At 39.9% G+C, this 106607-nt stretch overlaps 5 protein-coding genes across 9 annotated transcripts; 4 read left to right on the plus strand and 1 right to left on the minus strand.

Moving 5' to 3' along the window:
- Positions 1–8057: 8057 nt before the first annotated feature.
- Positions 8058–29764, minus strand: rps6ka5 (ribosomal protein S6 kinase A5). Its single transcript, XM_084914676.1, has 17 exons — positions 29428–29764; positions 26309–26380; positions 25915–26133; positions 25579–25694; positions 25392–25493; positions 24975–25058; positions 24777–24880; positions 24532–24682; positions 24265–24426; positions 22863–22988; positions 21572–21705; positions 20730–20823; positions 19624–19794; positions 19114–19305; positions 16083–16242; positions 15350–15513; positions 8058–14891 (listed from the first exon to the last, which is right to left on the minus strand). The coding sequence occupies exons 1-17, from the start codon at positions 29495–29497 to the stop codon at positions 14586–14588; spliced, it is 2427 nt and encodes an 808-aa protein (XP_084770802.1). The 5' UTR covers positions 29498–29764; the 3' UTR covers positions 8058–14585.
- A 1560-nt stretch (positions 29765–31324) lies between these two features.
- Positions 31325–38924, plus strand: hadhab (hydroxyacyl-CoA dehydrogenase trifunctional multienzyme complex subunit alpha b). Its single transcript, XM_084914194.1, has 20 exons — positions 31325–31456; positions 33356–33397; positions 33493–33563; positions 33650–33783; positions 33894–34032; positions 34126–34245; positions 34595–34697; positions 34851–34973; positions 35064–35182; positions 35377–35433; positions 35525–35634; positions 36010–36144; positions 36303–36474; positions 36576–36662; positions 36851–36991; positions 37082–37150; positions 37268–37463; positions 37569–37683; positions 37882–38027; positions 38134–38924. Exons 1-20 carry the CDS (start codon positions 31390–31392, stop codon positions 38277–38279), a joined length of 2292 nt encoding a protein of 763 aa, XP_084770320.1. The 5' UTR covers positions 31325–31389; the 3' UTR covers positions 38280–38924.
- A 91-nt stretch (positions 38925–39015) lies between these two features.
- Positions 39016–45388, plus strand: LOC146365836 (kinesin-like protein KIF3B). The gene is made up of 8 exons (XM_084914193.1): positions 39016–40779; positions 40889–40990; positions 41074–41196; positions 41468–41586; positions 42115–42231; positions 42931–43045; positions 44096–44271; positions 44557–45388. The coding sequence occupies exons 1-8, from the start codon at positions 39382–39384 to the stop codon at positions 44708–44710; spliced, it is 2304 nt and encodes a 767-aa protein (XP_084770319.1). The 5' UTR covers positions 39016–39381; the 3' UTR covers positions 44711–45388.
- Positions 45389–45489: 101 nt separating this feature from the next.
- Positions 45490–61935, plus strand: asxl2 (ASXL transcriptional regulator 2). Its single transcript, XM_084914192.1, has 12 exons — positions 45490–45685; positions 47412–47494; positions 48747–48855; positions 49084–49225; positions 52286–52404; positions 53288–53408; positions 53696–53755; positions 54384–54544; positions 54815–54911; positions 55019–55124; positions 56450–57182; positions 57493–61935. Exons 1-12 carry the CDS (start codon positions 45629–45631, stop codon positions 59287–59289), a joined length of 3585 nt encoding a protein of 1194 aa, XP_084770318.1. The 5' UTR covers positions 45490–45628; the 3' UTR covers positions 59290–61935.
- Positions 61936–66921: 4986 nt separating this feature from the next.
- dtnbb (dystrobrevin, beta b) lies at positions 66922–105413 on the plus strand. Of its 5 annotated transcripts, none has more exons than XM_084914162.1 (20): positions 66922–67151; positions 69383–69428; positions 71380–71447; positions 71659–71739; positions 71858–72071; positions 76315–76400; positions 76659–76813; positions 77333–77435; positions 78052–78218; positions 81857–81981; positions 90541–90615; positions 95476–95566; positions 96553–96641; positions 97107–97220; positions 98682–98778; positions 99108–99128; positions 100316–100475; positions 100584–100673; positions 100856–100909; positions 101302–105413. In XM_084914162.1, the coding sequence occupies exons 3-20, from the start codon at positions 71381–71383 to the stop codon at positions 101325–101327; spliced, it is 1815 nt and encodes a 604-aa protein (XP_084770288.1). In that variant the 5' UTR covers positions 66922–67151; positions 69383–69428; position 71380; the 3' UTR covers positions 101328–105413. The 5 variants fall into 5 exon arrangements, with proteins under 5 accessions (XP_084770288.1, XP_084770287.1, XP_084770289.1 ...); XM_084914161.1 differs by having other exon boundaries at positions 66923–67151; positions 77330–77435; XM_084914163.1 differs by lacking the exon at positions 99108–99128 and having other exon boundaries at positions 66923–67151; positions 77330–77435.
- The last annotated feature ends 1194 nt before the right edge of the window (positions 105414–106607 follow it).

Genomic DNA, 106607 nt, shown 5'->3' on the forward strand with positions numbered 1-106607 from the left:
GTATTGTCATGGTAACCAGTAGGTACTTTAGACAGCACTTCATGTATCCTCATGACTAAGAACTGGAACGCACACATGAACATGAATGTATAAGCATAAATAAACCAGAGAGAAACATAAAGGTGGTGTTGTGAACGCTGCTAAAAAAGAAATAAATAAATACAAAACTAGAAGCATACTCTTTTTAAAATTTATCTGGATCCTTTTCAGCCCGAGCAGTTGGTTCTCTATGTTGCTCTTAATGAGCAGTAACTATGTGCCATATCTTGTGCATATTTTGCTTCCTAGGAGCCAAACTGTCTTGTTATTTTTTATCTTGAGCAATACTTCTCCAAGCTTTCTGAAGGTCTTTCAAAAAAAATTTTTTTAACATGGCTGCTTTTTCAATCATTTTCAGACCAGTCCGTGTTCCTGATCACTTTCAGACAAATGATCTATTGTTCACGAATAGTCTTAGTGGAAGGGCGGCTGTCAAGAAGCCATGTTTAAGTAAGAGAAAGAGAGAGAAAATGCTAAGGTATGCCAAATTACACAAAAAGTGGCCTGAAAATCAGTGTTGGAGTGATAAATAAAAAATTTGATTCAAATGATCAGTATGTGCAGGAGAGAGGTACAAAGGTGAGTGTTTACAGCCACTCATACTTGGTGGATGATCTGTCATGGTTTGGGGATGATCAAAATTGATGGAAATATGAAGACAGGAAAGTACGGTCAGATTTTGATCCACCATGCAATAGTATCTAATAGAATATGAAATTAATGAAACTGATGACTGCTAGTATATATAATTATGCTAATTTATATCTAAATGATATCTATCATTATAGATTATAGTGCTAAAGGGAACTGGGAATAAGGATGAATATGGTAAGTCTGACTGTGGGGTAGGGATTAATGCGTAATAAGTAAGTACATACTTCGTCTTATTCCATTTTGGACTTGATGATCAAGTGGTTATTCCAAGTCACCGAGACTTTGTTTATTTTGTTTGAACAAATATGTGTACGTATGTGTACATGTATATGCACGTATCTGTGTATATGTGTATGTGTGTATATACTGGTCTGTTTGCTTTATATGTCCAAAATAAGAGTTTATCATCTGGAAACCATCTTATTGGTAACGACACTGGCAAGACAAACTGGCAATGCAGTAAAAGCATACCTGGATAGAAAAACACACAATGGAACACCATGAGTCAAGGATTGGCCTCCCCAGAGCCAGACGTCAACATTAATAATGGATTGCATTTATATAGCACTTTTCAGGGCCCTCAAAGTGCTGTACAATTCCACTATTCATTCAGTCTCACATTCACACACTGGTGGAGGCAGCTACAGTTGTAGCCACACTGTCACACTGACAGAAGCGAGGCTGCCATATCGCGCCATCGGCCCCTCTGGCCATCACCAGAAGGCAGTAGGTGAAGTGTCTTGCCTAAGGACACAACGACCGAGACTGTCCGGGGCTCGAACCGGCAATCTTCTGGTTACAAGACGAACTGCCAACTCTTTGAGCCACGATCATGAAGAAGCGACATTGAAATTTTACATAAGATGAACAAGCTTATCATAGCAGAAGTCTCCCCTTGTGCAGAATTCACCTACACTGTGCTGTGTGCAGAGTTTTCATATTCATCTATTCTCACCTTGACCTGGCAGTTTTTACACATGTACAAGCAAGGCTTTTGTGTATGGTAGTTGTTTAAAAAGCAGATCTTAGCCCAGGAAGGCCAAAGGTCTTATTGTGTGAGTGGGTCCCCAACTTTTTTGCCTTGTTGGCACTCTCCCAAAAAGTAATATTTAATTGGATTCCTTGTCAAGTTTCAGATGTCTTGATCGGCTTCATTTAGATACTATAACAGGTCAATCCCAAAAGAGGTAAAGTAACAAAATATTTTACAGAAAAAGTCAACCCCAAAACCCCATGGACTCTTAGAATACACACTTTCAGAACCGTTTATGCTTTTGCTGCATTCTCCTCTACCTAAGTAAGAATTTAATTTCAGGGCTTGTAGTTTCACCCTGCCATACAGGAACTCACCTCACTAAATGTATGTCTTCCATCACTGTTAATAAGAGTCACCTGAGAAAGATCATCTTCTTAAGGCCCCTCAGAATACATGGGTCCAAAGAGAGGCACAGAGGAAGGACAAGCATACTGCCTGAATCCTTTACAAACCTTGAGTGGCCATCCTCCTACTGCCAGTCCTCACACAGGGCCACAATTAAATTCTTCGCCCACTTATTCTTCTCCTCTTTTTTTGTCTCTTGAGAAGACACCTCACTTGAAAAACCACTGAGGCTGCTTTTTAAAGGTCCCTGTGTGGCAGGGTGACAGAGGACACCACTCTCTGCCTTTTCTCTAATTTGGAAAGACCGGGTGAAATTGAAAAGGGGGTTCTCAGCTCCCTCCCCAAAGACCCTCTCTACTCCTGCCCCCACCCCATCACTACCCCCCGCATCCCCAGCGTGGCCTGGGTGGACTCCCCTGGTCGGTTCTCAGACCTCCCCTGTCTGTGTGATACCAGTGGTATTGTGAGAGGCTGACAAAGAACAGGAAGCCCAGGGGTCAGTGGGGCAGGCCTGAAGGTCAGCTCAATCAGTCTCTACATGATGGATGCAGCATGGAGGCCAGGTCACCTGAAAATTTACCAAGCAAGATGTCTACATGCGCGCTCGTCTCCGCTCATTTTACCCATCCAACTTTCTATCTTTCTACAAGAAGTGTGGGAAACATCTGTGTTTTCTGCACATTTGCAGAGCAAGATATATTTTTTTAATAAAGAAATGAACATTTTAGGGACATTTTAGGTCTAACAAATTTTTGTGCAGAAACTTTTGTTTAAATTAAAGCATAAAAGTGATAATAAAGGCACTTTCTATCTACAAAGCAAATTCTACACTTTATTAATAACATATAAATATTTTTAAAGCAGTGTCACAAAGTTTTTGGACTTTACACAACAGTGTTGATGTAACACAAACCAAATAATGTACTAAAAGGGTCATTAATATTTGTCATTTACTAAACATCATCATGCATGCATCATGCATCTTAGATTGTGTTTTAAGGCGTCAGCTCATCCAAAAGCAGCAAATGTATTTTTACATTTTAATGCATACAAAATGAAGTGTGTGTGAGTGAGTCAGTGCGTGTGTGAGTGAGTGGGGTCCACAGTCGTCATGGAGACCTCTGGCTGTGGGAAGCAGTCCAAACATGACAGAGCTGAGTTTACTGACTCAAGGTGACTGGGCCGAGGGTGCAACAGCACACAACGGGGGGACAATGGCTGCTCCATTAGTGCTAATGGGGGACACATGTAACAGGATTAGGATGAGGACACCTGGGGGGAGACCACATGGGGAGATGGTTCATCCCCATCCCAGCCCCCTCACCACCCCCCACCCCAAACAACCCCTCCCTGTCCTGTCCCACTCCATCAAACTTGCACAAACCCACAAGTCATATGCAGAAGGGTCTTTGTTTGACATCGATGTTTGACATTTTTCAGCACCTTAGCGTCAACAGAAAACTATGTCACTATACTCAAATTCATCTAATTATTATTTTTTTAAAAAGCCTAAAGGCAACGCCAAACAAATCTTTATGGTGAATGATGCTGAACATCATGTATTTAACCAATAGCCACTGGGGAAGAAGGGACAAATAACCAAAGTGAACTGCATTAACAGGAAGTAGTATTGTCATCCTGTATTTGGAGCTGCTTTATAAAACTAATGTAATATTGAATGAAATAAAGTCAGGCTAAACTTGAAATAAAATGTGCAGGAAAGTAGAAGTACACTAGGATTAAATGAAAACAGATGTGTCAATTTTTTTGAGAAGAAAAATGTGTTATTTTGGTCCAAATAAACTAAAATTAGTGTATTATACATCCCAGAAGTACTATCTATGTTGTGAAATTAGGTTGGACTCTGAGACTTTTTGAAAAATATCTAATTGCAGCCAAATTGGAAAGTTTTAATATTGCAGAACTTAAAAGTTATTGACTTAAAAGTCATTTTAAAAAATAGTTTCTGTGTTACTGCAGTGCAGCCACCTCCGCATTGCCTCCTATCTTGTCCTCCTCGCCGCAGTGTAAATCAAACGGACATAAATCTGAAACAGAGGTCAATGAATCTCTGCTGGTGGACTGTGAATCTTCCTCAGTCATCCCGCCCCTCCATCGATCCCCCTTCTGCAAATTCCTGCACTCTGCCCAAGACGCCCAGTCAATTAATAAGACATTGTCTCCTCCCCTTGGAGCCTGTGCACATGAGGCCACCCAGGAGCCAGCGGGCCTTCCCTCTAAAAGCTGCTTCACTGGTGGCCCCCAGGAATGCCAGTCGCTTTGGGAACAGGCAGAGCAGGGTAGGGTGGGGGTGAGGTGGAGGGAGGGGTCTGGGAAGTTGGATAATAGGAACAGCCCCATCATGCTCATGTGCTGGGGCAAGCCAGTCAAAAATTGGAGGGCAACAAAAGGAAATGCGTTCCACTCCCAGGGATCGAAGGCACTTCACCTCTCTGGAGTCCAGCTTAAACCTCACCCTGTGGAGTACAAACACACACATGGTGAAACACACACATTACTTTGCCCATACCAGAGAGACAACAATGCCTCGGTTTATATTTACTTCCTTCTAAACTTCAACTTATTAAGATTTTTAGATCTAAAGCAGTGAATCATGACATCATAACAGAGCTACACAAAAAGATTCTGCCATGATTCGCCACGCTCACTCCCCAACACCATCTAATTTATTGCAACATCCTCCAGTTTGAGAAAGTTCTCAGTTCTCTGAAAAACGTTAATAAAAAAGTGTTGGTCCTGTAAAAGTATCTCACACATACACATCAAAACCACACTCCAAGTTCAACCTCCTCCCTTGCCCTCTGTCCCATTTTGCATTCATCTCTCAAACGCTGCTCTCCTCTTTGAGGACACGCATGGGAGGAGCTGCAACTAAATCAGAGGCTGTGCAAAACCTTTGAGATTTGTTGGTATATTTGCTTTTTGGTTTAAAATATTCACTTAAAGCATTTTTGACATATATAGAGTGTAGCTAGATTACTGGTTTAGCATGTGTTCTATATTTAATAACACTGTGTGTTATTGCTTTTAAAAGCAGCTTTTCATCCATAACAGAAAGCATTTGTTATTTCTTTATAATGATTATCTTTAATTAGTCTGATTAGGTCTACTGCAAAATATATGAAAAAATATTCAATACTAGTACTACTGGGACAGTAGAGCCCAAGCAAGGGATGTGAAAAAATAATTTGCTAAAAATTTAAAAACTATGATGTAATTTTATAAAGATAAAATCTAAACCACCATTAAGAATGACAAAATAATAATTATATGTCCAAATTTCCCACTTATGTTATATTTAGGAACTAGAAATTCTAGGATAAACATGATGCATCATGTCACATCCAAAGTATTTAGATTTAAAAAAAGTTGAGTAAACAAATTATTCTCATGGCATCTTAAAATTCTAGTAAAATTATTGGTTATTGTTTATTTAAGAGGGGGGCCTTTGAACATTTGGATCATTTGGAATATTTTCTCCAGGTCCTTGGCTCCATCAAGTTTAAAACTGTTTCTATTAAGAAAAAACAAGTAGGAGTAAAACAACAAATTTTCTCAAAAATGAAGGCCTGGAACGATTAAATACTTGGTATATCTCTTAAATTGTAACCTTCTTTATAGACTGACAAATTATAGCAATATCATATATAAATTATTGCACATTTAGTCTTGTTTTAATTGTAATTGGCATTTTAAGCAGGTTTTGTTTCTAATCTGAGACATTATTTCAGCGTGGCAATGCATAAAATAAGCCATGTGCCTAACTGCATGAATTATCTTTGAGAAATGTCTGTAATCATTTTTAACATTTTGCGTAGTGCTGAGTAGTGGCAGATGAGGAGAGACGAAATGCGGACACAAACAAAAGTAACATTGTTTCAGGTTGTGCTCTTTGAAGGTGAACAAAAAAGGCTTTGCATAAATTGTGCTGTATCATACAAAGGTCTACATTGTTTTCACTTTACTACAGTTAGCTGAATTTCTGGTGCTTTGCATTTTAATCACTGTGCCACTACATGTCTACCATAAACCATATCTTACACTCAGGCACCCTTGTGATTATGCAGCAAATGATTATAAGATGTTCTGCTTTCTGTGTTTATTTTTGTCTTTTTTGGTGTATTGGCAAATAGTTCTCAGTTATGGGTTTTAGAGCACAGACCTTCCATCTGAATACTTACCTACTGTATACCACACATTGTTTAGTAATGGCTAGCATGTTAGTGGAGAGAAAGATTTCAAAGAAAAGAGATATCATGTCCATGTCCACACACAGACACGCACACACTGTATAATGAGTTTCTCCTGCAGAGCGTCCATGTTGCAAAATTAGCCAGGCAAAAGTGCTCTGTAAGTGCACCATCTGTATTGTTGCATATAGTAGCAAGTGGGGTGAAACCACAATAAGTGGATTGAAAGCCATGAATAGGAAAAATCTGCTTTGTTTTTTTAAATATTATGCAGGAGTACTGTATCAGTCTGTGTCCTGCAGAAGCCAGCTTACACTCAAAAACATGACCTGCCTACTGGCTTGTATTAAAATGGCATTTGATTTGATGGTGGAAAAAGGAAAGTATAAAGGGAACAGTATCTTTTTGAACACCCTGCAAAGTAAACATTTGCATGAATAAATGCTGTTTTCCTGTAGAATTTCTGATGCCATGTCCTTCAAAAAACAACCCTATAGCTACAAAATACAACATGTTTACATTAAATATTTGTCATAACTTTTATGACGAATATTTAATGTAAACATGTTGTATTTTGTTATAAACAATACTGATGCAAAAGAAACTGTGACTGGTGTTGTACATTCTTTTGCCTAAATATGTAAAACTCCGTCTCCTTCACTTTTCTGGGACTTTTTCAGAAGATGTAGATGAATTATACTGGACATAGAGTCCTCTTCGGTGAGAGGTGTAGAGCATCCTCTCCTGGTAGCATATGATATTACACAGTAACTTCCAGCTAAGTAAACTGGCAGAAAGCTATTTCAAAAACTATATTCATACTTCACCGATTCTGAATTGTGGCACGTATACTATGATTAATAACTTAATCGACAAATGAGTAAAAAATCCTAATGATTTACAAATAATTTACAATTTAGTGGAAAAGACATTTAATATGTTGGTATTGAGGAAAACAGATAAAGCTGGTTTAATAAACATCATTCTAACACTAAACACAAACAGTAATAATTTTGCTTTTAAATATTCTGAGAACCCTTTTTTCACATATTTCCAGATGATTAAATTATTACATTTGTCTTATATCTATAAATACTGCCCTGTATGCAACTAAGTAAATCAAAACATAAAAATGATATAACAGGAGACTGGCATATTTATGGAGACAAACATTCTTAGGGTGCTTAACAAATGTAAAAGACAAACTGTAATAAATGCAAGAAAACACAATTATTACTATTTTAAATCCATCAAATGTGTTTTTAAAAGTAAAAACTATATTGTTATTTATGAGGCAAATAAATTGAATTCTTGTTTTTATGCCTAAATCTGAAATGAATCAATCTTAATATTCAACCCCTTCAAAAAAAATATTATTACTATTACTACTAATACTATTTTTATGTTTTTGATAAACAAGAAATTTGAAAATTCACTTCATATTAAGAGCTTAACTGGTGAATTAACCATTAAAGAAATATACAAAATTATTTTGGTAATTATCAATAATGTTAATTTAGGGCACCCATGGCATAAACCTTACATCTGGTGGTGATTTAAACAACCTTGAAGACACAATTTATTGTAGCAATGTTTAAGATAATATATGCTAAACATAATTTTCTACTTGTTTCTAAAGGCTTATTGAACAGTAAACTGCTCTTCTGGTTAAACTTTATTAAACACTGCCATCTGGTGGCTGCCGTCTGACATACTTTTAAAACCCTTGTCAACATGACATGTTCACACCTAATTTAATAAAATCAAAATCATCAAGTGAACAGGAAATCGTACGTTTATTGTCTTTTTGACAACTCATACACACAAATCCTGGTATCACAAAATATCTTCATTAATGACGTAAACACTTAAAAATACAATGAAGCAGAGGATCTATTAAAAGACTCATTACTGGTATCAGATTATCAAACGTACACATGTATTCAGCTAGCACGTAAAGCATTTATTGAAGCAAATCGAGGGTTTTTTCCCCTCATACTATCGACGGTGTGCCCAAAAGTCCTGAAGGATGATTTTCACAGTGCCTTAAGAAGCAGGTACGCACATGGTGTCTCCTCGCCGTATCTAAAAAGTACTACTGCTGAGGTTTATTTTATCTTAGAATTATCTGACAACAACCATCAAGAGAAACAGAAAGATGAGAAACATTTGAACCTGCACAAAAGAGGACATTTTTCCTGCAACATATGCGTGACTAAATCAACATGTAAGTGCAAAGTTTTGCCCTTAAAGCTTGATGTTGTGTTTTAAACCAGTTTAGTGACCAATCTCAAAGGGATTCACTGCTACAGTACGTTTGGACAAGTTTTGATAAGAACAGAAAGATTGACAGGAATCAAGCAACATCAGCACATGCATGATGGCTGCACTGGTGACGAAAATGATGATGATCACGATGATGAGGATGATGCCTTTACATCCCTTACAACCCATGGATGTGGAAGCATTAATATCTGTTACCAACTTTACATAGAGCAACACTCGCTGAGTCAAATAAATTAACGCAAGAGAACACGTCCTCATGCAGGTAAGTGTAGCTCAGCAAGGCCACTTTGTAGCTGACCACTTGCTTCTAAAAGGCTGAACTGTAAGGGGGGTATATATACATATGGCTGTCACTGCCCCAGAGATATCAGTGTAGTTGTAGTTGGATACTTTTAATCAAAGTAACTGTTAGTATATAGTCCCAAATTAAAACAAAAAAAGTTCACATATTTCATGTCCTGGCTGAAATGATTCTGGATATTATTTAACATTATTAATTACATTATTTGTATCCAAAGTGGAGCATATTAGGTCCTTTTTATCTCAGTAGTGCCATTTGTGGACACTACCAGGGTGCCTTTGCATGACTCACCTTTCAAATTAATCTCTTTTTTATAATATACTGAGCTTTTCTCCCTTTCCGCTCACTTCAAGCCAACTTTCTGTTGATTGGCTGCCCATATCTGGGATATCTGCTCTTACTGACATCATAAAATGTCAGGTTCAAAGACCAATAGACCCAAAAAAAAACCCCAAAAAACAAGAATTTAGAGCGGCCTGAAGTCTGAGCTTTTGCCACGCAGAGATTACATGTTCAGACATTGATTGAAGTATTTTAGACTTTGATATAAACATCTACAACATAGAAGCACAGCAAAGCTGGACATTTTATCCATTCACTCTTTCTTTTCTCGCTCTTGATCAAAGCTGCTACACCTGACTCATGACTGATGAAAGCTCTACCTTACTTGGAAGTGCTCTAAATTGTATCAATAAATATACTTATTATTCGCCATAGCGGGAGATTTTGTTTGTTTTGAAGCACTTTGTCTGTGGATTAGTTGAGCCACTTAACAATCATGTACGCCTGGTCATTTTAAAGGATCGCACTATTACACTTCCCTCAAACAACTGATAGTTTGAGCACTTCAGCACCTTGGACAGCTCCATACATAAGGCAGTGACCAATCAAAATGTCTTGAGTCACCCATCACTTCTTTGTATTTTGCTTCCAAGGAAACATACTTTCTGTTAACTTTTTTAACATTTTCTAGAGCAAAAGTTCTGTAATCTTTCTAAAAGTTGGTCTGTGGACACTGGCTGCTTTTTCATTCATTTTTTAGACAAGAAAAAAGAAAAATGCAACAAAGACCTAACGCAGGACCTGAGATAGACATCTGGTCCTTCAGTTGATCATTAGAAATGATCTCAAATGAATAGTGACTAAAGGAACCACTCTTAAAGGAGGGAAACTGGGAGAAAAGACTGAGGTGTGTCAACTATACAAGTACTGGCCTAAAAATAAGTGGGAAGGTCTTATGGAGTGATGAATCCAAATTTTAACATTTTGGAAGTCAGGAGAGAGGTACAACAGTCTTTACAGCCATCTGTAAAACACAGTGAAGGTTCAGTCATTGTTTTGGGTTTGATTTCAGCAAGTGGTGTTGGCGATCTTTTCGAAACTGATGGAATCATGAATGCAGAAAAGTAGCATCAGATTTTATCCACCATGCAAAAACAAAAAGCATCTTATCGGCACTGGTTTCAAGTTTCAGCATGGCAATGAATCCCAAACACACTGTTAATGTGGTAAGATCATCCAAGAAAGATCATACAATGAAACATTTTGTACCAACTCTGATTTTGCTTATATACAGTATTTCCAAGTTAGTTTCTATGTGTCTGATAATTCACTGCACATATTTCCAATTTTCCTGGCAAAATATAGAGAAATGAAGCTTGGCTCAAGACTCTTGCACAGTACTGTACACGTCCTTAATGTTGACAAAAAAGAACCACACTAGCTGCAAGGTGTATCCAAAATGTTCGACGTTCACAAACAACACATGCACAAGAGCACCATACTGAGAATCAGTACAGGATGTCACTCAACGCTGCCCTTAGTATCTTAATCCCATGCGTGACCTCATGGACCGGAGCACTAAAAACACACCGCAACATCCCAAGCCAATTTCTCTGACTAAAATGTACAACAGCAGTCGTTGGTTTTCACAAAGCAATTCAAACTACCAGCCCTCTAATTAAGTGTTGGAAAAATGATAAAAAGGTTTAGTATCATTAGGTGTGACGCTTTCAGGCTTAGAAACGAGGAAGCACTGTAGGCAGAAAAGGAACTTTCGTTAAAATTTCAGGGAACTGACAAAATAATGTATCAAAGGCAACAAGGCCTAAAATAAGAACCGGCCTCCCTCTGTCTCTCTTCCTCGTGGTGGCACAATGAACAAGATGTTCATCAAAAGAAGGAAAGCCTAGTTTGGAAATCTGCCCCAAGAGACATTGATACTAAACCAACCCTTTCCTGTGATGCACTGTTATTTTCCCTACAAAGAAAGTGAGCTGGGTCCCACAGAGGCAGTGAGTAGAGTACGGTATTTTCTTTGGAACAAACAGCACTGCAGCACATCAGCTAATAGAGCCTGGCTCCCAGAGGGGAGCTCAATATAGGACACTCTTCCTCTTCCTCCACTTGAGCTATTAATACACCCAAACAAAAGAAAAGAGGCTTAATGAGGCAGCAACGGGGGAACTCATGCGAACTAAGTTAGACGAGAGCTTTGTAGTGTTTAGCTTCAAGGATTCCAGCTTTTTCATACTGGGAATCTTTTCCATCTGTTCCATTTCTACAGTGGCTGACGTTATGGGAGTAAAAGTACAGTAAACACTGATCAGCCAAAACATTAAAAACACTCTCTGCAATGTTCTGCTGAGAAACCTTGGATTGCGCCATTCGTGTGGATGTTCCTTCACCATACGTTTCCCACCGAAATAACTGCTTTTCCCACCAGGACAGTGCACCTTGCCACACCACAAAAATTAGCCCAAGGTCTTAAACTGGTCTCCAAACTGACTGACAGCAGTCCATCTGCCCTGTCCCAGAAACTAACAGCATCTCACGTCTGTTCTCCAACATGTCAGAGCTGTTTCTTCTGGCACAAGGTGGACATTACACAATATTTGGTGTTGTAGACAATCAGCGTATAGAAATTTTGTTACACCTTTTTAAGCACTCTGCTTAAACCCATTCGATGAGGTCTTTGCAAAATGGCAAAACAAGCAACACAAAAGTGTAAAAGAGATGCATAGATTTAAGCATGATAATGTGCTGGGTATTGATATTATTGATTCCATAAAGAATCTCTGAAGAAAACACATTGTGTGCTGTTAAAAAAAAAAAAAAAAAAATCATCTGTACTAAAAAAATATCGTTCATTGAATGGACCAAGAAAAAGAAACCGGAACAAACAGAAAATGTGATAGATGAAGCATTTCTTTGCATATTTGCATGAAAGGTCATGTCTCATGCAGCTTAAAGCAGCTACCTTGAAGTTAATGCTTTGGTTCTGATTCAGAGTAAAAATGGAAGAGGATGACAGCGTGTGTTTAAATGCACACAGTAGTCCAACTGAAAATCTGTATCCTGGCTGAGCAGGAGGATCTGATTCTAGGTAGCTTCACATACGGATCACCAAGTACCCCACACAACAGCAAAATACAGTATTTCAATTATTACAATGAAAACAGACAAAGACGTAATTAAAAAAAAAAAAAAAACAGTTAACAGAGCATGGCATTTTTTCCCCTAACTATCCCAACTAACACCAGAATTGTAACACTGGGATATTACAATATTTAGGCTATTGTAACAAGGGGTTTTGGTACACCCATCACAATTTTAAACAGGAAAAGTCCCGAATTGAAAATCGGTTAAGCAAGTAAACAAACTCACATTAAATCAAGTAAGAATCTGCCCCCCCAAAAAAAGCCCACAAAGGCAAATAAAGGAAGTGGTTGATGTTTCGGGTCACATCATGCACTGGGGACCTAATACTAACAAGATATCTGCCTCAAAGTGCGAGCTGTCACACAGTGCAAAGATCACCTTTTCAGTCATGCAGTACAACATGGTAAATAGAGCAAGGACGGCATCAATAGTAAAACGAAGCATGTGGTAGGGATGCACTGATTGTTAACTTCTGGGCCGACTGGCAAATTCTGATGTACTTATTCCACCTTCTGTTCCAGGGAAACAAAGAAATCTTCACTATAAATAAGCATAACTGAACTTGAAGTCTTTCAACGCTTCATCACACTATCCTTGAACAATAAGCCAGTTAAACACTGATATGATTCGCACATCAGACATTTTTAATTGCTGAAATGAGTCAACAAGGCCCACAACAGCCAGATACCAACATTTGGCTAATATAATCAATCAGTGCATCCCTAATTTGCACTCAACAACTTGTAATCATCAACGTTTTGCATTTTGCAGTAGTTTTATGACTGAAGACAAAACGGGGCTACTTTTGCTCTACATTGTCTCCAAATGTCCTAGTGTCTGACCGTCTTTAAACGCAAACATTACCATTCAAATGCAGTTTGGCACATAAGCCTTCCTTTAATTAATATTTTTTAATCTAAAAGAAAAAAAAAGAGGTCACTTGAAACTGCCCTCAGGCATCTTGGTTCCAAGAAGGCTCAAATCTCAAACTACTTGATGCATTCAACCCTTACGCTAAGCTGATCTTCATTTTCCATTTGGGACATTCTGCTCAATCCAATTGGTTGTAGTGATAATGAGACAATTAGGTCTCTACTGCTGGGCTAAATACTGACTTCAGGATCAGACCACATGGAACAGCAGCAATGCCAAGTCCGGCAGTAGCCATACTCCCACATAAGAGACAAAAAAAAGTCTAAATATAGCTGTTCTAGTCAGGATGCACTGCCTCAGGCAGCAGTACTCGCCATACAATGATAAAATCACAGATTTGGCTGAACATACTACATCCACATTTGGTTCTTACAAAAAGATGTGCACACATTTTCATCTTTTATATGAATCAGGAAATGTATATTTTTTTTAAGCCACTAAACAAATATCAATCTTAAAATTCACCTTAAATAATTAGCAGTACCTATAAAGAACTCTGGTTTCATGACTTTGACTCTTACGATGTATACAAAACAAACTAAAACTGACCTACTAGACTCTTTGATGTGTCTAACTAGAAAGATATATGAAAGACCATTTGACTATATGGAAAGTTTTTTGAGCTGATAGGAAAACACACACACACATACACAAAATATCTTCTTTTTTTTAGTCTCACTGTATCCATTATTTCTTTTCAGATCATAATGAACCATAAATAAGTTAATAATATAGCTTATCATAAATAAATTTCAGTCTGAAAAATTCACATATAAATAAGCTGCTCCGTATAGCAGAGACGTAAGATTATCCTCTGGCATGTGGCCTTTTGTTTCTCTCTCCTTTTGACAGAAATTACAAAGCATCCGTGGTGTAAACGCTGACTTTCCCTTTAAATCTCTAAAAACTCGGACAAAGACAGAAAAGGAGAGGACAGATGTTGTGATTTAATGACGAGACTGAAGATGTCTCTCCATTCTCTGGACCGGGGGCAGTAGGGCAGCCCTTTTCTTTTAGGACACTGGTGACACTTCTTCCTGGTCCAGTCCCTGATTGATAGTCTGTGTGAGAAAGTCAGAGCAAAAGATAGGATAGGATAGGCTATTGCTAGTGATGATTGATTGATTGATTGATTGATTGATTGATTGATTGATATAGAGGTGACAGTGCTGCTCCTGCTGCATGCTTGGTTTTAGAGACGTGCTGACATCCATGCAATTGAGCCAGAGACAGAGAGAAAGAAGAAGGATGTCTCTATACTAGTCCAAGCCAAACTTCTTCTTCTTCTTCTTCTTTTTTCAGACCCAACTGTCTGAACCTGGATTCTCCTCAGGCTGTCTTACTGTCCTTCTGAGAAGGGAAAGGCTGGAGGTGCTGGCTGGTGCCCAGAATCTGTTCCAGAGGGCACCGGTGTGTTGACAGGGGTGATGACAGGAGTGATGTTAGAGTGCTGTCGATTTGGGTCTCCTTCTTGAAAAGTCTTCTCCTGTGACTGGGAGGAGGAAGAGGAGGAATGGGTACTCTCGCTGGAACTGCTGCGGGTCTCTGTGCTGGTACTTGTTTTTTTCATCTTCCTCCTCTTGGCTAGAGGCGCCTTGTCCACCGTCTGGAGGCGGAACCCTTCCCGCTTACATTTGTTAAATGCCTGCGAGTACAAAACAGATGTTTGGTTAGACTTTCTATAAATTTTAGTTTCCAAGAAATGCACTGCTCTCATCTCTTTTCAAGGGATCTTACGTTTCAGATCCCATCAATATTTGGCCAAAACCCAGGTCACATAATTATATCATTAGTCGCATTAATATCCATTCAGCATTTTGATGAATCGCAATAACAACACAAATCCAACCTCAAGTAAGACAAAAAGTAGCATCTGCGCTTTGTTGCAGTATCAAAGTGCCTTTTGATGCATTTTAAATTACTAATATCTTTAGCATTTGTTTGAATTAATCTCCCCACAATACGGTTAATATAATGTGGTCTCCATCTCTATTAATAACAGCCGGTTGACACTTAACAGAAGCTACACAATCCAAATTTTACATTAGGTTGGAACGTTCTGACCTACTATCTAACATTAGCACCCTTCTGAACATTTCATACATTAAAAGTAGCTTTGACACAAGTGTGGACAGAGGCAGTGGAGGATCCGAGAATGTCTGGGGTCATAAGTGGGTTGGAGGACAACTGGCTGTCGTCCTGGAGCCAGGCGTTGTAACGGAGGCCACACATCTTAATCCTCTTGTTAGGGTCGACCGTCAGCAGCTCTGCAGGAACAAGACGCAGATAATTACCTTTAACGCTCTTAATCCAGGTGAGAAAAGGTGAGACACAGGCAGGAAGTTATTTCCTCTTTAGGAAACCTGATCTCTGAAAGCTGCTTTGTGAGTAGAAAGTTAATCCAAAACACGTCATCACTTACTGACATTGCACTAATGGAGCACTACTTGTCCATTTCTTCTTCCAGACTCTACCAGCACCATCAAAATCTGCCCTAAACACGACTCAAAGCTTTTGCATAAACCTCATTTTATTTATTTAACTAATTTACAATTTCACAAAAACAGTTCATACCTCCTGCTCTGGACTACTTTATTTTGAAAGTCGATATTTTATTCTGAAAAAATGAACCTGGAACAAAGAATCTAACGATAACAGAAGTCTTGGAGCTGCAAGCTAACACTACTCACTTTCATAACCATATCCTAAAATTTGTAGTACTATTTAAGTGGAATTTTATAAATTTAGTACACTATGTTTCTATGTTTTTAATGGGAAAAAAAGAAACCGAAGCTCAAGTTATTCAAAAGAAAATAAGCCAGTTTTTTCCCCTCACCTTGTATGAGGTCCTTAGCTTGCTGGGACACGTTTCTCCAGGCCTCTCCTTGAAAAGAGAAGTCTCCCTGTTTGATTTTGCGCATAATCTCTTCAGCACTGGTGTGGGTCAGGCTCTTCTCCTGGCACTGAAAAGGCACCTGGCCGGACAGCATGGTGTACTGCAAACAAAGGAAGACCATGCAATCTGCTATGAACATAAACATATTTAAAAAAAAGATGATTTAGAGATCTCAATGCAATTTTTACAATACAGCCACATTTAGACTGGCTTACCAGTTTATAATAGCTCTCTCTTAGCTTTTCAGTTATAGACTTTAAAGAGAGAGCGACGTTTATTTAGGTTTTTGTTACATTGTTGAGAAAAGTCTTGGAGTCTGTGTCAAAACTTGAACAGTAGTGTGTAGCTAAGCAGTGTTTTTGTGAAAAGCTTTACTGCAAAGTTAATAACGACTCCATTATTTTCTGTTTTCAGTACAACACACTGTGCAACCTTGATTTCCAGGAACTGGAATGCTGTGTAAAATGTATATCACCAAAATATCACAATAATCCAATGATTTTGAAGATTATATAAGGCCAAAATAAAACTGAAAGGACAATATAATCTTGAAAGAGACATTGAACTGTCACTAAACTCATTTTTTCACAGTAAATATGAAAAATCTGAACATCTCTTTGAGACTCATGGATGCTGCACTCTGCAAACTATATAGAATTAGCTACATAGACATGTGTAAAGGCACCATTAATGCTGATTATGTATACAGGTTTGGTAGCGACAAATGCTCTCATCAGGAAAACCTCTTTTTCGGGGAAGATCTTGGCTATTCTAGCAACACAACATCAAACCCCATTCTGCACAGATCAGTGTGGCTCTGTAGTAAAACATTCAAGGATCCTAACTGGCCTTTTAAACATGCTGTCATTAAATTTGAAATGAACAGATATTTTAAGCGGTTTGACATTTTTCTTTTATCTCTATATGTGCTTTTGATGTTTTGTGAATAACTGTATTGTATTTTTTTTTTTTAATTTACATCTTTTAAAACATCCCAACTATCTTTTTTCTCCACTGAAATCTCTAATGCCTTTGTCCTCAGAAATCAGGTATCTCTAGTGAAAATCTAATTTATACACTTTATACAACAGCTGCGGATGAAAAAACACTACGTGCTCGTTTTTGTCAGTGCCACACTAACTAGACGCAAGTGTTTAAACACATTTACTGTTAAAATAACATGTTTTAAAAGCGCCCTTGACCGATCACGACTGTCCACATTTTTCCATTGTTATGCTGCAAGTTGTTGACCATGGCTGAACTAGCACTCAAGAGAAGAGCGGTTTGTGCTCAGCTGAAAGAACAGGATTCTCTCACCTTGGCCTGAATGCATCTGCCCTCATATTTCTCATTAAAATGACAGTAGTTGGGAACAACCCTTTTGGCAGCAAAGGCTCTGTTGTGCTGTGATCTCTCTCTCCCTCCCTCTATATCTCAACTCAGTTGGCTTCCAGGGCATTGTGCACAAAGCATGTCAGTAGCCATTTCATCAAAACTCCAAGAGGCACAGTACACCCATATCCCCCCAGGGGGCGACGGTGGGAAGCAGCACTTAAACATAGAGCCATGGCTCTGTACGGATGACTGGCCAACTACAGAAATCTTTCTCTCAACTATGTGTCCTTTCCTTATCCTGTCTACCTCTCCTTTTAATTTTTCTCTTCCATGCAAAAAAAAGTTGAATGAGGATGACATATCCGCATAGCCTTTACCAGGTCTAAGAGTGGGGCAGGTTTTGCTTCTTATTGTGGTGAGTGTAAACTGTGTCAGCTCACCACAGGATGCTGAAGTTTGTACCGCTGAACAAGAGGAGATGAATATCATCCAAAACAGATTAGCCTAAACTACCACCAAAATCAGTTAAAATAACAGCTGATTGCTTAATCAAAGTGGCCTGCGTCAAATGTTTAATCCTCAAACTGGATAAGATGTACAAATCAAGAGTATATGAAGCTTCTGATTAAACATTTATTTGGTTATAGAAACACTTCAGTCAAAAGCATTTTTAGACAAGCTTTAAAGTGGGAATTGGGGTTCTGAAAAGATTTGTGTAAATTATACATTTATATAATCAGGTCACTTTCCTGGAGCATTGTGGAAAGTGATGGCGTTAAGTCACAAAGAAGGATGCTCCTGAATAGGGCTAATCAATGATCAGTTATTTAGTTCTATTACAACCTGTGAGAGCCATGAGTTTCATCAAAAATCTACCTTTCATGTACAGAGCAATACTTTCATAAGGTCTTTGAGTTGACAGCTACATGAAATTTTACTTGCCAAGAATATAGCATTTCAACAAGCAAAATAACTTAACACACTAATATACCCTGGAATTTATATTCTGCCTTTTTTACGAAAAAGCACCACACCTATGAACAGCCAACCATTCTTTGGATAACAGATACTACTAAGGAGGTTTGGTATGGATCTTCTTAAGTGGAGCTGCATGAGGAACTGAACCATGTTAGTGCATTACCCTACTACACAGTGGTCGGCATGCAATGCGCTGCTCTGAACATGGCCATTAAAATGTACTGATCTATAAAAAAAGAAGGCCTACTAATCTATTAATTATATAATCATAAAAAAGCTTAATTATATAATCAGCTATAACTGTAATTAACAATTGTACCTAAAAATATTAATAATAGAACAGGTTAATGGAATTCAAATTAAAGCCTTAAGTCAGGATTTAAAGTAACTTAAAGATCCAATACCCTTCCATTTCCAGCCAACTCAACCCTACCAACAATGCAACAGGCCTAGGCTCACCACATGAACGTCAATAAATGCACTACAATCTATCATTCATATAGTGTAAATGGTAACGTTAGCATAAACAGCTTGTTCACCATTCAAAAACTCAGATAACGGTTTGCTCGTTGTTCTCTCCCCGATTGCTGAACAATCAATGATCCTCGGTCAAATTAATAGTGCTTTGATTTAACCTGAGCGTGGCTGCTCCACTCACCAGGATGACCCCTAGACTCCACAGGTCACAGGACTCATCATAGCCATCATATTTGAGTATCTCTGGTGCAGCATACTGCAGGGTGAAGCAGGGAGTCTTTAGGAGCTGATTGTCTGGTGGTTTCAGTCGAGCGAAGCCAAAGTCTATGATTTTTATCTCAGAGTTCTCACTCTCATCTGTGAAGAGCAGGTTCTACAAAGCAATTTGAGACACGCACAGCAATCATTTTTCTCAGCTCAACAGAACTGGTTCACTCAAGTAGTAAATTGTACATCATGACTGACCAGGTACTTGTGACCCACATTGGGGTCAAACAATTTTACTCTTGTTTTGTAAAAAATAGCAGAGTGAGAACGACAGAAGGACAGATCATACAAAGTTCAGAAAAACACAGTAATTCTCTTTCAGAAACGTACGATCCAGCCAGCCTGCATTCATCACAAAGACACAAACTGTGCTTGGACAGAAAGAAATCTCTGGCAATAGCTCGGCTGAGAAGCTCTCCAATACCTCCGGTTTAAGATCCCTGTGCACAACTCCTACGTCATGCATGTGACTGACAGCAGACACCAGTTTGCGCATGATCCGGCTGGCCTCCGTTTCGCTGAAATGTTGTTTCCGGCGGATTCTCTCCAGCAACTCCCCTCCACCAAGCAGCTCCAGAACCAGGTATGTGTGAAGCTACAGCAAACACATACAGGATAAGGTTACATCTGTTACACCCACTCTTAACCTATATTCTTTAACAACCCTTGAATTAGCTCGGTATGCACAAACACTCTTGTGTTTGGCAATTAAATAAATATTGGAAAGTTTGTCTTTCCTAAAATATCATCAATCTTGCTTTCAAAGCTTGAACACCACATTGAAAACATCTGAAAAGTGATGTGTGAAACATTAAACTGTAATTTTTCTATTGCGTAACAAACAGAAACAAACACACAAAAAAAACCATCCTTGATCTCATGATGGTGACATTAAACCACATTGGTATTAAGTAAAAATGAAAGGGGCCAAACAAAGTGGCAGGAGAATGATGTGCCAGAGCAGCGGGGTTGAGCTTCTCATTAGTGCAGGATCTAGGGAACAAAGACAGGACTCAGCTGAGGCGGGTGAGGCAGCGCTGCTTTGATCTGGGTCACAGACCTGTGAGGTACAGTAATAACCCCACTGAGCTCATCAGGACTAAAGTGGTGCTCCTGGGCATGAAGGACCGAGGCTAATGAAGCTGTACACAGTCACACACACGGTCACACCTTCCATATACCGGGGGTAAGCTACATTTAGAACATATGCGCGCTTAGTTTGGGTTAAGTGTGCAGCTCGATTAGCAAAACAAGTGAATCTAGGTTGTTACTATTCAGTGGCGAAAAATGGATGTTTGTGCAGCTGCAGTTTAGAAATAAATCTGAGGCGAAATATTGAGCACAGTGTGAGATGTTCATGAAACAATATGCAAAGAGATAAAGAAACACCCAGAGGGCTACCAGCATCCCCATTAATCTGCCTTGTTCCATTTCCTCGACTTAATAAGGCTGCAGTCCCCACAGACTAGGCAGAGAGCTATGGAAAACAGAATTTATGGAGGCAAATGTAACGGACGCAATTATCTTTACCTGATCGTGGTAAATTTCATGTAACTTGACAATGTTAGGGTGACCGTCGCAGAGCTTCAGGGCTGCTATTTCCCGCTGAGTCTGGGCCTCCATCCTACAGCAAAGGCAGTCACACATACACACACAGGAGAAGTGGAACATTTTCCTACTTTTGCATTACGTGTTTAGGAGCACAATATGCTAAGATTTTCTTTTTTTAAAGAAGACAAAACATTTACACACATTACAACACTATTAGTTGTACCGCGTTAACGTTTTGTTATAACACGCACAACACAGTATAAAAAAAAAAAAGATCCTTTTATAACCCAGAACACACTGGAAAATATCACCACAAATCACTAACAGACTGTGTTGAATTAGGTTTCTTTTATTTATTTTGTTTACTTTAGGGGAATTTCCAAAATATTTTAGGGCAGTTTTGCTCTAACCAACAAAGAGCTAGAAAATACTGGACATGGGTTTGTTTGCCTTGCATCAGTCCTAATGTCAACTATAATCAGAACTATAATACTGGGTACCAAACTGTGGAGGAGTGTATTATAAGCATACATGGGATTTTATAGGACGTGGCAGTAAAAACAACCAAGTGATCTACTTATATAACCTGGATTTTTGATAGGGAAAAAAATCAGGAAAATATGTAATCAGGTCGAATTATGACATTATTTGGCCTTTGTTAGTTTAACATTTATTAGTCTTCTCAGACTGGCTTCAGACTTGGCTGAGCAGGGGAGTGGAGGAGGGTGGCGGTCCAACTGATCCAGTAAATCTATAAACAAAAGACAGAGCCAAAAGCATCTGAGTTGACAAACACATGTGTGCACCCAGTGAACTCGTACCTCTTGCTGACAATCTTGACTGCATATTTCTGCCCAGTCTTCTTGTGTGTGCACCGTCTGCAGATCGAGAAGCTACCCTCCCCCAGAGCACTTTCCTTCAGGTCCATCTCATAACTCATATAGAAAGGAGAGTCCTGCAAATACGCATAAAAATAATCACAAAAAGTAAGAATTATGTGTATATTTTATTATCACGCAAATAAAATTCACATTAAATATTATAGCCTGATATAGGATGTTTGTTCGTAGAATTAAAGTAGAGATTTTGCAAGTTCCTACATTACTTATGACCAAATTAATTTGCCAATTATCTGAGTATTATCTCAGGGCCTTAGTTGCTTTCAGTTTTCTACAGAGAATACTTGGTACACTTGACATTCTTCATTCTTTCTATTCCCTTTCTTTTAGTCAAGTCTTTTCTGGAGGTTGTATGCAGAATTTATATTAAAAATCCTGATTCAATTACAGCTAGAATCCCCAAAGCTATCCCTCTTTTCACCCATAATAATGTTCATAATAATTCTTCTCTCATTCTAGTTTTATGCTACACAAAGGGTTGTTTTTAAGTATATCACCACACCAACCCTGTACACTTCACATGCAAAATCGAAAAGAAGAAATACAAATGTGACGAGGACTTTAAAAAAATAGCACTGAAAGTCTCGACTTTAGATCTGAACTAAAAGAGTTAAGATCGTCACATGATAAGACAGAAATACCGTTAATAAGCTTCCTGTTTGCTAACCGGAATCTGGTTTAAAACCTATAATGTGCACCCAGTGGAAACTTTAGAAAAGAAAAGCCAGCTAGTTAAACCACTAATTTCCTTCATTGTTTAGATACAATTTAAAAGCCCAATTTCTTGTTTTTCCCTTCGCTTTCTTGGATTATTGAAGCAGCAAACTGAAAAGGACTAAGATAAATAATTACAATACCTTTCACCATTATGACTAATCTCATAATAAATAGAAAATGCTAAGGTTTGCAAAACAGCTCAGTTTCCCAGGATGTTGGTGAGAAAGCTTTAAGCTAACTGAGCGCACAAAAAGTAAAGCACTGCTACCTTTTCAAAAAGCATTATGCTGCAAAGACAAGCAAGTGTATTCACGAACAAACGGCATTAAATAAACAGGATTAAGCCTGAAACTGAACGTGAGTGCAGTAAAACTAGCACAGAAGAAAAATAAAGTTCAAGTGGAATGGAAAGGAAGGAAAAATTCTCATCTGTCTGTGACAGCATCCATTAGCTTAAGTGTGTTTGTGCTCAGAGAACCAAGTCCATTCATTTTACCTTCATCATGGCGCTGCGGGCCACCGCAGCTGAGCCTGGCTTTTCAGAACCCCCACACAGCTGGACAGGGTCATCCATCACCACATTCCTCTTGAAGAGGATGGAGGGGGCCATAAAAGAGTAACCCTGCAAATAAAAACACAAGAGCCCTAGGTGTTTACATTTTACTAAGACATAAAGCGAGAGATGGACTAGGGCAGGAGAAAAGGAAACTTCCTCCACTGCCACAGAAAAATAGAGTCCCTTAAAATAAAAAAAAAATTGCGTAGTTTTCTTTAAATCTATCAAAACCAGCCTGTCAGCTCAACAATAAGCCCAATTCTGTTCATGTGTGACTGACAGTGGCTGTCCAGCTGTTCCTATTGTTAGGCCTGTCATTGTGGAGCGCTGCCTGCTTAATTCCAGCTGTGGGGAGCACAGAGCTTTGAGCTGGCATTAAGCTCTCCCTCTCTCTTTTACACCGGCACACACACAGCTGTGTGATATGTAGTGACAGCAATGGATGGACGGAAGGATGGGTGTTGAATGAATGAGATGCCCTAAATTGCCGGGCTTGAATATTTGATTGCTCTGCTGTGAAATTACATCTTGGCACTCTTAATGCAATTTTAATTTTGTTTTGTGCGACACGGCGGGGGAGCAAGTGCACGGTTTAAAACTGGGATTGCTGTCGTTATCGCAGAGATTGCTAGGCTTGCAAATTATAAAGACCACAAAATTTCAGACTACATGAATGGCAGCTGAGAGTGAAAAAAGCCAAGATGAAGTTGGCAATCAAAGACTGAAGGCGTAACCGAGACAGACGTGGTGATGCTCTCAAAGTGTAACCTTTTATTCCATGAGAGAAGCCCGTTAATGGATCTATTGATCTAGCATGCTCAAGGATCCAGAAGGCAATCAGAGTTGAAATTTCATGCAATACATCAGACAGCCATCAGCTGGCATGGAGTTGTGGGCCATATTATGGTTCAAAGCTACATCAAAAATAGTCATTCACATCTGTTACTTCAATAAGAGCTGCATATGGCAGCAATTACTTCAATAAAAGACCCTTTAGTCAATTTGAATACCAATGCACACAGACAGACTCATGTTGACTTACAGCAACCTTTTGAGGACATTCAAAACTTCACTTGATTACTTCAATTGCTGTGAAGTATGTCAAATATAGTCACAGACAAAAGCGGATAATGTATAATGCGATTTTTCATCCGTGTCAACATTTCACACTGCCTGTTACCAAAGCCCAGACAAACACGGGCTCTAAACAAATGCCGATAAACGGTGTCCTGCGCGATGACCTGCAAGGAGCACAAAGAAATATTCCTGTCTGCAAACAACAGCAGCATGAGTCACAACAAAACACAGTCTGCTTGTCTAAGATGTCTTCCTTCCCTCCCACCTGGAAGATGCGGTCACAGTTCTGAGGCAGAGCTGCGGGAGAGTAGGTGGGGTCCATCTCTGTGAACTCGTCTGCAAAGTTGCTGACGTCCAGCTCATCCCGAATCACTGGCTTGAACGGCGCAGGCACCTTCTTGGCTGCCAAGTCCTCCCAGTTAATTTTCTAATGCGAAAACCATGTAGAAATACTCAGTACAAAACAATGACATCTCAGTCCATTACTTATATTAAATATCGTGACCATTACAAGACAGGCAATGAAATCCACCTGGTAAAATGGGTGTTTCTTTACATTCTCCGCTCCATTAGGCCCCGACCCTAATCTCTTCTTTGGATCTTTAACGAGGAGTCGCTGGATTAGGTCTTTGGCCAGTGGTCCCATGTCTTTAGGGAAAGGAGGATCTTTTTTGGCAATCCTCCTGTGATGTGCGAGAGATATACAGCAGCATTATAGACTGATTATAACTGAAATATAGCTGCAAGCTGAGGCTGATGATCAAGGAGAATTCATACTTGGCAATGTCCGTGTGCGAGTTCTCATCTCCATCAACAGTGAAGGGCGACCCACCAGTCAAAAGCTCATACATCAGCACGCCGAGGCTCCACCAGTCCACCGCCTGGAATGCATGAAAGCACCTAACCGTGACTTCTCACTGGAGAGTGTGCAACATGATTTGATCAAACAGGCAATGACATGAAACTAGAATTTACCTTGTCATGCCCAGACTCTCCTCCTTCCACAATTTCTGGAGCCATATATTCAATGGTGCCACAGACAGAGAAAGCTCTTTCAGCCTATTTTTAAAAACAAAACCAAACATTTCGTAAGACAAACATGACATAGAATAGAGATAAAATACTCTATCCTAACAGACGCTGCATCCTAATATTTCTCTGCATTTGTAATGAGGAAGTGAGAATTGGTTATTTCTCTATACTGATGAAAAAATATCTCTAATGTGAAATACCCAAACCCACACTATTTAAAGTAAAAATCTGGCTTCACAGTTGGGTTTTTGAGGGCATTAAAGAAAAAGCAAAATGTCTTTTTTGGGGTTTTATTAGCTAAAACGTATTTTGAGAATAGAAAAGGTTTGAGAGGTTTAAACACATAAAGGCAAACTGTACCTGATCAAATTCTTTACTAAGGCCGAAATCTGTGAGAACTATGTGACCGTTTGAATCTAGTAGAATATTCTCAAGTTTAAGGTCCCGATAGACAATCCCAAGCTGGAACAAGAAAATGAAACACAGGTTAAGCATAAAGGACGGAAGAAGCGCTACTGTTTACTGTTGAGCTAAATCTGAAGGTCACCTCGTGTAGATGTTCTAGTGCCAAGACAATCTCTCCGCTATACAGGGCAACTTCTTGCTCCTTAAACCGCACCCTTTGCACCAAGTGCGTGAAGAGCTCCCCACCATTTACATAATCTATAATGGAAAACATCATGTTTGTTATGTAAGTTGGTTAATGTCCCTACAAGGAAAGACAATTTTTATTCTCTGCGTACATCAATATATTTAGCTGTTAAAAATGTGGGGGGTTTTCCACTGGGTTCAGACAGTTGCCATAGGCCTTAAATCTTTGATGTAACAATTTAAAATCTGAATTTGTCTTAAAATTTTAAAAATTATTATCAAATATCCTCACCAAGAATGAGGTGCAGCTTGGTTTCTGTTTGGAAGGCATAGTGAAGTGTGACAAGGAATGGAGACTGGCGAATGTGCTCCAACACCTGCCGCTCTGTCCGCGTGTGTTCTGCAGTCTTGGCCTTCTGTACAATAGTGGCCTTCTTCAAAACCTTCATGGCATAAAGCTTTCCTGCATCATGGCCACTGACTTTTCTCACGAGGAACACCTTTCCATATGCTGGCAGGAAAATAATCACAGACAGTGCAAAGTTCAATGAGGGTGGGTAAACAGAAAAGACTCGTTCGACACGCTTAGCATTCCAAAAACACACTTTTGTTGGATGACAGAATGGCATGCAAACTAATTTCTGAATGTTCAAGTTTACATTAAGGGAAAGTAACACTGCACTTACCTCCAGTACCCAGCACCTTTAATAGCTCAAAGTTTTCTATCCCCACCCTCTCTACATGGCCCGTCAGGTTGGCTGAAGTCAAAATAAAAATAAAAATATTAATATATTTGTAGTGAATACTTGAAATAATAAAGATGGCTTGATTGTCAATATACACAGACACTTTAAAATATATTCATACTGTATATTTGGCATTAAAAGTAAAAATGTCAGTGAAATTATATTTTTAAGATTTCTCCAAAGCAATTAAATCACATGAAAAATCACTTAACGCTTACTACAAGAAAAACTTTATATTTAGGGATGCTCTGAAATTCTGGATATGACTATTTTTCATTTTTCATTTGGTTTTTGTTGTTTTTTTATTCCCCCTTTTGTTCTAGGGAAACAGGCAGGCCAGTGCAAAACGGATATAACACATAAATATTGGCCACTGACATTTGCAAATGCGATTTTGTTTAGCAATATCCCAGTACCAGTTAATCAGGCTAATATAGGCTAATACCAATGTTCAGCAAATGTCTCAGTGCTTCCCATAGTGCATCCCTGTTTATACTCACAGCGTGACTGTATGCAGTCGCACTATGAAGCTCCCACCTGGCATTTTTCAGTACCTGGAAATAACTATTAATGGCTAAAGATTAGATACTAAAGTCAAGATACCTAAGATTCAAAGAAGCACAAACTGTGGATACACATTGTAATAGAAAACTGAAGGGTCTAATTTCTGGTCCGATCTTTGCCCCACAGCTCTATAATATATCTGTTTCCAGTCTTAAATAATAAGGATTAAAGATGGTTTGTTAACTACCATGCTCGTGTGCTCTATTGGGGATGAAATAAAGGACTATGAGTAAAAAAAATTCTCCTCTTATCTACTATTAATCAACAAATCAAATCTTAATTTGTTTTTAACTACTGTTGAGTTATCAACACTGCATGTCTACCAGTAGACATTTTTTGGTACACTTGTTTTTAGATTGGGGTCAAGTTTTGAATTCTGATGCACTTTACTATGTGACTTAACTGAGACTTAATGAAAAGGTTTAAAAGCTGGAGAATTGGGCTTTCAAATGAAGAACCGTCAAATTAAAACAAGAGACAACAAAACACCAACAACAGCAGACTGGTAGCATTGTTATGGTGATTTCACTTCACCATTACGTTAAAAAAAACATGACCGCAAATAACACATGCATGATTACCAAACTTCCTCCATGTAAACAAGTGTTACAAAAACACATTTGCTCTTCCTGTCTCCTAAATATGCAGCACTACAAAATAATCCTCCCTTCCACTGCAAGCAAACTCGCTAAATTAACCAGCAAAAGGTCATTATCTTCCATTAAAGATCTTCACTGAATTCAGCACACACTGTCTGTGACTCCCTGTGTCTCACTAAATCATGGTCTCCCAGTACAGCTGACTGAGCATGGCACACTCTTAGACATGCATGTCCATTGTAGTGAACACATTCCTTCTGTCTCACACTCTGGAAATAGGGTACTGAGCAATTAAAGCGGCTGATTTAATCTTTTCCTCTGCTTCTCCAGTTACACACAAGACAAAATGCTGCAACTGTTAGGCAATTTGAGCGCACACTGTATCATTTCAGAACAACAAAGCTGTCCTTCAAATTTAAGGTCAGAGATTCAGGTTGCATAACACCCTTGTCAAGCTTACCCTGCCAAGGCCCAGTTTGATTTTGGTGTTTATTAATAGCCTAACAGAGGAGTCCTAGGAATCCCTTTGCTTTATTGGAGGGGAATTATGCTTCCTTTAAAAAAAATTAATAAATTAAAAACTTAAAAAAAACAAAAAACAGATCTGTTAAACTTTGTGCTTGGTTGGTTTCCTGAGCGATTGTTGTTAAAGACCCAACATCTAATACAAGCCCCGGACAAGAAAGAATATTCTTTTATTGTGCAACTGCCAGCACAAGCATGATTACTCATTTTATGATAACATAGCCACATTTAGTACAGCTCTGCCTTGATCTCCAACAGGAAGACAGGGAGGTGCAATGACAACTGATATTGACATATTTTTATATTGACATATGAGCTTGGAGAACTGTGTGGTTGTTCTGGACTAAAACATCTCCACAGACAAAATGGTACAGCATGGATGCAAAGTAGCCATAAGTTTCACTGTGTTAAATGAAACACACAGGGAAAAAAGTGACAACTAGACAGACTGCATTTTTAGGGCAGGGCAATAATCGGGGTGCAGCATAGTCATGTTGGAGACTGAACAGGAGCGCTGTATCATTATAACCTAGTTGTCCACTGTCCAACTTCACTAAGCAGTCTTCTTCACTTCTTCACAGAAACCCTCTTTCGAACACTAACATTAAAATCTCTGTTTATTTGTGAATCCTGCCTAGATTTACTGTAAATTCTTAGTGAACTCACACTATACTGTCCTTCAGTAGATTACCCTTTTAGGGATGAGGCTTAGTAGTATAAAGTTAACCAGGCTGCTTAGGAGATTAATATGTCATTGCATGCACTGTTAGAAGCAACAGCTGTAGCTAAGGTTACAGGTGATCTTAACTATTGTGTAATATGCAGAATGAAACTATAGGCTAACATTAGCGTGTTGGACTTGACATCACTGCAGCTGGCTCTGCCTTTTTTGACTGAGGAGAAGTTAGCTGTGACAGCAAAAACAGTCACACACAGGCAACAGCAGGAAAACCCAGCAAAATAAGTTAAGGCGTTGACAATGGCATTAACTTAGTGAAATCTTCATCGATGCTCTGTTTTTAACCTAGTTACACGCTGACAACTAGCTTAAGCTAATGTTATTTCCCTGGTTGAGTTCGGTTTATAACAAACGCTAGCTCGCCGTAATAATATGGTCAGATAACGTTAGTTTGTGTGAGTTCGCGGTAACGTTATAAGTAGTAATGACAGTCGGATGTTAGCTTTCCTCTGCCATGTTTGAACTTGTGTAACGTTGATGTTAGTGCTTACTACAAACGATCACTGACAGTGACAGTTGCCTCCCCTAAGCTAGCCCAGCTAACATTTTTCTCGCTCCGACACGTGTCTCCAAAACATAAATATCGAATGAAATTCACAGCATTGAGTTTTACCGGCTCCCAGCTAACTTACCATTTTTCAGCTCGTGTTTCACAGTAAACAGGTCACCTTCTCTGGAAGATCCCTCCATCGGGGATGGCATCGTAATTTCGTGTCCCTATTATATTCAAATATGCTTTCAGACAGATTTAGATTCACCTGCCAAGCTAGATTGCAAAATTAGCATGCAGAAATCAAATACTGCATAACAAAGGGATCAAACGCCGATAAGTTCGGCGCCTAACCTGACAGATAGACGAGTAAAAGGTTGTTACTAAACCTTGCAGCTAACAAGCCTAGAGGAAACACTTGCTTCTTCCAGTACACCACCACGACCACTACCTTCGCAACCAGCCAGTCCCTATTCGCTGATTGGGGTTACTATGTGAAAAGCTGGCCTCTGGTTGGATTCTTTCGTCGTAACGACACATAATCCCGCCTTCTCCAATATATTGGTGTCCATGTTAACACGCTGTGCCAAAGGTCAGAATGTAAGTATAATAAATACTTCTTATCAGTTTAGACAGCATATACATATGAATACAAACAACACGCATGTCCTAATGTAATAAATTAATGCAGGCCTACAGTGTTAGGTGCAGATCTCACTTCAGATTTTCCACTTCAGTTTTCTGATGAAACCTCTTCAGTCCTATCCTACTTACTGTCAATAAGATGATAAAGTTAGAATGAAGAAAAATGTATCAGATTTAACATATAACCATAATACGGAATATGGTGCATTTAAGAGGTTCAAGAGATAATCCAACAATATAGAGCTGGTATGACTTTTGCCTAAGGATAGTAATATTTTATTGTTTCACTATTATGCACATGTCTAAAAGGAATTATAGTTACTTTTCTTTTAGATTTTCTTTTATCCCCTCATCTGGTCTTGCCACAAACAGCATATCATGAAAGTGATCAGTTCCTGTTAGTAAGGTAGAGCAGTTCCTCAGAAACACAAACCACCTTATCCAAAACGATCGCACTTCTGAAAGGAAATCTCTCAAAAACGGATTCAACACAAATGTGAACATTATAACATTAATAAATATTGAATTAACTGCAAAACTGTTAGGCTAGTATGTTAACTTCAAGTGCATGGTTGTAACGTAAACTGTCAATCTAATGCAATTCAGTTAACTGCCCACGGGGTGTCGCCCTTGTGCTGTTACTGTGGAGAACAAACACGTAGACAGTGATTGTAAATATTTTTTCCTTTTTTTTGTTCAATAAATTGTATTTGTAATATCTCCTGTGTAAATATTTCTTAATGAAAAAAACAAATTTTTCTTAGAGCAAATCTGCACTGATCATTCATGCAGACTACCACAAAATTGTTGGCTACCTGAAGAAATGTGCTTCCTTTATCTATGCAGAAGACTGTAGCTTTAGGCAAATAAATAAAAAAAAAGACGCAGTTCTTCCTGCGTGTCTTTATTAAAAGGCGCCACTTGTCTGAAATCTGTAGCTAAAGGACATTTTAGTCATAAATACATATACATGGGTAAATATCTCTGCTATTTAAAGAACTCAGTGCAAATATTCTGGTTATGTTTGTATTCACTGATTTCTGCCTCTACCTTGTGGTAGCATGCTGCGATTGCATCATGAATACGGTGTGATTGTTAACTTTAAAATTGAACATTTTCGCTATACACAAAATAGTAATAACAATAGTAGTAATTGCTTGAAATTTTTATTCAAAAAAAAATGTATAAGGACAGCGTGGATGAAACCCAGCCGGCAGTACGTTTGGTTCATTTTTAACAGTTTAGTTAAGAGGCGTTTTGTAGTCTTTGGGCGTCCAATTAGGTGCGAGTTCCTGAGATTTGACCAATGCTGTGGGGGTTTGTTGAAAGACAGCCAATAAGTACCTTGTCCGATTGACCGCTTTCAGGAAGTAGTACAAGTCTTGTTCTTCTTTTCTAAAGCACCTCCTAGTTAGCTAGCTTCACTTCACGCCACCGCAGACTGACCTACGCTCCCAAGATGGCCGGTGTACGAGCTGTTGGTGTTCTCTCCAGACTCACATTAAGGAGATATAACGTTTTCACAGGTAGACTATACACTTGTTTCATGCAGACATTTTAAGCAAAGTCGGAAGAGAGAATGACAGCGAGAGTCCAAATGTATTTAAGTGTCGTAAATGTATAATTAGCTTGCGACTGGCTCTTATCGCCAATGAATGCCCTGCATAAACGTGTGGTAGTGCAAGTTAAATAACGCTAATTTTGAGTCAGTAAACGTATATCTCAATTAAAGTTTAACCAGAATTTCAAAGTGCGCGACACTCCTAAACCTTTATCTGTGCAGCGAGAACACTTTTAAGCGCTAGCTAGCCTACTGCTACGGAATCCCATAAGTTAAAGTGGGAGTGGATCAAAGCTGTAAATCGATTTGCTTCACCTTTAAGCCTTACATTGTCTTGATTAAGACAGTTCAGACTGAGATTTAAAGGCTTGTGTACAGTATTCTCAATTGTGATGACCGCGGTTTCTGTCCTACTGGTGAGGGGAGAATGTAGGTGAAAGGTCGCTGTGCACTGAGGTCACGGAAATGTTGTGTGAACGTCTCATATACATCAGATGTATTTAATGCACGAGGACATTCGGTTTAAGTTCCTTTTAAATATGACATTGAATCTTAAATCTGTACGCAAAAGATATTGTTTAAAATATTTCAAAAATGTTTTAAAAACTGGTTAAAACAGGGTTATTCCATCTCAGATCATGACATTTTTTTCTGTTAGATCATTTCTTATTTGTCTTTTGTGCCCCAAGATTTGAACATACATAATGCTTGTTGTGAAAGTTTAGCTTCACGCAGGTATGTGTATATGTAGAAAGAGAGATTTTTGTTATAGAAGGCCTGCCCATCCAGTTTCAGGCTTTTTTTTTCGCACATTGAAATCTGACGCCATTGAACATTAATATCTCAAAAACTATTAAAGGTAAACCCTGAAATTCTTTCTTACTATAACATTGAAACAGAAGCTGTAACATGGGACAGATATATCTGCATTTTTAGTTCAAATATGAAAAAATAAATTTAAGCAGTCTTAGAAAGTGTTACATTTGAGCTCACACTAATATAAACCTTTATATAAAAAAGACAACGTGACTGTTTCTAAATGATATATACTTGTATTTCACGATTATGCAAAACAAAACTCCTATAATACTTTTGAACGTGAAATGAATAATCAACTTACTTAACTTTGGTGCAGGATTGAGCTAATATGACAAGTTGTACAATAAAAAAGAAATATCTGTAGCTATTCCAGAAAAACAAAATTTGTGATTTTTCCAGATTTTACTCTAATTATAACTAAGAAAATGATTTTGTGAAATACATGCATATTTCATATCCTTTTCAATACATCCTATACCAACCATTTTGACATCTGCTACCCTGGAGAATTGTGTTAATTCAGGTTAAGTTTAACATATACCAAGAGATTTCAAGGGCTCAGAAAGTATAATGTAAATATTTTTCTACATAAAAAAATAAATGTATATCAGAGTAATTAACAGTAATAAAAGGGGGATTAGGAGCTTCTTTCATGTAAGTAGTATTCCAAGGCCAAGACCCCTGGCTCTGATTGAACTTTATGGTAAGAAAAATTTGGGCATTTATCTTTAATATATCTTGAATGTATATTTAAATATTTATATTCATGTACAAATACTACCTGAGAATTAACTTTGTGGGGAAAAAATGTTGGAAAAGGATTGGACCATTTTTCAAAAAAGTGCATCTTAAATGGATTTCCTATATAAAGCTAAAATTGAACAGCAATTAGTGTATTTATCCTAACTTTAGATCATAAAATTTTCAGGCAAATGGGACATGGATTGGCAGAAGTCATACAGAGATTTGTGATGGAAAAACCCAATAGTAAACTAACTTGGCACATAAACTAATAATGCACTGTCTTTTCCCTTGGTTTTTACAGGCCCATCTTATCGCTCCTTCTCAGTATCTCCTACCATGCTAGGTAATTTCAGAACAATCATACTGTCAATCATATGTATAAAAATATGTCAGACACTCGCTGAACCTAATTACACTCTTTTCTTTCTGTATTTGCAGCCCGAACACATGTGAACTATGAAGTCAAGGGAGACGTCGCTGTTGTACGGATTAATGACCCAAACTCAAAGGTGTGAGCTCAGTAACAGACAGTTAGTTTATTTTACAGTCTTGCATCGTGCCGGTTAAATGTAACTATAATTATGTTTCCCTCTAGGTCAACACACTGTCTATTCAAATGCAAAAAGAGATGACAGAGGTCATGAATGAAGTGTGGGAAAACAATGCCGTTAACAGTGCTGTTCTTATCTCATCAAAGCCGGGATGTTTCATTGCAGGAGCTGATATCAAGTAAGCACAAACTCAGTGCAGACACAAAGCGTGACCCTAAAATGAGTGACGTCACTGAATAATGAGTCCAAGCTTGTCATTTTATTTAAAATATTCTACATCTGATTCAGTATGATCCAGGGCTGCAAAACCCCAGAAGAGGTTACCAAACTTTCTCAGGAAGGACAGAAAATGTTTGAGCAGATTGAAAAATCTCCAAAGCCCATTGTCGCTGCCATCAATGGTTCTTGCTTAGGAGGAGGCTTAGAGGTAAATAAGTGTTATTTTTAGCAGCTTGCTGTGTTTAACAGGGATCGATGATGATAATGTGTTCTCTAACCTGCTCTTTGTGTTGCATTTCAGTTTGCTATTGCCTGCCAGTACAGAGTTGCAACAAAGAGCAAAAAAACAGTTCTTGGGACTCCAGAAGTGATGCTGGGTCTTCTACCTGGAGCTGGTGGTACACAAAGACTCCCCAAAATGGTTAGTACTGGAATTTATTCCCCAAATTGTCTTTGATTTTGTTGAACTTTATTCACTTAAAAAAGTGGCATTCAGGGAGATACTTGTGAAATAGCAGCAACGATGTTGTATATTGGCAAAGCTCTAATACAGAGCAGTCAGGTAATGCTCGTAATTGGTTTAAGCTGTTGGAGACTTTGCAGACTGATTATCACTCCAGTTCATCATGTGCTGTTTTCTAGTGTGGACCACATTATAACCTCTATAAAAATTAATACATTTTTTTAATTTTTAGTGTATTTTTCTTTCTCCACACATTAAATAGTGATGATTATTCAGTGCATTATTGATCTGCTTTCTTTACCTGTAGGTTGGCCTCCCCTCTGCTTTTGACATGATGCTGACAGGACGAAATATCCGAGCAGATAAAGCCAAGAAGATGAGGCTTGTTGACCAACTCGTAGATCCTCTAGGTAAAACTCTAATGCTACCCAAGTAAAATTAAAAAATGGTGAACATGTGGGTAATTTGAAGTATTATAATTTGCTGTAATCTGTGCAGTTTGGTAAGTATTTGAGTGTACGTTGTTCAGTCTGAGGATGAGATTATTTCTGTTTGTGTTAAAGGACCAGGACTGAAGAGTCCAGAGGAAAGAACAATAGAATACCTTGAGGAAGTTGCCATTGAGTGTGCCAAAGGGATTGCCAACAAAAAGATTTCTCTTCGCAAAGAAAAGGGTACAATGCAGAGTAAGTTGTATTGGATTTGTTTATTATTTGATTCTGTAGTCACTCTTGCTTGTTTTATTGTAAATAAAATTTCTGTTCTTGTCTCCATAGAGATTCAAGACTATGTTATGAGCTTCCCCTTTGTCCGGAATCAGATTTACAAAACGGTCCATGGCAAAGTTATGAAGCAGAGCAAAGGACTTTATCCAGCACCCCTGAAAATCATCGAAGTAAGTAAAAGCGCCTTCTAATGAATATGTTTTAGGAAATACAGTGAAAGATATGAATAGTACAGAGAAGTCAAAGTCATGGCATCGCTTTTGGGTAAACCTTTCTCATGCAATCTGCACCTTTGGCTTCTATGACAAGATTTTTTTAAGAAAATAATATAACATTTTTATTATATATTTTTTCCTCCTCTTAGTGTGTGAAAACTGGAGTTGAACAAGGACCTGTTGCTGGATACTTAGCGGAGTCTCAGGTGAGGTTGTTTTCCTAAATTATTGGCACCCTAAATATTTACATTAATAAAATGTGTTTATAAGCGGCATCAATATCCATGTTCATCACAGAATTTTGGTCAGTTGGCTAAAACTTCAGAATCGGCAGCCCTGATTGGTCTGTACCATGGTCAGGTTGCATGCAAGAAGAATCGCTTTGGAACCCCTGAAAGAGAAGTGAAGTAAGTGTAATGCAGATGGGAAGGGAGTTAGCATATTTGCATCCAGCAATTTAAAAACAAAACAACTTTATTTTATTTTGCTTTGTTTAAAAATAAAGAATTTTAACACAACTGGTAATTTGCCAGAAGTCAAAACAGAACTATAAACAAGCCAAAAGCTTTCAAAAAAGTACAACCCACATGAACATTCCCAAGCAAGTCTTCCTCTTTTAATAATTAAAGTTGCTAATGTCCTGCCCTTGATATTTTTTAATGAGTTTCAGTCCTGTGTGAATTCTTGCTGCTGATTTGTTTTTTTTTGTTTTTTTAAATGATATGACACATTGACCCTCATGACAGTAAGTTAACATCTAGGTTGTCTTTCTTTACCACTAGGACTCTTGCCATCTTGGGAGCAGGTCTTATGGGAGCAGGTATTGCTCAGGTGAGCGTGGACAAAGGTGTGCATACAATCCTGAAAGACACAACAGTGGAAGGACTGGCAAGAGGCGAACAGCAGGTTTACAAAGGGTGAGCTCATTTCTATATCACCCAGCACTGAACCCACCTCCTGATGGGAAATACAGTGGATGCAGTGACACAGCCATGATAAAATAACGGTCAGGTCACCTCTGGTAATGTTATAGCTTTTTTTGCTGACTCGTATGACTTCTTTCTTTTAAAACAAGGCTCAATGATAAGACCAAAAAGAAGAGCATTACATCGTTTGAGAGAGACTCTATACTGTCTAACCTGACTGGCCAGTTGGACTACAAGGGTTTTGAAAAGGCCGACATGGTTATTGAAGCTGTGTTTGAAGACATAAACATCAAGCATAAAGTTGTGAAAGAGGTGGAAGCTGTGAGTATAATTTTTTTTTAAACCATGTGATTTATACTTGGTTTGTAAGCATTTGTAGCACTAACTGTAACTTTGAGCTGTGATCTTGCTTTTGTCCTCAGGTGATCCCCCCTCACTGCATATTTGCCAGCAACACATCTGCTCTGCCCATAAAGGACATCGCAGCTGCCAGCAAAAGACCAGAAAAGGTCTGTACTTGAGAACAGTTTAACTTCCTAAGATCCACCTTTCAAATAATGCTGTACACTTTCATTTTGGCCTGCTGGCCATTTCTTCTATTATGGCAAAAAAAAAAAAAAAATCCATAAAAATGGTGCTGATGTTGACCTAACCTGAAATCAAAAAGTTTTGATTTGTTTTATTTTTCCATTCTTAGGTGATTGGAATGCACTACTTCTCTCCAGTGGACAAGATGCAGCTCCTTGAGATTATAACCACTGATAAGACATCAAAGGACACCACTGCCTCCGCTGTGGCAGTTGGCCTGAAGCAAGGAAAAGTCATCATAGTTGTTGGGGTGAGATTTGGCGCCATGTGTGTTCTTTCCCCTCTTAGTTTAAACTAAAACTAACAATGGTTTAACTTAAAATGTAACATGTTTGTGCAGGATGGACCCGGATTCTACACAACAAGATGCCTGGCTCCCATGTTGGCTGAGGCAGTGCGATTACTTCAGGTTAGTGTTGTTCCAGTAACAAATTCCAGCTCGGAGTTCAGTGCTGACTGCTGTAAATGATGTAACAACATCATTATTTAATAGAGAATATGTTAATTTATCTTTCCGCATTTTCAGGAAGGTGTTGACCCCAAGAAACTGGATGCACTCACCACAGGTTTTGGGTTCCCCGTGGGTTTGGCCACACTGGCTGATGAAGTTGGCATTGACGTTGCAGCCCATGTGGCAGAGGACCTTGGGAAAGCTTTTGGCTCCCGCTTTGGTGGTGGAAATGTGGAGGTTTTGAAGACTATGGTGGACCTGGGATTCAAGGGTAGGTACTTCACTTCTTACTGAAATATGGTGAGTGACTTAAGGGCTTAAGTTTTAATTTTACTTGATTATCAATTGTGTTAATGTTTTCTTTATTATTCTCAAGGCCGCAAATCAGGAAAGGGTTGCTACGTCTACCAGCCAGGAACTAAAGTCAGAGATGTGAACCCGGATATTGGAGACATTCTTGAGAAATATAAGTTGACACCAAACCCCTCTGTGTAAGTTGACAGTTATAGAGGTGGTAGTAGTAAAAAGGACATTCAGTTCAGACTTTTCTTATTTAAAAAAAAAAAAAAAAAGGGTGGAGGGAGGAAGAGAGAGAAAGTGCTATCATTGCAGGTCTAAATCTAAAAGTTTATGCAGTGTTCTACTTGCTTCTTGAGGTTGGGATGTTTAACCACTCGTGTTTCTCACAGTTCATCAGACTCTGAAGTGCAGTACAGACTTGTCTCTCGATTTGTCAACGAAGCTGTGATGTGTTTGCAAGAAGGTATTTTGAACAACCCCTTGGAAGGAGACATCGGAGCAGTGTTTGGTCTTGGATTCCCCCCCTGCCTTGGAGGTCAGATTTGATTACAAAGACACTTCACAACTGAATACTCATCTTGCAGTTACTCCTGTTTAATGTATGTAATACTAATTTTTCTCATACATCTTGCTGCTTCCAGGACCTTTCCGTTTTGTGGACAGCTTTGGTGCTGACAAACTGGTGAACAAGATGAGGCAATACGAGGCCGTCTACGGGAATCATTTTGCACCATGCCAGCTTCTACTGGACCATGCAAAAGATTCCAGCAAGAAATTTCACAAGTGACCGAATCACCATGCTGTGCCAGTAGCTCATAGTAAAAACTCCAGCCTGCCATTTGAATGTGCCTAACATTTATATCGGTATAGGGTGGGGAAACGCACTGAGTGTAAACCTTGACCTAACCTTAAGTAATGCTGTTTAATGTAATAGTCCTACAGTAAATTCTGCCTTCATGAAATTCGTAATGTTCTGTTTTTTAATGTGTTTTAAAGTGGTGTAGATCTAATTTTGAGATTATTTGATAGGATGCATTTTGAGGTGTGTTGAATTCTTTCCCACGGCTTTTGTGTGCACAAAAGCATCCCAAATGATCACAAAACACAATCAATAACTCTTTAAAACTGTCAGAAAAACTGGAACATTTCCATCTTCATGGAGATCAGACTGCATTGGTTTTTGTTAGGTCTATCTAATAAACTGGCAATGGATGATCTAAAATTGAAGTTAGGGGTTAATTATTTACACATTGCATATGTAAAAACTGTAGATGTAAAATAAACTGCTCCAAATGGTAACAATGAAATTCCTCTATAATGAATGTCTACAAGTATGTTTCAGCGAATGCCTTTTCATTCTTTTTTCTACGTGGAAGATTTTCTGGTTTGGTCTGGACAATGTGATGTGAAATAAAAGCTTGAATGAAATAAACCTGCGTTGTTTTTTGCAAGGTGCGTTCACGTCCTGCTTAGATGGGAAACGAGCCGCGTCTGTGGGCCACAAGGTTTGCTGAAATCTAATTCGTTGCGCAAGTCACATGTCTTATTTCCATTGTCCGCAGAGCAGGGTGTGTACCGGGGACGTGTGGGCTGGGTCTGGATGGATGGATATTCTGTGGGGGTTTTTCCCCTCTTCATCAGCCTCCTCTACAAGCTTGTGACATCGCCTCTTTTCTGAGAGATGCTCGGGGCGGAGGAGACGCTGCGGTCATCGGTGGGTGATGAAAGCGGCTCACATGAGGCGTGTCTGACTTGTTTGCCTGTCTTCACTAAATAAAATGGGAGTTGCTGCACCTGTACGGAGAAGAGAAATTATGCGGACTCAGCGCGAGATAATTGCTTTTTTGACGTGGTGAGGGGATGTTAGCTTCTTTTTTTTTTAAGCTAAAATGTCCAAAACCAAACATTGTGAGGCGGTCAGGGTAGTGGTCCGCTGCCGGCCGTTCAGCAGGAGAGAAGAGATAGCGGGGTCTGAAAACATTTTAGAGATTGATGACAAACTGGGGCAGATCACCATCAGGAACCCGAAGGCACCACCTGATGAGCCAATGAAAGTATTCACGTTTGATTCTGTTTACGGATGGAATTCAAAGCAAAGCGACATTTATGACGATGCGGTGAGACCTTTGGTGGAGTCCGTGCTCCAAGGCTTCAACGGGACTATATTTGCTTACGGACAAACTGGGACAGGTAAAACCCACACCATGCAAGGGGTTTCAAACGACCCAGAGAGGAGAGGTGTCATACCTAATTCATTTCAGCACATTTTCACACAAATATCCAGAACCCAGAATCAGAAATACCTGGTGAGGTCATCCTATCTCGAGATCTACCAGGAGGAAATCCGAGACCTGCTGTGCAAAGATAACAACAGGAAACTGGAACTTAAAGAAAGCCCAGACTTTGGCGTGTATGTTAAAGACCTGTCTTCAGTGGTGACCAAGAATGCCACAGAAATTGAACATGTGATGAACATAGGCAACCAGTCCAGGTCTGTGGGATTCACCAACATGAATGAACGCAGCTCTAGGTCTCATGCAATTTTTGTCATCACTGTGGAGTGCAGTGAAGTAGGGCCAGACGGTGAGGACCACATCCGAGTTGGGAAGCTGAACATGGTTGACCTGGCTGGCAGCGAGCGCCAGAGCAAGACAGGCGCCAAGGGGAAGCGTCTGAAGGAAGCTGCCAAAATCAACCTGTCCCTTTCTGCGCTGGGGAATGTCATTTCAGCTCTGGTGGATGGGAAGAGCACCCATGTCCCATACAGAGACTCCAAACTGACCCGCTTGCTCCAGGACTCCCTGGGTGGCAATGCAAAGACTGTCATGATAGCAACAGTGGGGCCTTCACACAAGAATTTTGATGAATCCCAGGCCACGCTGAGATACGCCAGCAGAGCCAAGAAAATAAAGAACAAACCACGGATTAATGAGGACCCCAAAGATGCCCTGCTGAGGGAGTTTCAGGAGGAGATCGCACGCTTGAAAGCTCAGCTAGAGGAGCGGGGGATGCTCGCAAAAGAGAGAAGAAGGAGGAGGAATAGCAAAAGATTGAGTAAAAGTTTGGCTGGCATGGAGGAGGACGTCCTTAGAGAGAGGGATGCTGATGTGTGGAAGACTGTTGAAGAGGAACCAGATGTGAACTTGAAAGATGGAGGTGACATCCCAATAGTCCTGGCTTGCCAGGGAAACAGTGAAAAGCTAAAGCACCTGAATGAAAACAGAAGAAGCGTGGAGGACATGCAGTGGGATCAAGATTCTGTGGAGAAGATCATAGAGAAATATAAGGTATTGTAAGTGTGAAACCAGTGAATTAATCAGTACAATTTCAGATTAACGAGACACTGGTGGAACAAAAGAAATCTGCATAAATAATTAATTGCATCTTTGTTCACAGGCCATGGAGAGCAAACTGTTAGTTGGGGGAAAGACTATAATCGATCACACCAATGAACAACAAAAAATGCTTGAGCAGAAGAGACAAGAAATTGCAGAACAGGTTATTAATTGCGTCTAAAATCAAATCAATAATAAAGAAACTTTTTTGTTGCTTTTATTCAGCTTTGAATGTTTAATTTGCAGATAAGACAAGAGCGAGAGATCCAACAGCAGATGATGCTGCAGGATGAGGAGACCGTGGAAATGAAAGAAACATACTCCTCCCTGCAGCAGGAGATCGAACTTAAGACAAAGAAGCTGAAAAGAGTAAGATGACTCACCCACTAATGCGTCCCAATGGCATTATTGGAAAACCAATTAACTATTAGTCTTATTTACTATAAACAATCCTTTTTACACAGGCAATGTCAGTAAAGTACAGATTAGCCATTGTTATTGTGCGCTTAAATTTGAGGTTTTAATGACTTGTCTTATGCGGGGGTATTTTACATTTGCATAAACCATCACTGTTTTCATGCAAACATTTTGCTACTCCAGGTTTCGTGATGCAGACCTCTGTTCTGTCCTTTCTGTATAGTTGTGTACCAAACTACAGGTACTGAAGAGAGAGATGAAAGAAATCATTGACGAACACATCACAACAAGACAGGAACTTGAACAGACGCAGAATGAGCTCACCCGAGAGCTCAAGTACAAGTAAGTAGTACATAAAACATACATGATGGAATTTTTCTTTTTAGAAAGAAAGAAGAAAGAAATCCACCCAATTTTAGCTATAATGCATCTTTATTTGGCAAGTTTTATTTGATAAACTAATAAACTTTTTCATGATTTGGGGTCTTTAGCGTTGTTCTTTCTTAGTCATCAGGAATGCAAATTATTCATGCATGCTTGTAACCAAGATAATATTTTTTGTTGTTCATTGGTGCAACTTGTTTTAGACCTCACCTGGAGATATACAATCTAAGCTTTTAAATTTTACACCATCATTGAGGTGTCTTCCTGTTATACTGTATCACTATAATATCATTAATATATATCAAGTTAAACAGATGTCTCACCTTCATTCAAAACAACAATTATCTAAAGGTACTCTAAGACTATCTTAATGAAACGCACATATGCCCAAGTTTTTGTTTCCATTTTACACCATTTTATACAGGAATTTAGTTTGTATTATTTTGGCTGATTTCAATTTGCACCCGCTTGTCTTCTGTATTGCAGATATCTCTTGATTGAGAATTTTATACCTCCCGAGGAAAAGAACAAAATTATAAATAGGCTGTACTTTGACAGCGAGGAGGACCAGTGGAGACTCCGACCAGTTATTCCATCAGAGAGGTCAGTAAATTAAATATCTGTATCTGTAAATGGTACACTAAAGAAAGAACATTCTCATAAAGAAATTGTGAGCACGCAAGAAATCCATCACTGAAACAGAAAAACACCAGCCGCTGTGTACCTGGAATGTGTAAGGTTTTAAATAAGGGATATACATGTGCTTTTTCTACTGTAGCTATTAGAGTTCTTTTGATCTGCATGCTTTACACTTAAATGCACCTGCACATTTATTTTCTATGGGCTCTCAATCAACCCCCTGGAAAATATAGGAATTAAGTAACAGAAGCACATAACCAGAAAAGTGGATCTGGCCAAAAGATATTTTAGTACTTCATATACTGACTATATTGATAGAATTTGTGTCTAAATTATAACATCTAACAGCATATCTGGTATTTTTCAGCCACAATAATTTTAGCTACCACTGGGAGTCACTAAAGTAAAAAAAAAAATCCTTCACATGACAATGGCTCTGGTCTTAAGGATTACAGATAATGATATATTATGAATTCTCATGAATCTGGTGTATTTTTATTTCCTAACCTGGGACATTTGCCATGTTGAGAAATATTGCTACAAGCGAATTAGCTGGCTATCTATGGGGAACATGGGTCTCAAAAAGGTTTACATCTCAGGTGACATCCACCCTAAGTGTATTTAACTGCATAAATTCATCCTTTCCTATGTTTCTTTTTTCAGTACACCCACTCAGGTCAGGAGAAGGCCTCTCTCAGCTTTGGGTTACAAGAGGCCAGTCAGCCAATATGCACAGATGGCTGTTGCCACAGCTACCGGGGCCCCATCTCGATACCAGGTCAGTGTTTGGAAATTCACAAGGCCAGTTGGCAGAAACATCAGCGAAACAGGGAAGTTGTGATCTAATTTCCATTTTCATGTTCACAACCACCAACCTTTGCTGAAGGATGCAGAGACCATTGTAGCCATGGAAACTATTCACAGATTTAACTTTCACATCTTTAGCCAGTGAGCCATTATTGTAAGAAAGCATACAGTTTACATTTCAGAAGAATCACTCATCACTCTATGGCTGTTTAATGTTCCATGTTTTATCAGTGTTAAGATACTATTAATAAGACATTAAAGAGCAGAAGCTTTACAACAGAAGCCTTTACTGGAATGGGAGAAAACTATTTGCATAAAATGATGGAAGGTTTTTGGTGTGCAACAGCTGCAGACCATTTTTGAATTGCAAAGAACTTGGCTGGGTCCAAACTTTTAACTCTGCATCTAGGCATCACTTCAGCTAATTCATGTCACTGGATTGGATCTATGTCTGTGGTGTTTTATGGAGTCTTTTTAATGCAGTTGTCTGGTAAATATTATAGCTGTCTGATTAAGTGTACTAACAGACTGTTAGAAATATCTGTGTCCAGTCACCAGTCTGTGTCATGCACCTGTACAGTGCATGGAGGCTCCTTAATAACTAAACCTGCTAGCATTACCTGATAGCCATCTTGTTTAAATATAGACAGGTATTTTACAGCAGTGGTCGTTAACACCGGGTTCTCAGTTCAAATACACTCACGGCAGGGAAGACCAGTCAGCACCATGGAAGAGTCTAACACTGATTTCAGGCTGTGCAGCACAACCAAGGAGTAATAACCACCATAGGGATCATATTGATATCCTTATATCCAGCAAAACGAATATTTTTTTTAAGGATTGCATCAGTGTCAAGGTAACCCAACATTAGACTGAGCTGGGATATCTTGGTCTCTTGTGACTGTTCAGATTAAATCTAATGTGCTTCTCCATGTAAACTGGCTTAGAGTGGAGGCTGGGTTTTTTCTGTGCAAGTAAATGTGTTTTTTAACTATATTTTTATTGTTGTATGTCCTTACAGGCTGAGAACATCATGCTTTTGGAGTTAGACATGTCTCCCCCAACCATGTTCACGTTAAATCTTGATGGTACTCACCTGGAGAGAGCCTTTACACCGAGGCTAATACACGATCCCCTGGCAAATGTTTTCGTTAGAGAAAGGACTGCATCACCAAGGGTCAGGAAATCTAAGTCCTGGTAAGAGAACAGCAAGTAGATAATTTATTTATTTATGGCTCTAACTGAATTTTGCAGCAAAATTTTAGAAGAATAATTTTGTAATTTTGTCTTCAGTTTTCCTCTTTAATAAATTGGATTTCCTGAAAACATGTCCATGCACTTTACCATACATTGCACCATTCTGCTTTAAATACAACTCACATATTTTGTTTTGTTTTTTATATCTCACCTATTAAATCTTGTGCATCATTCTGTGATATTAAAGATTAAAATATAGTCAGTGGTTTTTGCAATGGTTTGCAGGTATCAGGCACCACAAGCAGCATCTGTCACATCATCTTCTTCGTCCACCACTCTGACATCAGAACTTCAGAACTTCTCCTCTCCGTCTCAGCGACAAAGACCTTCCTCAGCTGCCTATCTTCCACTGGGAAGTCCAACTCAGACAAGCCCCTGATTTATGTCGATTACACCTGTACTGTAGGGCCGGCCTTAATTAATGGTGGCACCAGTAACGTCTGGGAGAGATGGGGGGGGGCGTGGCTATATGTCTTGACTTTAGATTGCTTTAAGTTCTCTTATGCAAAACGGTGAAGTAAGCATGTGTTCAGCTTAACCCAGAAGTTAACCTTTATTGATTTTTTTCAAATGCCTGACTCTTAAAAGTGATAGTTTGCTGTCTGGCTTAATAAGATTTGGCTTTTTTCTTTGTTGCCTAAGCCATGCAATTTTCTTGGCTTACACTGCCCTATCAAAATAGCACAGACGAGGCTTCCAGGCTTTTTCTAGCTAATAGGGGTGTATTTTAGTCCAGTTTGTATTTACTGAATCTGTCCCCCCCCCCCCAATAAGAAGACTTAAATACTTATTTTTTTCTGTTTAGCCATATATCAGTCTTTGCCAAAACACTGAAGGGTAATGGAGGTGGGGGTGTCTGCAAGACCACTTTGGTTTAGCCTGTATGCTTGATGAATTGTTGCTTCAGTTTGTAGCCAGTGTAATTGTAAGCCAAAAATGTGAAGAAAGCTTGCAGTGCTCTCTATATCAGCTGCCTTATTTTTTCATAGTTGTGAAAGTGTACAAAGTCCATTTGCTTACACATGAAAATAAAGAGACTTAAACAGTCTTAAACTCATTATTATATATATATCCTCCTTTCTCGTCATAATTGCAGCTGGCAAATGTGTAAATACATGTGGGAAAGTTGAGGACTTGGAATGACAGCTACATACAGTAAGATGACGTTTCTTTTAGAGTCACATGACTCTTTTACAGTAAGTCCAACATGGCAGACGGAGTGGATCTTACGCGGTAACTAAAGCAACATTTTAACTGAAACAGAAATTGAAGACTACTCTGCAACAGGACATTCGCAATGAGGGAGAGACAGAAGAAGAAGAAGGGGAGGACGTGGGCGGAAGCAGCGAAAACGGTATTCTTGGTGTTTTATGTAGCGTTTGTTGTGGTTGTTTTCCTTGAACGCTCCCACTTGTACAACTGTGTTTATGAGTTCACGACCTGCTGGTGAAGATGAAATGTTGCGTGCACCGCGCAAGGCCTGTGTTGACTGTTCGACATTTGGAAAGACCGCTGTCACTACTAGCCTTGTAGCTTTCATCAAGTGGCACCTCAAAGCATAAATACAGCGAAATAAATATAAGTCATGTGCACCCAAGTATGCCTCTGAATCCGCTGTATGTGTTTTGTGGGGATAGTAAGGCTGACAGGTCTCGTAGGATATTAAGTCCAATGAAGTAACCGTGAAGTAATCACGCCAATGTTGCGCGCTAGCGCGACTAGCATGGGCTAGCGCCTGCTAACGCAACTCTGTTCGTCAACAAGTTTGATTTGTATTATTTGGAAATGAACCACTACAAAACCTCCTGTTTCCGTAGTTAAAGCAACCCAAGAGCAAACTACTTAACTACAAAATCGATGACAAAGTCCGTCTAGTCATGCCAGCGTTTTGCAAGAGTACAATATATGTTGTTAGCATTGAGCTAGCTGACAGCATAGCATGCTAACGACTATAAAATTATCAAAATGTCCAATAGTAATTTATAATTTAAGCACATTGCAATCGGCTGTAACGCGTTGCGTTAGCTTCATACAGGTATTTACACTTAATAGTTTCCGCACAGCGTGTAGTATGCTAACTGCATAGAAAATAAATAGCGATAACGTTTGTAGGACTCATAAAGTTATGTTTCATTGCAGTGCTCAAAACACTAGCTAAAGTAATTCAAGGCTTTTCGAGAGGGTTTGGGAAAAGTGTAAGCGCTACATCTTAAGGTCACCCATAGTAGTTTTTTAAAATTACCGATTTAAAGTTGCTGGTATGTTATTATTATTATTATTATAATTATTATTATTATACTGTTATGAGAAGCTTTTATTGTCATGTTTTTTTTCAGCCAACACTCAGAGAAGTTTGATGTTACAGCATAAGGTGGTGCATCTACCTCAAACCCAAATGAAACTTACAGCTTAATAATTTACCACCCCTTATTTATTACTAGACGGATTCTGTGCATTTTCTCCAGAGATTGCAAAATATTCATGCCAAATATATTTCTAATAGTGGAAAAAAGAAAGAAATACAAAACACAACTGTGCTGTGCTTGTTGACTGGATCATTTTAACCATAGTACAAACTAGTTGAGTTTTTGCATAAATTGCTCAGGCTTTAAGCTAAGATTGAGGAAATCGTCCTGGATCAGGCAAGTCTTGCATTGAAAATCAATAAAAATCAAGACAAAAACCCTAAAAAGGCACACAGTCATTAGAACACATAACAATTAGTAGATTTTAAAAAAAGCTTCAAAACCTTTGCTACTTCTCTGTCAGTCAGTCATGAGTACTTCGCAGTTTAACTGACAGAGAAACAAATGGATATTTATAGTGGTTATACTTACATAAGGGGAGCCTGTACCTCCTACTACAGATAAAATCCTGTTAGCTTGCCGAACAGTACAGAAATATCTTGGGGAGTGAGGAGTGTTGTTCCTATGGTTATTTATTTTAATTTAATTTTACTGATGTGTAAAAAATGTGATATCTTTAATGAAGTAACCTTGGGGCTGCCTCTTAATTTCTGAATATTTTTCCTTTAAATAATCTATCAGCAAAATATAATCATCTGCATTTTTATTTTCTAGGTTCTGGAGAAGTACCCTAATACACCTATGAGCCATAAAGAGATCTTGCAAGTGATCCAAAGAGAAAGACTTAAGGAAATAAGGTACACAGGTCCTTGTTGTCATAGCTTTGGAGCTGCAGATACACTTCATATCTGAGACATTTTCATGAGAGCACTACAGGTGTCATCTGTCATTTCTCAGCTGCTCATATCATGTGCCTTTTTGTTATTCACATAGTCACAGTTACTTTACTCAATTAATAATTGTTTTATTTCTTTTTGTTTCACTGTCACTATTCTCATCCAGAAGGTAAGAAAAAGTAGCCCCCACCGCTTATCTTAACAAACTCACAGCAATGCAGGTTTGTTTGGAGTTGCCTTTTTGCATGTTAATAGGAATAACATGTTCTAGGTGAGGTTGCATAAAAATGCAATGCTACATTCATAGTTTGAGCTTCCACAGCCACGTGTTGCATAAAAATTACATTTTCATTTTTTTTTCCGAGTAATTAACAAAATAAAAATTAGAAATATTTAAGCATAACTAGAGTAATTTCCCAAAAATTAAAAATAGTCTTTGGTTTTTTCTAGTAATTATATTGTTCAAAGCCTTATGTGTTATACCAGCGGTCCCCAACCCCCGGGCCTCGGACCGGTACCGGTCCGTGAGTCGTTTGGTACCGGGCCGCGAGAGTTGAGGCTCAGGTCTGAAATCTGTGGTTTTCAGGGTTTTTATCGGTTTTCAGCGTTATTTTGTTATCGTTTTTATTGTTAACTCGGTTTTCCTGGGTCTTTTCACGTGTGTTATGAATAAATCTTCTTTTTTTCGATACTGGTACTAGTTTTATTTTGTTGTATTTATCCACGACACCTTAAAGGCCGGTCCGTGAAAATATTGTCGGGCATAAACCGGTCCGTGGCGCAAAAAAGGTTGGGGACCGCTGTGTTATACTGTGTAAAGCAGCACAAATGCAATTTGACAAAAAAAAAAAAGTAAGGTTCAATTTGTCAGTCTAGATTTGTGCATGACTCAAGCAAAGCTTGACAGATTAATTTTTTTGCAACAGGCATTTTTATGTCAGACCCCTTTATTCTGTGAATATCGGTCCATCACTTTAATTAGATGAGCATTGGATCAGTCTTCTGCAGCTGATTTCTCATAAAGCACAGAGCAAATTTCCCCTCTAACTGCACTGATGCAAATCTGACCTAAACTCACACATGTTTTCCTGATGCATGATAGCAGCTTCTCCGAAGTTACCAGACCAACCTCTCCCCTTCCTTCGTCTTTTCCCAGCCATCTGATTTATGGGGGAACAGATGTGTAAACTGTGTTTTTCCTCTTGTGATCCAGCGGAACTTCACCGCTGGCGTGTCTGAATGCAATGCTGCACACGAACTCTCGTGGTGAGGAGGGAATCTTCTACAAAGTTCCAGGCAGAATGGGAGTCTACACATTAAAGGTTTGTGAGACACAAGGCACTGTTTACTACTCAGCCAATACAGGAAAAAAGAACTAGCACATGTTTTTCTTTGCTAATTGCAGCTTTTCGGGTACCTGGACACAAATTAAGTTATGAATGTACATGCCGTAGCTGGTCATTTTTCTTATTTACTTCTGCTTAACTGTTCCTCCGCTCTGTTTGCTGCATAAAAATAACATGGAGTCTTTTGCTCTGTTTTTCATATAGAAGGACATCTCAGATGTGGTGAAGGAGCTGTCGGAAGAGGGCTCTGAGGAGAGCAGTGACAATCTTTCTGACTCTCGAAGCTCAGAAAACAACAGTAGTGCTATCAGTCAAGAGGGCAGGAGAGGAAGGTGGATGCGAAGAGGTATTGTGCCCTTGCATACAGGTTCTTTAATTAACTTACACATGACCATAAATTTTAAAGTCACTTGTTTGGAATGAGTTTCCAGACTGTTGTTTTGCAAATAATTATACATTTCTTTGTTGCAAGATAATTTGGTCCTACCTTTACTGCTACAAGATTAATATGTGCTGTCTGTTTGTAATCTAATTTGTAATTATGGCTTTTTAAAAAAAAATAAGTACTCATTGTAATTATCATAACTTACCATTGCATTGAAATACTTCATAACACAAAAATGTGTGCTTTATATAAAGTATTTTTTATTTAGCTAAGAATGATGAAGATTTTAGCTGTAACTGTGAATTAACATAATTGATGTAAAGCAGTAAATTCTGTTAAAGTAAATATTTGATAAGCAGGCTACTTAGCATCACATTTCAGACATGCCAAAGATTTAGTTGTACCTGATGTCTCAAATACAGTTTTGGTAGGTCTTTTAGTTTTAAGTGTTCACCAGGAATTCTCAGAGGGTAAGAAAATCATATTCTATCAATATGTAATGAGTATTTGTTTTTTAACTTGTGACAGCAGACTGCTCAAACATTATGGTCCAAGTCAGTGTATGAACTGTACCAGTATATACTTGTAATGGATGAAATTTGCAGCTGTGATTTTGAAATGCACTGCAGAATGGCTGATTTACTCTACTGGATAGTAGACTACAGAGTGAATAAATGGGCAGTTTGAACAGTCAGATTGTCTGCCATGAAGAAAGGGTCTCATTCTTAATAGCTCGATTACATGTTTAGCTTATATTTCCTGCAGATTTCAAACAAAATTATCCATCCATCTTCCTCTGCTTATCCAATTTAGGGTTGCAGTGGGGCTGGAACCTAATCCAGCTATTACAGATGAAAGGTTCGGTACACCCTAAACAGGTTGCCAGTCTATCGCAGGGCTAGTTGATGGAGCCACACAACCATTTGTGCTCACATTCAACATTACACCTTAGATTTCCAGTAGAACTAATTCAAACTAGCTAACCTGGTTAAACTAGTTTTAGTTGCATGTCTTTGGACTATGGAAGGAAGCTGGAGTTTGCAGTGAGAAGCTGATTTTAGATATGAAATCTAATTAACGTTTGCGCATAAGATTTTGGAAGTACCCATCATATTCTTTTAACGCTTGAATATCATTATAATGTATCAGTGCAATCTCTGGAATGTTAACTATTTCCCATTAAAACAGTTTTAATGTGTTTTTTTTCTGAAAATAAACAAGAAGGTGATATGAGAGACACAATAAAGCACATTTTCAGCGCACTTAAAAATGTTCGAGGCACTTGGTTTTTTGCTTGTATATCTGTCTCTCCTTGCAAGAATTAACAGTAATCACCCTTCATCCTCGGATTAAATTTTTGCTGATATCAGTTTTCCATCACTTTAATATCTTGATTAAATTTTTCACCATGCTCATCACTGACATCGCTCAGATTTGATGGAACGTTGAGAAAACAATAACATCATATCATTAACTGATATGATTTCAGCATGTTAAACACAAGTTCTCTGCTCTGAGATTGCCAAGAAAATTCTGGCTACTTGCACAAATGTTTCCTATGCTGCTGATCCAGCTGGCTACAATTTCCTTTCAAACTCATCATCAAGCATCAGTTCACGGATTTCAGGACTAACAAAAACATCTTTGTTGATTTTGGCTTCACTTTTCTCGAGACCAAACTTACATCTTAAATGTTGAAACACATTGCTGTGTGTGTTCAGTCATCCCAGTTGTCCAGTACTTGGAACGGCTTAACCAGATGAAAATGGTTTTCAGATTTGGGGTCAAAAAGTAAATTTTGAAAAAGTACCAAAACACTTGTTGATCAGTGTTATAGATTTGAAATATGTCACCATTATCTAACTTCCAGACCACCTATGTAGATTAACAGTGAATACTACTTAATAAAGCACTGAAATATGTCTTTACTAACTCCTTAAACACCTTTAGATGCAACCCCTGTTAACGTTTATTAAAGAGTAAGCGTGTGTTTTTTGCTGAAGTGTCATCACTGTTCATCAGTCAACAGAGAAGGAAAAAAAACCATCAACAGATCATAATGCAATAGATGTTTGGCTTTTTTTTTTTTTTAGGTGATTGTAGCTGATTGGTTATGCCAGTTAGAGTTAACACCCCCCTGTCAGCTGATGATGTAGGTTATTGTGGAAACACCGGAAACTAGCTCAAGTCACACTAGACATGCCAAGTTGGAAAGTGGCTTTACCACAAACATAAAATACACCACCTCATCAAAAACATTTCCTGGAATACACGCAGCACTGAACATGATGATAGCGAAAGGTGGGTTTTATCTTTGAGCTTTACTTTGTCCTTAATGCTGTCTGATAATTGTTCACCGAGAGCCTGCTGGCAGCGCACAACAGCCACATTACAACGGTTTCTGATCTTTTGTGATTCTGTGGGGTTAAGATATTGCTTTATTGTGAAATGAACACCTGATTGTGCCTGATTGCAATGCAGTTTGAGAGAGGGAGCTTTTCATCAAGTGCCAATTATTTTGTTTTCCTCAGGTTGTGGTCTTACCGATTCTTATTATTTCTCACTGCCACTTGAATAACTTAAGTGACGGTTAAAACAGGAAACTGAATTTTCTCAGTATGACCCGTGACCACTTCCTCATTATGCACAACTTGAAAGAACCAAGCAAATGACCTTGGTTTACAGCTGAGTAGGAGGGCTCTGATATTGCTTTATTTTTGAAATAATCGATGCAAAGGACTGCAAAGTCAAATGCAAATTAGGCAGCACTGGGAAGGAACTGCTGCAGAATGTAGAAAGATGTTCTGTAAGAAACAGAAGGCAGGTAGTAGGAGGGGGATTGTTCTGAAGTTGAGCTCATTTTTAACAATATGATATTTTAGTAAGGTAATGTAATCTGCTTCTTTGTCTACAGAATTGGTTTCAGTTTCGCCAAAACAAAAGCACAATGTTATAAAGTCTGCACACCGCCCTCAGGAAATGTATTTGGTAACATCTGTTTTGTGCTTCTGTATTTCATAGTTCCCTCCAAGCTGCAGTCACAGCCGTCGTCTCCACAGCCTCGATGCTCGTCGCCATCTGTCCCCACCAGCAAGCTCATCTCTCCCTCGCAGAAACACAGCAAGAAAGCTTTGAAACAGGTACAGCAAACAACATATATTTCTTGTTGTTTTTCTTTTTTTAAACATACATTTAAGTTGTTAACTTATTCTGCCTACTCAGATGAGTAACATGAGTTCCTGCCACACCCCACTCCCATATAAATCACTCATTCTGTGTTCTGCACTATGCAAATCCACCCTTTTGTTTTTACATCGGTATACAGAGTGTGGAGTCTTAGACTTGGGCTCTTTTTGGGCTACAATAAGCAATTAAATTTGTATGATTATGTTCATTACTTTGTTTTAATTGGCAGCACATAACTCAATGGTAGTGTTTCAGCTGGTGTTCTTTGTTTTTTTGTTCTCTGTCTGACATCTTGCTGATTATTTCAAACATCAGAGAGAAATGCCTGTAGCGGTTTTGTTTTTTTTTGTTTTTTTACAGTATTAATGTTTTCAAAGAACTCATTTCCCATTGGCTGTCTTTTGCCTTTTGTGTTCCATTTAATTAGATTTCATTTGATTGCACACATTGTAATTCACTCCATCTGTGCTGGTGTGAATTTGTATTCATTATTTGGGCGTAGGTAACACTACAAGATGGCGACTTGGCTGAAACATTACTGGACGGATCTGTTTATTGTTTCCTATGGTGGTGGACCTCCTTTCTTTGCTTCTTTAAATGTGTAGAGAAATTTGTGACAAATTTGATCTGACTTGTTCTCAGATTTACAGCAAGGCGATGATTTATGCCTCTGTTATGCAACCTATGTTCCATTGCTCTGCTGTTATTTAGCTGTTATTTAACCAGGCAAGTGGCCCTTGGGGAGCAATTGCAGGGAAACAGAGGGTTACACATATTCACACTCTGTTTTTCTCATACTGCTGGCTATTTGCGTCTTTCTGTGTTGTTCATTTTAAGGCCCTAAAGCAGCAGCAGCAGAGAAACCAGCGTAGACAGGGGGGAATGCCAACCTCCTCCAGTCCAAGACTGCTTCTGAAAACCCTTAAAGACATGGCAGATAACATTACAACAAAAACTGGTAGGTGGTAACTCTTACATTGCCAAATTGTTGGATAGTTTACTGATGTTAATTGCATGATATTACTCACAGTTTTGTAGATAGATGATGGATAGTGATGTAGTTCTGGGAATTATCCTGTTTATTATTGCAGGTTTTTATAGCTAGACTACAAAAGGTTATGTATCATCATCATCCAAACATGACTCATATAATTGGCAGCTTTAATGTGGAAACTGAAGCAGTCAGATCTCTGGCTTTCATTTCTCAGAGCATTTCCTTTTGCTCCTCTTCTTCTTTCCAAACAGATTTATGCCACCCAGTCGTACCCAGAAAGGTTCCCCAAAGGTCCAGTCGCCTCAGTGCAGGTAATTCAGACAACTGCTTTTATTTAAATCAGTTGTGTGGAAATGTTCATGATTTAATTATAATATTTAACAGAAAAAAGTTAGCACTTAGTAGATCACACTAACAAAATTAAGTTTCCCTGTAGTCCTGCTTTGTTTTTAAGAAGCAAATAAAAATACTCTTTAGGACAGTTAGGAGCACAATGGCACACAATAAGAACCTCTTGGTGTATTTTAAATCAGTCCCACATTAATCAGCCTGATAGCACAAATATTCATTAGTATGCCACAAACAGTCACAGATGCACTATTAATTCATATGTGAGTGAAATTTTCTAACATCGGGTTAACCAAATTATTTACAGTAAGAAACCTTTGAGTCTTTTTGTTTCGAGTGTTAAGAATAATCTGACGGTTGGGTATAACTTTATATGTTCAGCTTTTCTGTGTCTGCTTGTAATCTAGAATTAATTGTCTGCATAGTTATTTCTTAGGTGTAAGTAAAATTATTCTACTTTGACAGAAAACAGTTAAGTAAAACAAATTATTTTACTACATTTAAAAGTGAACTACAGAATTCACAGTTGTTTCTTTGCATTATTGAATCTCCCTTGGTTTACATCTGTTTCCTGTTTTGTTTGTATCGCAGGGCAGATAAAACGTGCCAAGTATAAAATAGACGTGGAGACGCCAGACTCTATTTTGGTTAACACCAACTTGCGAGCAATCATCAACAAGCACACTTTCTCTGTCTTGCCTCCAGACTGCCAGCAAAGGCTGGTCAAACTTCTGCCAGAAGTAGACCGCCAGGTAGCCCTAAAATTATACATATGTTATAACGTTTGCTATTTATATTACATTAAATGTAAATGTGTAAGTAAAATTGTTGCTGTGTGCAGTATCTGTCAGTCATTATTTGATATATGCCTCATAAAATATCTTTTTAATCTCTGTAAAACATTTGTATGATTCTTGATGCAATTTCTATATCATAGGCAGAATCCAAATAAAGTCAATGTACCGATGCAGTGATGTTGATCGTCATGCTATTAGTCATAACATTGTGCCTTCTCTCCTCAGGCTTGCATGGACGGCCTTCTGAAGGTCACTAGCTCTGCCTTAAACAATGAGTTTTTCACATCAGCAGCTCAGTCTTGGAAAGACAGGCTGGCTGAGGGTTAGTTCAAAAGCTTTCAGTTCATAACTGCAAAATTCAATTCACATAAAAAAAAAAGCACAACACCAAGGTTTACATTTGCTCTTTTGTGACTCTTCCATTTTTAGGGGAATTCACTCCTGAATTGCAGCTCCGAATGCGTCAAGAAATTGAGAAGGAAAAGAAAGTTGAGCACTGGAAGGAAGCCTTCTTTGAAAACTATTATGGGGAGAAGTAGGTTCTGTTTCATTTATAATTTCTTGATCCACTAATCCTACCTAGTTCTCATGAACTTGGACATCATACAGTATCTTGCTAATCTGTCAGTCCAGCTGTTCGGTCTCCACTTGGCAGGTGAAGATCTTTAGCCCCGAATAAGTGTGTCGTAGGTTTGGGGTTGTTTAGATGACCAATTCTAATATTTTAGCTAAAATTTTAGAATCTCTGTGTTCAGGGAGAATGAGTATGAGGCATGTTTGCTTGGCTTTTCTTGTGAGGACATATATTGGTGTTATTGCTTTCCCGAGACTCTAACCCCACCTAATCCCAAGTTTAACCATCACAAATAAGTGTGACATCTTTATCCAAACCTTAACCTAAACCCACTTCTTACTTTAACTGTAAAAAAACCCATGTCTTCACTCTCAGAAAGCCCTTTGAAGGCTTTCAAAGAAAATGAGAGCCGAAAAGAGTTCTCAGTCTTACCAAAGGTCATCTAATCCTGACCTGGCAGAGTTTTTAATAAGATATCAGGACAGGTTTTATTTAATTTTCTTTATATATTGTCCTTGGTGTCCTGTATCAGATGACATCAGTCACTCATGCCTGGTCTAAACAGCCATGGCACAGTCACACACACCTTCAGTTAGTTCACTTTTACAGCTGTCATCTTTTCCATCATCCTCTAGGGGAACTTTAGGGGACATTAGGAAATTATATCTACAAAAACTGGCCTAGGTTACACCCTCCCTTAGCTTGCAGTGTAGTAATTTTTCTTAAATATCAAAAAAGACTAAAATCTTAGTACTTGTAGTATTTACAAAAGGAACATGGAACAGTCACTTTTCTTAAGAATATTGATTGAATATCTGTTTCTAAAGGATATTTACTTTCTGTATAACATATTGGAACAGATTAACCAAACAGGGCAAAATAGCATGTCAGTGCAATGCCCAGATAGCGCTCATAAGTGTCATTAGTTTTATGGATGTATGAATTGTTTCCAACAGTTTCACTTTTAATGCACAACTTCAGATTAGATTCTGTGATTCAAAGATTTGTCATTTGTTGTCAAGTTTGTTGTTAAAAATTAAGCTATTCATAAGAAAAAAGAACAGATTGAAAAGTAAAATACTACAATGAATAAAACAATACTAGCCGATTAATAGTTTTTAGTTTGTTTGGGCTATTGTCATTTTCAAAACTCTTCTTGTGTATTTTTTAAAAAAGAATTTAAAAGCTAAGTGTTTAATGACTTTTTCCTCATTCAAGAAAGACTTAATTCATAGATTCATGTTTTTTTTCCTCCCTTTTTCTTTGTCTCCCTTTCTATTGTACAGTTCGGGGCTCAGCTATGAGGAATCCAAAGAGCTGACAAAGGCTGATTTGAATCAGGAGTCTGCCAGGCCTCAGTCCCCCTCTCATCAGACAGGACCTGTCGCTCAAGCACTAGAGGAATCTAAGTGCACCAAGGACAGCTGCCTGACTGATGCTCCTGCAAAAGACGTAAAGCCAGTGCAGACATCGTCACAGGAGCCTCTGAAAGCACTGCCTGCTCAAAAAGAGCCTGTCTTTACTGCAGAACCCATGAAGACGCGACGCTCACAGTATGCTGAGGATCGGAAGATGAATACAACCGCAAATACTGGACTGGCGGCTGCAGTGAGAGCACCAGAGGTTGAGAAACGTGGTGAATGGAGTGCAGCATCTACAATGCCAGAAAAGGAGCGCAAGGAAGACATGAAGGAGGAGAAAACTGAACGCTCCCAGTTGTCTGTGGACAGCAGCCCTCCACCAAAGGCTAGTTCAGAGTTGAAAGAAGTTCAGTCGGTGTCTATGGTTAAGCCTGCTGCAGAGAGCGAAGAGGTCATCTCTGAGCCCAGTGGCTCCTCAGAGCCGCTGAAAAGGAAGTCTCTCAGTGAGATAGAGGGTGAAGTAACACCAGAGAAAAGACCCCGCATGTCTTCAGTTTCTTCAGTGTCTTCATTCTCATCTGTGTCTCCCTCAGCATCATCCATATCCAGCCCTGCTACACCAACTTCAACAACAAATCAGAGGGTTCCACCACTAAAGGTAGGAATAAATGTGGCAGCTCAAAGTCTGCTCAGATCACTCTATTTTCTGAGCGGACCTGACAGGTCTGTAGCTTTATCTTTTCAGAGTTGGGCAACTATACTTGCTCAGTATATTGTTAGTCTCACTATGCTCCAAAGACTTAGAGTTTTCCCAGTAAATCCCAGAGTTTGTTGTTTTGTACGTGTGAGAAAAATTAAAATAGGATACAGCTTGAAGCCTATTTATATTGTTATATTTTTTTTAATTGATATTTTTTAGATATACAAATGGGAATTCATCTCTGTTTTGTTTTTTTCCCATTTTGCAGATCCCAGTATCACGAATTCTTCCCTTGCCTGTGTCACCTAGCCAGATCTCACCGAGGACTCCCCTCCCAAGCCCACTTAGTAGCCCATGCCGTACTGGCGCTCGCACTTTGGCAGATATCAAAGCCAAAGCTCAGCTTGCCCGAGCACAACGTGCAGCAGCAGCAGCAGCATCATCTGCTTCAAAGGGGGCGGTGCCAGGCCCAGGGCCAGGTGGAGGCAGTAGTGAGCAGACACACCACTTATCCAGCCCGACATCCCCACAGGGATCTGCTAGGTTAGCAGCCACACAGTTTAGTATATCTTCTCCTTGCCAAGTGGACTCTTTTGGTCCATGTAGCCCAAACCAGTCTCAGAAGTACTTAAGCAAAACTGAAGAAAAACATACAAGTCTTTCTGCTGGTACTGTCAGTACAGGAATCCATAGCGTCCAAAAGAGTTCAAGTGTATCAGCACAACCATCATTGGTGCATGCTTCAAAGGAACAGGAAATCCCATTAACTGCTGGATCAACAACCAGAATCAGCTCCTGCATCCCTGCAAACAACCCGCTGGTCACTCAGCTTCTGCAGGGCAAAGAAGTTCCACTGGAGCAGATCCTCCCAAAACCGCTATCCAAGGTGGAAGTAAAGATGTCAAACTTCTCCTCTGGTAGTATGGGAAAGGCGTTACATTCTGCTGAGCACAGGGCTGAGAAGTTCAATACATCAGGCCGAGCTGGTGTTTTCTCAGAAAACACAAAACATCACAGGGAACTTCCTGACAAGGAGACTCAGGAGCAGATCCTACAGGCTCTAATGCAGAGGAAAGTCCAACAAAGTCAGCCTTATGGAGGGGGTGTAGGGCCTCAGTCACCTCAGTACAAAGTTCAGCAACTGATGCACGCAGAAGAGCGACAGGATCGATCCAGGATTTCTGTTGGTTTTTTGGGTCGAAGGAGGATGCCAAGGCCTGCCATGACAGGACATTACCTGCTCAATGTCTCCACGTATGGCAGAGGATCAGAGAGCAGGAGACTTCACCTGTCTGCCATTCCAAACACGTCTGTAACCAGCACAAAAAGGGAAACCACAGAAGCAGAGGACGCAGCCAAGGAGGACCAACCAGCCAGGAAAGTTTTTCTGTTTCCTTCTGGGGTCAAAACAGAGCAGCAAAGATGCTCAGTAGGCAAGTCTAATGAACCAGCGGGCTTTCAGCATCACTATAACATAAAGACTGAGCCTGGATCAGAGTATATTGAAGCTGGTGGTGATAACAACAACACCAGCGCAACCACCAAAGACACCAGCCCCTTTTCTCAATCACACCGAAGGCACCTCGAACTCTGCAATAGTAATCAAGGAAACTCCGAGCCATATCTTACCCACGTGGATCCCAGTCACCAGCGGCCGACTGCCTTTCAATCCCAGAGAACACTCGATAATCAGGAACCCCCGGTAGCGTCATGCTACGGTGGCACTATCAGCATGTCCGTACCTCACACTTTGAACCGCAGCACTGCAGGCACCAGCTCTTCCACATCCTCATCAGAAGCTGATCGTGGTGGCATCCACGGGAGCGTTATGTCCTTCTCAGTGACTGTCACCACCATACCCGCTGGTCACTCATTAGACCACGGCCACCAGGGCGAGCCCTCACCTGAACAGTCATTCATTGAGGGCTCCAACATGGAGGACGTCCAGTCTAAATGCTACTGCCGACTGAAGGCAATGATCATGTGCAAGGGGTGTGGAGCTTTTTGCCATGATGACTGCATAGGCCCCTCAAAACTATGTGTCTCGTGTTTAGTGGTACGATGATATTAAATTAACAGTAACAAAAAAATGGTTAGAGTTGTATTGTCACAGCACAAAGCAGAAGCAAGTGTTTTAGAATCAGTGCATAATAGGCTGAAACGTGTTATGTCACACTCTGGAGAAAACGGCTCTAAGATCGGTTCGTTGTGGGAAAGGCAAGGATTTACACTGGATGGTCTTGTTTTTCCACTAACATCTAAGAAAAGTTGTTTTGTGCAATTGTGTCATAGAAATGCCAATCCATTTTCAATCAAATGTTGTCAGATATGTGAGAAATGAAAACTGGCAGTGTTTGCACTTGGCTAGATTAGTGTGATATATTTTTTTAAATATATATATAGTTTATGTCTAGTTTTTTTGTTTGTTTGTTTTTTTTGAGGAGGGAAAATGAATGTTGCTATTTTTTTTTTAGAACATAATGACTGTTGTGCTTTAGACTGACACTTTTTATTATTGGTCCTAATCAGTTATGGTTTAACGGCAAAAAAAAGAAGAAAAAAAAGAAGAAAAAGGGCGCTAATGATAATCATTTGATGTAGAGTACCTCCTATTTGGCATTTATGCACGTGTGGCAGGGAAATGCAACTTACAGTAACTATTTTATATGAAACTGTACTTTTATTACTGAACACACTCAGATTTAAGAACTAGAAATGAACATGTATAGTTTTAGTAAGAAGATATAGAGTGATTTTTGAATTATACTTTATATAAATCAACCTGACTTGTTTCCAAGGCAAAGCACTTGAAAACCACCTGGATATAAAGTAATAATGGTGTACAGCACTTAAAATCAAACCTAAAGAAAAGCGAATCATATATAATTCCTCTATAATCCTTGTTGGTAAATTAAGATCTTTTCACTTCCAATGAAGGTCTGAAGTCACTTCCTACTGCGTGAATCAGCATTTCCTCCCCAAAATCAGGTTTGTGGATATGATCTCCCTTGGTGTGGGATTTCTAATGCTTGTGCGTCTGTATAGATAAATCAGCAGTGGCAAACTTAATTTAAACACTCAAGACGGGGGGAGAAAATGCTGACAATTTTGTTATTTTGCTGTATATACTTGCTCATGTATGGTATTTGCCTAGATGTAGAAATATTGTTATTTTATTCGTGCTGCACACCTTGCTTGAGCATAACTGGCTCTTTATTTCAAAATGTTTTTCTTTTTTTGTTTTGTTTTTTTACTGTGGAATGAAAATAGAGAAGAACAGTGAAATATGCTAAAAACAGGTACAATATGTCACCAATACATCAATAAGTGAGTGTAACACTTCACTTTAACGTGGCCTTTTTCCAGGAAATTAAGAGAGTGATCCTCTATAATACTGTGGTTGGAAGTATTGTAAAAATGATATTTGTCACATATGTATTTAATCAACAGTAATTTGTCTTTGTGATGCACAACACATTAGTGGTGTCAGCACTTGTTATAACCTTTGCAGGCCCGTTATGATGATTTTAACATTAGTGCTTAGTGCGTACTGACTTGTAAAAAGGCCACTGTGTTTGAAGTGTTATCTCCAAAAGTTTTGTGTTTTTGCTGGTTACAAATATTGACACATCTACTATATTTTAGAATCTCCTGGAGGTACAAAACATGACCTCTTTTATAGCAATTATTTCCAAGGTAGTATGCCAAAGTCACCTTAAAGAAAACAAAAAATAATCAGAAGTTGTTTTTAAATGTCTGACTAGTTAATCAAAGTAATATATTTTAATTAATATATTTTAATATAAAAGATCTATTTGCTAATTGTTTTTGACAAATCAACAGGGTATTTACTATATTAATATATTGGCTGTCCCGTTCTTTCCTATAGTGTTTTTTTTTTTTCTAGGCTGGACAGACCACCGTGCAGAATAATCACTTTTCAGATAGTCCAGGTATCTGATATTCTGTATGGTCCAGGTTTTTTAGTGAATCCATTGGTCTATATTTTTCAATGAAGATGTTGTCTAAAGTGTAGCTTTTACTTGTCTATTTGCGTCATCACTTTATGAAAAGATAATGTTTTAATGCACCATTTAAAAGTCATTCAATTAATATAGTTTTATTTTTTATTTGGTGGGTGTGTCTTGTGGAAAGTTGTTTTTGAGGGCTAGAATCTAGCAGGATTTTCACAAGGCATAGAAATTTCACTTATTAATGACATAATGATGTTTGAATTAGTGATACAGATGTCTTTTTTTATTCTCATTTTTGATCCCCGTTAAACATTTTACGTCATATTTGGTTGAAAGTGATGTTAGAGTCCTGCTGGACTGGATTGCACTGCAAAAAAATATTAACAACAATCATTCTCAATCCTAAAGGCAGCTGAAATTTTGGTCAATGATGACTGAAACATGAGTCCAACAGCAGTCCCAATCAATACTAAGGCTAACTGTGTGTGTGCATTTGGATGTGTAGAGCACATCATATAGAAAATGGCTGGAAGAAGGGGGGGGGGGGGGGTCTCCACTTTTTTTCCCTCCTCCTTCTTTTAATGTCATGTTTGACACTAGGTGAATTTCTTTAATGTCAGTGTCATTTTGTCTCCATTTAAAACTCCAGGTGAATGTAATATAGTAATCAGAACTTGTAAACAAAGTGTATTTTATCAAAGTAATAGAATATTATGAATAAATAATAATGGAAAAAGTTTCTTCTTTGACTGCTTCTTCATTTTATTGTATTTTTTTTTCTTTGGTACTATTTATAATTTTTTTTTATATATATATATATATATATATATATATATATATATATATTCTGACAAAAAAATTCTGTTGCTCCAAATTTTGACATAATAACCCTGATTACTGACTGTCTTAGAAAAATGTAAAAAAGAAATGTGGTGGGGTGTCTCTTAAAGATCTCTGCCCTTAGGAGGGATACATGTTTTTATGTGAGGTCACCACACTGTCCCAGTTGGGGAGGGGGAGGGAGTATTATTTTCATTAAATAGCTTCAAAAAATAAACTATTGTGGAGGTAAGCATCAACGACACAGAGCTCTCAGTTCTCACTCCTTCTTTATTCGTCTCCAACATAAACTGCGCATATCGCGCCACAAAACACAGGAACACACTTCCTATACACTGGGTGTGAGTGGAGCCCTCTAGTGGTCCACCACACATGCCCCCCGAACACCCAGCAGAACTAGTCCAGGACCCGGGGCTTAAGCAAACGGCCGGAACGGCTGAACCGGGGGGGGTGGGGAACTGACAGAGGGCAACCCAGCCCGGGAGCGAGGCTGGCACTGGCGGTCAGAAAAAGCTGCAGACGACTCGGACTCCGTTGATTTTGGGTCGCTCCTGGGGGAAAAAACAGAATCCATCAGCCCGGTGGCAGGTGGGCGGCCGCGGCGAGGGACCTGGGCCGGGACCACCTGATCCTCCTGCATAACATGTGCAGGCTTAAGTCTGTCAACAGAGACAACCTCCTGCCGACCGCCAAAGTCCAAAATGAAATGTTTGTCGCCTGGTTTAAGAACCCTGTATGGCCCGTCATATGGTGGACGCAGCGGAGTCCTATGGGCATCGTGCCTGACGAAAACGAAACGAGCAGAGTCCAACGAACTCGGAACAAAAGTGTCAGGCAGGCAGTGGTGCACAGGAACAGGAAATGAGTCTCTTGGGGGGCGAAAAGGCAACAAAGAGGTATCGAAACATGGGGGAGGGCTCTCAGGTAAGAATTCCCCAGGGACCCGGAGAGGCTGGCCGAGGACCAGTTCAGCCGGGGAAACCCCGAGGTCTTCTTTAACCACGCTACGCAATCCCAGCAAAACCCACGGAAGACGGTCGACCCAGTCACCACTTGTTAAGGAAGCCCGGAGCGCGGCCTTAAGTGACCGGTGAAACCGTTCACACATCCCATTAGCTTGCGGGTGGTATGCTGTGGTGCGGTGGACCTTGACCCCCAGGCCGTCAGCCATAGCAGACCAAAGCTCCGAAACAAACTGGGGGCCCCTGTCCGAGGTAATGTCAACAGGGGGACCGAAACGTGAAACCCACGTTGACAAAAATGCCCTGGCCACCGTCACCGCTGCCGTGGACGCCAGGGGTACCGCCTCCGGCCACCTGGTCGTGCGGTCCACCACAGTCAAAAGGTGCGTGAAACCCTGTGACTGCGGCAAGGGACCAACCAGGTCCACATGAACGTGATCGAAACGCCTACCCGGGACACGGAAAGGTTCAAGGGGTGCCTGTGTGTGCCGGTGGATTTTCGAGCGTTGGCATGGGATACAAACCGCCGCACATTCTTTCACCGCCTTGCGAATGCCCGGCCAAACAAACCTGGCGCTGACCAGCTTGACCGAGGCCCGGATGCCGGGATGAGAGAGGGCATGCACCGAGCATGCCCGAGCAAACGTCGCAAAGAAAGTGCGGACCGCCGTCCCACACCGGGGTGTCCTCCAGCACGAGGCCCGTTTTTGTTGACCGAAGGGCAAGGACATCCGGGTCAGCACGTTGCTCGGCGGCCATGGCAGCGTAGTCGACGCCGACATACACCGGAGAAACCAACACACGTGAGAGACAGTCAGCGACGTGATTGGACTTACCAGCCACATGCTGAATGTCTGTGGTAAACTCTGAAACGGCCGCCAACTGGTGCTGCTGGCGTGCGCTCCATGGGTCAGAGACCTTGGACATCGCAAACGTCAAAGGTTTGTGGTCAACGTACGCAGTAAAGTTGCGACCCTCGAGGAAAAAACGAAAATGTCGTGTCGCGAGGTGCAGGGCCAGCAACTCCCTGTCAAAAACACTGTACTTGCGTTCAGCATCCCGGAGCGTACGACTGAAAAAGGCGAGCGGTTGCCAGAGACCTGAAACCCGCTGTTCCAACACCCCACCCACTGCCACGTCGGACGCGTCGGTGGTCAACGCGATCTCTGCCGATGGAAGCGGGTGGGCCAGCAGGGCGGCCTCAGCCAGCGCAGACTTGGCTGCGGAAAACGCATGGACGCGTTCCGGCCGCCAGTCAACCGGATCTTTGCCCGTTTTACCTTTTAAGGCAGCATGGAGTGGCTGTAGCAGGTGGGCAGCTCTGGGGAGAAAGCGGTTGTAAAAATTTATCATCCCCAAGAACTCCTGCAATGCTTTAACCGACGTGGGACGCGGAAAAGCCGAAACGGCCTGGACTCTGTCGGGCAACGGAACCACACCTTCAGCGGAAATGCGGTGCCCGAGGAAATCCGGAACAGGTAACCCAAACTGGCACTTGGAAGGGTTGATGATCAGGCCGTGCGCTGCCAAACGCTGGAAAACCTGGCGCAGATGGGACTCGTGCTGGCTCGCTGAGCAGCTGGCCACCAATATATCGTCCAGATAAACAAAAACGGACGGCAGCCCACGCAAAACGGAGTCCATCAGCCGCTGAAAGGTCTGGGCGGCACCTTTCAGGCCAAACGGCATGCGCAAAAACTCGAACAAGCCGAAGGGGGTAATGACAGCGGTTTTAGGAACGTCTTCGGCGCGCACGGGAACTTGGTGATACCCCCGCACCAAGTCAATTTTAGAAAAAATCGACGTTCCGGCGAGATTGGCAGAAAAATCCTGAATGTGGGGGATGCGGTAACGGTCATTCTCCGTGGCATTATTTAAACGGCGGAAATCTCCGCATGGCCGCCACCGACCGTCCGATTTGGGCACCATGTGAAGCGGAGAGGCCCATGCACTGTTCGAACGCTGTACAATGCCAAGGCGCTCCATGGCTGCAAACTCTTCCCGAGCGACGGACAGTTTCGTGGGGTCGAGGCGGCGCGTGCGCGCGAACACCGGGGGCCCGACCGTGGGAATATAATGCTCAACCCCATGCTTCGTTACCGTGCTAGAGAAATTAGGGACAGACAGCGATGGAAACTCTACAAGCAAACGCTGAAAAGCATCCCCGGAGGTCACTACATTAGCCCGAATCAGGGGCTCGGCGGCCCGAGTAAAACAGGGTAGCGAAGAAAACGAGAGAGCATCGATTAAACGTCTGTTAGCAACATCGACAAGCAGTCCATGAGCACACAGGAAATCAGCACCTAAAATAGGTACAGAGCTAGCGGCAACAACAAAGTTCCACTGGAAATCCCGGCCATGAAAACAAACAGTCACCAACCTTTCCCCAAACGTTTTGATGGGAGAGCCATTAGCTGCAATGAGCTGCGGCCCACAGTTCGCTGCTAGTCCGTCGGCACCGGTAGGGGGAAGGAGGCTCTTCTGGGAGCCGGAGTCCACGAGAAAACGTCTCCCGGAGCGCGAGTCCTCTATGAAGAGCAGCCTTTCTGTATTGCCAGCGGTCGCGGCTGCTACGGCACGCTGGCGGGTCCGTTTCCCTGGGCCGTGAAAGCGCAAGGCGGCAGGCAGCGACGCGCTCTGTCGCCAAAACGCTGATGGTAGAAACAGATGCTCTTTCCGTGGTGCCGGCGTGTAGCAATCCCTGCCGTCAGCAAGGGGGCGGATGCTCCGGGGGAGGCAGGTGGAGGCGGCGAGTCTGTAGCCAGGGCGTGAACGTCGAAAGTGCGGCTAGCCAGGAGAATGCGATCCGCTTCTTCAGCCAGGGAGCGATAATCCTTCGCAGGCAGAAGCGGGGAGTTTGCGAGGACAGCTCTCACGGCGGCCGGTAGTTGGCGGAGGAAGAGGTGGGCGAAGAGGAAACCACCGTCATCCGGCCCGAGCAACGATAGCATGTTCTCCATGAGCTCGAGCGGGGTACCGCCACCCAAGCCTGACAGGTTGAGGAGCTTTTCGGCTCGTTCAGCGTCGGAGAGGGCATAGCGCCGAAGAAGCAGCTCCTTGAGGGCGGCGTATTTCCCTTGGGCGGGTGGGTCCCGGAGGAGCGTCATCGCGCGACGGGTGGCCAGCGGGTCGAGCGAGGCCACCACATGGTGATACTTCGTGTCGTCAGCCGAGATGCCGCAAAGGGCGAACTGAGCCTCCACGTGTACAAACCATGACTGGGGGTCATGGAGCCAAAAGTCCGGCAGTTTCAGCGCCACAGCGAACATAGCTGCAACAGGAGGCGGAGGTCCGGCGGCCGCTGATGCATCCATAGCGGAGTCTGCGTTATCTGCGGCCCGTTGCATGCTCGAGTCAGGGGTCACCAATGTAGAGGTAAGCATTAACGACACAGAGCTCTCAGTTCTCACTCCAACTTTATTCGTCTCCAACATCAACTGCGCATATCGCGCCACAAAACACAGGAACACACTTCCTATACACTGGGTGTGAGTGGAGCCCTCTAGTGGTCCACCACACTATATTTAATTTAATATTTAAAAACATTTGGGGTCAGTATATTATCCAGTTGTTGAATAAAGAACAGGAACGCTCTATGACGCTGTTGAGCTGCATTATGGGAAATGTAGAGCCCAGGAGTTATGGAGCTTGGTTCTCCAGACAACTAGAAAGTCATGATACTTTTCCGGTCTTTTAGAAAGTATTTGCGCCGGCCACATCTCTTTCTTTCCCCTCTTTATGAAAGTCCCAAACTGCTGCAGTATCCCTTTAAATGAGTCTAAATGAATTCTGTGCTTCTTCCTGTTCAGTGTATAATATTGGGGATTATATTTCAGAGTAACAGCGGTATTAATAATAGTAGTGCGCCTTTAACCAGCGTGCGTGCGCACATGCGTAAAGTGTACTAGTAGTTGGTCGCGCATGGCATCTTCGTGCCTGCTTGTATCTACTGTCCTCTGCCGCTGGGTCGCTGACGATGCCGAGCGGAGCAGGGCTCCTCTACGTTTCTGTGTGCGGCTACAACCGCAGTTGCGAAGACTGAAGTCGGATGAGACGGGAGAGGGGCTTGAAAAACGACGATGGATGGTCCGAGCTGTTTCTCATCGCCCGGACAGCTTTAACATCAGGGGAAACGCGTGGATTTATTAAAGGTGAGAAGTGGGGCTGTCCAGCACGGAGGAAATATCCCCCTTATTCGCCCATAGCCACTTACATCCTCCCTATCTGATTCTGCTGCTGCTGCCACCGATGATGATGATGCTCTAAACGCAACCTGCGCGATTTTCCTCCGGTAAAGGCCAATTCCCCGCCATGTATCTTACTTGGCTGTGGAGACACCAGTAGGATTTGAAGAAATGCAGAATTGTCATTGTTTGTTAACCAAAAAAATACAAATTAAAAAAATAAAAAATAAATGTATGGACATCACGACACACATTCCCCACTGCGGAAATAAGGTAAATAGGCGGTTAAATCAGCAACATGGCTGCGTTGATGCTCTGCCGTCGCTTTAGAAGTGATTTTTAAGTGTTGCGGTGCTGCTCAGCGTTAGAATTAAGGCTCGTAGAAAGGGAGAAGTGAATGATATCAGCGGCGGAGAGATACTGCAGTAACCGAGTCCTTATGTTGACTCGCGTCAAAGGATGTTGTCATTACCTTGGAGCTGAAGGTGCGGTTACAGTAAAATGCACCTTTCCAGGCCTGTGATGATTACTACACAGTCTGACTTCACTGCAAGCATCTGACATCCAAATTATTACGAGCTTGTGATTGTTTATGGGGAAATGAATAAATGGCACTAGCCAGAAACCCCATTGATCGGGACCGGTGAAACAGTGATCACACCGACTGTGATCTGAATGTGCTGAATTTATTTTGGCATGAATTATTAAAAACTTCCATCAAATAATCAACTTAACCGTTAAACTGTCATCTGCTTACAGGCTCTGGTTACACGTCTGTGAACACGAACTGCCAGTGTGCAACCCTTGTTGCATACTCATGAATTTCAGCAGTTACCTCATAGGGGGAATTTATTTACAATGAACCATTGTGATATTTTGCTGACATGTCTCTGCTGGGTCTTCCACTGTATAACAAATGTTTTTTAACCATTTCGCCAAAGGGCAATCGTGCCTCTTTGACATATCTGCTCTAAAAATGCCCCCAAGGCTCTTTTTTTTTCTCTATTTAGAATCACAATTATGATATATAATTGGTCTGACTTTATCCAAACTACCATGCTTTGCCAGCTCCAAAGACATGTGATGGTGTTTATAAGCACTGAAGCTGGTTTTTGACTATTACACAGAGTGGTTTATTGCTGCTTGTGAAACGAGTGGTTGTTGTCAAAGAGCTGAAGATGAGTCATTCAGTTGCTCAAAAAAATTAATTATTTGGAAAAAATCTGACATTTCGTTTGGTTTTTCAAGCAAACATCAGATTCCCACAACTGGATTTTCTGCTTTACTCAACCCGCTGTTTAGGAAGTGGGAGGTTTTGCTTGTTAGAAAGCCAGGCTGTAGTTAAAGATATCACCCAAAGCTGTCGTATGGCAAAAATATTAATTGAACATTTGAGAAAAATATCAGCAGATTGTTTGATGTTGAGAATAGTCTTTAGATGTGGCTCTTATTATATTAATATCTATTATTTAAAACTTAATTTCAATGAAGCGTCCCCTTTAAAAATCTTTGCTGACTCTTGTAAGCAGCACAGAGAAATGTTCAAGACAAGGGAGAGGTGCGAGTTTGTGACTGGAAATAGGCTCTGTCATAACACTAGAGATCAGTCTGTCTAAAACAAGGTTGGATAGAAGTGAAAGCAAAATAAAAAAGGGGGGGGGGCTTCTTGTCTACACACTTCGAACCTTGGCTTCTATGGTTTGCTGATCAGCTGAACGCCCTCAATTCACCATGAGAACAAGCAAGTAATCTAAACATGTTTGGGATACTCTTGAGTCCTTGGTCCCAGGGACACCCAGTGCTAATGGCTTATTGGCTATCCCTAATGTGCTCTGTGTCCGTCATCATTAAGTGGTTCCTTTGCAGCTCAGTCGGTGTCATTAGCCCACAGGATGCAGTCACTGCTGAGCGGGATGTCATAGAGAATTATCATTTGCACAGACCACAGGCACTGGAGTGCTCCCTAGCTGGCTCACCAGTATCTCTACAGGAGGCGATGGAGGGGGGGTTAAGAAAAGCACAAAGTGAGAGTTAATAAGTCCTTGAAGGAGGTAGACAAGGGAGGTGTTAATTACTTATTTAAAAGTCTACTACATTTTGTCAGCGTGGAATAGCTCATCTCTCGTAGTAATGGTGGTGTCGAGTCAATATCAAGACACCCTCGCTGACCTTTTTCAATTTGTTTGTTTTTTTCACAGGGTCAACGTTTAAGGCTTCACTTTGTTGACATACAGCGTGCGGCAGGTAAGTACTTTTAAAATCAGTGTGATATAATATGTCACATGTAAAGCATGTCATATAAGCGCTTGGTAAGCAGGAAAGGATATGGTGTCCATGTGCAAATTGTCTTCACGGTAAATTATTTTTGTCAGATAAGAAAACAAGTCCAAAAGAATTGGTGGTAACGGTAAATTAAATTGTCCTGTGTTTGAGAGAAGTGACACTGTAAAGAAGTGACTGGAATCACAACATTAAAAGCCATGGAGATGCTTTTGAAAAATAGAACAGAGAAAGAAGTGAATGAAGTAATGAAACCTGTGTTGTTTCAAAGGGGGCTTTTCTTTCCCTGCTGAGCTGAGAAGAAAACATACACCAGCAGTGAATCCTGTTTGAAAATGCACAACAGCGTCAACAGTCAAGTTGAATCAGGCAGCAACAGTTAAAGCTGTTCAATAGGTATCTCTTCTTTGGTATCAGATAATTATTTGGGGGCATTGAGAAATATTTTTACTCTTATTTACGTGCTCATGAGTTTAGAGCTAAATAGATTTTGTCATCATATTTTAAAAGATTTGTAGAGATTGCAATTTCCTTGGCTTCTTGAGATTTTCTTTCTAAGAACTGCAATAGACAGCATACTTTTCTTTAATGCAAAATTTATTTTCACTAGTAAAGAATTGATAAGATTGAATAATTTTGCCAAACTGCAGTAAGTTACACTTACTCTTTCATTGCTCATACCGAGGCTGATACTGATAGCTTTAGCCATTTTGCCTTTGCTGCCTTTTTAAAATATCCATGTTCAGCTTGGTGAGGGGTATTTAAGTGTCTTATTAAAATTGTTGTTCCATTTTGTGGCGATTTATTTTGCCAAGGTTTGTGTCTTCACCCAATAAGATGCTAGCATATGACTGTTTGCCTATGCCATTGTGGTCTGGCCCATAATAAGCCATATATGTACATGAGGCTGACTGGCTGGTCACCTGTCTGGGCAAAGAACACTGGAAATCAGCTGATTCTGGTCTCTTGTTGGTCAGTTGGCACATCTCTAGTTATTTCCACTTCCCCCAAGAGTCAGATCGCGTAAGTGATCTATAACATTCTCACATTGGTAAGCTAGTATAGCCAGAAACTGGTAAAGCTGTCTATGCAGAAATACTGGAATACTATATATAAATATCCCTCATGTAACCCACCCTAAACTACAACCTATTCTGGTAATTATGTGAGTTTTAGAAGCTGGAGAGCAAACAATTTCCACATTTTCAAATCTTTATACTAAGCTAAGCTATTTGGCACCTGATTGTAGCTTCATATTAAACCTACAAATGTGAAAGGATATATTTTTTTATTTTTCCTTATATACCTAATGAAGGAAGTAACATCATTCGGACAGTGTTAAACTCTTCTTTTTAATAAAAGTCACAGTTCTGACACGGCTATTCTTTTACCAAGCACACTCTCAGTATAATGTATATATAATTTCTTTTCAGTTCTCTGTCCCTTCTCAGTAATAGGGAATGGACTAGTAATAAACAAGTGACATTTCAAGGCAAAATCATCTATATAGTTGACCAAGGTTATATTGATGACTAACGCTGTCCTTTGTGCAGAGGGTAAATTGCAAACTTCCTGCTGGTACAGCCGTATTCAAGGGTTCATCTGAGTGTTTCAATAATTCATTATAGCCATATAATGGATCACTTACTGTGTGTCCTCCACTGGTAAAAGTAATTTAGACTTGAACATCAGATCCTTTTCTATTCCGTTTTATCCACAAAAATCATCTGTCCTGTATATATCTGCATTTTCTTTAGTTGTATGCAAGACGTGTAGTTCATTCAAATCCTTCTTAGTCCTATCTCTATGACTTCTGACACTGAAATGAGTTGTGTGTTGCATTTATTACTATGCTGCTGTGCAGTAAGCACAGTAAGAGTAAGTGCTGCATGCACTGGTGTTTGATGTGCCACAGAATGATCGAGGAAGGCAGTAAACGAGGCAAGGCCATGGTGGAGAAGAGACAGCTCTTCATGGAAATGAGTGAGTGGAGTCGACTGCGAGAGATGTCTTTTCACTATCTCATGTAATGCACAAACATGCATGGTCCCTCACGTGTAATTCCTCCCACACAGAGCGTATCATTGATTAAATAAACATTCAAAAAGCTTTAAGTGATATTTTTACTTTGATATCAGATTACATTTGTCAGGTATAGATGATTTTTTGAGACTGCGTTTCTCTTATTTTTCAGGAGCTCAAAACTTTGATGTCATCAGACTGTCAACTTATAGGACTGCCTGCAAACTTCGGTTTGTGCAGAAGAGATGTAACCGTAAGAAAAAAAATGTCACCTCTTTTCAGCCGTTATAACACCAGCAGAAACATTTGTTTGAACATGAATGCAGACTTGATTGATTGTATTCTGTCTGTTTGCCAATCCCCCCTCACAGTTCATCTGGTGGATGTCTGGAACATGATCGAAGCCTTTCGTGACAACGGGCTCAACACATTGGACCACAATGCTGAAATCAATGTGTCACGACTGGAGACTATTCTGTCTTCCATTTACTACCAGCTCAACAAGCGGCTGCCCACCACCCACCAGATCAATGTGGAACAGTCCATTGGGCTCCTGCTCAACTTCATGGTGGCCACATATGATAGGTATGGAATAGGTGCACAACACAAAGAAGTACTATAGTCTAGTCTGTAGGTGGTGTTGTTTGGATAGAAACAACAAACAACAAAAGAGTAAAGGCACAGCTCTTATTTAGGATCTTTTTAAGATAATATCAAAGGAGGGTGGCACATTGGAGCAGTGGTTAGCACTGTTGCTTCACAGCAAGATGGTTCATGGTTTGAATCTGCTGGCTAATAGCAAATTCAAGATAAGTGTAACTGCAGGACTGCAAGAAAATTTACTGTATGCAGTAAAAAAAAAAAATTCAACAGAACAACAAGCAAAGATGAATCCAACATGAGTTTTGCAATAAACTGTAAATAGTTTTTATAAATAGGTTAAAAAGACAAAAAGTGGCTACAGATTACTGGATCAAGTCCACTAATATAAAACATGTGGAAACCTCACATTGTCACAAAAGAGGAGCTGAAGCCATCAACTATTTGACATTGTTGCTTCAAATCAGTTATTAAGTAATAATCAATTCTTAATCGCTTATAAAATGCATTGCTTAAAAAAAAAGCTTTTTCTTATCTGAAATAAGTGTAAATGATGATCTATACAGTACTGTGGAAAAGTCTTGAGCCATTCGTCGCTCTCATTTCTTTAGATGAATTTACCAAAAATTCCAAAGATAAAACAGTTTGGCAGGAATAAAATAGTATTTTTGCACCAACAAGGTGATTCCCAAAGAGCTGTTAGCTGAAAACCTGGCATATCTCATACAGGAGGGAACAAAAAGACCCACCACCGGTATGATAGCACTAAATCAGCTCTAGAAAATATAACTATTTATCAACAAAATACAGGACAGGTGCAGACAACGCAGACTTCACAAGGGGACACGGCTGACAGGGAAGACAGATGACTAAACATAGATACAGAACAAACCTTTAAGAATTAGGAATCACAAAGATACAGACTTGGCACTGACTGAGGAGACACAGGGAACACGGAGCACAGGAGGAGCACAGGAACAGAAACCAAGAAACTAGAAATGATAAATTATGAAATCAAAGACTATATAATAACTGAAAATAAAAAAACACTGCGTCACTGACCCAGGACAGTGACATAAACTTTGTCACCTGCTATCATTCTGTTATCAGTCTGCTATTGAATGGGTCAAGCTGGCAATTCCGTACTTTATCAAGCTAAGTGTTTTTCCAGTGTTGGATTTAGTGTAAACTTGTTCAGCTAACATTATCTCAGGATGGTCATGCAGTTGAGTAGTATTCCCAGGGTATTTTCATTTATTATTTATCTATTTATTGTCATTCTTTTAACAAAAAATATTGATATTTCATGTCCCTGGGTTAATACAGTATCACCATGCAAAAAATCACAATACTGTGCTGGTTCGATTTTCTTTCCCGCCACCCCAAATATCTCAGCAATTGAAGTTCAAGAGAAGAAGTGACAGTTCTAAAAATGATCTACAGCAGATCAATGGTGTCGAAAGTCATCCCCTTAATAGAAGAAGAAACTAGTAAAAAAAATCCATCAAAAACCTTACACAGGACCCAAGAGATACACTGGAGCCTGCACATAATCCACTGTTTGCTAAAGCAAAATGGTAAATGGCCTGTATTTGTATAGCGCTTTTACTAGTCCCTAAGGACCCCAAAGTGCTTTACACAACCAGTCATCCACCCATTCACACACACATTCACACACTGGTGATGGTAAGCTACATTGTAGCCACAGCCACCCTGGGGCGCACTGACAGAGGCGAGGCTGCCGGACACTGGCGCCACCAGGCCCTCTGACAAGCCTCAAAAGAAATGGTAGGTTGGCTGTCAAGGAAGGGAAACTAGGATAAAAGACTGAGGTTTGCCAAATTACACAAGAACCGGAATGAAAATCAGTGGCAACAGGTCTTGGATTCATATGATTAGTATATATGGAGGAGGTCAGGTACAAAAGTATCTGCAGCTATCTGTAAAACACAGTACAGACTCTGTCATGGTTTGAGTTTGCATTTCAGTCAGTGGTTTTGGGGGATCTTATCAAAATTGATGGAATTATGAACGTAGAAAAGTACCATCAGATTTTGATTCACCATGCAATACCATCTAAAATAATCTGATTAGCAACAACTTCATTTTTCAGCATGACAATGATCCCAACCTTTCCACTGCAGTAAAAGCATACCTGGATAGAAAAACAGTGGAAAACTATCAGTCATTTGGAGTGGCCTCCCCAGAGCCCAAACCTCAACAGAATTAAACAAAAGGGAGCCAACATCCAAAGAAGAACTTAACTTTGAATGTCCTTCGGGAAGTGGGAAGAGAACTATTCCTGACGACTACTTAAAGAAATGGCAAGTAAGAGAGTTCAGGTTGTGTTGACGAATTTAGGTGGTTAAATTAAATACTGACTTTCAAGCTCACTAATAAATCAGTAATTTCGGGAGCGTTTTCTCATCTTCCTAGCAAAATATATAGAAATCTGAGGTGGCTCTGGACTTTTGCACAATGCTCTTTTTGAACCTTTTTTTAATCAAGTGCAGTTTTAAAATTCCAACCCATAAATCTTCACAAATCCACATTTCTGACTCTGTGATTTGTCACACTAACAGAAAGACTGCCACCTCCCAAAGATTTGCTTGGGCACTTCCAAGTGTTCTCCTTCTGGTTTGTGTTGTGTTATATGTGATTAAAAAGACCAGGGGAGAACATTTCCTGTAGCTGCTTAACTTTCAGGATGTTAAGTAGACACTTATACATGGCTGAGTTATTTCCAAACATAATCAAAATACAGTAAAACCATTACTGGCACTTAGACGGTCCATGGATCTTGTTTTCAGAAATCCCAGAAATACAGATTGGTGCAGAGGACAGAGTATCAATGACCAAGCAATCGATGAAGAATGTAAAATGTTATTAACTTCTAGTAGGTTCAAAATCAGGATTTTAGGTAGGTATGGATCAGGATAACAAATAGACTCTAAGCTAGCTAATAATTAGGATTTTACAAGCATATTTACTTTTATTAAAGGACCCTGTCTATGTACATTTAACTAACTGAAATATTAAACCGCTCATCAATCAAAAATGTTAACATATAAGCTAATGTTAGCTACCCTGTACCGGTCGACAAAGTCTGGTAACCCTGGAGATGTTTTCCGGTACGTCCCTCCTCTTAATATCCGCTCAGTGCTTCCTGAATCAGGGAGGTTTATTATTGACCATAAAGCACTCTCTCATTATTGTACCTTGTGTACTCAAATTGATTGGCTGCTTGCCCTCTCCATTCAGGGATCCATTCAATTGGTTTACTTTTATCTGTAAAGCCATTCTGGTCCCACTCTGTTATTATTCATGCTCCCGTATCTCTGAAACTTTTGGAAACGACTTGCTGCAATCACAGGAAGCAGTTTTGCTATCTGTCCCTCAGGTCCAAACTGAATTAGGCAGGAGAGCTTTCATCCACTCTGTTACTTCTGCTCGGAAGCAAGAGCTAAATGAATCTCAGACGAAACAAGCTGGTCTCGCTAGGCAAGTTAAAACGATTTATAAGAAGAATAGAAACCTAATAAAGCAGGTGAATAATCATTTGTACGTCCACGATCAACCGTAGTTTAAGGTTTAGTTAAAGATTCTTCACATTTTGTACGCTAAAGCAGCGGTCCCCAACTTTTTTTGCGCCACGGACCGGTTCATGCCCGACAATATTTTCACGGACCGGCCTTTAAGGTGTCGCGGATAAATACAACAAAATAAAACTAGTACCGGTACCGAAAAAAAGAAGATTTATTCATAACACACTGAAAAGACCCAGGAAAACCAAGTTAATGATAAAAACGATAACAAAATGACGCTGAAAACCGATAAAAACCCTGAAAACTATACATTTCACACCTGAGCCTCAACTCTCGCGGCCCGGTACCAAACGACTCACGGACCGGTACCGGCCCGAGGCCCGGGGACCGTTGCGCTAAAGGATGCAAAATCAACACTGCAGTCATATTTTTCAATTTTATTTTTGTTCGTACTCCTGAATGTTAGTTTTTCCTCTTAAATGACAAAACTTCAGGTTAAATTAAAAAAAGAAGCATGAAAAGCATAAAAAGCTGTGATCATACAAAAAATTCCTGGTACTATAGGAGCAGAATTAATAAACAAATGTATATTTTATTCATTATGAATTCAACTTTCTGCTTCTTGGAATGCTTTATTTTTATTTCCTAGTATTCACTGTACTGATAACGCTTTCCACTTGCAGTGAAAGCCATGGGAAGTTGACAGTTTTCTCAATGAAAGCCATGCTGGCAACAATGTGTGGAGGGAAGATTGTTGACAAACTACGCTGTAAGTACAATTTTGACTGCTTTTTTTAAAAGCTGATGTTTTGGGTAATTACATATGCCAGGCTCTGCATGTAGTTACTCAAGTTAAACACACAGGGGCACTGCTGCAACATATATACAGTATTCATTTATTTTAAATGCGTTAAGTTAATGCTGAGTCTGTGTACCTTGGATCAATAGTTTCCATTCACATAAATGTCAAGTGCTGGTTTGCATCCTGTTTTTGCTCAAAAGTAAAATGTGACATTTGCTTTCTCAGATATTTTCTCGCAGATCTCCGACTCCAGTGGCGTCATGGTGTTTGCAAAGTTCGATCAGTTCCTTCGGGAGGTGCTGAAACTCCCCACAGCCGTGTTCGAGGGCCCATCATTCGGCTACACGGAGCACTCAGTGCGGACGTGCTTCCCTCAGCAGGTAGGAAGAGAATATTGAATCAGTTTTCTCCTTTACTTTTTTCAAAGTCTTCAGTGCTTTACACTTGTTCAATAGAATAGAATAGAATAGAATAGAATGCCTTTATTGTCACTATACAGTTGTACAATGAGATACAGAGCATCTCCTACTCAGTGTAAACATGCTGGGGGGGGTACAGTTCTGCAGCGCTATGTACATATGGACAGTATTAACATAGGGAAAAACATATATATATATAAAATGTACAATATACAAGCCGTAAGTAATATGTAATAAATAGTGTTATGTATATACAGTTGAGTTGTTGCACATAGAATTGGTATTGCACAGTGGTGGTCCATAGAGGAAGTGGGAAGTGGGGGGGCTGTGTTATCTGTGCATGTGTGAGTTCAGGGTGGTTATCGCTTTGGGGAAGAAACTGTTTTTTAGTCTGTGGGTTTTTGTGTTGATGCACCTGTAGCGCTTCCCTGAGGGAAGCAGGCTGAACAATGGATGCATGTGTATGTTTGTATCTAGAAGAAGATCATGCTGAACACATTTTTGGATGTGTTGATGGCAGATCCTCCCCCGCAGTGTCTTGTGTGGCTGCCGCTCATGCACCGACTTGCTAATGTTGAAAATGGTAAGTTTTCCCAAACCAAATTTAATACTGAGAAGAGATGCTTGAGAAAGGAATAATAGTTCACTATTTTTAGACATTTCTCTCATGGTAACATTTTATAAAGTGAGTGAAATATCATGAAAAACCAACAAGGAAATTCTGTTATAAGAAAAGCCAGAAGAAATCATGAAACCAGTCTTGGCTTGGCTCCAAGACCAAAATCAAGACCATGACAACAAATTGTGTAAATAAATTATAAATGTACTTTCCCGTCGCTTATTTCTCCAAATAAATAAAAATATTTTCTCTCTACATTTCATATGCTAATGAGGGGGCGGGGGGAGGGGGGCTGTCTTAAAGATGTGTCATAGTGTCAACTTTCTAGCTATTGGTTGTTACAGAAGTGGTGGAGTCAACTCAGAAGATCATTTTTAATTGTCCTTTATCTGTAAAGCATTGACTAATTTCTCAAGTAAATATAGTGTATATAGAGTATAAGGTAACATAAAATTGACATACGTAAAGTATCTGAATCTTTTTATTATTTAAAACAAACCAGATACAGAAGTAGCTCTGAGATTAGTGACATCACCACTCTGACAGGAAAGTGTCTTTGTTTTCCTGTTTATCCACTCAGTCTTCCATCCGGTGGAATGTTCTTATTGCCGGAGTGAGAGCATGATGGGTTTCCGGTATCGGTGCCAACAGTGCCATGGCTACCAGCTCTGTCAAAGCTGCTTCTGGCGTGGCCATGCTAATGGTCCCCATAGCAACCAGCACCAGATGAAGGAGCACTCGTCTTGGGTAAGGGGAAAAGGCTCTGATTATTTCTCAGTCTTACATTATGCTTTTCCCATTTCCATACAATTGAAAAGTCAATATCTCTTCAGTCTCATGTTGACTGATTTTATGACATAGCAACCATGTGCCCACATTTCTCGTCCTTTCAGACAAATTCAGCAGGGATTTAATAGGGTTTTACTCATCTTGGCAAATAAAATTGTATTGACTGAATTTACTGTGTTGCTGCATTCCCCCAAAGCTCAATCATTATGTTATAAATTGAAACATGGGAAGTCTGAACCCATTTCGCATACCACTTGGATTTTACGCAGAGAAGAATGACTGCTCTTGTAGCCTGAGGACTGGAATGACATGCCGGAGAAAAACAAAATGCTTTTTCTCTGATATAAAAAAAAAGAAAGAAAATTATAACATGGGGTAGGTGCATGCATCTGTTTGGGATGTTGTCCTGCTTCCCTGATAAATTTGTATGATTTGTACGCGCACCAGTGAAATTATTTGCTGCATGCCATTTGGTTTGCTGTTGCCATTTGGATGCTTTTTCCGTTCACCTCGGTCCTGATTACCTGGCAGTATTACTGGCTATGTGACAGAAAAAAATGGATGCTCATCCATTTTTCAATTGCTCTCTATCTGCCTCCAAGTGCAGTACATTTATTTTTCCTACTTTTATTTGTTAGTTAAATCACAAGTGTGAGATTGTACAGGCAAGGACATGCATTTTTATTCCTACACCACATCTCACTACGTTGTGCTAACATTAAGGTTCGTAGCAAGAAAGAGGAGTGCTGTTTACTACAGCTCTGCACGTCGCCCCGATTTTCAAGAACAAGGTTGATGTGCAGAGCTGTAGTAGCTACAGACGGATGTGTTTAATCAGTCACACTATGAAGATATGGGAAAGAACTTGAACTGTATCATTTTTATGTGCATAAAAACTAAATACCATTTCTGCTTGCCCTAGGGAAAATAAACATTTAGCTCAACATATGAGGACCATAATAAACAATAATAAATAAAATAAACATTGGTACTTAAAAATATCTGGATCATATAAAACATGGTTAAGAAGCATTTAGAATAAAATCATTATAGCAGAATAAAATGCTTCTTTACCTTCTTCCTGACTGCAGGTGAGAAAACAGGCTGCGAGATAGATGGCAGGGATCATTTATGATGCTGTCACCTGCTGTTTTCACAATCCTGTTCAGTTTGTGTCTTTCCTCAGACCTGCTGTTTCCAAACCAGCAAGTGATGCAGGACATGATTATGCTCTCGGTAGTGCCTCTGTAATAGACTGTCAGGGGTGGAGTGGTGAGGTCCCGCTTCAGGTTCAATGTCTTCATGTTACAGAGGAGATGGAGACAATGTTTTACCTCCTTAATGAGGGCTGTGGTGTTGTCGCTGGAGTTCAAACCTTCCTTCAGATACACTTCCTAATACTTGGTGCACTTTGCCTGCTCTACTATAGATCCACTGATGGTCAGTGGTGGGACACAACTGGAGGTTGTCCTCCTGACATCCATGATCATGTCCTTAGTTTTGTCTGTGTTCAGAGTGCTGAGTGTTATCTGGTAGAGTGGGGTCATTAAGACCTGATTGCACAGTGGGTTTATAGCCTTCTGCTGTCTGGAACGCAGCCACAAGCACTGCGTGTCCTTGTTGTTTGTAAAATGATTTGACAGTTTTTCACATAATTCCTGTTTTCAGTTGCTTCTTCGTATGCTATAGGCTGAGCTGTTTCCAGATGATAACTCTGATCCTCGGTGGTGAATAGACCTCAGTTGTCAGCTGTGGCTTGTCACCAAGTGTCTTGACAGTTCTGATGACAGTCACATCGTCTGTGCATTTGTTTACAAATTCAGTGACAGCATCTGTGTATTCCTAGAGGTCTATACAACTCCCTTGATGTAGCTGTGTCTCTAAAAGTCCGCCGTGTGCACTCAGAACTGTCCTGCAAGGATGTATTAGCCACATGAGGCCGCTTTCTGATATCTGACTTGCTGGAGGCATTTGGCTCAGTCTGGGCCTGCATACAGGTGTCAACATGACAGTCAAGTGATCAGAGCTACCAGTGAAAGAGTTGGTGAAGGTAGTTTAAGAAGAGAGCTGAAAATTAGTGAGCAGCAGTACAGCTTCATGCCAGGAAAGAGCGCTACAGATGCAGTGTTTGACAGTGCTGATGGAGAAGTATAGAGAAGGTCAGAATGTGTTGCAATGTGTCTTTATGGCTCTAGTAAAATCACATAATAGGATGCCAAGAGAGGAGCTGTAGTACTGCACAAGGAAGACAGAAGTGACAGAGAAGTATTTGATGGTGGTACAGAACATGAGGGCAGCAACAATAGCGAGGTGTGCATGAAGAGTGACAAGGTGGGGGTGGGATTACATCATGGATCAGCTCTAAGACCCTTCTTGTTTGCAGTGGTGATGGACAGGCTGACAGATGAGGTCAGGCAGGAATCTCCAAGGACTATGATGCTTGCAAATGACATTGTGATCTGTAGTAAGAGTAGGAAGCAGGTGGAAGAGAGCCTGCAGAGATGGAGTCATGCTTAGAGGGGAAGGTGAAGTTGAAAGAAGCAGTGAAGGTGCATGAATATAAATACCTGTGGTTAACCATCCAAAGCAATGGACAGTGCACAAGAGAGGTGAGTGGAGATGAGCGTCCGGAGTGATTTGTGACAGAAGGATAGCAACAAAAGTGAAAATAAAAGTTTATAAGTTGATAGTGAGAACTGCATGGTTTAAAGACATTGGTCAAAAAAAAAGAAAGACATGAGGCAGAGTAGAGGGTAGCTTAAGGTGCTAAGATTTTCATTGGGAGTGATCAGGAGGGACAGGATTAGAAATGAGTACATCAGAGGGACAGCTCAGGATAAGCACTTTGAAGGCAAAGTTAGAGAGGCACTGAGATGGTTTGGACATTTGGAGAAGAGTGATAGTGAATATATTGGACAAGGGATGTTGAACACGGAGGTGCCAGGCAGGTGGAAAACAGGAACACCAATGGATGTAGTGAAGGAGGACATGCAGAGGATTAGTGAGGGCCGAAGAGGATGCTAGGGACAGGATGAGATGAAGGCAAATGATCTGTTGTGGTGACCACCTTGTACCGCACTAAAATATGTTAAAAGCTGTTCTAACCTGCCAGTATGAGAAAATATAATTAAAAAAATCATATGATATGAGTGACTTCAGTTAAGAAGTTAAAGTATCACTCATCAGAAACATTAGGGATAGTACTGTATACTTTTCCCATATAATTCAGAATTTCCTAAAGAGTGAAATACGAGTGCTGAAATCATCCTAAACCATTGGTCAGGGTAGCCAAACCTAAATGTGTTTGTTATATTTTGAAGTTTCTCCCCTTATTTCTCCTGAATGAAGCATTGCTGTCAAGCTTCACTGCAGTTTTTCAGCCATTTGGATTAAAGAATCCACCGAACCTGCTCAATAGAAGCTTTTACTGAGTATGCAACAAGTACTTCTCATCCCCACTTTTCCCACAGTAAACAAAGTCTTGACCTATCAAATCACTTCTAACAGCGTAAAACTGTTTTCACTCCAACACAGTCACAGCAGTCAACAGAACTGCAAAGCTAACCGGCGCGTTGTTTGTCTTGCCTAACTCACAGAAGTCTCCGGCTAAAAAGCTGAGCCATGCCATCAGTAAATCGCTAGGCTGCGTCCCCATCGGAGAGCCGCCACATCCCGTATTCCCCGAGCAGGCCGAGAGACCACAGGAGCTCACCCACACTGTGTAAGTACTCTTCCCAATGCATTTGTTCCTGCTCTCTCTGTCATTATTGAGGGAACTCCAGCAGATTTGTTGATTAACAGCATGGCAAGGATCAGTATCCTCATGATCTATAGTCTGCTACCGTCATGTAACTGCCTCCATCTTTCCATTTTGCTGTCACCACATGACTGATAGTGCGCCATCCTGCTCAGACATCTCGTCCCTGATTATTTGCTACCATGGAAATGCTGATATACTACACAGATTCAGCCGCTGCTGCCGTTAAGCGCAGTCATCCTCATCAGTCTGTTGGCAATGAAACAGGGACGATGGTATAAATCTCAGATTCTAGGCTTTGAGGCTTTGGGAAATCATTATAGAAAATGCATTATATTCTGCTGGTGTCCTAAACCCTGAAGACTCATTTACATTTCAGCTGAAAAATAGTACTATTAACATAATCAATTCACTGAGATACTTTCACATAGCGTCTTCTTTGTTGCACTGAAACTCCAACGCTTTATGGTCTCCACCAAGACAACATCTAACTGTGTTTTGAGTATAAAAACAGTGGTCCATGGTTGTTCTTGTCTATGGCGTTAACATGATCGCAGGAAATCTCTCAACTTTTGTATTTGAGCTTTCGACAGTTCCCATAACACGTTTCATAACAAAATCCTGCTTCATATTCCAGTCACGACCATAAATCTAAGCTGTCTGTATATCCTTTTGCTGCTGGCAAGTGTCAGTGAGTAATTGATAGTGCACTGCATCACAGGGGAGAAAGTAGCTTCGTGAATACCAAGAAAATTGACACAACGTAAATACATTCACATGATTTCCTGTTTTACCCCGATTCGCTTTTATATCCAGACTCTGCCCACTGCCAGGGGGCTTTTTCTGCATTGTGCCCAAACTTATGCGTTTAAGATGGAGTTTACATTTGCATAAATTTACAATTCATCACAACAGGGAGAGCTAACTGTCGACCCGGATGTTTTCTTCCTACTGAGAGATAAGGCGATTGGATTAGCTTGCACACTGTAGGCTGCGTAGCATGAAATTACTTCACACAAGTAGATTAATATTGATAAAAAATAAAATTTGTGGCTAAAATATATTTAGAATTATGTATCTCTAGGGGCCACAGGAAGTCGCAATCCATATCTATATCTATCTTTTTTTTATGATGTTGATTATTTCAGACAGTGTAGTCACTGAGAATATGGAGTTCTGTCACAGAGAAACCAGCTGGGGCTTTTGTTTAGAGCTCTAAAACCGGTTTTAATTGCTCAGTATTTTCTGATGTAAACTAAAATTTGCAGTGAGAAAAGGCCCTTAATTAAATAATACTGAATATAATATAGCTTAGAGGAAGTTATACCACGATTATTTCTACTTTTTATAATTTTACTTTTAAGTCTTAATAGCTTATTGGGCTTTAATAAAAATTAGGTTTGGCATTCTTTCTTTGAAATTCCAGGAACTTATGGTTATGATCTCCTTTGAGGGTTTTAAACACAAAGTGCATCCTCATGCTCTTGCAGATGGCATTTTCAGGTTGCTGAAACTCTGTATTCGTGTTTGCTGACTTTTAGGATAATGGATGTGACTGTTGACCCCTTCTTTTTATATCTTTTTGTCTCTATTGTTATGTCTGAAAGGGCATTTACAAAAAAAACAAAACATCTATTTTTGGTTCCAGAAACGATTTTATGTTTTGATTTGTGTGGCGATGAAGTAGCGTCTCTCATCAGCTGTGCAATGAAAAGAAGCTTTTAAACCTGACAACCCTTCAAAATATGTATTCATCAGCGACTGTCATTCTCAATTTTGGTTCAGATTAAAAGCTCCCAAATTTAACTGTGCGGGTCTTCAAAATAGCAGACAGATACATCTGCAAAACAACACACAGGGGAAATAACAGTGTTGTTTAGTTCTTTGGAATATGATCCTTAGTATGAAATTATACATTAAACATGACACTTAAGTCTGCTTATCTTTAGATGTGAGAAAAGTACTAGCATGGCTCTAACTGTAACAAAATCTAGAACCTCATTAGCATTTTATATGTTACACAATTACTGGACACTTTATTAGGTACACCTTGCTACAACAGGGTTGGATCCACTTTTGCCTTCTCAACTGCCTTAATTCTTTGTCGTATAAATTCAGCAAGGTGCTGCGAGTATTCCTGAGATTTTGGTCCACATTGACGTGCACATTCATGAAGGGAATCTCCCATTCCACCAAATCCAACAGGATTTCTATTGGATGTGGCGAGATCTGGTGACTATGCAGATCATATGAGTGCAGTGAACTTGTTGCCATGTTTAAGAAATTAGTTTGAGGTCATTCAGTTCAAATCAGGTTAATTTATATACAGATAAGGACAATATTATTAGCTTTCCTCCCTTTATTTAAAGTATTTAAAGTATTTTCCAAGCGCTTTTAAACAGAGCAAGGAATTTTTTAACACAGCTTTTCCAAACATCCTAGTTTTATTTTGTATGCTTACTTTATTTTACCTTGCACACAGAAACATAATCATAATTCAGTAATGTTCACTTTGGTCTTCTGGAGGTAGTTCTTCACCAGGAGTGATGTATGTTTGGGATCATTGTCGTGTTGGAAGACAAAGTGATAACTCAGACCCAGTTTTGGTGCTGACCGTTTGAGGTTTTTCATTCAAAATCTTCACATATCCTTCTTCCACTTTTCACCTTCCACCTCACAGTTCCAGATGCACTGCAGCATCCCCACAGCATAATACTCCCACCACCATGTTTCACTGCGTGTTCTTTGGGTTGTACAGGTCTCATGTCTTTCTCCAAGCATGAACAGTTTCAGTATAACCAAAGAGCTCTAGTTTTGTCTCACCTGATTAAAGGGAGTGACTCCAGTATTTCTCTTTCTCAACGTTGCCCTTAGAATACTTCAGGCTTGAAGTTATCTTTTTTGTATAAATTGAGTTTTTCTTGGTGTGCAACCTTGCAGTCTGTTCCTGTGGAGGGTTCGAGTGATTTTCGTCTTTAAGACAACAATTGCCAACTTGGTAAGTCATTCACTAGAGTCTTGGCAGTTGTTCTGGTGTCTTTTGACACATCTCTTTATTTCCAGAGTCTTTGAAATCTTTCTCTTCCTGCTTCTGCCAAGCTGGTGCCGTACTGTGTGGCTCTCTTTGAATTTCTTGATGATACTTCTCACTCCAGTTCTTGACACTTGGAAACGCTGCTATAGCTTTGCATATCCATCTCCTGCTTTGTGAGTGCCAACAGTTCTTTATTTCTCAAGTCCAAACCGATTTCTTTTGTTTTTGGCGTGATGCTTTCTCAAGTGACAGCTCAAACCCATGCCGAAGTTTTTATACTGTGTGCAAATTTGGAGATAACTCTCAGTTTTAACTTGATTTTACAACCTTTACAAGGTTAAATTTCATCAATACACAGCAGTAGTTTGTGCAGTTGCTTAGTAAAAAGGTCGGTTCTCCAGAGGGACTAATAATATTGATCATGGTAATTGGTAGATGTTTTGTTTTGTTTTGTTTTTTTCTGAAGTAATGTGTCTAAAAATAAATTATTTCTGGTTTCTAAAGAAAACTACAATGTATGGAAATTCTATGTTACAAATCCCTTGCTATGTTAAAAAAAAACCAAAAACAAATTGTGCTAAATCACAATAACAGTCACCTCAAGGCACTTTATACTGTAAGGTAAAGACCTACAGAGGAAGCACTATGTGATGGTGGGAAGCAAAAACCTCCTTTTCAACAGGAAGAAGCCTCCACCAGAAGCAGCCTCAGGGAGGGGCACTCATCTCCCTCCACCACGCGTTACTTTAATCGGATTACTTTTTTCAAGTAGCGAGTTAAGTAAGGGATTACTATTGCGAAAACGGTAATTAGATTACCGTTACTTTCCCGTAAGCACGCTCTGCGTTACTAAAACCGTGATTTTTTTGCGAGAATGTCTCATTACAGTGACGTAAGCCAGTGCAACGTTCGTGACAACAGCTGTCTGCAGCTCAACAATGGATAATATATCGAGTGCGGGAGAGAGTATGAGCGTGCAGCGTTTAAAGCGTGAAAGTACTGACCTTACTTTGAGTTTGATTCCATAAAAAGTGACAAAAACATTAGTGCCCGTTGTGCGTGGGAAGAAAACTTATTTTTACAGCGAAAAAACCCCTAAACTTCCAAGCAAGCACAGAGTGCGCTACCACGTAATGGGAAACTCACAGAGAAACTCGCGGATTCTTCCACTGACCGCTGCGGCACACCTGCACCAGGGCAAACCTCCGCCTACCCCACTCCTGCTTTACAGGTGAAAATAGAGCAACAGGACCGCTAGTCTTTGATTTTATTTATTTTCTGCTGTCTTTTACTTGCATCTATTTGAAAGAGTGAGTGTAAACACAAAAAATAGTTTTATTTTATGTGCTGGAATGTGCAGAAAATAGGTTTAAATGTTAAACAAATTTCTTCCAGTCAGAGAATGGTGCATATAATTAAATTTTTGCTTGATGCATAAAGTTAAATGATTAAAACTAATAAAACAAGTTTTAAAAAGAGACTTTTCCATTTGATTACATTTTGTATGATGGATTATGCAGAAAAAGTAGAATTGGGCTGAAAGATCTATCACTTTATCACCTATTCAGGTTGTAAATCGTGTTTTTAAAAAGTAACAAATAATTAATTACTTTTGAAAATAAGTAATCAGTAAAGTAACGGGATTACTTTTTTGGGGAAGTAATCAGTAATTAGTTACTGATTACTTTTTTAAAGTAACTTGACCAACACTGCCCTCCACCAGTTTGGGATTAAGTGGAAATAGGGAGACAGGACAAAACCAACTAAGAGAGAGAAGACTAAATTGTAATGACATACTGCAGTGGTAAAGAGTGAAAAGAGGTGCTCAGAGTATAAAAATGACAGTTAGTGGCTATGAATAGAGCGGTGCTTCAACCATGTTTCTTCAGTAATTATGAAGAAGCAGCTTTAAAACTTAGCTTAACTTAGCATAAATACCAGAAATGGGGGAGCTAGCTAATCTGGCTCCAGATGAAAGTTTAAAGTTTAAAAGCCTCCCAGCACCTCTAGAGCTGATTAATTTACATCTGTGATGTTTAATAAAACATAAAAACTGAAAAATAACAGCTACGCTTTGATGTTATATGATATTTGTTGTTTGACTGTAAGACAAGGACAAAATTAAATTGAACTGTACCGTTAAATCCAACATCAAATTGTAAATCTTATGCCCTCGTTGTAGCCATGAGCCATGAGTTCTGCCGCTAATGGAATAATTCTGTTTTTTAATGGGCAGTTTAATAAAAAAAACATGATGGGGGAACACAGCAATTATCTGCATACCATTCCGAGTTCCCTGCTGGCTATAGAAATGGATCCCTCAGATAATTAGTCACAGGAAAACTGCCAGGCTTCTGGTTTTATTCTACATTGACGTCATTTTACTGGTGATGCATAAGAGTGAGAGAAATGCAGTGTTGGAATACTAAAACTATTGCAGCTGCTTGCCAATTCTGATGAATGTTATTTATGAAGAGATGGTGTTTCATATCGTAAAAGCAGGGGACATACATCAGTGCGATCTCTTAGGTGTGTGTGCGTGTGTGTGTGTGTCTGTGATGGCTGACGGAGCTTCTGTGAGTGACTAATAATGGCAGAATCAGGCTAGAGAGTCAAGTTTGATCAAAACGCCCAAATCGAACGGACACGAGTCTCCCAGTTGTCCAAACTCTCATATCATCTTCAGACAAAGTGCATCTATTCTGAAACTATTCTGAAATATTTACTGGCATCTGAAAGCAAAGACCAACAGTGAGCTGAGCTGTGAATTTCTTCTCTCCACTCAAACTGTCAGCGAGATTCTTGGGGATTTGTGTTTTAGAGAGGAGTTATAGGTTTGGGATGCACTGTCTGTCTCAGAAACTTTAAATCTAGGATGCGGCTTCTTACCTTCAGACTTAGCACCGCTTCTGCCAAAAGACTTTAAGCACCAAAACAGACTAAGAGTCAAAAAATAGGCATCTTGCCGTACTTTGCATTTAATGTGGAACACACCAAGTCTGTGAGTCTGTAGGCTCAAATTCTCTCTTCCAGTGTTTAATATTTAGTAACCAATTTTCCACTCTCTATATAATCCCTAGAAATCCATTAACATTTTAAAATGCTTTCCTCTGTTTTATGCCTCTTCTTCTTTTTCTTTTTTTTACTCTCCAGGTCAATGAAAATTCCATCAGTGTCATTAAAATGCAGAGAACAGGCATATAATTCACTTCACTGAGAGCGTGATCCATTGGGTTTTTATGGCTGAGGTACTGTCAGCCTCGCGGGAAATAGGAGCACAGCAGGAGAGGATGCTTCACGCTTGCTTATTATTTTTAGCCGACTGAGGACGATTGAAGGCAGCCGTCCTTTTCAGAAATAAGGCGAACGAGTGTGCATGAGGTGCCACTAGACTTAATTTTCCCAGTACCCCCTTCAAAGCCAAGTACAAATAGCACGTGGTACATTGTCATTCGCTGCACGCAGGTAACACAAAGCTTAGCGCATTGCAGACTTTGATCTCTTAGTGCCTAAATGTTGTGTCAATTCACTGCTGGTTGACCTCTGAGGCGCTGCCCGAATGTCTGGCCTGTGTGTCCTTAATCAGCGTTTAGGGAGTCAGTGAATCACAGCGTTGCAGACACTGATGTGAACGAGTCGGGATGCCTGTAAGAGTTCATTCTAACATTTAGAGGAGAATGAAATACTGCTTTACATAAGAGGAAGCTTTTTTATGGCACCCTGCTGTGCCACAGGAGTTATATTGGTATGTTCAAAAAGGGCTGATGATTATTTATAGAAGGCTAACTGTGAAGAGCTTTGACTTATGTAACTCACTAAAGGTAACGGGAAGAGTAAGGATATGTAATTGCAATTATAGTAGAAACTGTAGAGTTCATTGTGCGCTTGTCTGCTGAGGAGATGATAAAACATTTGTGCTTTTTTTTTTGTTTAGAGGTTGCAGAGGAGGTATTTTGAGCAAAAGGCATTTCCCCCTAATTTCCACTGTGTTAGAGAGAAGTGAAGAGAGGAGAGTGAGCGTGTGCGAGAGAGAGAGAGGGAGAGAGCAAATCTACGTCGTCACAAGTCACATGACTGCTGAGTTTCCTTGGAGACAACAGCAGTGTAATAGTGAGATGCTCGCCTGCTCAGTTGAGGGCAGATTAGGCATCTGGCAACAGCAGCAATTGGATGTATTTTGCCAGCCAGACAGGTGCTTTCTCTCCTCACAGAGGTAAGTGTGGCGCCTCGCTTCCTGTCCTCAGTCTGGAGCTCACCTTCAGGGTGGATTCTTGTAATGTGATAAAAAAAAAGAGGTAAACATTTTTCACATGCGCTGGGATTTTAGCCGGAGTGTTTGTCAGGGAGACTGGAAGGCAGCGCGTGGCCGTTTAAGTAGTGACACTTTTGCTTTCCTGTTTATCCTAATGCGTGATCCAGAAATTAGCAGTGCTGTGGTTGTGCAAACGGCCCCAGAAACAAATACTCGGACTTGCGTCTCTTACGACCCCATTAGGCAACTCTTGAGGGGCATAAATGTCTGAATGAATTAATAATTGCAGTGAATCTTCAAAAAGAACACACTGACCCCCTTGAGCACCCACGTTAATGCGAGGAGCATGCATTTAGAAGTACTGTTGCATTTTTTCATATATTTTGTGCTGATTTCTGTTTTTAGTAGCTGAGTAATATATAGAACTGCCTGTGCTGTGGGGGGGTAAAGGTGGCTTTTTTGCACAATGTAGATATAAATAGTTTGATTTGGAAAAAAGAAAAAAGGAAAAGCTGATTGGACAAATAATCTTAATAAGACACAGTGCTCTACATTGCATTTTCTTTTATGTGGTAATGAGTGTTTTAAATAAAACTGTTACAACAGAATCAAAGCTGATAACTACACAAAGATACTGGGGATGCGTCTTCAAGGATTTGAAAATCAAATGCTTTCCTCTGCTGTTTTCTGTGTCGGATGTGAAGCTGAGAGGACCTGAGATGTGCAGAGTGATATTTCGGCGCGTTAATGAGACTCTGTGGTCCGGGGGTTTGGACTCCGATGAGTTTGCCACTGATTCAGCCACCAGATGGACCCCACTGCTTTGTTTACTCTCACAAATTACCTCCCGCAATGTCACCTTTGCTAGTTTTTCACAGACTTCCAGTTTAATTAGATCTCTTGTCTGCTGCTCTTGCTCTTGCTCATGTTAATTAGGTTTAAGCTAATAGCCCAAAAACATCTAATTTGCTGTTCCCGGAATAGTCAATTATTTTGCAACAATTTTAAGTTAACTGGAGTACAGCATGTTGCTTTTTTTCCTGCAACACACTCAGTGGTTTATAATGATCCTCCTGCTTCCCTCCTCACCCTCCTGGTACAGTTGGATTAAACTGAAGCCAGGATCGCTGATTCATGATTATTAATAAAATGCAAATGCCCTCTCCTCCATTCCCTGGTGACAAGCACCACAGACCTCTGCAGCGCAGCATTAAAGACCTCTAATCTTGTCTTTTAGTCAGCCGAAACCAGCGGCCAACAACATGAACGACACAATGCTCATGTCCTCTGGGGCACCTACTCCTACTAAAAGGTAAGCGACCCTCAGGCCTGGTGTCATTTTGAAGGTATAACATCTTTAAAAGATGACCAGACGTCACTTGCAGTTACACACTCTAGCTGTCAGTTCTTCTAATCACAGGATTCAGATGGTTTCGGGTTTCCTCCCATCAGCGGAAATAACAGAGGGCAGTCAGTGAATCAAACTACAGATGTTATTTGTTCCTTCACACTTGACACACATTTCTTTTTTTTCTTTTGGTTTCTTTTTTTTTGCATCCGAACAGCATTGCCTTGTGAGTAATTTTAGAGGAAAATTAGTTCCGCTGTCGTGAAGAATATGCGAGCACTCCTACTTAAAGGGCTGATTTGACAAATAGATTATGATAGAACTGGAGCCTTATCATGTAAGCAGATAGCAGGCGAGGGCCCCGTGAAAGCAGCCTAATTGTCCTCTTATTTCTGCCCCTCTCAGTTAAAGGCAACCTCAATTATTATTTACTCACAGTGCTAATGAACCATTGTGGTTATGAATTCAATAATGGAGAGCACTCCGAGGGAGCTGTAATGTATCTGCACTCTCTCGCGCAGGTCTGTGCTGGTTAAATTTTCCTTTTTGTGTTCACAATCTCTTTATCATATCTTTCCAGCAATTTGTGTTTGCAAGACAGGCACATTAGCAGACACGCTACAGTCCACTGTAGAGAATGAATAGAGGCATGAATATCAAACCTATTTAGCATGCGGTGTTTGATTGAACTCTAAAGAATTTATTTAAGAATTCAGTGTGCACTTTAATGAAGTCCTGTGGATGCTTTTTTTTTTTTTAATCCACTTGTGTTTCTCCAGGCTGAGGTATCATACAATACTATGCCAAGGACCCTCGCAGCTGAAGGGCACCTTATAAAAAAAGGGTCCAATGATGTGCAACTAGATTTAGCCCTAAACTGTGTTTTTAAAGAGACGTGTTAATATAAGCCTGTTTTTCTGTTTTAAAGATCAGTCACTTCACCTGGTAACAAAGTGTAAGTATTTAACCTTGCTAAAAGCAAAGTAGCAATCAATACCAGATTAGTTTTCTTTGCAAGATCAACATTTTGTGCAGTGCAGTCTTGTCTGTGTGGCCCGACGGTATCGAGAATACAGCTTGCATTGAGGGAAGCCGACAAGATAGGGTCACCCGAGGCTGTAAACAATACCTCACATCCAAACCTGTGGAGGTCAGTGGAAGACATTACGTTTTGCAGCATGGGCAGGCAGAAGGCGACACTCTCCTGAGATTTGCTTCATTGTGGCAGCATTGAAGAAGCCCGATAACCTTTGTCTTGACATTTTGCTCTGTGAGTCATGGCTGTATGGGAAGATGTCATGCACCGAAGATGCTGTTGCCTCGGAGGGGTCCTAACAACCACAAAGCTGCCATTTTTAGGGCAGGAATTGTGCACTGAGCCATTGTGACGCTTCTAAAATAGGTTGTGTTGTGAGTGGCAGTGAGGATATCAGTAGGCAGGTCAAAGTGGGTTCATGTTATTGTATTTGATAATTGCGCAGCACTAGCCTGCCTCCTATTTTACTAAGGATGTACGAGTCAAAGATGTTACTGTTGAATAATGGAAAGCTCCTTGTGGCTCTGCTTCAGTTTGAAAGCCTCAAACTGAAAAGCAGCATCAGTGCAGTCCTTGTTTGTTGACTCTTTCAGATTTTTTACTGCAGTGAAACAAACAAAAGAAAAAACAGAAACAGAACTATAAGATGTCAGGGAAAAGAAAAAAACTGATGCTCTCTAAAAAAAAATAGTGCGTGTTGTGCTCCTTGCCTCCATCACAGTGTGCTCTCTGATACTGTCTGCTCTGCTGACAGGGCATCTGCTCTCTTCCACATCTCCCTCTCACACAGCAATATCTCAGCATAAGCAAGCAAACCAACAGCCCACAATTTAGAACTTATTAGCTGCATTATAGCAGCAAAAAACAAAATGCTGTCTCAGACTTAAAGGGCATTAACTCAGAGTCAACTCACTATTGACCAAACGTCAGTATGAAAGCACTATTGACAAAGCAGCTGTAGTTATATGTGATTTATGAACTGCTATTGCTTGCTTAACATTGAAGTTGAGAATAATTTTCATGAAGCAGGCTTACCTGGTGTATTTAGTGAGTAAATGAAACAGAACAGATAGAGTTAGGTCCATACACATTTGGATAAAGGCACAATTCTTGTACACCGTCGTTGTATTTTTTTAGTCAAGCATTTAATATTAGACTGAAGTGCAGATTTTCAGCTTTAATTCAAGGGTTTTAAAATGTATACAGAATAATGGACAGCTTTTTACAGGCTTGAAAGTAATCGGACAAACTAACCTGATTTTAAATAAAATCAATGGCTGTCTGAGTTCTCGAACCAGTGGGAATCACCAAATGCTTCATTTTCTCACATGACATGGCCTACCAGGCCTTTGCTGAGTCTCTGTGCATTCAGATTTGTATTTATTAACTAAAAAACATGTTCTGTTGGGTTGAGATCAGGTGACTGATTTGGTCAGTGAACAATATACCATTTGTTTAACCTGAGAAACTGTTAGGTTGCTTCTGCAGTTTGCTTTGGGCCATTATCTATCTACTATAAAACACTGTCCTATTAGGCTGAATCTGAGCCGTGTACACTTAAGAATTCATGCTGATACTTCTACCAGCACTTATATCATCAGTAAACACTGGCAGTTTCACTGGCAGCCATACGTGCCCATGCCACAGGGGTGCCTCCACCATGTTTGACAGATGATGGGATATGATTTGGACCCAGAGCTGTTTCTCTTCTTGTCTATACTCTTCTCTGCCCATCACATTCGTACAAGTTCACCTTGGTTTCATCTGTCCAAAGAATTTTTTTTCAGAAGTGTGCAGGCTCTTTTAGACGTTTCCTCGCAAAGTGACCTTCTAGTTCTTGAGTGTAACCAGTGGTTTGCATCTTGTTGTGAGCCCCCTGTAATTATATGTGTGAAGGGTTCTCTTGATTATAGACTTCGACAATAATACACTTTCATCCCTGAGAGTGTTCTTGACGTAGGGTGTGAAATTTTCTTCTCTCTCTGATAGATTTTGATTTTTGGCTGATGATAGACTCCTTGAGTTGTATCAGAATTTCTTTGGACCTGATTTTGAGATTTCCAGCGAAAAAGTGGCCAAATGTTCAACACTTGGGATTTAGGCGTTAGATCTTTTATCCATTTAGATTGTTGTAAATAACCAGGAAACAGGCCTCACCTAGCCACAAAACTGCTCGTCATCCAATTGTCCAATTAATTCTGAGTCTCTGAAAATGGCAAACTATATATGTATAAATGGCTGAATGTCCTAAACAGCTGATGCAAAGCTTTTGAATTAAAGCTGAATGTCTTTATTTCAATGACATATTTAGTGTTTGGTTAAAATCCAATGTGATGGTGACCTAGGTAAAACTACAAACACTGCGTCATTGTTCAAAAACATATTAACGTCACTCTATCGTACTTATAGTAGTTGGCAAATGACCTAATGTAATGTTTTGCTGTTTTTTATGAAAATGGATGAATTTACTCTAAATCATATATATTGATATTAGTGCTGTAAACACTTGATATCCAAAATCTGTCACTTAAAAGTCATTTAGTCTTTATTTATAGCAGTGTCAAAGAAACCAGAAATCTGAACTCTGAGCCTGCCCACGCTGAGCTGAAATAGGTAAACATGACAGACACAGTGGTGTCTGAGAAATTGTGTTTGAGTAAAAATGCTTACAACTAAAATAAGTATCTGGGAAAGATGCCAGTTTGGAGCGCTTAAAGGTAGTTCATGCATCTCTGTCTGAAACCTGGCTCAGGCCATCAGGTGGTGCCAAGAAACTCCCTGAAGAACAAAACACTGGAGCTGCTTCCAGCCTGAAGATTCAACCCAAACGGCTCCCTGACGTATGTTAATGCATTACTTTAATTCTACAAGAAACCTCAGACTCTGCCTGTGCTTTGGCCTGAGGACGAGAAGGTAAATTATTTAGAAAGTGCCCCACTTAACGAGACATTTTCAGAGATCTGGCTCAAAACGACTGCTATGACATGTTGGTAGAGTGATTTCTCCTCTAGTGGACCAAGTTTAATCTCCTCCAATCAGGTGACAGTATCTAAAAATATGTAAAATCGTACAGTGACTATTTAATGATGTAATCAGTGAAATTATGGGGAAAAAACATTGAAAAAAATAGCTGAAATGATCTCAGTACACTAGCAGCTTTATGTATATAGATAAGATTCAAATACAAATGTTAATTAAGAGGCTGATTATCAGTCCTTTTGAGGCCGTGTGGTTGCTGATGCAGCGGGTTTGAAGCCAGATTGGGTTTAATGGTCTTAATCATCACTTACTCTCAAATAGCGCCCAACTCCATATCAGCTGTCCTTCACTCTTCACTGCAGACCGCCTGCCGAGAAAGAACAGCATATGTCCTGTCGTCTGTCCGCACCATATGCCACACCCATGGTCATTTAAAGTCTTGCGCCTTATTTGACATTTCCAGTCAGTGATGAAATGGCCAGAATGGGCATTGGCACTGTCACAAATGCATTTGGCATGCTGCATTCTCTCTTATCCACCACAGTTCATTGTTATGACCAATTACTGTACCTCAGACTGTCTATCAACACTGCAGTCAAAGCCAATTGTCCTTTGTTAAGGTCGCCTTAATTATGAAGTTTTGTTTTCATGCAAATTATTTTATATAATCACTTGCGCCATGCAATTTTTTTTTTGTTCCTTTCTACTTACATAAGCGCTTTTGACATTTGAGTCACTGTTGCTGTCTATGCTTGTGTGCATGTGTGCACGCGTGCATGATGTGTCTTTCTATCTTTGACTTTGGGCAGTGTCTTGGAGAGTCCCAGCCGGCTAGATGAAGAGCACCGCCTCATCGCTCGATACGCTGCCCGCCTGGCAGCTGAGGCGGGCAACTCCACAGTGAGTATGAGACCCCATGGTGGGCATCAGTCACCCTGTATTTCAGATTTGATGCTTTGAAGTTTTTGTCAGGTTTTCTTCATCAGCATAGGGAACTTGGATTTTGAAACTGAAATGTGAGCTTTTATTTTCCATGACTTGTATTTGTTTTAGAAAGATTTAAGGAATTTTTACTTTTTGGCAGGGCGCTGTAGAGAAATAGGCACGTGAGGCAGTGAGCAGGGAAATGACTCAAGTTGAAGGTCAGCCAAGCTGGGAGTTGAACCTGGGACTTTGCTGTTCAGGGCATTAAAATCTCTAAGCAATGGGAAACGTAGCCCTTACGTTGATGACTTTTCTAGAAATACAGTGAAGTAAGGAGCACATGTCATCTGATTAAAAGTTCTAGTCCTTTCTATGCTGGTAACATGTTAACAGCAAAGTGTGGCTCAAATATGCAACAAATACTCCTCAAGCCAGATTCCTTATCACAAATACACCAACTGCTGGGTCTGTTTACTCTGCAGCCAAACAAAATCAGGTTCTCTTAATAAAAACTGCTTTCTGATTTTATGCTCCACTAGTCGTGAGCTGGAAGAGTACAACTCTCTCCTTCTTAACTCTTTCATATTCCATTGCTACTTTTTAGAAATTTAAACCTAAACCTCTCCAAGAAATGGAAAAAAATGTGTTTTGAAGGCACATTTTGGTGAAGAAAAATGGTAACGAGGATGACACATACATGCTTCAAAATAAAAAGCGCCCCGCTGGTTTCGCCAGCTGAACTCTTTTGTTGTGAAGCAGCAGCAGTAGATTTCTTTGTCACTGTTTGTTATATATGGAAGGGATAAAGCGACGCTGTGGTTCCTGTTTATGCTGAAACATAATAAGTCTCCAGCGGAGCATCATTACTGCTCGCTGTGGTCAGGCGCAACAGCTGTTTGTATTTAACTTTTGTTCTCCCCACCGTGTTTTTAATACTGTTTTATGATAATTTTGTTTTTCAGCAACAATGTCCTCCAACAGATCTCAGTTTCAACTTTGATGCCAATAAGCAGCAGAGGCAGCTGATTGCAGAGCTGGAGAACAAAAACAGGTACAGCTTATTATGCGACCATTGTCATATATGTGTGACAGGTGAATCATTGATTTGATTTTTTGGCTTGTTGGTGGTAAAGCAGTGATGCATGATTTTGTTGCACTCATTTGCTTTCTGTTACAGCCTTTAGTTGAGATGATGATCACGGTTGTTATATATGTGTGCTAAAAATATTACAACGGTACACAGCGTGGCTAATCAAGCTGTTCCTTTGAAAGTTTCTCAGCCATCTGTAATATTAAAATGCTGCTTGCATGTGAATGCATCAGCAGTAAACCCATTATTAAATCTTTGTCCTTTGACTCATCTGAGTACAGTATGTAAACAATATGTGCTTTTCCTTTCACATTTTAAATCATTTCAAATGCAAGTTTTGCATTTAAGGTGTTTTTAAACCGACATGTGACAACACAGCATGAGTAATAAAGCTCACGTTTCGTCTCTGCTGTCTGCTATATTCAGAGAGATCCTGCAGGAAATCCAGAGGCTGCGTTTGGAGCATGAACAGGCCTCTCAGCCGACACCAGAAAAAGCCCAGCAGAACCCCACACTCCTGACCGAACTACGACTCCTCAGGTATCAACCTGCCGACACGATACATCACATATAACATCATCATTAAGGGGTCAAAAAGATAAAGAAATAAAAACAAACAAAACCTCAGGGCAGTTGTACCTTTTTGGACTGAACTCATTCTTTACGTAAAATTAATGTGTGCCTAATTAGGGAGCATTAGCTTCCACAACAGCATGGACATTTGTCTTGCTGGCAGGACACTGAGACCCTTGGGTTCAGTTGCTGGGAGAGAGTCACCCTGTGAGGACATGTTACAGCACTTTTTACCTTGAACGACTCCTTGATTGTGTCAACTGGCCTAAATAATGCATCAGAGGCAACATTGCAAGTCAACAGTTGTGCCAAAGGTTCAAATCACATGTTCTTTTAATGTTTTGTAGCTTAACTGTTTAGCTACTAAATTAATCTTTAGTCATTCATCCATTTGCATCATGTTTTTTTTTTTCAGTTTTACTCCCCACGCAGACTCTTTTTGGCATGTTAGTGTTGATAATATTTTCATAATATGGTAATTATGAGGTAATTTCTGTCTTATGTCACGTAACAATCTGCAAATGTTTGTAAGTTTCTTATAGGACAACTTTAGCCATACAAATGATTGCTACTGTGCTTTAATTTTTTTTTCAATATACAGTTACATAGTATGGACACCAGGGGGTGATAAAGAGCCAGAAGCATAATTGAAAAGAGGCCACAAACAGTCACAGAGTCATGTTTTTATATATAAAAGAATTATTTTAGAGCATTTTTTGTGCATGTACTTTATGAAAAGCAGCAAATCAAAACTTTATTCTAAAACAGACCTCAGAACAACAAAGAGCACATGAAGAATAAAAGGGAACACTGGGGCTTAATCATAGCAAGAACAGAAACACACACTAGAGCCTTGTTATTTGGCATCCAGGAGTCTTTGTTTCCTGAATGCCAAAACGTGAAAGAACACATATTCTGATAGCATAGTGTTAGTGTCAGGGTGAGGGTTAATGGCTGGATTTGACCTTAATGGCTGTAGGTTGACACACTTGGTTTAAGGTGTGACATTGATGTCATTTTTTCAATATCGAGGAAACATATTACCTAATAATGCCGGTTATGGTGCACATACTTGATGCAAATGCCGTGGGACTCTATATATATTAGAGACTGCCTACTGGAGTGGCTCTAATTGATCCGGGGATTATTGGACCTAAAGGCAAGTCTGTCTCCCAGACACAAAAATAATCCCCTCACTTAGCTGCTCTTCAGGAAGTGCATAAGTGTATAAAATAATTTGCTAATAGACTTTGATGAAGTCTCTGAAATAGACTTCATCTGAAATGCTTTCAGTTTCAGATGACACCGCCTTCTTTACAGAATATTTTCCAGGAATCTTTTGTTGTCTGTTTGGAGTTTAAAGCAAGATTATGCCTTACAAATAAAACAGAAATCCATAAATCTTTTGTTTTCCTCCTTCCTCGGCAGACACAGGAAGGATGAGCTGGAGAGGCGCATGTCAGCCTTGCAAGAGAGCAGACGGGAGTTGATGGTGCAGCTGGAGGGCCTCATGAGGCTGCTAAAGGTAAAACTTTCACCTGCTTGGAGAAGATTTATCTTTAAGTAGGGAAATATAATAACCCAGAACAGAACATAGATATTAACTGTCCTAAATCTGCTGTTATTCTTTTATATTTCACAGGTTTTATCAATGATATTCTACCTTACATAATTAGGCTTTATTTGATGAATTGAAAATTTCTTTAAGTCTTCAAAACCAAGACTGCCGTAATCTTATGTAAACGTGCCATGTGGTGCATGCAGAAACCCCTTTCTTCTTCTTTTATTGCTTTAATTCTGTTGCTCTCACTCTCCTTGCTCTCTCACTCTCTGCTTACCTTTGCTGGCTGATAGGATGAGGAGCAGAAGCAGGCTGTAAGTTGCCCTTAATTCAGTTTGCAAGGCTCAATACCTGCTCTAGTCACATCACTTAGTCCACTGCTCCCCTCTCCACACAGATGTGATTGAAGGAAGCATTTATAATAGGTTTTAAGACGACTGTTAAGAAAGATGATAGGATTCCACTACCTAACATGATTACACTGATCTAGTTGTCAAACTTGATTCTGCTCCACCACTTCCTTGTTAGCTTCATGCCAGAGCGGTAGAGGCACAATCTTTAAAATTTGTTTTCTAACCCAGGCGAGTTGAGAGAACTGTGTTTTTCTTGGTCCAAATGTCAGGGACCTGTTCCTTTCATTGGCGCTAACAAACTCACTTCTAATATGACTGCAGTCTGGCTGGCCATCTGCTGCCTGGCACGGAGCCATCAACCCGGGCCTGCAACAGTCCCAGAGACACATACTGATCCTTTCTCTATGAGATATAGCTCCCAACTCAGCACAAGCCCCACATGCACACCTACGCATGGTTCTCATTAACCCTGTGAATGCAGTAAAGGTGTACTATAGACAGACAAGGTAAAGCCAATCAGTATAGCTTTACCACAAGTCTTTGGGGGGGGGTTGTGGCTTTTAGCCAATATTTTGTTTGTTTGTTTGTTTGTTTGTTCTCCCAGTAAGGATTAAGTTCTTTTGGTCACATCTGTGTCAAGATTTATTTCATTAGAAGTCACCTTTAGAAGCAAAAATGTTTCCTAAAGCTGCAATCTGTGATCCCAATAGAGCATCATCTATTTAAACTGGTTGTTCGAGAATTTGATTAGTTGATGTTAGGCTGATATTTAGGTTTCTTTGTTTTTTTTATCATCTTTCTGTAGAATCACTAAAGGTTAGCAAGCATAGATTCCATGTTTTTCGCTTATTATGCTTCTGGAAGAAGATGCCTGGTGACACTGGTCAGCTAGTGTCTTTGTACCTGCCAGGGTCAAACACATAAATATCAGAAATCAGTCCTGATGTAAATGTAGCCAGTCTCTTCTTTCAGCTTATCTGGTTGTATACCTCTCCAATTTCAACTTTGCTACTATTTTTAGAGCGCTCCCTGGAAGTTGTGCTCTACCCTCTTGCATGTGAACTTTCAGCATGTGGTTCCTACGTTTGGAGGTTAGGTAATGTGCTGATGATTACCGTAACTATCATAAATGGTTTTATCCATTGCAGTCACAGTCTGGAGGCTCCCCTCACTCTTCTCCCAGCCACGGTGCGGGCTGCTCAATGCCTATGCCCATACGTTCCACCTCGGCTGGGTCCACCCCAACTCACACACCACAGGACTGCCTGGCAGGTGTGGGGGGGGATGTGCTGGAGGCCTTTGCTCAGGGTGCGTCTGAAACCAGTAAAACAAAGAGGATTTGAAGAAGATTATACTTACGCAAAGTTACACTCCAAGACTGGTCATTTGATGTCTTCTCCGTTCCCTGTTCCTCAGGTGTGCCTAGAAATCTTCGGAATGATCTTTTAGTTGCTGCTGACTCAATCACAAACACCATGTCGTCACTGGTGAAAGAGCTTCACTCAGGTTAGTCTAGACAAAATAGGTTTTTAGCTTTTTTTTCTTCCTCTTCGCCTTCAGTCCTTTTTTCTTATCTTAAAAAAGGCACTTGTGTCCTCTTTGCATTTTCTGCTATATTTTAGCCTTTTGTGCCCAAGTATTTACATAAGGAACTGCTGTCACTGAAATGTAGTTCTTGTTTTTTAAAGTGGACGATGGCGCAGAGGATGAGGAGACCAACATGAGGAATGGTGGAGACAGAGGTAAGTCTGGTAATAGTAATTATAACGATTGGCCAAGATCAAAATATGCAATATTTGGTTTCTTTTCTGTTACAACATAAAATCAATCAAAAATTGACAGGATAATATAAAATTACTGCAGAAACAGCAGCTTTTGATGACAATGACTGTGTTGTTTCTTCATTTGTTGGATTTGAATGATTGGCTCTGACTAAATATTTGCATGGCACCTTTATCAGCCAAGAAAAATATACTTGTTTGGCTCTTCGAACTGGGCTCCTTCTGTCACACTCCATCCAAAAGCAGCGATGCACTGTGGCGTATTGCCACAATCTTTTTTTCTTTTTTTTAAAAAAAACTAATTCATCTAGACTCTTCGGGCTGTCAACAAGCTCTTCTGTTTGTGTATCCAGGCACAGTGAGATTACAGAAGCACTGAGGGAAAGAGAACACCATCCCATCCTGTAAGGACATACAGTCATTAACTGGGAAGAATCAGCAACAATAACAACAAGAACCCCCTGGCATTAGCACGTAGAGTAATGCATGCTGTAATCTAACAGGATTTCACTATGTGAAAAAAAAAAAGTGTCTTCACACCTTGCTGGTAGCAAGATGTGTATAATTAGCAAGTATGTATGTTGTCCTGTAAACAAAAACTGCTGTAATTACCCAATGATTTCCCTCATGACTGCTAAGGAATGGCTTGCTGTGCTTTCTCTCCCAACTGTTCCACCGCAGCAGATCATTCTGTATATAAGATTCTGTACACACATGACCTTGGGAATGCCCCGACATGAAGGCGACCTGCTGTCACCACATGTTCCCTGTCATTGCTTTTTGTATGATTAGCACTAGCATTTCTTTTTTTCTGTTTTGATATTTTTTGCATGACGTTGCACTCGTGTCTTGATAAAGGTACTGTACCACACTATGCCAGCTCTTTGTGGGTTTATGATGACAGCTGGAGTGTCAGAAGTGTCCTGCCTCAGAATTCATGCTGAGTGTGTTTACCTGCACATCTGTATTCTGCCACTCTAGTCTCCAATAGCAAAGACGCTCTATGCTCTGGTCACAGCCTGGAGAAAAGCTTCATATTAAGGAATATTTCATTTCCTTTCTCGTAGTGCTATGAAAGGATTAAGCTGGGACCAAATTAGATTAATCTAGTATAAAAGCCGGAGGAGGGTTAGCTGGTCTGTCAGAAGCCATTGGCCTGGCAATCAAAAATCGCAAAAACTGTCTAAGAAATAGTTCAACGCAATTTTTTTTTCCTGGGAAATAGCTAACTTAGCTTTGTCTGGGAAAAATAAAATAAAATCACTAGGTTGTTTGGTATTTGGTTGTTTTTTCTATTTTTCTTTCAACAAATATTTAAAAGCAAGCAAAACCAAGTTAGCTGTTGAGCACCCGCGTCTAGCCAAGAATACTGACTTAAGCCTGACTCACACAGGTCTAGAAACCAGTCAACGAGCCCCTGGTTGCTAGTTGAAACTAGTTGCACATAAGGTGATGCATCAAAGACCTTTATCTGGCTACCTGTAGTTTGCAATGGAGATGGTAATTTGTCTGCAAGCAACAGTGATGCTGTGAAAAGTGTGAGAAAAAAAACAATCAAAGTTTCCTTATCGTCTGCAACTAACACATTTCAAAAGGCACAACTTTTACTTTGACGGCATAAGTTCTCCATTTCTGGTTTCTGTTTTACTATAGACAGTTTCGATACAGCTTGGTGAGTAGTTTGCAAATGTTTGCAGACAAGTCTTTCATGCAAATTGCTGGTGACCATGGCAACCTTTCAGCGACCACAGTGATTGCAAGGATTGCTATTGTCCTGCATTTACCTTCCACACCAGAGTACACATCTGACACTGATTTTGATTTTCTCCTTTTGGCAAGAAAGCAAGCAGGTGTAGTTTCCACAAGGCTGAATTTTTCCTTTAATCATTTAAAAAAATCTTGGAATGAATAAGGAATAGCATGGAACTTTTACCACTGTTGTTTCCAGAATATCAGGAGCATGTAAACACACTCGATGAGTCTATACTATTCTGCTGCTAATGTGCTCTCAGTGAGCAAACCCTTGCAAATAAAGAGGGCTGTGCGCTTACAAACCGAGGGGCTGCTCTATACACAATAATGAGCCAAGCCTTGTTTCCTCCCAGTGAAAACTGAACCACCTGAAGGGCATTGTACCGCTCAGCACAGCATGGTGCCTCCTTGCAAATGACACTGACTAGCTGGTAGCCTCAGTATTTATTGTTTAAAGCAGTGTTTCCCAACCACTGTGCCACGACACATAGGTGTGCCGTAAGAAATGATCAGGTGTGCCGTTATCTGTTTCCACCTGATTAGTTCTCAGCGACTGGCAGAACTATTACATTCTGTTCCGCTAGAGGGCAGTATAACTGGCTGCTCTAATTAAATGGGTTGCCCTAGCATGAGTAGTGGTCAGAAGAAAGCAAAAAAGGTATACTGGGGACAAACCAAACCAATTCCGCTATGGCCGGTGCTGGGGAAAAATGATCAATATGCTTTTTGTGACATTTTTGTTTGGTGGTGTGTCGTGTGATTTTTCTAATGGGAAATATGTGCCGTGGCTCCAAAAGGTTGGGAAACACTGGTTTAAAGTATAGAGAAGCACCTCAGGATGTTAAATAGTAATGAATTAGGCACTGACTTTTAGTTTTGAGTTACAAAATTTGAGGATTTAAGGTTTTAGTGAGCAAGTAGATAATGTTTTAATAGCTTTATTTTGTTATTTCGAGAATATTGACAATGTGTATGTGCAATGAAGGTAGGTGCTCAGGGACTGCAGAGGTAATTTAGGTGAAATGTGATGGTAACATGAAGAAATCTTTTGCCACAAACTAAGATCAATGTTAATTGAAGATGGAGGATTTAACTGCAGAATAGTGCAGTTGTGGTCACTGGTTTTGTTGAAGTTTCCCAAAATAGTTTCACATTCTACCAAGTCAAGTTTGTTTTATTTATTGGATTCGAAGAAAATGAGATTTCAGTGAAGCATGTTGTTGAATATAGTTTGTCTGTGTGTGAATTTGTACTTTTTGTGGAAAAGCAGAGTGATTCGCCTGTTAAGGAGGCAGCTGTTAACATGAAAGGAAGTTTATCCTACGTCACTAGTAGAGTGAGTCTCAGTTAATTTTACATTTTTGTGTAGCTCACTGTTTTGTCCTTCAGAGTAGCCTTTCATCTCATATGAAAACAGGCAACGTCGGGTTTTTAAGTAAATGCTTGATTGGTAAATGTTGGTGAGCAGTTTAAGAGGGATGTGTTCAGTCCCAGAAAGAAGCGCAGGGTAAAGTCTGCCTCAGTTAAACTACAAAAAGTGTGATCTATTTATTTACATTTTTTTTCTGCTTTGAGATTTGTAAATTAAGCCTGTGCTATAAGCTAAGTATAGGGTTTGAACAACCTGTTACACTGTGTCAAGAAAAACAACAAAAAGACACTCCTCTGTTATTGTTGTTCTTAATGTGACGTTTTTCATTAAGTTCTCTTTTCTGCTCTGCATTATCATTACTGTTATTATGGTTTACAATATTAGTGGAGTATCGTTATTGTAATGATTTTGTTGGAATAAGGATTCACTTGTATAATTGCCCAAATATAATATATAGCAGGTGCCGTAAAGTACAATTCTGGGACCCCTGCTGTCAAAAAGTTCATCCAGCGTCAAAGGTCCCAAAATTACAAAACTGCACAGGTAAAAATTTAGCGAGTTACTGTCTTCCCCGTCATTTCAACCATGCATTCCGGTGCAAAATTGAGCTTTCCGTTTGTTCTTTCAGTTCGTGCCTGTAGCTGTTCTGTAGAGTGCTGTACAAAGTAACCATTCAGCAAATACTGTCAGCCTTTATGTCAGTTTTAGCTTTTGATTTTATTTATTTATTATGTTCTGGGGGAAACTTACTCATGCTCAGCCTTTACATTTGTGCCAAACTGTTTGCAGACATTGTGTGTCAAATTCCAGGTATATATCAAAGTATTTCTGCATTAGTACGTTGTTGTTCATAGTTTATTCACAGAATGCCTGAAGATGTTCGTATTTAATGATTTCATCCGCTGGGGAAAAAACCCCCAAACAAAAACAAACTCATATTAAATATTTCAGAAAAAAAGATAATTTAAAAAAACCACACACACATTCCAGATCTACTGATAGAGAGTCACTGATGTCATTTTAACCAACGCAGAGGCAATACTGTATGTACATACCCTGTCAGACCAAACTCGGGGTAATACAATTATAACATAGCTGGTCACACAGAGGTGCATACATCGTGATCCTTTTAATGTTTGCAGAGAGACAATGTGTAACGAGGACAACCTCGGCGACAACGCTCCCCTGATGTTATTTATCTATGTATGTGTTCTGTATGGTTATGCTTCTGGTACCCATTGTTTCTCATGTTGATTTTACAAAACAGAGTTTTATGTCACAAAGCCACTGTCTTTTGTAAATAAATCAAATGTGAGATATATTAAAAAGATTTAAAATATGGCTGCGGCTGGTCACGTTTTTTTTATTTATCATCACTCGATGCATACATCAGCTATCATTGGTGGCAAGTAACATGTACTCACTGGCAAATGCTCATTAACATGCATCTCTAATGAGCCAATCACACGGCAGCAACTTAATGCATTTATGCATGTAGACATAGTCAAGATGACGTGCTGAAGTTCAAACTGAAGTGATTTAGGTGACTTGGTTGTTGTTGCCAGGCTGGTTTGAGTATTTCAGAAACTGCTGGCCTGTCGTCTTTTTCTCACACAACCATCTCTAGGGTTTACAGAGAATGGTTAGAAAAAGAGAAAATATACAGTGAGTGGCAGTTTTCTGGGAGAAAATGCCTTGTTGATGCCAGAGGTCAGAGGAGAATGGCCAGACTGCTTTGAGGTGACAGTAAAGCAACAGTAGCTCAAGTAACCACTCGTTGCAACTGAGGTATGCAGAAATTTGCATACAGCATGTCTTACCTAGAAGCAGATGGGTTACAGCAGCAGAAAACCACACTGGGTGCCACTCATGTCAGCTAAGAACAGGAAACTGAGGCTACAATTCACACATAATGGAAGCATCATTCATAGCACCTCTCATCACTACTAATTTATAGTGAATGTTCTTACAAAAATCTCATTCAGTAATTTTAGTTAGTGTTTCATTGCTGAATTTTACATAGCAGTATTATTATTTTTAATTAGACTACGTTCTCCAGCATTAATAATACCAATTAAAAGAATAGGGGCAGTAAAAGTCTTAGGTTTCATTGCAACATAGAAACATTAAGATAACTGCTTTTGAATCCTGAAATGTACTTGCAAGTTTGTTGCGGTGCAAATGTTGAGCTTTCTTTGATCACTTTTTTTGTCTAGTTTGATGTTCACACTTGTAAATGAGGTCATTCTTACACATTTAAAGTATTACTTCCTTTATTTCAATGCATTAGTGGTGAAGACACATGCTGTTATGCTATTTTAACATGTATTTCACTTAATACAGGAAGTATAGAGTTCAAGGAAACAGAGAAACTTTGCAAGTAATGTTGGTCACATCCCTTTTATTTAATATGCACTTCATTCATGTAGAGTAGATTAAAAAAACGTTTACTCCAATGTGTATTTAAGGACAAATCATCACTTGCTGTCCTATGAGTGTTTCATCCTTTGTTAATATAGGTAAGTCTACAGTGTA

Source organism: Perissodus microlepis, chromosome 19 (assembly GCF_051167445.1).
Source record: "Perissodus microlepis isolate ML-2025 ecotype Zambia chromosome 19, ASM5116744v1, whole genome shotgun sequence".
Taxonomy (NCBI): Eukaryota; Metazoa; Chordata; class Actinopteri; order Cichliformes; family Cichlidae; genus Perissodus; species Perissodus microlepis.

Excerpts from the sequence above, each read along its gene's own strand:
- LOC146365836 (XM_084914193.1), top strand. The coding sequence starts at position 39,382 with ATGTCCAAAACCAAACATTGTGAGGCGGTCAGGGTAGTGGTCCGCTGC. Across the intron at positions 40,991-41,073 it reads GACAAGAAATTGCAGAACAG|ATAAGACAAGAGCGAGAGAT; the intron begins GTTATTAATTGC and ends TTTAATTTGCAG. Across the intron at positions 44,272-44,556 it reads GTCAGGAAATCTAAGTCCTG|GTATCAGGCACCACAAGCAG; the intron begins GTAAGAGAACAG and ends AATGGTTTGCAG.
- dtnbb (XM_084914161.1), top strand. The coding sequence starts at position 71,381 with ATGATCGAGGAAGGCAGTAAACGAGGCAAGGCCATGGTGGAGAAGAGA. Across the intron at positions 71,740-71,857 it reads TGTGCAGAAGAGATGTAACC|TTCATCTGGTGGATGTCTGG; the intron begins GTAAGAAAAAAA and ends CCCCCCTCACAG. Across the intron at positions 81,982-90,540 it reads CAGGAGCTCACCCACACTGT|TCAGCCGAAACCAGCGGCCA; the intron begins GTAAGTACTCTT and ends CTTGTCTTTTAG.
- rps6ka5 (XM_084914676.1), bottom strand. The coding sequence starts at position 29,497 with ATGCCATCCCCGATGGAGGGATCTTCCAGAGAAGGTGACCTGTTTACT. Across the intron at positions 19,795-20,729 it reads ATGAAATTTACCACGATCAG|CTTCACACATACCTGGTTCT; the intron begins GTAAAGATAATT and ends TGTTTGCTGTAG. Across the intron at positions 16,243-19,113 it reads GGAGTCTAGGGGTCATCCTG|TACACCATGCTGTCCGGCCA; the intron begins GTGAGTGGAGCA and ends CTTTGTTTGCAG.
- hadhab (XM_084914194.1), top strand. The coding sequence starts at position 31,390 with ATGGCCGGTGTACGAGCTGTTGGTGTTCTCTCCAGACTCACATTAAGG. Across the intron at positions 31,457-33,355 it reads GAGATATAACGTTTTCACAG|GCCCATCTTATCGCTCCTTC; the intron begins GTAGACTATACA and ends TGGTTTTTACAG. Across the intron at positions 36,475-36,575 it reads TTGTGAAAGAGGTGGAAGCT|GTGATCCCCCCTCACTGCAT; the intron begins GTGAGTATAATT and ends TTTTGTCCTCAG.
- asxl2 (XM_084914192.1), top strand. The coding sequence starts at position 45,629 with ATGAGGGAGAGACAGAAGAAGAAGAAGGGGAGGACGTGGGCGGAAGCA. Across the intron at positions 49,226-52,285 it reads AGGAAGGTGGATGCGAAGAG|TTCCCTCCAAGCTGCAGTCA; the intron begins GTATTGTGCCCT and ends TGTATTTCATAG. Across the intron at positions 57,183-57,492 it reads AGAGGGTTCCACCACTAAAG|ATCCCAGTATCACGAATTCT; the intron begins GTAGGAATAAAT and ends CCCATTTTGCAG.